The sequence below is a fragment of the Sciurus carolinensis genome, chromosome 13 (assembly GCF_902686445.1).
Source record: "Sciurus carolinensis chromosome 13, mSciCar1.2, whole genome shotgun sequence".
NCBI lineage: Eukaryota > Metazoa > Chordata > Mammalia > Rodentia > Sciuridae > Sciurus > Sciurus carolinensis.
The window spans coordinates 68885309-69029487 of record NC_062225.1 but is presented as its reverse complement, the minus strand read 5'-3'; the positions used below and the strand labels follow the sequence as shown (position 1 = coordinate 69029487).

General features: G+C 36.6%; 3 protein-coding genes and 1 non-coding gene across 15 annotated transcripts in view; 2 read left to right on the top strand and 2 right to left on the bottom strand.

Annotated features, from left to right (window-relative positions):
- Positions 1 to 50256, top strand: part of Spast (spastin) — a 58497-nt gene extending 8241 nt beyond the window's left edge. Inside the window, exons 2-17 of one of the 4 annotated variants that reach the window (XM_047522472.1) lie at positions 5393 to 5476; positions 9236 to 9319; positions 16765 to 16860; positions 22031 to 22218; positions 22863 to 22996; positions 23464 to 23557; positions 29789 to 29863; positions 31038 to 31109; positions 33915 to 33990; positions 34214 to 34305; positions 34649 to 34728; positions 37350 to 37392; positions 38784 to 38863; positions 40504 to 40574; positions 42431 to 42471; positions 47476 to 50256. In XM_047522472.1, the coding sequence (XP_047378428.1) occupies positions 5393 to 5476; positions 9236 to 9319; positions 16765 to 16860; positions 22031 to 22218; positions 22863 to 22996; positions 23464 to 23557; positions 29789 to 29863; positions 31038 to 31109; positions 33915 to 33990; positions 34214 to 34305; positions 34649 to 34728; positions 37350 to 37392; positions 38784 to 38863; positions 40504 to 40574; positions 42431 to 42471; positions 47476 to 47598 (1433 nt within the window). In that variant the 3' untranslated portion in view covers positions 47599 to 50256. Of the gene's footprint in view, positions 1 to 5389; positions 5477 to 9235; positions 9320 to 16764; positions 16861 to 22030; positions 22219 to 22862; positions 22997 to 23463; positions 23558 to 29788; positions 29864 to 31037; positions 31110 to 33914; positions 33991 to 34213; positions 34306 to 34648; positions 34729 to 37349; positions 37393 to 38783; positions 38864 to 40503; positions 40575 to 42430; positions 42472 to 47475 lie in introns of all 4 variants that reach the window. The other 3 variants (XM_047522471.1, XM_047522475.1, XM_047522474.1) reach the window with 3 other exon arrangements.
- On the bottom strand, positions 7833 to 7905 carry Trnal-caa (transfer RNA leucine (anticodon CAA)). Its single transcript has one exon. It is a non-coding gene; the product is annotated as a tRNA-Leu (tRNA).
- Positions 50257 to 53942: 3686 nt separating the features above from the next.
- On the top strand, positions 53943 to 103324 carry Slc30a6 (solute carrier family 30 member 6). Of its 6 annotated transcripts, XM_047522964.1 has the most exons (14): positions 53943 to 54010; positions 65991 to 66077; positions 71010 to 71094; positions 72128 to 72170; positions 77153 to 77218; positions 84104 to 84184; positions 85278 to 85313; positions 86010 to 86104; positions 88039 to 88087; positions 88585 to 88704; positions 91757 to 91859; positions 93017 to 93064; positions 93961 to 94029; positions 100919 to 103324. In XM_047522964.1, exons 1-14 carry the CDS (start codon positions 54008 to 54010, stop codon positions 101417 to 101419), a joined length of 1386 nt encoding a protein of 461 aa, XP_047378920.1. In that variant the 5' UTR covers positions 53943 to 54007; the 3' UTR covers positions 101420 to 103324. The 6 variants fall into 6 exon arrangements, with proteins under 6 accessions (XP_047378920.1, XP_047378921.1, XP_047378922.1 ...); XM_047522965.1 differs by lacking the exon at positions 84104 to 84184; XM_047522966.1 differs by lacking the exon at positions 88585 to 88704.
- Positions 103325 to 104949: 1625 nt separating this feature from the next.
- Nlrc4 (NLR family CARD domain containing 4) lies at positions 104950 to 142749 on the bottom strand. Of its 4 annotated transcripts, none has more exons than XM_047522960.1 (9): positions 142613 to 142749; positions 136886 to 137000; positions 134199 to 134459; positions 130742 to 132736; positions 125146 to 125238; positions 122677 to 122847; positions 120606 to 120698; positions 119329 to 119496; positions 104950 to 105254 (listed from the first exon to the last, which is right to left on the bottom strand). In XM_047522960.1, coding segments are annotated over exons 2-9 (3075 nt in total). In that variant the 5' UTR covers positions 136887 to 137000; positions 142613 to 142749; the 3' UTR covers positions 104950 to 104961. The 4 variants fall into 4 exon arrangements, with proteins under 4 accessions (XP_047378916.1, XP_047378917.1, XP_047378919.1 ...); XM_047522961.1 differs by having other exon boundaries at positions 142605 to 142699; XM_047522963.1 differs by lacking the exon at positions 120606 to 120698.
- Positions 142750 to 144179: the final 1430 nt, after the last annotated feature.

Genomic DNA, 144179 nt, shown 5'->3' with positions numbered 1-144179 from the left:
ATTCATATTTGGACATTTAGGCCGTTCCCTTGTAATAAAGGTAATCCTGCTATGAATATCAGTATATAACCAGTGTATAAGTATTGGTTTGAGGCCTGCTTTCAGTTCTTTGGGTGTGTAATCTCTGAGTGGGATTACTGGATCATATGACAATTCTGTGTTAACTTTTCAAAGAATTTTCGTACTTTTCCATAAGGATATACCATTTTCCTTTCCCACTGGCAGCAAACAAAGGTTCCATTTTCTCCACATTTTTTATATTCCATTTTATGGAACTTTTCTTGGTACTTGAGACTAAATCCAGGGGCACTTTTCTATATCCCCAGTCCTTTTTATTTTTTGTTTTGAGACAGGGTATTGCTAAGTTTGATTATCTCCCTAAATTGCCCTTGCTGACCTAATATTACTTGTGATTATTCTTCCTCAGCCTCCCAAGTTGCTGGGATTATATGTGTGTACCACCACTCCTCGCTTTTTTTTTTTTTTTTTTTAATAGCCTCCCTAATAATAAGTGGTATCATTTGACTTGTAACTTGGGCATCTTTTCATGTGATTAATGGCTATTTGTGTGTCTTATTTTGAGAACTGTCAATTCAAGTCGTGTGTGTGGGTGGGTGGGTGTGCGCGTATGCGCGCGCGCAGAGTACATGTTAGTGGCATGGGGAATCAAACCCAGGGCTTTGTGCATGCTAAGAAAGAGCTCTACCATTGAGCCACACAGCCACCTTTGTCCATTTTAAAATTTAGTTGTTTTTATGTTGTTGAGCCATTTATAAATATTTTAAACAACTATTCAATTCTGCCATGTATAGAGGTTTTATGTGACTGGATTTGAATTTTGGACCATAGTTTGGTAACTCCTGCCTCAGATAATGTAGTTCATTTATACTTCATATTGGTTAATAATTTTAAACTGCAACATGAAGTAGTTGTAAGTTCCTGGCATCCCAGTTCTTTCTTGATTTGATGTAGTCTGATGGTTTGAGTATGAGTTATTAGTCGTTGTTGGGTAAGAGGAAAATGTATATGGAAAACTAGGAACTGTTGGGAACTATATTAAAGTAACTGAAAACTTTTGCACAGGAAACCTTTGGAAGATTTGATTTTTTTTTTTTTTTTTTTTTTTTTTTTTTTTTTTTTGCCTTAAATTGAGGAAAAGATGATCCCTGGAGGTTATAGGCTGTAGTTTGCTAACCCCTATCTTAAGAGACTGAAATCATTTAATTTGAATGTGAACTTCAGTCATTTACAGGTTCCAACCACAGTCCTTTGCCACAGCTGCTTCTCTTGAGCATCTCTGAATAATTTTTGTCAACTTAGTTACGTGAGTTTGTAGAAAGCTCTGCTTAGTTGTTGGCCAATTTTGCTTTCAGAATTGTTGATGAGTTCAAGTAGAAAAGTGCTGGGAGTTGGGGGGTGGGAATAGGAAAGATAGTGGAATAAATGGGACATAACTTTCCTGTGTTCTTATATGAATTACATGAGCAATGGGACTCTACATCATGTACAAGCACAAAAATGTGAAGTTATACTCCATGTATATATGATATATCAAAATATATTCTGTAAAAAAAAAATATATATATACATTCTGTAATGTATAACTAAAAAGAACAAATAAAAAAATTCAGATTTTCCATAGGTACATACCCCCCCAAAAAAGTGCTCAGAGTGCCAGACTTGACTCTGTTGGCTTCTTTCTTTTTCATATTTTCATAATTTTTAAAAATAATAACCATTATAAAAACAGAAGAGTAACCATTCTAATGGGTGCAAAGTGGTCTCTCTCTTCCAAATTTTGGTAATTTTCATTGTTTTGGAAACTCCAGTCCCTTCTTAAAGATGTTTTTAAAACAGAACTCTTCTAGTTTTTCTCTTCTTATCTTACTATTTTAATAAAAAATTTAGTTCTGGGATCATAATCCAAATCAATCCTTATACATAAATCATGGAATATTGCACTTTTTAAAAAATCAAGTTTATTGAGGTAGTTATGCACAGTAAAATTTACCCAGTTTAAGAGTATAGTTCAGTGAGTTTTGATAAGTAGTTGGGTAACCAACACCACTCAGTATTGAATGTTTCTTCACAGCAAAAGTTTTCTTGTACTCTCTTGTGAGTCCCCTCAGCTCCCTGCAATCACTGATATGATCTCTCCCTATAGTTTTATCTTCACTGCATCACATTTAAATGGAATTGTACAGTATGTAGCCCTTTGTGTCTAGCTTCTTTTACTTTGTTTTTGAAATTCATTCATGTTTCTACCTTTATCAGTTTATTCCTTTCTGCTACTGAGTAGTATTCCATGTGTGGTTGTACTGTTTGTTAATTCATTCCCTAAATAATGGACATCTGGATTGCTTCTAGTTTTAGTGCCTACGATAGAGCTGCTATAAACATTGATTATACAAATCTTAGATGTTTTCATTTCTCTTGGGTAAATATGTAGAAGAAGGAATAGCTGGTTGTATGGTAAATATATGTTTAATATAGTAAGAAAGTACCAAACTCTTTTCCCAGCTGACTGTACTATTTTGTATTCTCATCAGCAACTATATGAGAGGTCCATTGCCTCATAATGTTGGAGAAATTTTTGTTGTTGTTTTTATTTTTTTATTTTTTTTTTCTTTTTTGCAGTGCTGGGGATTGAACCCAGGGCCTTGTGCTTTTGAGGAAAGCATTCTACCAACAGAGCTGTATCCCCAGCCCTGTTGTTGTTTTTTTGACATTTTGAATTTAGATATGTAGTGGTACCTCATGGTTTTAATTTGTATTTCTAACAATTAATGGTTTTGGGCATCTTTTATGAGTTTATTGGTCGTTTATGTCTGTTCTTTGGCAAATGTGTAATTCATTTTTTTCCCCACTCTTTTTATTTATTTATTTATTTAGGTACTGGGGACTGAACTAGGGGCACTCAACTACTAAGCCACATGCCTAGCCCTTTTTTGTATTTAGAGGCAGGGTCTCAGTGAGTTGTTCAGCGCCTCACTTTTGCTGAGGCTGGCTTTCAACTTTCCATCCTCCTGAACCGTTGGGATTACAGGTGTGTGCCACCACTCCTGGCTATTTATTTTTCTTTTTTGTAGTAGTGGGGACTGAACCCAGATGCAGTCCACTTCTGAGCCATGTTCTCTTCCTTTTTTGCAGTGCTGGGGATTGAACCCAGGGCCTTGTGCTTTTGAGGAAAGCATTCTACCAACAGAGCTGTATCCCCAGCCCTGTTGTTGTTTTTTTGACATTTTGAATTTAGATATGTAGTGGTACCTCATGGTTTTAATTTGTATTTCTCTTCCTTTTTTAATTTTATTTGAGGCAGGGTCTCTCCAGTAGCCCAGGATAGCCTTCAATTTATGATCTCCTGCCCTCAGCCTCTCAGGTAGCTGGGATCACAGGCATGTGCCACCATGACTGGCTCACTTTTGTTTTTAAAATTTTAAGCAAATATGATATTGTTTACAAATATTTTCACCACTCAGAATGCAAATGCTGTTATACTATTTCCCCTTTTTTCAAATTAAGATTGCCCAAATACATGTAAACCAGATATTTTCTTTATTGAAAACAGGAAAGTGAGCATCCAGATGTTTTGAGTTGATTTACAACAAACTCTTAATGATTTCTTCATGTGTCATTTTCGAATACTTATTGGACACTTATTCTATACCAGGCACACAAATACTGTTGATACTGTAAGAAGAAATTGGCCCCAGCACCGCAAAAAAAGAAGAAGAAGAAGAAGAAGAAATTGAAACAGAGAGTAGCTTAATAGCAAAGCACCTGTTATGAATGCACAAGGCCCTATGTCCAATCCCCAGCACCACCCCCCAAAAAAAGAAAAAAAAAAAAAAAAGAAAATCCATCTGGTTAGTGATTTATTTTCAGGATAAAGAAATGCAGACTTGGACTGGGGTTGTAGCTCAGTGGCAGAGCACTTGCCTAGCATCTGTGAGGCACTGGGTTTGATTCTTAGCACCACATTTAAAAAAAATTTTTTTTAAATGAAGGGTTAGGATGTACACACTCAAGAGAAACATTTTTTAGTTGTTGTATATGGTGTTTATTTAAAAATTTTTTTCCTTTATTTTATGTTATCAAGACACTCATGATAGTTTATTGATTTTTTAAATTTCAAATTATAAAGAAGAACATGGAAATTTTTGTTTGGATTTATTTATTTTATTTTAATTTGGTATTAGGGATTGAACCAGGGATGCCCAACCACTGAGCCACATCCCAATCCCCCACCTTTTTTTTTTTTTTCTTTGCGGTGCTGGGGATTGAACCCAGGACCTTGTGCTTGAGACGCAAGTACTCTACCAAATGAGCTATCTCCCCAGCCCCTGCAGCCCCCTTTTTAATGTTTTATTTGGAGACAGGATCTTGCTGAGTTGCTCAGGGCCTTGCTAGGTTGCTAAGGCTGAACTGTGATCCTCCTTCTGCCTCAGCCTCCTGAACCACTGGGTTTATAGGCTTACACCACCAAACTCAGCTTTGTTTTGGTTTAATGGCATCATGAGATGAGAAAAAATGAAAAAGGTGGTATTAATCAGTGATTTCTACCTTTGTTTTACTGTATTCCATTACTAGCCTCTAATGAGGCTTTGCAGAATCCACATACTAAGAAATTAATTTTCAAAAATGAGATTTGTGTTTATAGATGTGTCCTAAACACATTTTGACTATGCCGAATTTTTAGGTTCTTTTTATGCTTAACTTGGAACAAGAATTAATGTTTTAAACCTGTCACTTAGGGCTGGGGATATAGCTCAGTTGGTAGAGTGCTTGCCTTGCAAGCATAAGGCCCTGGGTTCAATCCTCAGCACCGCAAAAAAAATAATAAATAAATAAACCAGTCACTTGGTTCAAAGAAAGTAGATATATGCTACTAAATACCACACTTGTAATCTTATGATGCAATCACATGTTAAGTAGAAATTTGTTTTAGAAAGTAGGCACCCAACAGTGAACACATTAGGGAAGATTTGGATATAATTAAACAGTGTTTTTTCCCTTACTTATTGAAATCACATTTTACAACAGTACATATGTTATAAACTATTTATTTAAAATGTTTTCCCTAAATAAATTTGATTTTCCTAGTATAGCATTTCAGTAGTTGTAAGCATCAATGCAGTGAGACAGAGTAAGCAAAAATGGACTCTGAGTTCTAAAATTCTGAAGAACACTGTGACTATATTCCCCCTGTTGAAGATTCATGTACATATTAAGATGTCAAAAGGACTCAGACGTCATAGTAATGTTTCTCGAACTTATTTGATCACAACCTACTTTTCTTGTACTGTCCGTCAATGATATGCTTTGGGATATAGATGGTATACGTCTTCATGTTTGTGATACATACGAATAATGATTTCTATTTCTGAAGCAGGACAGAAGGAGCAAGCTGTGGAATGGTATAAGAAAGGTATTGAAGAACTAGAAAAAGGAATAGCTGTTATAGTTACAGGACAAGGTAAGGTTATGTTTATATTTATTTATAGCCATCCCAAATTATACAGTGATCCCCTCTTATCCACCAGGGATGTTTTCCATGGCCCCTAGTGGATGCCTGAAACTGCAGACATTACCAAGTCATATGTACTATGTTGATAGCCAATGTGGCTTTTTTTTTTTTTTTTTTTAAGTTGTCAGTGAACTTTATTCTATTTATTTATATGCAGTGATGAGAATGAAACCCAGTGCCTCACACATGCTAGGCAAATGCTCTACCCCTAAGCCACACAACCCCACCCACCCAGCATGGCTTTTTTTTTTTTTTTTTTTTTTTTTGCGGTGCTGGGCAAGCACTGTACAAACTGAGCTATATCCCCAGCCCCTCAGCATGGCTTCTTAAAGGGATGATTCCTGTTCTGGGTGAGACAGACCAGAACAGGGTGAGATTTTATCTTACTTCTCTGAACAGGGCACAACTTAATGCTTATTATCTGTGTGATTTTGGAATTTTCCATTTAATATTTTTGGACTGCAGTTGATAATAGGTAGCTGAAACTACTGAAAACAAAACCATGGATGTGGGCAGGGGTATACAGTTTCCCTGGTTTTAAATCTATTTATCTTAATAAATGTATTTTTAACCTTTGTGTGTGTGTTAGGGGGAAGGTACTCGAGATTGAACCACAGTGGCACTTAAATACTAGCTACATTCCTAGCCCCTTTTTTTATTTTTTATTTTAAGACCCTCAAACTTGTGATCCTCCTGCTACAGACTTCTGAGTTGCTAGAAATACAAGCATGCACCATAGTACCCGGCTAAATATTTTTAAATTTACTATTAATATTGATAGACATATAGTTTATTACCTATTCTAAAAATAAGGTTCACAGTCGTGTTTACATATAACACTCAGGTAACAACTAGTACATTACCTATGTCCTTCTTGGAGTTACTACTGGTGATCAGTATTTAGCCTTTTTTAAAAAAAAAAAAATTTTTTTGTAGATGGACCCAATATCTTTATATTATTTATTTTTTAAGTGGTGCTGAGGATTGAACCCAGGGTTTCACACATGCTAGGCAAGTGCTATATCACTGAGCCACAACCCCAACCCTTATTTTAGCCCTGTTTTTGAAACCCTGTCTTTTCTTCATTGTCAAGGTGATAAGGAACAATAGTTAATCCACAAATGCCCTTTGTACTTATGGGTAATGCTTCCCCCCGCGCCCCCGTGCTGGAGATCTATCCCAGGACCTTGCACATGCTAGGCAAGTTCTCTACCTTTTAGCTACACTCCCAGCCTGGTAGTACTTCTTGACTGTATGTTAGAAGATAAACTGTAAATGTCTTATTTTGATTTATATTTGGCTTTTTAAAACAAAGGCAGCTAGGTGCAGTGGCACACACCTGTAATCCCAGCAATCTGAGAGACTGAGGCAAGAGGATCTCAAGTTTGAGGCCAGCCTAGTCAATTTAGTGAGACTGTCTCAACAAAAAATTAAAAAAGGACTGGGGATATATATCAGTAGTAGAGTGCCCTGGGTTCAGTCCTCAATACCAAAAACAACAACAACAACAACAACAACAACAAATGAAAAAACAAACCAGTTATTTCTTATCTTCTATCACCTCAAATTAAAATTAGACTTTGGCCAGGCATGATGGCATTTCCTGTAATCCTGGCGGTTTGGGAGGCTGAGGCAGGAAGATTGCAAGTTTAAAGCCAGTTTCAGGAACGTTGGGAGGCCATAAGCAACCTTTTGAGACCTGTCTCAAAATAAAAGATGAAAAGGGCTACGAATAGGGCTCAGTGGTTAAGTGCCCTTGGGTTCAACCCCTGGTACCTAAATAAATAAATAAAATTAGAATCTAATATCTTTAAATACATAACTAATATTTTATTACATACTTTACCACATGCCCAGGCATCATTTTGTAAGTGCTTCATAGGCAGTATCTCTTAATTTTCACTATAACTCAGTGCTCTCTAGCTTTTGTTATTATCCTTATTTCTCAGATGAATAACTTGAAGTATAGAGAAGTAAATTACTTGAGGTCTATTGGCTAGCAAGTGATAAAGTCATGATGTGAGCCCAGACAATAATTGATAGTTACATATGTCTAAGCCTGAATTCTTAATGTGCTATGAGTGTAGTGTAGTATGAGTGTCACTGTTAAATAAAGTACAGACATGTGTTACTTAATAGCAGGAATACACTCCGATAAATGTGTCATTACACAATTTTTCTCATTGTGTGAACATCTCTGAGCATACTTACACAAACCTGGATGATATAGGCCAATCTGAGCATACTTACACAAACCTGGATGATATAGGCCAATCGTTCTATGTTTTTTTTGTTTTTTTGTTTTTGGTGGTGCTGGGGATTGAACCCAGGACCTTGTGCATTTGAGACAAGCACTCTACCAACTGAGCTATATCCCCAGCCTGATTCTATGTATTTTTGATACAGTCAAAAGATAATGGTAAACATGAGTTATATGGGACTGCTACCTGTGTAGTAGTAAATTTTTTAAAACTAAAAAAAGTATACAATATGGTAAATAAACCAACAGCATAATCATCTGAAATTAAGTATTATTACACTGTGTGAACTATATTCATATACTACTAATAACAAAGTAGGTTTGTTCATACCAGCTTCTTTGGAACTGTAGTCATATGTTTAGCCATTGTTAACCAAAATGTCATTATGCAGCATAGGACTGTACTTCAGTTTATCATAGCTAAGATAAATGCAGGCTGGGTGCATTGGTGCATGCCTTTAATTCCAGCAGCTCTAGAGGCTGAGGCAGGGCAATTTCAAGTTCAAACCCAGTCTCAGCAACTTAGTGAGGCCCTAACCAACTCAGCGAGACCCTGTCTCTAATAAAGTAAATAAATAAAAAAATAAATAAATTCAGAAGCAAAAAATACAATATTATATTACAAAATTTTCAGTTAAGAATGGATCCATTCAATAGATGTTTGTTGGCTAGCTGGCTGACTCTACTACCTAATATCAGTTAATCTTTAATAATTATAATGTGTCCAATATCTACCTTGTTTTCTTCCTCTCCCTTTCATATTTTGACTACTTCTCTAGCTACTGGTCTCCTGTATAAAAGAAAGCAGAATAAAACAAATAAATATAGGCAGTTAGACCTTTCAGAGACTAATGAATATGACTGTGAATTATGTGACAAATACATTTGCAGCTGTCAACTACATGGAGCATATTAGAAGAAAATCAGTTTGTTATAAGAAAAACAGTATTTCATCAAATAAAAAATACCTTCTATTGTATCTCAAAGAGAAAAAACTGTTAATTGAACTATGATACGGTTTCTACTTTGGAATTAGAATTTTAATTTCAATTTTATTGAATAGAATGTATTAATCTTAATTAGCTATAACAACAGTTTTGATGCCTATAACAGATGTGTGCATGCACTGGCAGTGACAAACTGTTATGAATGCAGCCAGGTTGATAGCATTAGTTGGCACTGATGATAAAATGATTCCCAGTTTCAGAGATTTTGAAATGTCATAGGTTTCATGAAATGTGTGTGAAATAATAACCACAGTAGGTCAGTACCATCATTAGATGACTTCAGTAATATTATTTAAAAATATTAATATTTATTAGATATTATTTGAAAATATTAATTTCTTTGTGAAGACTGACTCGAGATTAGTCGGGTTGATCTTTTATCTGGAAACAATAGAGAAATGTAGATATTTTAATTCTTTTCTTTATTTTTTATTTTTTTAGGTGAACAGTGTGAAAGAGCTAGACGACTTCAAGCTAAAATGATGACTAATTTGGTTATGGCCAAGGATCGTTTACAACTTCTAGGTATCAGTTAATGTATAATTGGATATGAGATGTATTTGAAATGTGTGTTTAATGTCTTAATTGTAGATAAAATAGATCAGTGAGCAAAATGTGGCCTAGGCTTTTTTTTTTCTTGTAATATATCCAGGGTTTCTAAACATAAACAAAATCAGAAGAAGAATATTCCTAAGTATCCATCAGTTTTAATACTAATCAATTCATGGCCATTCTTGATTTATCCATACCAGGGGCAGGCAAACTGCAATCTATGGCTAAACCCAGCTTGCTGCCTATTATAAAAATAAAGTTTTATTGGGCACATGGTCACTCCATTTCTTTATTATCTGTGACTTTCCTGTTATAGTGTCAGAATGGAATAGTCTATCCAGAGATCATACAATCCTCAAAACCTAAAATATATAATACCTGGTCTTTTATAGAAAAAGTTTACTCTATCGGTCTACCTGCTTTTCTTTTCTTCTTGCATTTTGTGTGTTGAAACCAGATCTTTGTCATTCTGACTATCATTGCGTACGTCTGTATGGTGTCTTTTAACATGTTTTTCTGTCTTTCCTGTAAATCAATTGTTGGATATACAACGTTGATTAGATTGAAAGTTTATATTAATGTTTTAATGATAGAACTTCATAGATGGCTGTATATGTGTTCATCAGTAGTTCTTCTATCTTATGAGATGAGCAGTAGTTAATTGACTAAGGCCTGATGACATTTTAATTCTGTCGTTATTTCGGCATTCATTAACTGAAAGGGAAACTTACTTCTCTATTTGATGGTATAAGTTTTTTGTTTTTTTTTTTCTGTTTTGTTTTTTGGTACTGGGGATTGAACCTAGGGATGCTTAACCACTGAGCCATATCTGCAGCCCTTTTTTATATTTTATTTAGAGATGGGGTCTTTCTGAATTGCTTAGGGTCTTACTAAGTTGCTGAGGTTGGCTTTGAACTTGAAATCCTCTTGCCTCAGGCTCCTGAGCCACTGGGATTATAGAGGTGTGCCACTCTACCTGACTTGATATAAGTTTTAAAAATGTATTTTAAAGGTAAGTCTATCCCTTAAAACAAAGTGGAACAAACATCCATCACACCTGTCATTCGACTATACGTTGGTGTGATGAAAATAGTAGATACTTGGTAAGAAGGCAGACCTTATATATTTCTACCTCTCTGAATTGGGGTATTTAGCATATCTGAACCTTTTTTAAAATCTAATTTTAAATAAGTCTGATTGATAATGTTTACCTCACATTGTGACCATTTTGTTATTGAAGGAATCTAATCCGTAGTAAGTACTTTTAAAATGTTGGGGGTATTTTGTTTGTGCTGGTGATCAAACCCAGGGCCTTGCACAAGATCAGCAAGCATTCTACCACTGAAGTAACCTCCAGCCCCATAGTGTTGGTTTTTATTTATTTCTTTATCTATCTACCTCCCCTGCTTTAGTAGAAAAATATTCAAACATTCATATATATTTTTATTTATTTATTTTATTTGTAGGTTTTTTTTTTTTTTTAACCGTATTTACTTGGGGGAAAAAAAAAAAAAAGGCAACCTTGAGGGCTGGGGTTGTGTCTTTGTGGTAAAGTGCTTGCCTAGCATGTGTGAGGCACTGGGTTTGATTCTCAGCACCACATAAAAAAAATAAATAAAATAAAGTTTAAAAAAATAAAAAAGCAACTTTGCTTTCAGAGGGCTAATAAGACAGTGTTCCCTGACTTCTGTGGCTGACAGGGTTTGCCTTTTTTCTTTCTTTATAAAGGTTATTATATACCAAATATAATTAAATATTAGGGCTGGTGGGTGTAGCTTGATGGTACAGTGCTTGCCTATCATGTGTGAGGCCCTGCATTTGATCCCCAGCAACACACATACATCACGTGTGTTTATATATAATAAAATATATATATTTTTTAATGTTGTGGGTGTGTGTTTTTTTTTTCTTAGTTGTTGATTGACCCTTTTTTATATGTGGCACTGAGCATTGAACCCAGTACTTCACACATGCTAGGCAAGTGCTCTACCACTGAGCCACAACCCCAGCCCAATATATAATAAAATATTATATCAAAGGTTGTTACAGTAAAATAGCTAAATGTTCTAGTTGGTACTTTATATGTGTTTTAGCTATAAAGCCCTTCAGTATAAAATGTCATATATATGATTCAGAATAAGTATGATTATGGAACAGTTTGTAACATGTTTCAAATTGAATGAGTCAATTTTTATCTTTTAAAGTTCTGATACAATAAAACATAAAAGTATCTCATTGATTATAGACATATTTTTCCTCTTCTGGTTTAGGGAATTAAACCCAGGACTTTACATATACTAGGCAAGTTTTCTACCTCTGAGCTACATCCCCAGCCATTTTTATTTATTTATTTTTTTGGGTGGGTACAAGGAATTGAACTCAGAGGCACTTCACTACTGAGCCGCATCCCTAGCCCTTTTTTTGTTGTTTGTTTAGAGATAGGTTCTCACTGAGTTACTTTGCACCTTGCTTTTACTGAGGCTGGCTTTGAACTCTCAATCCTCCTGCCTAAGCCTCTTGAGCCTCTGGGATTACAGTCGTGCGCCACCACACCTGGCTCCCAGCCATTTTTATTTTGAGATAGTATCTTGCTAAGTTGCCCAAGCTGGTCTTGAACTTGAGATCTTTCTGCCTCAGTTTTGTGAGTAACTTATTTACAGACATATACCACCACACTCAACTGAATTATATACTTATTTTTCAGTGTGACTTTGTAATTTATTTGCATTATTAGAAGACAGGTCAAAAGAATACATATATGATACAACATGAAGCTAGACATTAAAATAATACTTTGTATGTTTTGAAGATGGATATGTATCCATTTTCCTCTTCAAAAAACAGCATTTATGAAAGATATTACCTGTATATTGCAGTGTTAGGGATCAAACCTACAGCCTTGTGCATGTTAGGTAAATGAGAGAGATGTTACTTTAAAAGTAGAGAGGAGATACCAGGTGTTGTGGCACATGCCTATAATCCCAGAAAATCTAGAAGTAAGGCAGGAGGATAACGGAGGAAGGAATATCACAAGTTGGAGGCCAGGCTCAGCAACTCAGCTGGACCCTGTCTCAAAATTTAAAAAATGGTCTGGGGATGTAGCTCAGTGTTAAACAGTGTTAAAGCACCTCTGGGTTCAAACCCCAGAACAAAAAAAAAAAAAAATAGAGAAAGGTGGATCAAAAAGCAGACATCAGCATATTCCTTTCTTCCAAGAACTTAGAAGGCCTGGGAGTAACTCTACCAAAAAACAGTAAAACAAACAAAAAACTATGTATAGTTGTGTAGTAAAGCATTTTTGTGTATTATGTGTTGGTTAAAAATCAGCTTCTCAGAGGTGTGGTACCAGATGAATGGGGAGAATGATCCTGTGAATTTCACAGACTGGTTTGAGAGGGTACAGCCTCTCTGATAACTGTGTATCTATTTTTGGGTTAGTGATAATGAAAGCTAGGGTAAAGCTTAACTATATAAAAAGATAATTTGGCATTAGCATCTTGATATTCCTGCTGGTTACACTTGTTTTTTAAACTTAGCTTCATTAAACACCAATATTTTTTTTATGTCCCTCTGTTCTATGCTAGGTATAGTGCCAGGGGATATAAACTTAATTTATTAACTCAGCAAATACTTGGTGATGACTATGTGGTGATCTCTGTTGTAGGCACTTAGGATATAGACAAGGATCCCACCTCCATAGGGTTTGTATTCCAGCAAGGAGAAGACAGTACATGATAACATAAAAATTAAGTTAAACAGCATAGTAGAGGAAAAGTAAAATACAGTGGGAGTAGATCGGGAAGTGCTTTGAGTTTTTAGTTTTGAACAGGATGGTCAGGGTATCCCTTACTGTGAAGTTGACATGAGTAGCCAGGAAGATACATAAGAGGAGAAGAATGGTTTAGAGAGAAATAAGAGCCCATGCAATTCCTTAAAGGAACACACCTGATATGTTTGTGAAGCAGTAAAGAGGCCACTGTGCAAGTAGAGTGTAATAGATCAGGTTAGAGAACTAATGGCGGCAGAGGTAGTCAAAACACATGGGACTTGATAGGCCACCATGAGGATTTGAACTTTTATGATCTGTGAAATGAGCAGCTACAAGGAATTGGGAGAAAGGAATGGTATAAGCTGACTTAAGTTTTAGAAGGATTTCTCTGGTTTTCATGTTGCGTATAGTCTCTGAAGAATGAACCAGGAATATTAGTTAGGACACTGTGCAATAGTCCCAGAAAAATGATGGCAGCTTGGACCAGCACGTATTAAGAAAAATGGGTAATAGGTAATTGAATTATGATATTCGAAGACTGAACAATTTACCGATAGATTGGTTGTAATTCCTTGTTTAAGGATCTTACAGTCGAAGAAACAGAAATAAAAAGTCATCATCATCACTGTAGGATGGGCATATACAAATATTTTATAAAGGTGGAAAACAGATGTCTGAGAAAATCTAGAAGAAGTGAAATCTGAAGTGCAGATATTAAAAAAAAATAGAAGTTATTAAATAATTCAAGAAAAGACATCCCAAAGAAGCAGCAGCTTGAACAAAGACTTGGGCAAGAAATAGCATGATGACTTGGGAAATGTAGTGCTGGTGGAGACACGAGGTAGGGATTACTCAGCATAGGAGATGGAGGGAGATCATAATGGCTTGGATTATCATTTGAAGGAGCTTGAGCTGCAATCTGGGCAACTGGAAGTCATTAAGGGTTTTAAGAAGAAGGGTTATATGTTAATATTCTCCCTCAAAGTAGATCAAACAGATGATTGTATGGGGGTTGGGTTTGAGGAGGTCAGGAATCACTGTTTTAATTAATTAATTCTTTTTTTCATTTTTTGTGGTACTGGGGGTAGAACCCAGGGTTCACTGCTAGGCAGCCACTTTACCATTGAACTACATCCCCAGCCCATCACTGTTTTAATTTAAGTAATCAATTAGTCTATAAAACCTATTTGTTCTAAAAAGAAACAGTTTTTTTGGGGGGGAGGAAGGGGGGTTGGTTGGTGCTGGGGATTGAACCCAGGCTCTCATGTATGCATGTTAAGCAGATGCTGTGCAGTTGAGCTATATCCCCAGTTGTTTACTTTTTTTAAAAAAAAAAAAAGAATTGGATCAGAATCATAGTAGCAGTGTACTGCTATAGTGTATGTGTATGTTTCCACACATATAAACTCTTCATACTTTAGTTCTGTAACTTTTTGTTCCCAATTAATGTGAAAAGAAATTAATTACTGTTTACTGTATCATGAATGTATATGAACTTTTGGTCATATTTAATTGAAGAGAATGTTAACTGATAAAGACAACTTATACAAATCAGTGTTTTTTCTAATTTATGCTCTTAACACAAGTGGATTTTGTCTTAGTATGGCAATTTAAAGAGTATTATTGAGAAAAATCAAATGACCTACCTGTTAGCTAACCAAAAAAAGTCTCCAGGGTATATTGTATCAGCCAGTTCTGGGATACAAAAGGTGTGCAGTACTTTGTGCTTTGTGTAGAAAGGGTAGCTGCTATTTAACCTGTCCCAGAGGCATGTGTTGTTGTACCATAAACCAAGCATGGCGCCTGCTTGTCTGACCTTAGAAATAAAAGTTTGAGTTAGTAAGCATGAGTTGCTCCCCCCTCTTTTTTTTTTTTTTTTTTGTTGTTGTTGTTGTTGTTTTGGTTTTTTGGGTTTTAAATTTTTTTGTGTGGTTCTGGGGATCAAATCCAGGATCTTGTGCTTGCTAGGAAAGCACTCTATCACTGAGCTACACCCTTACCCCCTGTACTGCCTTTTTAAATGTGTTCAGTGACTTGCTAGTAAAGAAAATAAACTGTTCCGAGAGCTTGGGATATTTCAGCAAAATAAACAAGATAAAAACTGAGCCTTTATTTATGAGTGAGGCACATAGTACCTACTTTATGTACATTATTTAATCATTGAGACTTATTAGAAAAATGAGGTTAAAGCATGGACATATTATTAGTAAGTGGTGGAGCAAAGCTTGCATTAGCTAGCATGGTAGATTGACTGATGGGGAAGAAAGAGAGTGTGACAGTGGTGTAGAATAGCAAAGATCAAATTGCTACCTTCTTGGACTTTAGATGCCAGACTTAGAGACCCAGACAGTGGAGGGGTTTGTTATTAAATGGGGGTAGGATTGAAATAATCCTGTAATTGATAACATTTAAAAAGTATACCATATACACACATGACAAAAAAATTTAAAAATTCAAGTGTGAATAGCATCCATTTTGTGCTATTCAGCAGCCACCCATTTCCCCCTCCCAAGAGGCAGCTGCATTACCAGTTTCCTCCGTTCATGTTTAAAGTTAATCTTCCCATACACAATTGCACATGTATGTTTAAACAAATGGTTGGGTACTATACACAGACTTTTTCTGCATGCTTATTCCACTCTGCTTTATTACCTTTGTTTTTTGACTGACTTAATATTAGTTTATGTAGCCAAATATGGTATTTCTTTTTTTTTTTCTCATTTCTTTTTTTTTTTATTTTATTGTAAACAAATGAGATACATGTTGTTTCTCTGTACATGGCGTAAAGGCATACCATTTGTGTAATCATAAATTTACATAGGGTAATGCTGTTTGATTCATTCTGTTATTTTTTCCCTCCCCCACCCCTCTTTTCCCTCTATACAGTCCTTCCTTCCTCCATTCTTGCCCCCCTCCCTAACCCTAACTCTAACCCTAACAGTAACCCCTCCCACCCCCCATTATGTGTCATCATCCACTTATTAGCAATATCATTCGTCCTTTGTTTTTTTGAGATTGGCTTATCTCACTTAGCATGATATTCTCCAATTTCATCCATTTGCCTGCAAATGTCACAAATATGGTATTTCTTACATATTCCCTTTAGTTTCCTTCTGTGTCATTGTGCTGTTCTCTCCTGAAATGTCCCTTCTTTTTATCTTTTCGAATCTTAGCCAACTTATTGCCAACTTCCTCTATAAACACCCTTCAATGATCTCTTCTATGCTACTTAGTCCTTTTTTTAAAAAAATACTGTTTGCCAATTATATTTAATAAGTTTATGAATGGTAGAGACCATAATCCTTCTTTTTATCTGATACTCTCCCAACCCAATTGATTTGGATATAGTAGATAGTCAGTAAATATTTGCTAGGAGTAATAGTGGTATATATCTGTTCAGGTTGCCAAATTTGAAGAAGTCATAGTTTGAACATAAACTTTCACTTGTTAATTTCTGTTGCTATTTTCATGTCTAAGTTTTTACTAATTATATTTTTGAAGAGTATTTTTATATGAATGGAAAAACTGCATCATAAAACAACCTTATATAACACCTTGAATAATTCTTTATTTTCATACACACATTTTATTTGATTATATTTTTTTCTTTTTGTTTATTTGTCCTTTTTTAACCCCCTCTATTGCATAGAGAAGCTGCAACCAGTTTTGCAATTTTCCAAGTCACAAACGGATGTTTTTAATGACAATACTAACTTGACATGCCGAAATGGACATCTTCAGTCAGGTAGGTTTAGGTTAACTAACATAAGATAATAAAAGCTTGTATGCAGAGTATTCTTTAACCTGATAACATTTGCCTTTATATTGGAAGATTGAATTGTTTTTTAGTTTTCACAGGGCTGCGTTGAAAATCTGTATCTCTCACTGATTGTGTATTTGAACATGTACAAATAAAATATAGCTTTTCTAAACATTTTTTGCATATTTTGCAACTTCCAATTTTTGAGATTATAAAAGGAGTGTACATTCTCTTAAAATATTCTTGTTTCTATTGTCTTTTAAGTTTTTATATTTTTTCATGAATAGCTGTACCAATTTTTTTGGTGAAAGTTTAAGACATTTAAATTTTTCCTTGTATCAGTTTTCTTTGCATTTCATAATTTCTCTATTTTATACATGAACATTTTAAGAAAAAATTTGAAGTATTACATATTGAGGAAATATATTATAATAGCATTGTTACTATGGACTAATCTTTTTTTCCATGAACTTTTAGGTATCAGTTCCTGTAGAAGATTAAATGTTTGGTTTGGTTTGGTTTAACTGGGAGAAATTTCATTTCCTAGGCACTCAAACATTTCAGCTCAGTTTTTCTTTTTTGTTGTTTGTTTGTTTGCAGTGCTGAGGATGGAACCCAGAGCTTCATGCTTGCTAGACTTGCAGTGTACCACTCAGCTACTGCCCCAGCCCTCTCAGCTATTTATTTTGGTGACTTTTTCAGCAGTAGTTTCATGTGCAGGGCTTAAATTTTATTAAAGTAAATATTTGATCATATTATAGTAGAAAAACCTTAGGTTAGGCTATAAGACAACTGCCTTTTTTATTCATATATATATAATTAACAACTTTTAGGGTTTTAATAGAGAAGAGGTCGAGTAAATGCATTTCTATGGAGAGAAGAAATAGCTGGTCATCAGCTCTTTTTCTTGTGACTTCACCTCTTTCTTTAAGGAGTTCTCACTGTGGTTTAGTCTTTCAGTACAGAGTCAGTAACTGTGTTCCTTTGCCCATTCTTTCCTGTGTCTGATTTAAAATGCCATTTCAAGTATAGATATATTTTATGTGTACTCTCAGCATGGCTGTGAAGGGCAGACATTTTCATAAGGAACTTTAAAACAAAGAAATGTAAGAATGTACCACCTATAAAGTTAAATTTCCAAAGCACATATTTGAGATCTTCATAGTTTTATCAAGATAAACAGTACAATTTTCTAACCTCGAAGAACTAGTATGCTTTTCCTTTGTTATCGTGATTGTCTTCTATTTCATTGCACTTGCTGGATTCCATTACATTTTTCTGTCATGCCAAAAAAGCAAAAGAAAAGGCAACATTTTCTTCCTGGCACTCATTTTTTAAAAAATAAAACTTTGTCTTATTTCAAATTCCAATAATTTGTCCCACTCATTCTGTGTTCTTGTTGGAGGGACATTAACTTCACAACTAATTTATGTAGTGATGATGTTTGATGTGTGGTAATCCCTCGTGAATGAATTGTCTCACTAAGGCCTAATTTATTAATATCACTTACTTCTGGAACATCATGGAGTATTTCACTTGAACGATTTATATCACCTCTTTTAGAAAGTAATCATACCAGTCTACTCATTAATACAATGTATTATCTACAGTGTCCAATTTTCAACTCAAAATTACTGGACATGTAAAGAATTCAGGAAAGTGCCTGGCATGATGGTCCACACCTCTAATCCCAGTGACTCCTGAGACTGAATCAGGAGGATCACAAAGTCAAGGCCAGCCTGGACAACTGAGCAAGACCCTATCTAAGAATAAAAAGGAATGGGGATGTAACTCAGTGGTAAAGCACCCCTGAGTTCAATCCCCAGCCCAGGAAGAAAGGGAGGGCAGGAAGAAGAGAGAGAGAGGGAAGGAAGGAAGACCCGTAGTCAAAAAAGTTGTCAGTAGAAATTGAGTGGACTCAGATGTTGGATTTAGCAGATACACTGCTAAACACTTAGTATTAATACAGTCAAAGAACTAAAAGAAAATGAGACATCATTTAACAAGCAAGTACTCTTGGCAGATGATATAAACTAAACAATAACAATAATGAGAAATCTTGGGGCTGGGAGTGTACTTGTAGATCAGCGGTAGAACACTTGATTAGCATGCATGAGACCCTGGGTTTGATCTCCAGCACCACATGAAAAATTGAAAATAATGGATTGTCTAAAGTTGGAAAGTATGGTTACTAAAAATTAAAAATGTTCTACTTAGCCCCAACAGATTGAGACTATCTAAAGAATGATTCAGTGACATTGAACCTGAATCAATAGAATTTACCAAATCAGTTAGTGTCAGAAAGCAGATAATGGTTTCCTGGGATCAGTGGAGGAAGTGACAGAGATAGAGTACCAAAGAACATGAGGAAATCTTCTCCTGTGATGGAAACGTTTTATTTCTTGATTTTTAGGACTATTTCACTAACATATCTTAATTATATATAATATATATCTTTATGAACTCATAAGTTGTTACTTTAAATTGATAGTTTATTATTTGTAAATGAGTATAATTCATAAAGTTGATTCAAAAATATTGAAAGGCTTATGATGAAAAATAATAATCCCCTTATCATCTCTTTCTATTTTTGCAGTACTAGGGATTGAACTCAGAGCCTTGCACATGCTAAGCAAGCACTCAACCACAGACCTATATCCCCAGCCCTTTTTTATTTTGAGATAGGGTCTCGCTTAGTTTTCTGGACTGGCCTTGAACTTGTGATCCTCCTGTCTCAGCTTCCTGAGTTTCTGGCATTACAGGTGTGCACCATCACACCCAGCAAATCTGTTAGTCTTTCTGTCTAAAAAATGTCTTCATTTCTACATGATAGGTGACTTTTCTTTTCCCTTGACATTTTGAACATACTTTATTTCCTAATGATATTTGATATGTTTGATGAAAAGTCTGCTGTCATTCTCATAGTTGTTACTTGTGGAAATTTCTATTTATAGTCCCAGGACTATGTATTTTCTGTCTGAAGAAATTCTTCATTTTCCTTTTTTTCCGCAAATAAGCACTATTTAGTATTACCCCAGAGAGATAGTGCTTCCCCCAACCCCACATCTTGGCTTTTATTTAAGTTGTTCCCTTTTCTGGAATTCTATCCTGCTTCTTGGCAATAGTCAGTATCTAATTAGCACCTTGAGTAGTAGCTTTCAGAATGGTACATTTTATGTACTGAAAAAACCCTTTTGATAAACTTTATTCTCAAGTTGTCTAATTTTTTAGTTGTCTTATTTTAATATATATTTGCTAATGATTATAAATTGTATTTTTTCTCTATTTCCTTCTATAAATTGAATCTGTTTTTGTAAATTCAAACCATATTTCCATTTTCTTTTCCTACATTTGGTATACTGTACATTTTGGCCATTTGGTACACTTGTTCTTGTTTTTATGGTACTGGAGATTGAACTCAGGGGCACTTTATACCTGAGCTGCATCCCCAGCTCTTTTTTTAAATTTTATTTTAGTTGTTGATGGACCTTTATTTTATTTATTTGTATGTGGTACTGAGAATCAAACCCAGTGCATCATGCATGCAAGGCAAGTGCTCTACCACTGAGCTATACCCCCACCATCCCCAGCTCTTTTTATTTTTTAATTTGAGACAGGGTCTCATTAAGTTGCCAAGGCTGACCTCAAACTTGAGATCCTCCTGTCTCATCCCCTCCACCTCAAGTTGCTGGGCTTACAGAGATATGCCACTGTGCATATATCTTAAATCTCAAAACCTTGAGATAGGGATAGTTTTACCTCCTATGGTGACTAATATAATTCCAGCAGTCATGAAATTCATGACCTAGAAAAACAATCCAAGATAATCTAAAGTGGGTCTATAATGATCCTCAGGATTTTCATAAATTTGATTATCATAATATAAATGAGTGATATAAAGTTGATCTAGTATTTGAGTATTCATATTCATGGTTAAAACTCTCAGTGCTATATATATTCTACTTGTCTTAGACGTCCTGATTTTAGTCCCACAGTACCAATTACAAATTCAATGTTGAGAACCTCAACATTAAGGTATCCTGAATATAAGGTTTTTAAAAATTTGAATGTTATTTGGTCTTTCTATTTGTAACAGTTTACCTCAGATAAACTACTTGGTTCTCTAAATAAATAAGCTGATTGGTTATACCAGGTTAGAGTGCTTAGTTCCTTCAACCATATTAAGGGATTTGGTTATGTAAGTAAAACAGGTTTTGTCTTTTCTCTTGGCCAGTCTAATTTACTCATTTATTTAATGTTTGCCTTTATAGTAAACATTACTATTAATAAGTACTGAAATTTGCTATGTAAGTATATAAAAATATTTAGATGTAGTGAGATTTTAACACTTAAGCTTATAATTCATATGGAAGAGCATCAAAGAACTGGTAACCATTTGACTTAAGCAGAGGCTTTCTATAAATGTACTACATATAAAATAATTGATGAGTTAAAAGTGACAACTTGATACTTTTTCTTTGTTTCTTTATTTTTGGTAGTGGGGATTGAATCCAGGGCCACTTAACCACTGGCCTCATCCATGGCCCTTTTTTAAAATTTTATTTAGGCACAGGGTCTACTAAGTTGTGTAGGGCCTGGATAAGTTGCTGAGGCTGGCTTTGAACTCAAAATCCTCCTGCCTCAATTTCCTGAGCCACTGGAATTGATATTTTTTAAAATTTAAATTAGTTAATTCAGAAAATTCTTTTAGTGGGCATAGACTGGACTTTCATAGTAGTTTATAGTCATTAAAGTTTAGAACCAAAATAGTGGAGTGTAATTTTTTTCCAGTGTATATGGTATCTCTAATGACCTAACTGCATTTTGTTTCTTAAGTATTTGGGAAGTTTATTTGCTTGATATCCTCCTTCCTTTCCTCACAAATGATATTTTTCTTCCTCATTGAAATATATTTCTTTATAAGAAAATTAGAATATGCATCAGGAAAAGAAAAAATCTAATAATTAAAATCCTATTCACTCACTGGAAAACTAGGACACCTTGGTATATGTTCTGATTGAAATCTTATTTTTAAATATTTGAGTATAGAAATTATTAAAAGCTTAATTTTGCAAATTTTTACTTGTCTTTATTAATACTTTTTATAATCTTTAGCCACTGTTTTCTAATGATGGTTTTGCTTTTTCCTTGATAGAAAGTGGAGCTGTTCCAAAAAGAAAAGATCCCTTAACACATGCTAGTAATTCACTGCCTCGTTCAAAAACAGTTCTAAAAACTGGATCCACAGGTCTTTCAGGTCACCACAGAGCACCGAGTTGCAGTGGTTTATCCATGGTTTCTGGAGCAAGACAGGGTCCTGGTCCTGCAGCTGCCATTCATAAGGTATTCTAGGACACAACTTTAATTGCTGTGCTTTTACAAGTAAAAACTTTTATATTATACTTGCTGAAGTTTATTATAAGTACTTTATAATACTTTACAGAATTGATGTTTCCACAAAGTTAAACACATAATTTTTTAATCTACAAGGGTATCTTGCTATTAAAAAAACAAATCTTTTTTACCTCCTCTTTTGGATCAAATGAGTAATTTTTATTAAGTTCACTTATCCAGCCTATTGAATAAAATGAATGATCTATATCACTTTTATTATATATATATTATATATATATATAACATATATATAATGTGTATTATATATATAATCACTTTAAATCTATTTTTTAAAATTATTTCAATTTATGTACATATTAACAAGGATCAAAATTATATGACTATGTTGTCTTAGGACCTTTTTCTTTTATAGTAACAATCTCTTGGGATAATTTCTATGTAAACCTTCTTCATGCCAAATGCTATTCTATAGTGAATATAATTTAACCTTGGGTTAAATACACAATTTTTGGAGTTTTATATCATTTTGCCTATTTTTTAAGCTTGAATCCTGTGAACTTTAAGGTTAATTCGTGTGTGAAAAATGCAAATGATAGGTTGTATTTTCACATAAAGCTTTTATATTTTTTAAGGGTACTCCAAAAACAAATAGAACAAATAAACCTTCTACCCCTACAACTGCTCCTCGTAAAAAGAAAGACTTAAAGAATTTTAGGAATGTGGACAGCAACCTTGCTAATCTTATTATGAATGAAATTGTGGACAAGTAAGTTTCATCTTCAAGAGTATTTTATTTTACAGTTTCTGTATTAAAGTTTTATGTATAAAATGTATCATAAGTGAAATAATAAATATCTGATTTACATACCTAATGTTTATGCTAGTTTTCATTTATAAATATAGAAAATCATTTTTTGCAAATTTAACTGTAGTTTCATAGTGAACATAAAAATGTCTGTGGCGCACTCCTGTAACCCAGCAGCTAGGGAGGCTGAGGCAGGAGGATGGCAAGTTCAAAGCCAGCCTCAGCAAAAGCGAAGTGCTAAGCAAACTCAGTGAGACCCTGTCTCTAAATAAAATACAAAATAGGGCTGGCAATGTGGCTCAGTGATTGAGTGTCCTTGAGTTCAATGTCAGGTACCCAAAAAACAAAAAATGTCTTCATAGAGTTTATACTTCATATTGTAATATCCATATTTCCATTGTGGAATTAATTGAGGTATTGTTTCTTAGTGGAACAGCTGTTAAATTTGATGATATAGCTGGTCAAGAGTTGGCAAAACAAGCCTTGCAAGAAATTGTTATTCTTCCTTCTCTGAGACCTGAGGTAAGGACTTTACATTGTCATTTTCTTATAATACTAAAATACTAAATTGCTAAATATGTTGTAGTAGTAAATATTTGGGCTCTGCTAGAATGAGTAATACATACAGGATAATGGTTGATTTAGTGTTTTTAAAAAGACAACATTAGCAACTGATATTGGCAAGTTATTAGAAGAGAATGAATATAGGAGTGTCAATAAAGGTTCATTGAAAACTAAAAAATTAGAAAAAGAAAAGTGGATAATATGGTGTAATATTTATATGAAGGAGAAAGATTTAAAATTATGATACAAAAATTATACTGAGAGAAGAAATTAAGATAAAAATAATTCTTTAAGTATTTAAGTTTGAAGAAGAACCTTTAAAAAATTATTTTCAGGGGCTGGGGAGATAGCTCAGTCAGTAGAGTGCTTGCCTTGTAAGCACAAAGCCCTTGGTTCAATCCCCAGCACCCAAAAAAAAATTATTTTCAAAGAGTATTAAGAGGGCTGGGGCGGTAGCTTAGCTGTGGTAGAGTGCTTGCCTTGCAAGCACAAGGCCCTGAGTTCGATCTCCAGTACCGCAAAAAAAAAAAAAAAAAAAGAGTATTAAGTCATTAAGTAGATAGGGAAAGTCAATGATGTGTAAGGATCTAACCTTCCACCTCATATTTTTAGACTCATTAAGGAAGGCAAGTGTTATTACAGTTCTTATTTGTGTTTTTCCATACTTGGACTATTTTGGAATTTTGTAATTTGTAGATTGCATACTTAGTGCTCTTCCATTGATATTACAGAAAATAAATCTGAGGACCAATTTTTGAGATAGTTTTTCTTCTTGTGCATGTAACAGTTATGAACTCAAAAACATCTGGTAGAAATACAGTTATGTGGTACATTGTGATGGATGCACTTTTAAATGAATGTGCAAAGGTCATATGACCCTTTATAAATTTTGAGACAGGGCCTCACTAAATTGCTTAAGGCCTTGCTAAATTGCAATCTTCCTCTCTCAACCTCCCAAGCTGCTGGGATTATAGGTGTGCACCACTTTCCCAGCTTGTAAATGACCTTTGGATATGAATTTCTTCAGCCATCTCTAAGAATTATTTATTGCCTATACTTGTCTACTGGAGTGAAGGTGGAGAGAAGGAAGTGAGGTGGGAAAGGTGCAAGGCCAAAATGGTCACATTAGAAGAAACCTCAGTAGTACATATGCAAAATGGAATATAACTCAGCCATAAAGAATAAAATTATGGCATTTGCCAGCAAATGAATGGAACTAGAGATTATCATGCTAAGTGAAATAAACCAATTCCAAAAAAACCAAAGGCCTTGTTCTCTCTGATATGCAGATGCTTGCTGACTTAACAATAAGTGGGTTGGACATGGTGGAGTGGGGGGAAGGGGAAAGGGATAGGAATGGCAAAGGCAATAGAATGAATTGGACATAACTTTCCTATGTTCATCATGACCAGTGTAATGGTACATTATGTACAACCCCAAAAATGGGAAGTTATATTCCATATATGTATGATATATCAAAATGCATTCTACTGTCATGTTTAACTAAAAAGAACAAATAAAAATAATTATAAAAAAAAAAAAACCTCAGTGGCTTGGGAGACTGAGGCAAGAGGATCACAAGTTCAAAGCCAGCCTTAGCAATTTATCAAGACCCTGTCTGAAAATAAAAAAATAAAAAGGGCTGAGGATGTGACTCAGTGGTCAATCCCCAGTGCAAAAAAAAAAAAGAAGAAGAAGAAGAAGAAAGACACCTCAGATTGCCACTATTGGTACGTCTGCGATTTTATTTAATGTACTGGTTCTGTGTACATAGCAAATAAGTTCTATGAAATATCTTCTAAATACTTAGAATTGCTTGATATATTTAAAATGAAAAGAAGTAAAACAAAACGTTTTTAAAATAGTTTTTTAAAACTGATGGGAAATACTGTGTTTGAAATAGAATTGTTAATCCACCTCTGTACTTGTTTATTAGGTTGAGGGAGGTGGGAGGAAAGAAGTTATAAAAGGTGTTTTGTTAGACTGTGATAGAAATTTCAGCCTACCCATTCCCCTGTATGTTGTATGCATTTCATCTAACTTTGCTGTACTGTATATATTGTGTATATACTGGACAAATGAGTACTCATTTTATATTTTTTTTCTAGACCTTAAAGAGGTCGCCAATGTTAAAAAAAAAAAAAAAAAAAAAGATAAAAGAGCTGGCAGTGTAGCTCAATGGTAGAGCATCCTTTTGTTCGGTCCCCAGTACTGCAAAAGAAAAAGCTGCTCACTTGAGACAAATTGTTCTTAGAATTACAAAAGCAAGGGCTTTATTTTTTGCTTCTGCATGAAGTCATAGACCTTGAAAGAATATTGGAAAAAATCTTGCCCCATCTCTTTGCCATCATACATTTTTACCATTATATTTTAACAATAATATTTTTTAAAATTCATGAATATTGATCCTCAAGAAAAGTTCAGACTATACAGAAGAAAATAAAGTAAAACATGCCTCCTACCCAAATGCAAGACTACGTTTTAAAATGCATCAGAAAGCCAGGTGTAGTGGTTTGTGACTACTCAGGGACCTGAGGCAGGAGAATCACTTAAGCCTAGGAGTTCATATTCAGCCTGCACAACACAGTAAATAAAGCCCTATCTGGAAAAAAAAAAAAAAAAAAAAAAAGATTTCATTGATCTGTAGAAATTTCTTTTCTCAAATGTGTTGCAAGGAAAGTACATATGCTTCTGTCCTTACATTCTCTTTCACATCTTGGCAGCTTTTATTCCCCATCATTTTAAGCACTTGTAATTATTTTGTTTCCTTGCTACTTCATACACATTTCTTTCAGCAATTTTAAAAGGCTCTTAAAAATCTACTAAAATTTCCATTGTTAATATACCAGTTTGAACATCTGCCTTTTTTCCTTTGGAAAATTTTAGAACTTACCTCTTTAAAGTTTTCTGCTACCAGGGATTGAACCCAGGGGTATTTTACCACTGAACTACATCCCCAACCCTTTTTATTTTTTATTTTGATGCTGGGTCTCACTAAGTTGCTAAGGTTGGTCTCAAACTTGTGATCTTCAGTCTCAGCCTCCAGAGTTGTTGGGATTACAGGCACATGTCACTGTGTCTGGCTAGCCACGTTAAATTATTTATTTCATTTTTTAATCTCATCAACTTGTGTGTCATAGTAAACTGTTAACTTCATTATACCACACATCTCTTACCCTTATCCTCTCAACATTATCACAGCTGTAAATTAAATCAGCATTCAGTATATTATTGTATATTATTCACTGAAAATCCAAGTAGTATACTGTTTTTCTTCCTTCATATAGTATTTCCCCCACCTAGGGTAAATAATTTATTTTTTTCATTTTTGCTTTATGTTCATTTTAACTATTTATAATTATTCCTAAGTCATTTCAGTCCAATTCCCAAATGATCAAACCAATCTAAAAATCAGTTAGATCATTTTTTCTTTTTCTTATCCCTTCCCTGGAATCACCTTCTTCTGTTCCATTCAAAACCTCTTACACCAGGCATGGTGGCACACACCTATAATCTTGGTGACTGTAAGGCTGGCACACAAAGATTGCAAGTTCAAGACTTGCCTTGGCAATGTAGTGAGACCCTAAGCAATTTACCAAGACTCTGTCTTAAAATAAAAAATGAAAAGGGCTGGAGATGTGGCTCTAGTATTGCTTTGTTTAAAATAAATCTGACTTCAAAACTCAGTCCTCCTCAGTAACTGAGATTGCAGGTATGCATCAGTTCAGCAGTTTCTTTTTATAATTTCCAAAATTTGGAAACAACCAAAATCACTGTCAATAGGCAAATGGATAAATAGACCTTCGTATATCCTTTGTAATATTATTCAACAGTTTAAAAAAATGAGCTATCAACCCGTGAAAAGATACAGAACCTTATTTAATGCATATTACTAAATGAAAGAAGTTAATTTGGAAAGGCTACATTCTGTATGATTTTGCCTACTTGATATTCTGGAAAAGGCAAAACTATGATCAGAGGTTCATTGAGCAGTAAGGAGGGTTGAATAGGTGAACCACCAGGGATTTTAGGGCAGTGAAATTATTCTGTATGATTCTTTAATGATGATATATGTTTGTCAAAACCCATAGAATGTACATTAAGCGTGAACCCTAATGTAAACTGTAGATTTTATTTAATAATAACTGTATCAGAGTTGGTTCATTAGTTGTAACAAATATACCACACTTATACAGGATATTAATGTAGGAGCAATGGGGGATAAGGGAGGGTTATGTGGGAACTTGCATTTTCTAGTAACCTAAAACTACTCAAAAACTTTTTAAAAAATTGAGTATCAGCCATTTCTTATGATTTAACTTAAAAGGACAATCATCTTTGTGGGTGATTAGTTCCAGATACCAAAATCTGTGGGTACTTAAGTCTCTTGTATAAAATTTGCTCATAACTTACACACATTTCCTGTATGTTTTAAATCATTTCTAGATTATTTTTAATACCTAATACAATGTGAATTTTATGCAATTAATGTTATACTGTATTGCTTAGGGAATAATGATAAGAAAAACATCTGTACATGCTCAGTACAGATGCAGTTTTGTGTTTTTTTGGTATGTTTTAGTTGTCAATGGACCTTTATTTTACTTATTTATATGTGGTGCTGAGAATTGAACCCAGTGCCTCACACATAGTAGGCATCTGAGCCACAACCCGAGCCCAGATTCAGATTTCTTAAAAAAATATTTAAGTGGGGTGCAGTGGCACACCCCTATAATCCCAGTGGCTCCAGAGGCCAAGGCAGGAGAATCACGAGTTCAAAGCCAACTTCAGCGACTTAACAAGGCCCTAAGCAACTCAGGGAGACCCTGTCTCTAAATAAAATTTTGAAAAGGGCTGGGGATGTACTCCGTGGTTAAAGCCCTGGGTTCAGTTCCCAGTACCAAAAAAATAAATATTTTAAATCCACAGTTGGTTGAATCCATGAAAGTAGAGGACCAACATTTCATACGTTCTCAGTATTACACTAAGTGTTTTCAGCATAATGCTTTGCCCTTGACTCCTGCCATGCCTGGTGTCTCTGAGTCTGGAAACGGTTGATTTGTTTTGGTACTGGGAATTGAACCCATGGGTGCTTTAACACTGAGCCACATCCCTAATCCTGTTGATTTTTTATTTTGAGACAGGGTTTCAGTAAGTTGCTGAGGCTGATCTGTAACTTGCAATACTCCTGCTTCAGCCTCCCAAGTCACTGGGATTATGTTGTATACCTAGGTTGGAGATTCTTGATTTAAAACTCCTGCCTCTTCTGGTTGTGGTTGGTACTTGCCTGCCTACCCTTGGTACAAAGCAGGAACGTGGATGGGTTCAATTGTTCCTCTAATTTTGACTCAATTCTTCCGGTTTTGGCCACCTATTTTGCTACCAATGTCTGTGGTCTGATGCCTCCAATTGCTGAGCTTTCCCAGCATTTTGTGTTCACTTCAGCTTATTTCTTCTATCTAGGTATCCCTTTACACACCAGTAATTAGGTTCTAGCTCATTAATCTCTGCTAAATAATTACTACACTTTTATCAGTTCTCTGTCTTGCAAAAATTTGTTGTGTGCTCTCATCCTCTGGTATCTCCTTTTAATTTTATTTACTTATTTTATTTTCTTTCTTCTTTCCTTGGGACATTGTACAACTGAGCTACATCCCCAGCCCACATCCCCTTTTAATTTTGAGATAGTGTCTTACTTAGTTGATGAGGTTAGCCTTGAACTTGCAATCTTCCTGCCTCTGTCTCTTGAGTAGCTGTGATTACAGGTGTGCACCACCAGGCCTGGCTTTTCTTCTTTTATCCCCCAGAGCTAGGGATCAAACCCAAATCCCCACACATACTAGGTAAGTGCTCTGCCACTGAGCTACACCACCAGCCCTCTTTCCTGTTTTTGTTTGGAAGATTTATGACTTTTTAAATCCTTTATTGTAATTTGGTGGAATTTCTAGGTAAAGAGACATGCCTGTGTTCAGTCTCTTCTTTAACCAGGCTGTTTTTATTTTGATCACTGATGATTTTTTTTTTTTTCTGTTTTTAATTATACTAACTTACTGATTTTGTGTCCCTTTAAAGCTTTGGGTCTTTCTGTTTGATATGCCACTGAAAAATGATGAATTTTAGATGTTTTAAAATGTCTGGGAAAAAATTGTCTTCAGAATCACAATTGTGAACTAATACATATTTTTAAAGTTGTTCACAGGGCTTAGAGCTCCTGCCAGAGGATTGCTACTCTTTGGTCCACCTGGAAATGGCAAGACAATGTTGGTAAGAAATCTTTTCAAAGAACTGAGTATTCTATTGAGATAATAGGGATAATATAATAAAAGGAAGCCTTATAATAATCCCTGAGTTTATTATGACTTGCCTTTTGCTGTGATATACTTCTAAGTTTTTAATAAAGAAAATGTGGTGTGTATATACAAGCACGCATACACACACACAGAAGGAATATTACTCAGCTTTAAAGAAGAATGAAATTATGGCATTTGCTGGTAAATGGATGGAGTTAGAGAATATCATGCTAAGCGAAATAAGCCAAGCCCAAAAAACCAAAGGCCGAATGTTTTCTCTGATATGCAGATGCTAATTCACAATCAGCTGGGGGATGGGGAAGAATAGAGTTACTTTATATTAGGTAGAGGGAAGTGAAGGGAGGGGAAGGGGTAGAGAGATAGGAAGGACAGTAGAGTGAAACACATTATTACCTCATGAACATATATGACTTCATAACTGATATGGTCCTATAATATGTATAATCAGAAAAATGAGAGATTACACTCCATTTATGTGTGATCTCTCAAAATGTATAAATCAAAATGCATTCTACTGTCATGTACAACAAATTTAGAACAAACAAAAAATTTTTAACCTATTTTTCAAATCAGAAATAAATAGAAAACTATGTTATCCTCAGTAATGTTTGTGGTATTTTAGAATAGCTTACTTTAGTGTGTTGAGTATCTTTTTAACCCTTGTTTTTGTTGTTTTTCTTTTCACTCTTAACAACTTTACTTAAATAATCAGTATGTTTTAGTTTGTTTCAATATCCTTTTACCAAAAGTTTTTACCAGTGTCTGGATACCTCTTACTTCTGCATCACTCTACTTGATGGAAAAGACAAATAGGGAAAGAATAAATTTTCCCTTACCTGTTTGTGTTTTTCTAACTTGTTCTTTTCATACCAAAGAAGAGAATAGCATCCCACCCCCTGCCACAACCATGGTGCCTTTTCCCTCTTAGAGAGGAAGAGTGGGAAGAGTCACAGCTCTTCCCAGAACTTCTCCTTGTAGCTGAGAAGGAAGCATTTTTATTGCCATATGTTGGAAATTATGCCATACCTTATATTTTTGGAGAATCTGTTCTAGCACTAAAGTTGATCAAATGTGGCTGTGCTTTTAAAATAAGATACTGAATTAATTTTTTTGTTCTGATTTTAAAGGCTAAAGCAGTAGCTGCAGAATCTAATGCAACCTTTTTTAATATAAGTGCTGCAAGTTTAACTTCAAAATATGTGAGTGTTCTTTTTCTGGTATTGTTATGTTTTAAGTTAATGTCCAACTGTTACTATGTTAAGTATAAATGGTAATGATATTTCACAAAATATTTTTCTATGGATTTTTAAAATCTATTATTTATATATGATGAATGGCAGTCTTCAAGGTAGAAAGTTGGTATGCACTGTTAGGCTTCTTTAAAATTAGTGTTGTCAGTACTGTTATTACTTTGCTAGGGCTTTATGACAAAGTACCATGAACTGGCTGGCTTAAACATCAGAAATGTATTATTGCCTTATAGATTTAGATTTAGGAGACTGGAAGTCCAAGATCAAAGTGTTGGCAGAGGTACCTTATTCTGAGGACTATGAGGGAGAATGTGTTACATGCCTTTCTCCTAGCTTCTGGTGTGTTGCTGGCAATCTTTGGCATTTCTTCGCTTGTAGATTCATCAGTTTTGGCAGGAGAGAGGGAGAGTACTGATGATTGAACCCAGGGACATTCTACCACTGAGCTATATCCCCAACCCTTTTTCATTTTTATTTTGATATAGGGTGTTGCTAAATTGACAAGACTGGTCTCAAACTTGCAATATTCCTGTCTCAGCCTCCCAATTCACTTGGAATATAGGCATGCCCTACACACCTGACTAGATGCATCCCTTCCTTTATTTTCACATGGCATTCTCTCTATGTGCATGTCTTTCTCTGGTTCAGATTTCTACTTTGTATGAGGATAACAGTCATTCAGAATTTGGTTTTGCCCCTAATAACCTCAACCTAACTTGGTCATCTGAAAGACCCTGTTTCCAACTAAGGTCACCATTTAATAGGTACTGGGAATAGGACTTCAACATGGTTTGGGAGAACACAATTCAACCCATAACAAATACCATCACTTTACATTTAAATTTCAGGTGACTATCTCAGGGATCTCACACCACCAGGTGTGAGACAGATGGACTAATGACCTAAATTGAGTATTTCTAGTTTTCTGATTTTGAACTAAAATATAACCCAAGGTTTTCCAAGTTTTTAAATTATTATTGTTTTACCCCATAATTTAGATTTCTTTTTCAGTTCATTTTTTTTTTTTAATCTTTTTTTTGTTGTTGTTCTTTTTCAATACATGTGACAGTCATTTACTTGCCACTAACTGTATAGTGGTAATCAAAGAAGAGCTTAGTACAGTTTTGGGGTAGAGCAGGCATAACTACAGGGCATAGCAAGAATAATTTGTCTAGTATGTAGAACTGGTGTATTGCAAAACTGTGAAGTAGATAGTATCTGTCAACCTGTACTACTTTGTCTTTCCCCTTCCTGTCCCTTCCTTTTCCGTTTGTTACCCAGTGACATATTAGTCTCTGTTCCTTATCAAAATCTTTTGGTTAAAAGTGTTTTGGCAAACTTACTTGGACTGAAATGTAAATGAAAAAAACATTACCTATAAGATTCTGAGATTTGGCATTTGATTATTTATACTCATTTCAAGTCTGTTTTCTTTTATCTTCATGATTTGTGAAACAAGGTACAGTTCATGATTTTAGCCCCTAATCCAATGACAATCTCATGGCAAGGTTGTTTTTTGGAAGTTTGAAGTATCTAGACTGTAATTTGGTCAGTTCCACCCAGTACATTTTTTTTTCTTATGTCTAACTGAAACCTGCATTTTAAAATTTTTATAAAGTGAATTACAGCAGTGGTGCACACCTATAATCCCCATGGCTCAGGAGGCTGAGGCAGGAAGATCATGAGTTCAAAGCCAACCTCAACAACTTAGCGAGGCCCTAAGCAACTCAGGACCTGTCTCTAAATAAAATACAAAAAAAAGGGACAGGGGGGCACTTGGATGTGGTTCAGTGGTTAAATGCCCCTGGGTTTGATCTCCAGTACCCCCTCAAAAAAGAAAAGATTATAAAGTGGATGTAACAAAAGTTTTCTTTTTTTATGAAATAGCCTTTTAAACATAAAGGAATTTAATTTTATATTTACTTTTTTTTCTCTCAGTTATCTTAGTTATCTTCTTTTGGTCTCATACCAGTTTGTCAGTATGCTTAGAGTGTAAGAATAGCTGAATATTTTACCTTAGATGGGATCTCAAATTTAAAGACTTAGAATCATTTATTATTGTTATATAGCTTCTCTGATATATCTTGAGAAAATTTTTTGCAGAATTATTAAACTCGATGTTTTATCTACAAAAAAGTTACATATTTGGGCTGGGGAGATAGCTCAGTTGGTAGAGTGCTCACCTCGCAAGTACAAGGCCCTGGGTTCGATCCCCAGCACTGCAAAAAAAAAAAAAAGTTACATATTTATCTTAATATGTTAAATTATTGTTTAACCTTGTTTATTGAATGCATGTAGGAAAGTGTTTTTATATTATAAATATACAGCTCAGTGAATTGTCACAAAGTGAATATTTGCATAATCATTATTTTGGTCAAGAAGTAGAATGCTGGAGGCTGAGACAGGAGGATCACAAGTATGAGGCTAACTGGGCAACTTAGTGAGATCCTATCTGAAAATCAAAAACTCAGTGGTAAAGCACACCTACCTGCAATTCCCAGTTCAGAAATAAGGAAGGAAGGTCGTTAGGTAGGAAGGAAAGCTTACCAATTAAGGTAAATAGTCTGTTTTCTAATATTATAAGATACAGTTTAGTAACACACACTAACTACTCCCAGTTCCTCATACCAAATCTTTAGTTGTTGTGAGAAAGAGAAATTAAAGTCCTGGGTTCTAGGTTGTCAATCATGAAATTTAAAGAACTGGAATAATGTTGCTTTTTATGTATTTAACAATACTTATGCCCTGTTTCAGGTGGGGGAAGGTGAGAAATTGGTGAGAGCTCTTTTTGCTGTGGCTCGAGAACTTCAGCCTTCTATAATTTTCATAGGTGAGAATGTTTTCCCACTAAATTAGTTGAATACTTTTGATATTCCCTTTTATAAATATGGAGAGGTTTGATAGAAAAGATAAAAAGTTTTAAAGAACGGTGACATTGAAGATTATTGAATTCAGTAGAATACACTATGTTAATAACATATAAACTAGATTACTTATAGATGATACACATATTTTGGCCTTTTATTAAAGTCTTATCCTTTGATTTTCTGTAGATGAAGTTGATAGCCTTTTGTGTGAAAGAAGAGAAGGGGAGCATGATGCTAGTAGACGTCTAAAAACTGAATTTCTAATAGAATTTGATGGAGTGAGTATATACGATTGCTGTTGTTGTTACTGGAGTTCAAACCCAGGGGTGCTCAACCACTGAACAACATACCCAGTTCTTTTTATTTTTATTTTGAGACAAGGTCTTGCTAAGTAGCTAAGGACCTCAGCCTGCCAAGCTACTCGGATTATAGGGCATCATGCATGGCTGTGAAATTTTTATTGTGGCAGGATTTTTTTGTTTTTGTTTTTGTTTTGTTTTGTTTTGTTGTGTGTGTGTGTGTGTGTGTGTATTCCTATTAAATGACCCCATTTAGAAATATGTATTTTTCTTTTTCGTTACTTTGCTTAAAAGTACTGAAAAAATGCTTTTTTGGTTATAGGTACAATCTGCTGGAGATGACAGAGTACTTGTAATGGGTGCCACTAACAGGCCACAAGAGCTTGATGAGGCTGTTCTCAGGTAGAGCTATTGATGTATAAATACAAGTGTTTATGACATGTATTTACTCATGTGTTCATCTCTTATTTCTTATTTCCTTACTCTCGATTTTAGACTAAAATATTTTCCTCCCTCTGCTGCTATCTCCTGGTCTCTTATTGCCAATTAAATAAGGACTTTGGTCATGTATGGAATGATATCAAGAGAACTAGCCTTCACTTTATGGTTTTAGGCAAATTGCTTAATTCTTTTTGGATGTATTAAATTATCTTTAAACTCCAAAACTGATTCTTGTTGGGCTTCATGATCACAGCAGGATTTATGAGAACCGTCTAGTACATTTGAGCAAATTTATTCCCTTCATATTGGAAAGATAGTTTGACTCAGGATAAAATTCTTGGACCTACTTTTCTTTTCCCAAAGAATTTATAACATTGCTCCATTGTTCTAGAATTGGATGTCACAGTGTAAAAGTCTACATCCAGATTAATTTTTTTTCACATTTATAGATTAACTCGGTTGTTTTTGTTGGGTGGCGGGTACTGGGGATTGAACTCAGGTGCACTCACCATTGAGCCACATCCCTAGCCCTATTTTATATTTTATTGAGACAGGGTTGTTTAGCACTGAGTTGCTTAGCACCTCATTTTTGTTAAGGCTTTGAACTCTCAATCCTCATGCCTCACCTTCCCAACCTGCTGGGATTACATTGTGCATCACTGTGTTTGACTGATTTGTTTTCTTTTTACTAGATAGAATTTTCAACCACTGAGACTGGGGTTGTGGCTCAGTGGTAGAGCACTTGCCTAGATGTGTGAGGCACTGGGTTCAATTCTCAGCACCACATATAAAAAAATAAATTAAATGAAGGTCCATTGACAACTAAAAAAATGTATAAAAAATTTCAAAACACAGAATTTTCAACCACTGAAGTGTAATTATTTGAGAATTACATTAATTGGTCTTTGTTAATTTTTTTGAGAGATTCAGTGTTTACTTAACGTTTGGAACGTCCTTTTTTTGGAATTTATTTCAAATACTAACTTTAACTTAGTTTTCTTAATCATTTTTTTGTTTTGTTTTGTTTTTTTGAATGTAAATTTTGTATTATATTGCGTCTCTTTGTCCCTCTATCTGTAATATCCTTTCTATTATTTTTAAACTCTCAGAATAGAATAAAACAAAAACAAAAAGACCTGTTTTCCCAAGTCTGTGGCCTATATTTCTTACTAAGTTAGGATTTATTATCCTTTCTCCTATACTTTTATAGCCTGTTATAATCTGTTTCTGTGGTGATTTTTCTTTTTCTTTGCATTCCTGACATATCCTATTTTTCACCTTCTTTTGTCTTATTTCTTTGAGCCTTTGTATCCATTTCCTTAAACTCTTGTTTAAAAAAACCTTTTCCATTAAATTATTTCATTGTATGAAGATACCTGGTTGTAGTTCTAATTTGCTATGTGGCAAAATATTACGCATGTTCTTTGTTTGATCTACTTTATTTATTTTAGGATTCCCTCCCCCTTCTTTTTTAAGTGAACCCTGTGACTTTTCCTTTTTGCTTATTATTTTTCTTTGGATAAGGGGAGTTTTCTTAGAAAACCTAGTTTTCGAAGGATATTGTTGGGTGAGGGCTAAAGAAGTAAGAGTATACCCTGTGCTAACAGGTGGTCACAGTGAAGCCCTATCTGGCAATGAAGTGTATATAAATAAGAGGTAAGGTTGATTTATTCTTCTGCAACTGAATAATATTGATGACAGCAGAACAGCTTGTCATCCAACCGAAGTTGGATAGTGCTTTCTTGTAATAGATAATGTGTCTTTCGGTTTCTACGTACAGTCCTTCCTTACCATTCTTGTGTTATCAGTTCTCATGGTCTGCAGAGACAGGCCTAACATGCTTGCTTAAATAATAGGGAGTGGTTTTATTACCCTTCATGGTGTGCCGTCTTTGTGTTCTCTGAAAACTTGATGTTTTGACAGCCGTGTCCATTATCTGCAATGGTAGATCTGATGTGTATCTTCTTTTGTTGGTGTAATTTTCACCACTACAACAGCACTTCGTTCTTTTAGATCCATAACTGAAACCTCGTATGATGATGATGATGAAATTTCCATTCTTCTTCCTGTAATCTTGTTGATTGCAGTCATTTTCAGATTCATGAAGACAGTAGAGATCTGTCTTCATGATACTACTTCTTATATCAGATAGTTTGTTTTAAAGCATGTTTGCTATTAAAAATGTACATCTAATAAATGGTTAACTTAGCATGTCTTGAATTAAAGACTTTTAAACATTAACTAGAGAATTTTTTAGGGATTAAAACCAGAGCAGTCTACCACTAAGCTACATTCCCAACCCTTTTTATTTTTGAGACATGATCTTTCTGAGTTGTTGAGGCCAATTCTCCTGTTTCAGCCTCCTAGGTCGCTGGGATTATAAGGTGTGTGCCATTGAGCCTGTCTAACCAGAGTGGTGTGGGTTTTTTTTTAAAGTAACAAAAAACGTTTTTTTTACATTGATAACTACTATGATGTGTTCAGTTCTTACACTGTTAACGCTTTTTCATATCATGTTACTTGAGCTGAGTTACCTTTAAATTCAAAATACTTCTAAAATTACTTGAATCTTTCTCTTTTAGGCGTTTCATCAAACGGGTATATGTATCTTTACCAAATGAGGAGGTATGTATCTGAACTTCTTTTTATCAGTAGAAAAAAAAACTACCATCTTGACAATGTTGAGTCTTCCAATTCATGGTATAGCCACTTTGTAACAGTTTGGTAGTTGGTTCAGTTTCCTTTCCCATTCTTTTCCTGTTCCTTCTTCCTTCCTTCCTTTCCATCCACCTACCTACCTACCTACCTACCTTAATTTCTTTTAGTATTGGAGACTGAATCCAGGATCTCATACGTGCTAAGTAAGCACCGTAGTACTGAGCTATGTCCCCATAGTTTGGCAGTTTCTTAAAAAGTGTAAGTATAAACTTACCACAGACCCAGCAATTCCACTTTTAAGTATTTACCCAAGAGATGGCTAGAAATGTAGCTCAGTGGTAGAGCTCTTACTTAGTATGCCTGAGGCCCTGGGTTTGATCTCTACTACTGCCCAAAAAAAAGAAAAGAAAAAAATTTACCCAAGAGAAGTGGAGACATCCACACAGGGACATGGGGACAAGAATTATTATAGCAGCCATGCCATGTTAATAATAGTAAAAAACTGCTAAGAAAACTGTTCATCAGTTATTAAATGGATAAGCAAATGTGGTGTATATACTTAATGAACACTGGCAATAAAGGGAATTGGCCATACATGCTACATACGGTAATGTAAATGAAACTCAAAAACATTAAATGAATGAAATTACATGTGAACAATTTCATATTATATAATTCTATTTATATGAAACACCTGGAAAAATAAAATTTCTAGAAACAAAAGTAAACCAGGGTTTACTAGAACAATGGGTAGGTAGGAATGGGGATTAATTACAAACAGGCATGAGTGAACCTTTTGGAGTGATAGAAATATTCTGGAACTGTGTTATTGTGATGGTTGCAAAACCCTGTAAATTACTTACGTTATTGATTATATTAAAATTCAAACTTTATAAATTCATACTTACTAGAACTTTTTAAAAAATTATGGTTGTCTAGCTCAGATACTTGACATTCTTGGTCCTTTATTTGAATTGTCTTCTTTTGTACTCTAAGGTAAAGTCTCAAAAGATAAGTACTTTTTCTTTAATACATTGTATTTTGTTCATTAGAGCATTGTAATTATATGCAGTAGTTGGATTCATTTTGACAAAATCATACATGTAAGGAATTTGATTTCAGTCCCCACTGCCCCCCTTCCATATTCTTCTGTTCTACTAGTCTTCCTTTTGCTCCTTTAAAAATAGTTCTAACTCCATTTAACAGATATTAATAAGGCTTCAAGGTGACAGGATGTGAACCTGATTCCTGGATATTTTATTAAGCTGATTCTTAGCTTATTAAGTAAGAATTATTAATTTTGATAATTCTGATATTAAATTAGACTGCACTGATAATACTTTAATATTTCTTTTCAGACCAGACTACTTTTACTCAAAAATCTGTTATGTAAACAAGGAAGCCCATTGACACAAAAAGAACTAGCACAACTTGCTAGGTGAGTAATTTGATTTGGTTTATCTTATTTTTTTTTAATAAAGTTTACTGTTTTCATCACTTTTTTAAATTGTTTTTTTAACCTTTTTAAATTTTGTTTTAGTTGTCAATGGACATTTATTTTATTTAGAAAGGGATTAGCATTATCAATATTTAGATAACTTACTAATCAAATTAAAGGACCATTATTCCAGCTCAACTTTTTAAATATAATCTCCTTTAAAATTATTATTATTTATAATTGTGTTTGGGAAGTTTTTAGAAAGCAAAGATTCAAGTGTTAAACTTAAAAGTCAAGATCATATCATAAAAATTGAGTCAAAATTATATTACTGTCTGAATAGCCATCCATGTATAGAAACTCCTTTGCTGATTAAGTCTGAATATGTCTAGTGCTGAAGAACTGTTTTCTATGATGCATTGTGACCAACAAGGGCCATGACACTAGCTATAGCAACCACTACAAGAAGTTCTGGCAGTGAAGGATAGAGATTAGGCTTAACTTTGATTCCAGCAAGAACTAAATGGGCATTTGTAGCCAAGAAGCAAGGTATAGAGGTAGGTAGATGAAAAATTACTCACAGGAAACACCAGGGGTGAAAGGGATTCTTACTGAAGGCAGGCCAAGATGGAAAGTATCAAGGGGGGTGGTCACATACCCAGGATGAAGAATATTTTCAAAATTCACTTAGCAATTTTCTTACTCAAGTAGATTCTATAGCAAGCCTAGGGTGGAGCCCAGTTGAGCAGAGGGCTCAAAGGAGCCTGATTACATTGTTATATCTTAAACTTTTTTTTCTTTACAAACAGCGTCCTTAAGTAGAAACTGGAGATAAGAGATTCACTCATTAACTTTAGTTCCTGAAAAATGTCATAAAGTATTTTAAAATTTTAACAAATACATGAATAGTGAGTAATTTTAGTAAGAGCTCTGAGTTCCCAGATACGTATGAGAAGAGAAATTAAACACTTGGGAATATAGAGGTCCTCCTTTGTCATTTCAATAAAGAATTCTGCTAGCAATGTTTCATCTGTCAGTTGTTTTAACAACTTACCTGATAAGAAGCTGCTTTTTCTCCTGTTTTATTCTCCTCGCCCTCCTTGCCTCTCTTCTTAATTCCCTAGTTTTAATTCCCTTTAATAATCTCTTGGCTGCCCAGCACCCTCTCTCTGTTGTGGCACCCTGTACAGTTGTGCCTTTTTTTGCTATTGCCTTTATCCTTTCCTACATTTAATGAAATTTACCTTAATCTATCTTCATTGCATCAAGAGAGTGCTCTTTGTGAATATAAACACTAATTAACTTACAGAAAAGTAATGTGGTTATGTGTCAGTTGGCCACCAGTGGCTTATAGATTTTACCTTTCCAGGTAATATGTTTACAGTTTAATGGGCCTCCTGGAGAATATGCCTTAATCTAAAGGAATGGGTCTAACATTGAATATTTGAAGTGTTATAAGGAACCAGTGGAGTAAATTGTTCTGCTTTTAGCAAATGGGCCTTTTTCTGCCCTTAAAATCAAACAACTAAACTGTCAGCTTGCTGAAAAAGGCAAAATAGTTTATATCCTCTTACTCCGTGGAGATTTTTTAATCTGCAGAGATGAAAATGGTTTACTCTTTATTCCTTCTACCTTTTCAGAATGACTGATGGATACTCAGGAAGTGATCTCACAGCTCTGGCAAAAGATGCAGCACTGGGTCCTATTCGAGGTATGTGTACAAGAGCTTGAAACATGAGAACTGCTTATTATTCCACTTCAGAGATTTAACAAAACCCCACCCACAGATCCTTTTTATTATTAGTGTGAAAGCAGTAAAGCTGTCTCAGTGGAAAACTTCACACAGTTTCTAGACTAGAGATCAACAGACTTTTTATGAAAAGACCTTATGGTAAATATTTCAGGTTTTGTGGACCACATCTGGTCTCTGTTGTAGAGTCATCATCATTGTCTCTTTCTCTTACAACAACCTTTTAAAAATGTAAAACCATTCTTAGCTTACAAGGCATATAAAAATAGTCCATGAGTCAGTGGACCATTATCCCTATTGCAGACAAGAAGTTTTACTTCATGATAGGTAAGGAGTGAGAAATTACCAGGAAAAGAAAATTTTATTTATTTATTTTGCAGTGCAGAGGATATAATCCTGGGCCTTGTGCATGCTAAGACAAATGTTCTGCCACTGAGCTATACCCCCCAGCCCAAGAAAACTTTTTTAAACAAGCAAAAAGTAATAATAAAGGGGAAAGTGTTCTTGTCTGTTTTCTTTTCATTTTAGTATTCTAATATCACTTGAAATTAATGTCTAAATTTTTTACTTTTTTTTAGGTTATCCTTTCAGCAATTATAAAAATATATATCATTCATTATTTTGTTTTGATTCAAGTAAATTTGTTGTTTCTGAATACCACAGCTGATTCTTATAGTTTAAGTTAAATTCACTATGGTGCATGTGAGATTAGATATTCTCAGCTGCTTTTCCACAGCCAGCTAGGCACTGAGTGGATGATGTTCTCAGTTATACACTGATGTTGGCTGTGATGATAAATAGAACAAAGAAAATGCAGCTTTTAAAGCACTAGGTATAGCTCCAGTCCTTTTCTCTTAAGAAAGTAAAATTGAATGAAACTGAAGGAATAAGATGTTAACCTAGTCAAAATGTTTTGTTTCACATTAGTTCCCAATACCTGTAGTTTCACTTCCTTTGGTTTCAGTTAATAATCACCTATGGTTTGAAAACTCCCTATAGTACAATAAGATTTTGAGACAGAGACCACATGAATAGAACTTTCATGACACTATACTGTTACAATAATTGTTCGATTAATAGTTATTGTTAGTAAACTTTTACTGTGCCTAATTTATAATTGAAACTTTATCATGGATATGTATGTATAAGAAAAAGCGTGGACAGGGCTTGATATGATCTACCATTTCGGGCATTTACTGGAGCTTATGGAATGTATCCCCCGTGGATCACGGGGAACTACAGTATTTGTTAAAAAATTACTTATAGCACATCTCTCTCAGTGAAATGGGGTACTGCTGCTGCCTTAGAAATAATAAATATAATCATATGTATATAAAAAATAAATTATATGTGTATTTTGAAACTGAGTGAACAAACTTACTATGAGAGGTATGAAATCTTGTTCAAATACTAGACTCAGAAATAGTAACTAAAGTGTAAATCATTTATATTTGTTTAGAACATTGTAGCTGTTATTCTAAAGCACTCAAAAGTTTTGGGTTTAAAAGAAACAGACTAATGCCTTTTTGTAAAGAACAAATTGCATTAAGTTCATTGTCAGATTCATGAACTCTATTGTTCTTGGGCAATTTGCAAGAAATTGAATGCCTCCTTTCCATTTATTTCTAAGAAGAAATGTTTTCTACTGTAAGCATTTATAAATTGCATATGCTCTCAATGTTAACATGTGTCTCTTAATAAAACTATTTATGAAACAGATAATATTAGATCATTATACTTGGCATTGCCCTTAAACAATTTAAACTTAAAAATCTTTTATTTTTTTTAAGTATCTGACTGACTTTTACATTTTACAGAACTGAAACCAGAACAGGTGAAGAATATGTCTGCCAGTGAGGTATCCTATTTTATGATTACTTTTCTTTAATTTGGTCCTTTATAAGTCTTACATTGTTAGTCTGGGGTTTTTTAGCTTATTTGATCAGAAACTAGGAAAAAAAAAACTTCATTTCAAAATATGGGATCTGTGAAATTAGTCTCATGTTGTTCTTTGGTAATGGTCAAAAAATATAAGTAGCCGTTAAGTTTCTATCAAATTATATAATGTAAATATTAAAAATTATTTAAAAACTTGATTCCATACATTATGTAAAGTACCCTGTGACTATATAACTCCTTAATGTTCCATTTTGTTAGTTTTTTCAGTCTTTTTTCCTCCTTAAAAACAGTACAGTCACTATTATGCTGGGTGTGGTGGTACACACCTGTAATCCCAGCAGCTTAGGAGGCACGTGTTCAAAGCCAGCCTCAGCAACTTAGCAAGACCCTAATCAACTTAGTAAGACCGTGTCTCAAAATAAAAAGTAAAAAAGGGAGCTGGGGAGATAGCTCAGTTGGTAGAGTGCTTGCCTCACAAGCACAAGGCCCTGGGTTCAATTCCCAGCACCACAAAAAAAAAAAAAAAGGTAAAGAAGATCTGGGTATGTTGCTCAGTGGTTAAGTGCTAGTAGGTTCAATTCCTAGTACCAAAAAAAATGTACTGTGGTAATATAATTTATTGTATTTTCTTAATATGAACGGCAACCTCATGAGACATTAAAGTATTTGGAAAAATTTGCATGTAAAATATAACATTGGATATACAGGATGGTTATAGTTATATGAGCAAAATTTGTGTATCAGGCTTCAATTATGTTTTTAACTTTTCTGTCAGAGATTTTTTGTTTATTGCCCTAGTTTCAACAGCTTTTGAAGGGATAGTAAACTGTTAATATAGAGAATGAGTATATTTGAGTACATTTTGGCAGTCTTTTTCTTCAAAGCTGGAGTAAAATTGAGGTTGCCTGATTAGGCAACTTGTACATTGTCAATTTAGTCAACTGCATTACTCAGAAAACCCTCACTTTTCTTGCAGCCTCTCTCTGTCCCCCACCTGCACAGTGCTGGAGCTCAAACCTAGGGCTTTATACATGTTTAAGCTCAGACTTTGCCACTGAGCTACACCCCCAGCTTCACAGTAGCATTTTGCTCTAAAAAAGTAAGCATTGTGTATGAACTATTTCTTCACCACACATTACTCCCCCTGCTTTTGAGTCAGGATAGGTACTCTAGCCCCTTAGACTAAAGATGAGGAAATAGCCATTGCATGCATGAATTTGGAACTCTGTTTGTCCTTTGGAAAAGCCAGGCAGAATAAAGGGAATTGTCATGGGGTAGTGTTGAATTAGAAATCACCATCTGGCATGTGAATTTAAACAAGAAGCAGTCTAGAAATTCCCAGTGTATTTAGAAGGCAAAATCCTCTGAGTTCCAGATGTGACTTTGCCTTTTTAAAAATAGATTGGGAATTTATAGACTGCTTCTTACAATCTTGATGTGAGAATTATTGGAAAAGCTATTTGTGAAATGGAATACTTTGATATACTTTTGTTAATGTAATAATTTCCTGGAAACAAGTAGGTGGCTCCTTAGAAAATACAGTTTCTCAGGAGTCTGTCCATGGTTATTTCATGAGAACAAGAGATTGATAGTGGGCTCTTATAGTCATTACTGTGTGTGTTTTTTCCAATCCTGAGAGTATACCTATAATCAAACTTGGAGCATTTTTTTCTTCACTGAATAAAGTCAACCTGAATTATCTGAGGAGTAAAGAACATTTTAGTTTATTTTCTTTTATTTTTGCAGTGCAGAGGATAGAACTTAAGTCCTCATACATACTAGGTAACACCTCCCCAACCCCTTTTTATTTTGCAACAGCATCTCGCTAAGTTGCTCAGGCTGGCCCTAAACTTGGCCATCTTCTTGGTTCCGCCTCCCCAGTAGCTGCGATTATAGTTGTGCGCCACCACATCAAGATTTATTTTCCTTTCTCAGAAGAAACTTTCATGAATTCATGACTCTAAAACAAGATAATTCTGTTGCATGAGGTAGTTATTGCTGCGTAACAAATCACTCCTAGATTACCAGTTTAAGACAACACACATTTATATATCACAGTTTTACAGAGTCAAGAATTGAGGCACAGCTTAGACAAGTCTACTTCAGGTTGTTCTTACAGGGTTACATCCAAGATGGTGGCCCAGTGTCTTTTACAATGCTGTGATCAAGATGTTGACAGGACTATAGAAAGATCTGCTTCAAAGCTCACTCATATGGTCTTTTGCCAGATTTATTTCCTCATGAGTTGTTGGATTTAAAGTCTTGGTTTTTACTGGCACCTAGCGAGAGGCAGCTTTTAATTCCTTGCTATCTAGGCCTCTCTAACAAAGCAGTTAGCTTCATTAAGGCTAAAAGGGCCAGCAGAAAGGAAATTATAGTTTGTATAATCCCATCACATCACATTTGCTATATTTGGTTCTTTAGGTCCAGTCTACATTCAAGGGGAGAGGGTTGCACACATGCATATGTAGAAGGTGAAGGTCATTTGGAGATCCTCAGAAGCTAGCCATCATATCTATAAATCAATTTTTTAAAAAATTTATTGTTGTTCAAAGGGTGACAGTTGGCCAGTGAAAATGGCTTAATTGGGATGAGCCCTCTCAACACTTCTAGAACTTCGAAAAGCATTCTTCTTTCTGGGAACAAGTTATTCCAGGCACATCTTGAATTGTTAACCTTTCTTAAGAGAGAGAATCAGCAACTTTATAGGAATGCTGGTTCATTTTATTAGAGAATAATTTGTCTCTGGATACTGAAATTCATACTCTTCTATTTTTTTAGCAGTACTATTAGCCTACTGTAGTAACAATACTGATTTATTTATTTACTTACTTATTTAGTTTTGGTACTGGGGATTGAACCCAGGGGCGCTTAACCACTGAGCCACATTCCCAACCCTTTTTAATTTTTATTTTGAGACAGGGTCTCAACGAAGTGACCTAGGGCCTTACTAAATTCCTGAGGCTGGCTTTGAACTTGCAGTCCTCCTGCCTCAGCCTCCCAAGTTACTGGGATTATAGGTGTGTACCACCATAACCAGCAAGACATTTTTTTAAAAATGTCATGAGTTCCTCTCATTCTGAGAGAGTACATCTATTTCAGAATTACTATATAACATACCTAAAAATATAATCATTCAAAATGTCATAAAATTATATTTTACTAAAATTTAGGAAAACTAAAAATTAATGAATTATGAGAAGTGACATCAGTGGTACTTTTTGTGATCACCCTATTAACTATGTAAACCCAGGTGACAGTCTTTCAATCCTTAGTTCTGCTATATACTTTCATTCAGATTTGTTAAGTTTATTTTTAATCTAGTGATTTGGGTAATAATTTGACAGTAACCTTCTGAATAAGTTAATATTTAGAAAACACTTAAAATAGTCTGGCACATAGTACTACATAGGGTCTATTAAATAATTTAAAAATATATAAATACTTAATAGTGGTATTTGATTCCTTCTCCTCCCCCTCTTGACTCCTCTTTCTTGATGCCAGGGATCAAACCTAGGACCTCATGCATGGTAGCAAGCACTCTAAGTACATACATGCTAAGCCATGTTCTGTCACTGAGCTACCCTCCTGACCCCCATAAGGGGGATTTTGGAAAGACTATAGATAAAAGTTGTTAGTTTTATCTAAAATTCTTTAACTTATATTTTGTCCAAATACACAGGTATAACTAGTGGTAGTTTTTAACATAGACCATTTTGTGCCACACTCCATTTTGCCTTTTAAAAATACCTAGATAGGGCAGGGGGTATAGCTTAGTGACAGAACATGGCTTAGCATGTATGAGGCCTTGGGTTCAATCCCCAAATACATAAAAATACTTAGTTAATCCAAGTACAGTGGCTGTGCCTGTTGTCACAGCTATTCAGGAGGCTGAGGCAGGAGGACTGCTTGAACCCAGGAGTTCAAGGCCAGCCTGGGCAAAATAGCAAGACCCCCATCTCCAAAAAAAAATTAGATACATATATTCATTAACTCAGCACTGTTTTAATCTGTGTTTCTAAAGGCAATATAAATTTTTGGAAAATACGACCAAATTAATATAAATGCATTATAAGCAATAGTAATATTAGAAAATACTAATATTAGAAAATTTCATATACAAGCATCCTGTATGTTACAGTTAAAGAGCAATGTTTAAATTCCCATTTGTTTCTTGTAACACCCCTTTCCCCCTTTCCTTTCTAATAAAACCTAGTATGAATTTAGCTGGAGTATACTTGTGGTAAGACTTCACAATGCATAATTCCATGAAGCAACATAGAAAAAAAGTTGAAAGGATATAAATCAGAGTTGATTGAATATCTAAGTTGTGGAATTGTGAGTGATTCCTTTTTCTGCTTGTCTGTATTTTGTCAATTTTTTTTTTTCTCTCTAATTTGCAGTATTGGGGATCTAACCCAGGGCCTTGCACGTGGTAGGCAACCACTCTATAACTGAGCTACATCCCCAGCCTGTGTCAAATTTTCTGTAATGAGTATGTGTTTGTGTGTGTTATAATGAGAAAACATGCTTCAAAATGTTAATACTTATGAAATAAACACAAGTTATAAAAGTCTATCAGTAGTCAAGCGTGGTGGTACATTCCTATAATTCCAGTGGCCTGGGAGCCTGAGGCAGGAGGATCACAAATTCAAGGCCAACCTGGCAACTAAGCAAGACCTAAAAATAAAAAATAAAGAGCTGGGGATGTTGCTGAGTAGTAGAATGCCCTGTGTTCCATTCCCAGTATTGTAAAAGGGGGAGAAGTACATTAGTGTAGCATTTGTGTCAGGTATCTTATAGAGCAAACTTGCCTACATATAGTAAAGAAAATGTGTTAAAATGATTGGCATGATTTTCTAAGAATACACTTCTCCATAATGACATTAATAAACAGCAGTGTCATTATTTTAATCCATAACTGTGTTAACTACTGTGTGTCATATGCTTTTTAAAAATCTAGATGAGAAATATTCGATTGTCTGACTTCACGGAATCCTTGAAAAAGATAAAACGCAGTGTGAGTCCTCAAACCTTAGAAGCATACATACGGTGGAACAAGGACTTTGGAGATACCACCGTTTAAAGAAATGTATTTGTAAGCCTGCAGAACGTTTTACTTAGCAAGAAAGAAACACATGATCTTCAATGAACAATTACCAACTACTACAGAAACTCTTAAGTTTACAAACTCTTCAAAGTCTTAAAATTATTTGTGCTCCAGTCTTGAAGATGAATGTGACAACAAATAAAGTACACAACATGAATGGAATATTTTGTTGTTTAAGGCCTTCTTGCCTTGGATGTTCATGGTTATTTCAATGGGCACTGTAAGGTAGAGCACAAGAAAAGCTGATTCTGGTCTTCTTTACCAATATAATTGTAATGTAAATAATAATTTGTATATTGTGTTGCAGATGAAAGTATTCCAGAGACAGTGAATGGTAGAAGACACAGAGCCTTTGGTTGTTTGTCTTGTTTTTTTCTTACAATAGTAATTTTTCCTATTTTTCTTTCCTAATGTCTTAACTACCAGTGATTGGAATATCAAACATTCTTGTTTCTTTGTTTGTTTGTTTGTTCCTTGTTCTTTTCTTCTTAAAAATCCAGTGTGCCAAATGAAACTTTTCCTAACAGCAATAGGGAAAAGCTAGTTTGAGGCTTTTTTCCTTCACAAATCTACAATATTACACAGTTGTTCTATTCTTTTTACTTTTTATTTTTCTATTACATTACTGCCAAACAATTTAGAAAGCAATAGAGCAACAAAGGAAATCTGGTAAAATAGAGGTTTGGCTTACTCTGTCATGTAACATGTAGATCAGTCTTCATATATCTACAGGTTTTTTCCTAAAAGGTCAAAACTTACCTTATTCCAGATGAAATTTATTTTCTGGTAGAATTATTCTGATACTTAAGAGAGCCAATTTTAACTGCTATAAAAGTGGCTCCAGTGAGAAAAAAGGGAAATACTGGGAGCTAAGACGTTTCTAATTTATTGCTTATTACTTACTGTTTACAGAATAATTATAAACCTGTAGAACTATCATCTTTTATTCTTAATAATTATGACTCCCTTCACTGAAACTTACAATACTGAATTTTTATACACTGCATACATTTTATAGGTTTCTTGTGCTTACTTTATTAAGAAGTTCTAGTCTGTTAACTTTTTGTTTCCCCAAAATGTACAGTAATTGTTCTTGTTCGTATAAATATGCCTGGACTTTTATTATATGTCATTGTAGAAAGTAGAGACTCATATCATGGCCTTTTAAATATTAAAATAAAGGCAAATGGATGTTTGCCCTTAGTTTACTGGTTAAGTTTGTTTACAGAATTTTTCTTTGGTGCTTAAAGGATGCTATGTAGAATGTCATGGTGAAAAGAGTAATTTTGTAGTAGTAACAAAGACTTTTCATTTAGGAAAGCCATTTTGAAAGAATACATAAAAATACAATTGCCCCTACTCGACAAGAATTTTTTAATGAAGATTATACATTCTCCTTAATTTTATTCTTCAATTTGTTAAAGATTTGTCTAGCTATAGATGTATGGTTTCTTAGAATTGAATGCTGTTTGTACCCATAACTTTAATCATGATTTTAGAATTCCCTGGATGATAAAAATGAGTTGCGATGAATAGAAGAAAAAAACCTTAAGCCACAGCTGTGCTCTTTTAGGTCATGAGTAAAGTGCATCTTTTTAATGTTATCAAATGTTAAAGCATCAAATATAAAATACCAAGAATGAAAAGTAGTGATAAACATATATATGAGAAGAATTGGGAAATCTCAAAATCTTTTCAATAAAGCTCATAAAATTCTTTTTTATTTAGAAAGGGATATACATTAAAGGACTATGGTTCCAGCCCAACTTTAATCTCCTTTAAAATTATCACGATTTATAATTCTATTGGGAAAGTTTTTAGATAGCAAAGATTTCAAGTGTTAAACTTATAAGTCAAGTTAATATAAAAATTGAGTCAGTTATATTACTGACCATCCATGTATAAACATTGCTTTGCTGATTAAGTCTGAATAATGGTAGTGCTATGATGTACTACAACCAAATTTTAAGCTGTGTTTCTTGCATAGAAGGGCCATGAAAGTAGAATTATGTAGTAGGAGATAAGGGATTGGTTTGGTCATTTTCAATAAAAATAGAAGTTGTGGATATTTTCTGAATTAATATTAGTCATAGATTGTAACCTTTTATATTTCATGTTGAACTGTGTTATATTTCTTAAAAGATAATGCTTGAATATGAAGCTTTGGTGTGCTCTTCATGTTAATATGGCAGAGTTTTGTAAACTAAATTGAAACTATTAATGTTCTGAACTTTGAGCCAAAAAAATCAGTTCTATCTTTCCAGATGTATTAGGGTCAAAGCTTATTTTGAAACAGTTCGCCCATTGAGGTTATTAGCTTTCTGGCTTGCATATATATGCTCTGTGCTTGAGAAGAACTGGAGGAAAAACAGGTAGAATTCTTATTTAAATACATATACAGCAGTCTTTGTTTATAGTGTAAAATTCTTTATATTTTGTACAAAAACTAATTCTTTTGGTAAAATGAACCATTTACACTTTTTTTTGGACTCTGAGTCAAAGGATTTTCCTTTAAATGCTTGTCTCAATTTCAGTCTGGTCTTTTGTACTTATTTCAGAAAAAATGAATTAAAGGGTACAGCTGCACAAAGTGGGTATTTATCCTAATGGATTGTAAATAAATGATAAACTTTATTTTGCCTTTACTTATTTAAAATTTTTTGAGATTTCAGAGTTTGCAACCTTATAATGGAGTATTTTTGTAACTCTTTTAACAATAATAGTTATAAACTCTGAACCAAATATTAAAAGCAGTGAGTAGAATACCCTGGACAACAATGAAAACCAGAGAGAAATTCTGCAAAATCCTACATTAGGAGAAATTGACATTAAAGGGCTTTTACCTACAGGGCAATTTATCTGGGAATAGAATTCAAGCCAAATGTCAATCTTGCTGTGCTGAGTAGTCATGTAGTGCTTCTAGAACAGCTCGAAATTGGAAAGAATGTATCGGAAAGGCCTGAGAGAAGTAAACCCCCAAATCTGCTGCATATTCCTTTCAAGCCCTTATTGGATTCCAAAATTGTACCTGTGTAGTGGGATATTCAAAGGAAGCCAGCAGAAAGCAGTAAAATCTAAAGAATAGAGTAGGGGATAGCAATCACTTGAGGATAATTTTGAAATTCAAGTTCTACTAGGGGATTGAGTAATACACTTCATGTTTATCATTGAAAACCAAAAGATTCTGGGCTTTAGGAATCATGACAATATACTAGTGGCTGTGCTTTAAGACTCGGGACAAAACAGAAAGAAATTTACTCTAACAAAGCTTAACTTCGACAGCATGAAGGTTATCCATTAATAGGGTAAAGCCAGAACAAAACATTTTTTTATAAGAAAACAGAATCCAGAATCTTTGTAATGTCTCCCAAAGTCCACAGTTACTAAGCATGCAAAGAAAAGTTGTATGATCCAAAAATCAATATATGAAACTGTACAAGCTGGATGTCAGTGGTGCATGCCTGTAGTCCCACTTGCTCAGGAGGCTGGGACAGGAGAGGATCACTTGAGCACATGAGTTCAAGGCCAGCCTGTACAACACAGATATTCATCTCAAAAAAAAAAGAAAAAGAAACTGTTAGAGTAGATGTACAGATGACCCCTGTAATAGGATGAAGAGCGAATGATCTTAAAATACGTTGAAGAATTTATAGGAAAAGAGATAACAGACAGATTGGAATTTTCAGCAGAGAAATAGAAACCCAATGGGAAGTCTGGTAATAAAAAGTACAAATTGGAAAAATACACTATGAAAATGTTTCATTAGAAAAAATACACTATCTGAAAAAGTTTCATTAGATGGGCATAACTAAATGGGACAAAGAGGAAAGACTGAACTGGCAGATAAGCCAATAAAATGATCAAACCAAAGCACTGAGAAAGGGAAAAAAAAAAAAAAAAAAAGTAAAGTTTTGAGACCTGAGGGGCAATACTAGTCTAATGTATCCATAATTTGACGCAGAGAGGAAAAGAAAATTTTCTCAAGCAATAAATATTTGAAGCAATAATGACTGAAATTTCCCAAGAATTGCTGAAAGACTTCAATAGATTCAAGCAGCCCAAGAACAGGTGTGATGGTGGAAAGATTCAGAAAATGATGAAATGACTTCTAGAAGGTACAAAATTAAGCAAGCAAAAGTTAACAAAATTCTACGGTTAAAATATTGTTGAAAATGTTAAAGTAAAAGTTTTTCCAGGAAAACAAAACAATTTCTCACAGGCATACTGATGTAGAAAATGCTTTAGGAAAAATTTTATATTGAAGGAAAATTATCCTTTATGAGAACTTATATCTCCAAAAAGGAACTAAAAACTTTGGAAATTATAAATACGTTGACAAATAAGTTTTTGCTTAATTTTTCTAAATACTGCCTATTTAAAACAAAGACTTTGTAGTACTGTTATTTATACTTAAAAAACTACAGGACCAAAAATAGCACGAAGAGCTGGAGGGGATAATGAAATTAGATTTTTAAACATTATTTATACACAAAATGATATAGTATTGACATAAGGTAGATTGTGCTAAATTGGTGGTGCATACTATAATCTTTCACCAAAAAAAAATAGTGCAGTATACATTAAAGACATTAGAGAAAATGAAATAGACTGCTAAAAATTATGATTCAAATAGAATCAAGAAAGTGGGGAAAGGAATAAAAAACAGATGAGATGAATACAATGGGGCAGTGGAAATGAAATACAGTAGTTATCAAATTAAAAAGAACTGCCTTACTGACCTGCTTCCTAAACTATTGTTTTAAAGTTCTTAGGTGGTTGGACCCTTAAAAGACATCACAGGTTTGATGATCCATTAGGAGCAATCACAGGACTCAGCATATAATCATATTCATAACAGCAAAAGGATACAAAGCATACAGTAAAAGGAACAAAAGAGAATTGACCAACTCTACAAAACCAAGCACCAGCTTCCATGACTCCTCACTCGGTGGAGTCAAAAATATGCACTTAATTTCTCCAGCAACAGGTAATAATCTCTGTGAAATTGTAAGCCTGCCTGTTGGGCATAGGGAGCCACTCTGTTAGAAATTATGGAGAACCCTCCTCCAAATCCAACTTTCCAGATGCCAGCCAAGGGCCAACCTTGCAAGCACGACTTTAAAAGGATGACAGTCTCAGGCCTGATTTTTAACTCTTGGCAGCACAGTGTTTCAGATCAAAGTTCAGTGGGGAGAGGGTCCTGTGGTGGCTCAAATGCAGTGAGATTACAAAGGACAGCTAAATACGGGTCAGAGACAAAAAGGAAGGTAATCATTTGATGGGTAAGGACATTCTGGAATAAGGAATATGAAAATGACCGCGAGTCCTGTGTTCTTTAGTGTCTAACCTTCGTCTATCTAATGGGAACCTGCAATCATTAGGTCTTAGGGCTTGCTTACACTGAAGTTTCATTGGGTTTATACGTCTCTGTTTAGCATGGAACATTCCCTTACAAAAATGGTTCCTAACTTAAATGGTTTTATTTAATGATTTTTTAGACTACAATGGTGTAAAAACAAAACACATTCAGTAAAGAACATAATACAAATTTTTATCTTTGTGTGGGTGAGCATATACTTATCTCATCTTTTAATACGCCTGTTCGCTTCTGACAGGGTATTTGCCCTACCTGTTTATAATGCCTGAAAAAAACTTCAAAGATTTTACCCATTCAGAAGTTAAACTTCATCTCCTTGGCGCTTTTGATGACCACCACTGTAAATTAACCACCCAGTTAATCTCTATGGCACTGTCTTATTTCCTACCTGCAGCTACTTAAGAATATCTTTTTAAACTTTTTCGTTCTCCTTGGTTATCTCTTATTACCATATAATTCTCAAGAGACCCGTATCTAACTCACGTGCTCCATATTCCGTCTTATCCAATAGTTATTTTTCAAAACGTTATTTGCATAAGAGTGGTTTTAAATGATATTTTAGAGAGTATACCATACACTACTTTGCTATTAGACATTCCAAGTTCAGCCTCCGCTACTACAGCAAACTGGGCAAGTTTCTTAATCTTATACTCACTTGTAAAAGGGGAATAGTATTCATTTCGTAAAATTAAGTCACACAACATAGATAAAAGTGCTGCGCAGTGAGCGACATTTTCCCCGCGTTAAAATAAACCCTAATTGCTCCTAGTCACGGGCCTTAACAGCTCAAGCCATTAGCAATCACAGGGAGACCGCGGAAGAGACGCTCTAGCGACCACTTTCAAGATGCCGGGCAGCCGGGAAGGGGGCGGGACCCCGAGGCCCGGGCACGTACTTCCGCCCCCGCGTCTCTCGCAGCCAATCGGCCTCTGGTGCCCCTCCCCTTCCGCACTGGGCAAATCGAGCCCCCTACCGCGTCTTCCGGCGGGAGCTGTGCAGCTCCTTATCATGGTGAGTTGGCCGAGGGGTAATGAGGGTTTCTGTCATGGGTGATTCCTCATATCTTCTCTCGTCCTGACGCTGCCTTGAAATGCCCTCGGCCGCCCAGAGGAGGGGTCGTGGGACTTGCTGTCGGGCCCCACAGGAGAAGCGGCTGTCGCCCAAATGGTTCCCCCCACAGCCCTGGTCCCTTTCCGTTCCTCACCCGGTTCCTTTGCAGCTCCGGATTCGGGTTCCGCTCCAGGCCAAGCTTTCAGCTCCTGGAGAATTTATGGCTTCCCCCTGCCGAGATTTCCTCTATATAAAACTAAAAGTCTGCCGGCGTCTGCGACTACATGACCAACAAAAGACCTTAAAACAAGTCCACAGCCACGACGACTGTTATGTGATGCTTAGAGGAGTGACATTAACGCCAGCGGAAACAAAGTTATGAGGAGGGTTTTATGACAGACGCCCCATTCTGCACCTTGGGTTTATTGAGTGGCAGGTAGCTTGGTATGGCAGCAACTTCCATAAGGAACAGTGATGACACAGGGTGAGGTGTCAGTACAGCATCTTATTACTACTTTATTTCTGCTTTTGTAGAAACTAGAGAAAGAACCCGCTGTTAGTTATAGTTGGTGGGATATGATGTTTCATCACAATTTATTAGAGGAATTAGGCATTTTAGACCTTTACAAATTAAATATGTAAGCCTTTCAATTTAATCTTGAACAGATGGTTGTAATTTCCGATGTAAAAGTGGTGTGTGCTTCTTGCAACTGCGAAAATTTTATTTGTCACTATGGGTAGCCTATGTGTGGTAAAGGGATTTCTGTGCCTAAGCTGTTCTTCCGTAAGTGAGTGTGGTCGAGTTTTTGTAAGTTTTCTGTGAGTCTTCTCTGCACACAGAAAGTGAGTTAAAGTTTACTTCTCTCTCTTTTTTCCTAATGATCAAATAGTTTCCTTCCATTTATGCTTTTTTCCCAAACATTCACCATTGGGTAGCTAAAATTATATTTCTGAAATTTGACCATGGCACTTCCTTGCTTTGCTGGGCATGGTGGAACTTGCCTGTTATTCCAGTTACTGGGGGAGGCTGTAGCAGGAGGATCACAAGTTTGTGACCAGTCTGAGCAACTTGGCTAGATTCCGTCTTAAAATTAAAAGGGCTGAGGATGTAACTCAGTGGCTCAGTGGTAGAGTGGTTGCCTAGCATATTCCAGGCCCTGAGTCAATCCCTAGTATTGAAGAGGGGGGGAGGGGGGGAACTTTCCAATTTTTTTCCTGTAGCCTTCAAGACAAAATTATTACTATTTAATATGACATGCAAAACCATCCAAAGTCAAGGTTACCTTTTTACCTTTACAGTCCTGACCTTTTCAAACACATGCACACTGACAGCATCCTTATTTCAGCTACAGTGAAAAACATGGAAAGCATACTTTGTGAATTGGGCCTTTGTGCCTAATTTATATGTGATATTCCATTTACCTATATTGTTCTCCATCCGCAGCTCTCTATCCTTATCAGTCTAACCCTTTCACATCCTTAACTTTTTCATGAACCTTTCCTCCATGTCCCAGTGTCCTAAGAGCAGTTTTTCCTTTGTGCTCCTATAATATCTTTTACCTTTTTTTGGAATGGGTAAGCAACAGTTTTATTACATAAAGCTTCATAAAATTAATATATATCACAACCTAACTTGTCTCCAAACACTATGAAGGGATTAGAGAGTGAATGGAAAAGAAACTTAAAATTCAGAGATTTTTCAGATTGTACACTTTCATTAACTTGCAAATTTAAATTTCGATGCTTTTTACCAGTAGCATCTGTATCCCTTACCAGACTATATTAAAATCGTGTACATGTGGGCTGGGGTTTTGGCTCAGTGGTAGAGCGCATGCCTAGTATGTGTGAGGAACTGGGTTCAATTCTCATCACTTGTCACTGCATATAAATAAATAAAATAAAGGTCCATTGACAACTAAAAAAAATTTTTAAAAACAGAAATGTGTTCTTGATTGTCCTTACCTCATAGACTGTAAACTCACTGAGAGCAAGACCCACATATGTTTCACTCTGATATTCCCAGAACTGTGTTCAGTGCCTTTGTCCAGAGGAAATTTTCATAAATAATCTGTTTTATAAAACATGAAGTAAAACTACAGCACAAAATTTTTGTACTTGAAGCTTTATTACTAGTAATACAGGAAAATAACAGCATTTAAGGTTCGTGTGTTTGTGTACGCAGCACAGGACAGAAATATTTCCTGGAGATTGAACTCAGGGCCTCCCTCATATAGGGCAAATGCTCTATCACTAAGCTACACCCCCAAACCCTAAGGTTTATCTTAAATATTATTGGAAAAACACTTTTATGAGTCATTCATGAATTGATATGCTTTGTTAGAAAATCTAAAGAAAATATAGCCATTGCGTTTAATGATGTTACTAAAAACTTAACTTACAATGTACAATAACAGAATGAAAATTATCCCTTAGCTAACCATAAAATAAGTAGCATAGAAAGCACTATAGTTTGGAATGATCTAGAAAGATTTCATGGAAGAAGTGAAACATTTGTTCCTTATTCACTTACTTTTTCTTTTTTTCTTTTTCTTCTTTTTTTGAACCCAGAATTGAGTCCAGGGGCATTTAACCACTAAGCCACATTCCCAGCCCTTTTATTATTTTTTATTTTGAGACAGGATCTCGCTGAGTTCCTGAGGCTTTCCTTGAACTTACAATTCTCCTGCCTCAGCCTCCCTAGTCACTGGGATTACAGGCATGTACCACCACACTTGGCTTTCATTCATATACTCAGAATCTCATATTTCTCTCATTTAGGTGAGGAAATAGGTCAACTGTGACAGGGCCAGTAGAGCTAGGATTACAGAAGTCTTGCCTTTTCACTATGGAGTGGTGTGATCATGAGATCAGGAGAAGGCCACTTTAACTGGAGTTGAGAATTTCTATCTGGAGTAAGAAATAAGACTATAAAGAAACAGCTAAGTTGTTGAAAGGTTGGAATTTCACATTGTGAAATCTGGAATTTATCCTGACAACTGTGGAGATCCAATATCATTTTGGAAATGATGATATGACTGTTAGTATTATTGCTTCATTTTCATATGAGTATGGCATCAGAAGTAGACATCTTTTAAAAATCTTGGTTTTCTTAACCTAAAACTTAAAGTAACAAAAAAAATGGATTGAAGTCAAACAGAAAATACTCAAGAGTAACAATATTAAGCGACATTTATTGTCTTGGGATCAAAATATTCCACACATAATTCTTACAGAATGTGTTAACATTTATTAATATCTCCAAAGAAAGTAGCATATTGTTTCTATCAAACTAAATTAGCTTAGCAGGCCTTAGGATTATACAAACACCAGTCTTTTTTTTTTTTTTTTTTTTTTTTTGGTTCTGGGGATTGAACACAGAACCTTGTGCATACTAGGGAAGCAGTGTACCATTGAGCTACCGCCACTGCCCCCAACCTTTTTTTAATTTTTAATTAATTTTTTCTTTTTTTGTTTTTGAGACAGGGTCTCACTAAGTTACTGAGGCTGGCCTTGAACTTGCAGTCTTCCTGCTTCAGCCTCAAGTTGTTGGAATTACATGCATGTGCCACTGTACCCAGCTAAATACTGCTCTCTATTTGGATAACAAAATTAGTAAGAGTTCTGGTGTTTATTTTTACTTTTCAAAACTTTTACTTTATTAATCTACTGCTTTATATTTTGAGAAATGTCAAACATACACAAAAGTTAAGAGACTACTAATGAGCCCTATGTACCCATCACTTGGCATCAACAATTACTGACATCCTGTTGCTATTTTTCTTATATTACACTTTTATGCTTTTCTGACTTTCCTGTGTCTTAGCATAAGGTAACTAATGGCTTGTCTAAGCTTTGAAGAAATGGGACATACCTTCTTGAAACTACTAAAATATTCTCTTAAATTATGTAGGAAAATCATTCCTGAGTTTATATTGAATCTGAAAGTTTTTCAGTTTTAATCTGTTAATAACCCAGTTACAGTGTTTTCTGGAACTTCAGTAGTTGATTTAACTGGCTGACTTTAGTGAGGTAGAAGTATCATATGGTTCCTAGAATGAGTGTGGCATTTACCATCAAAGAAAGTATTTTTGTTAAAATTCAAATATTTAAGTTGTGACACATAGCAGTCAAATTATTATGAATTATGAAGGTCTTTGACTTAAAAGTAGCTGTATAGTTTTCCTTTTGGACACCCATGCTAGACAAATTAATAGAGCCATGCCATTTTTTCAGTATATAAAGGTTTAAGTATATTTAATGAAATAGTTAATAGTCATGGATCTTTTGGCATTGTTCCCATTATTTCTAGTGACTGTCATAACTTCATTTAACTGTAGCACTTACCTAAAATACCCCTTTTGGTCTTCCACATAGATATAAATTAGGTTTCTGACTCTATCCTATACCACATTCCCAACTCCAAGATGATGAAATTATACTCCATATTTTCTTCAGGTATAGTTTTTTTAAAAATATATTGTTAGTTGTAGGTGGACACGACACTTTTACTTTATTTATTTATTTATTTATTTTTATGTGGTGCTGAGGATCAAAGCCAGTGCCTCACATGTATTAGGCAAGTGCTGTACCACTGAAATACAACCTCAGCCCCCTAGGAATAGTTTTATATTTTAATTTTTTTAATTTATTTTTATTATGAACAAATGGGATACATGTTGTTTGTGTTTGTATATGGAGTAACAGCATACCATTTGCGTAATCATACATTTACATAGGGTAATGATGTTTGATTCATTCTGTTATTTTTTCCTTCCCCCTACCCCTCCAACCCCTCTTTTCCCTCTATACAGTCCCTCCATCCTCCATTCTTGCTCCCCTCCCATCCCCCATTATGTGTCATCATCCGCTTATCAGCGAGATCATTCATCCTTTGGTTTTTTTGAGATTGGCTTATCTCACTTAGCATGATATTCTCCAATTTCATCCATTTGCCTGCAAATGCCATAATTTTATTATTCTTTGTAGCTGAGTAATATTCCACTGTATACCACAGTTTCTTTATCCATTCATCAGTTGAAGGACATCTAGGTTGGTTCCACAGTCTGGCTATTTGTGAATTGAGCAGCTATGAACGTTGATGTGACTGTATCTCTGTAGTATGCTAATTTTAAATCCTTTGGGTATAGGCCAAGGAGTGGGATAGCTGGGTCAAATGGTGGGTCCATTCCAAGTTTTCTAAGGAATCTCCACACTGCTTTCCAGAGTGGCTGCACTAATTTGCAGCCCCACCAGCAATGTATGAGTGTACCTTTTTCCCCACATCCTCTCCAATACCTGTTGTTGCTTGCGTTCTTGATAATCGCCATTCTAATTGGGGTGAGATGGAATCTTAGTGTCGTTTTGATTTGCATTTCTGTTACTACTAAAGATGGTGAACATTTTTTCATATGTTTGTTGATTGCTTGTAGATCTTCTGTGAAGCATCTGTTCATATCCTTAGCCCATTTGTTGATTGGGTTATTTGTATTCTTGCTGTAGAGTTTTTTGAGTTCTTTATAGATTCTGGAAATTAGTGCTCTATCTGAAGTATGAGTGGCAAAGATATTCTCCCACTCTGTAGGCTCCCTCTTTGCATTGCTGATAGTTTCCTTTGCTGAGAGAAAGCTTTTTAGTTTGAATCTATCCCAGTTGTTGATTCTTGCTTTTATTTCTTGTGCTATGGGAGTCCTGTTAAGGAAGTCTGATCCTAAGCCAACAAGGTGAAGATTTGGACCTATTTTCTCTTCTATAAGATGCAAGGTCTCTGATCTGATTTCAAGGTCCTTCATCCATTGTGAGTTGATTTTTGTGCAGGGTGAGAGATAGGGGTTTAGTTCCATTTTGTTGCATATGGATTTCCAGTTTTCCCAGCACCATTTGTTGAAGAGACTATCTTTTCTCCATTGCATATTTTTGGCACCTTTGTCTAATATGAGAAAATTGTATTTATTTGGGTTTGTGTCCGTGTCCTCTATTCTGTACCATTGATCTTCCTGTCTATTTTTGTGCCAATACCATGCCATTTTTGCTACTATTCCTTTGTAGTATAGTTGAAGTTCTGGTATTGTGATACCCCCTGTTTCATTCTTCCTGCTAATGATTGCTTTGGCTATTCTGGGTTTCTTATTCTTCCAGATGAATTTCATGATTGCTTGCTCTATTTCTGTAAGGTACATCATTGGGATTTTAATTGGAATTGCATTGAATCTGTATAGCACTTTTGGTAGTATGGCCATTTTGACAGTATTCTGCCTATCCAAAAACATGGGAGATCTTTCCATCTTCTAAGGTCTTCCTCAATTTCTTTCTTCAATGTTTTGTAGTTTACATTGTAGAGATCTTTTACCTCTTTGGTTAGATTAATGCCCAAGTATTTTATTTTATTTTTTAAGACTATTGAAAACGGAGTTGTTTTCCTCATTTCCCTTTCAGATGTTTCATCGCTTGCATATAAAAATGCTTTAGATTTATGCATGTTGATTTTATAGCCTGCTATTTTGCTGAATTCATTGATGAGGTCTAGAAGTTTTCTGGAGGAGGTTTTTGGATCCTCTAAATATAGAATCATGTCATCAGCAAATAGTGACAGCTTAAGTTCCTCTTTTCCTAATTTGTATCCCTTTAATTTCTTTAGTCTGCCTAATTGCTCTGGCTAGAGTTTCAAGGACAATGTTGAATAGAAGTGGTGAAAGAGGACATCCCTGTCTTGTTCCTGTTTTTAAAGGGAATGGTTTCAGTTTTTCTCCATTAAGAATGATGTTGGCCTTGGGCTTAGTATAGCCTTTACAATGTTCAGTTTTGTTCCTACTATTCCTATTTTTTCTAGTGTTTTGAGCATGAACGGGTGTTGTATTTTGTCGAACGCTTTTTCTGCGTCAGTTGATATAACCATATGATTCTTATCCTTAAGTCTATTGACATGATGGATTACGTTTATTGATTTACGGATGTTAAATCATCCTTGCATTCCAGGGATGAACCCCACTTGATCGTGGTGCACAATTTTCTTAATATGTTTTTGGATACGGTTTGCCAATATTTTGTTAAGGATCTTTGCATCCATATTCATCAATGATATTGGTCTAAAATTTTCTTTCCTTGATGTGTCTTTTCCTGGTTTTGGTATGAGGGTGAGATATTAGCTTCATAGAATGAATTTGGTAGGGTACCCTCCTTTTCTATTTCCTGGAATACTTTGAGAAGTATTGGAATGAGTTCTTTGAAGATCTTGTAGAACTCAACTGAGAATCTATCTGGTCCTGGGCTTTTCTTGGATGGTAGGTTTTTAATGGCGTCTTCTATTTCATCGCTTGATATTGATCTGTTTAAATTGTGTATGTCCTCCTGGTTCAGTTTGGGAGGAGCATATGTCTCTAGAAATTTGTCAATGTCTTCAGTAGTTTCTATTTTGTTGGGATACAGATTTTCGAAGTAGCTTCTCATTATATTCTGTATCTCAGTGGTGTCTGTCATGATATTTCCTTTTTCATCACGAATTTTAGTAATTTGAGTTTTCTCTCTCCTTCTCTTTGTTAGTGTGGCTAAGGGTTTGTCTATTTTGTTTACTTTCTCAAAGAACCAACTTTTTGTTTTGTCAATTTTTTGAATTGTTTCTTTTGTTTCAATTTTATTGATTTCAGCTCTGATTTTAATTATTTCCTGTCTTCTACTACTTTTACTGTTATTCTGTTCTTCTTTTTCTAGGGCTTTGAGCTGTAATGTTAGGTCATTTAGTTGTTGACTTTTCATTCTTTTCTGGAATGTGCTCCATGCGATGAATTTTCCTCTTAGTACCGCTTTCATAGTGTCCCAGAGATTTTGATATGTTGTATCATCGTTCTCATTGACCTCTAAGAATTTTTTTATCTCCTCCCTGATGTTTTCTTTTATCCATGTTTCATTCAGTAGCATATTATTTAGTCTCCAGGTGTTGGAGTAATTTCTGTTTTTTATTTTGTCATTGATTTCTACTCTCAGTCTATTATGATCTGATAGAACACAAGGCAGTATCTCTATTATTTTGCATTTCCTAAGGGCTGCTTTGTGGCATAACATGTGGTCTATTTTCAAGAAGGTTCCATGTGCTGCTGAGAAGAAAGTGAATCCACTTGTTGATGGATGGAATATTCTATGTAAGTCTATTAAGTCTAGGTTATTGATTGTGTTATTGAGTTCTGTGGTTTCTTTGGTTGGGTTTTGTTTGGAAGATCTATCTAGTGGTGACAGCAATGCATTAAAGTCACCCAGAATTATTGTGTCGTGGTCTATGTGATTCCTGAAATTGAGAAGGATTTGTTTGATGTACAGGGATACACCATTGTTTGGGGCATAAATATTTACTATCGTTATGTCTTCCTGATTTATGATTCCCTTAAGCAGTATGAAATGTCCTTCTTTATCCCTTCTGACTAACTTTGGCTTGAAGTCCACTTTATCTGATATAAGGATGGAAACCCCCGCTTTTTTACTGAGTCCATGTGCGTGGTAGGTTTTTTCCCATTCTTTCCCCTTTAGTCTGTGAAAGTCTTTTTCTATGAGATGAGTCTCTTGCAGGCAGCATATTGTTGGGTCTTTCTTTTTAATCCATTCTGCCAGTCTGTGTCTTTTGATTGATGAGTTTAGGCTATTAACGTTTTTGGGTTATTATTGACATATGATTCATATTCCCAGTCATTTGGCTTATTTTTGGTTTTTAAGTTTGCTTGGTTTCTCCTTTGAGTGGTTTTTCTCTAAGGTACTTCCTCCCTTTGCTGACCTCCATTATTGTTTTTCATTTCCTCCTCAGGGAATAGTTTGTTGAGAACATTCTGTAGTGCAGGCTTTCTGTTTGTAAATTCTTTTAATTTTTGTTTATCATGGAAGGATTTTATTTCATCTTCAAATCTGAAAGTTAGTTTTGCTGGGTATAGGATTCTTGGTTGGCAACCATGTTCTTTCAGAGCTTGAAATGTTTGTCCAGGCCCTTCTAACTTTTAGAGTCTGGGTTGAGAAGTTGGCTGCTATCCATATTGGTCTCTCTCTATATGTAATCTGATGCTTTTCTCTCGCGGCCTTCAAAATCCTATCTTTATTTTGAATGTTAGGCATTTTCATTATAATGTGGCTTGGTGTGGATCTGTTGTGATTCTGTGCGTTTGGTGTTCTGTAAGCCTCTTGTATTTGATTTTCCATTTCATTCTTCAGGTTTGGGAAATTTTCTGATATTATTTCATTGAATAGGTTGTTCATTCCTTTGGTTTGTATCTCTGTGCCTTCCTCAATCCCAATAATTCTTAAATTTGGTCTTTTCACGATGTCCCATAGTTCTTGGAGATTCTGTTCATGATTTCTCACCATCTTCTCTGTTTGGGCAACTTTATTTTCAAGATTAAATATTTTGTCTTCATTGTCTGAGGTTCTGTCTTCCAAGTGGTCTAGTCTTTTGGTGATGCTTTCCATTGTGTTTTTTATTTGGCTTATTGTTTCCTTCATTTCAAGATTTCCGTTTGTTTTTTTTTTGTTTGTTTGTTTGTTTTTTGTTTTTTTTTTTTTTTTAGAATATCTCTTTGTTGAAATGATCTTTTGCTTCTTGCACTTGCTCTTTCAGCTTATTAGTATTATCATTCATTGCCTGCATTTGGTCTCTTATCTCATCCTTTGCTTCGTGAATCATCTTAATCATGTATAATCTGAAGTCCTTTTCTGACCTTTCTTCTAACATACTGTCATTGGATTCTATTACTATAGAATCTAGATTTGTTTGGATCATTTTCTTCCCTTGTTTTTTCATGTTGTTCATGTATCTTACCCTCTAGCAGTGCAGTTGTGGGGTATTACAGATTTCCCCCTATAGACTTATAGTGGTCCTATAGGTTTCCAAAACCCTTTCTTTAAGGGGAGATCAATATTAGCAGTGCCCAATTCAGACACTATACAATCCTAGACCAAATAGCCCCTATGAGGACAATAACAAAATTGTCATAATAAACAGAATGAGTTCAAATATTATCTTCAGTAAAACAAACAGATTTGCATAAGGTCTGCAGTTTCTAATGGAGGACAAAGAGGATGCAGAGGGATGTAGAATGTGGCTGTTAATGGGATAAGAAAAGAATATATAGAAGTTCCAGATAATAGAAAGGGTGAGAGTGTAATCAAAAGAAATTGAATGTTAGCATGCAAAAAAGCGACAAAGAGACTCTGAGGGAACAGGTAAACAAAAGGAAAAGAGAGCAAGAAAAGTAAAGGAATAAAAACTTAAATTTTTTCAATAAAGAGAAAAAAGAAAATCTACAGTATAACAGTCATATAGTAATGAAACCTCCCAGTCTTCAGTAGCCTGATGCATGAGAGGTACCTGACAATGAGCTTCAAACCTCCAGCAGGCGTCTCAGGATGGGATGTGCCCCACCTAAAGATCGGAGCTCCGGCTTCCAGGATTATCCACGATGGCTGCTCTGGCTTCCAAATGTGTTGGCAAATGGGGAGCTGCAGCTCAGGGTGTGGCCATGGTCAGGCAGGGGTCCTGGAAGTCGGGTGTGTTTGGTTGGTTGTGGGATCCTGGAGGCCAGGTGCAGTCAGTCTGGGGTCCCGGTGCTAGGGCGCAGTCAGTTGGTCTGGAAGTCCTGGCGGCAGGGAGCAGTCAGTCGATGTGAGGGCCCCAGAGGCAGGGAGTGATCGGTAGGGCTGAGGGATCCTGGAGATGGGGCTCAGTCAGTCCGGCCAGGGGTCCTACAGGGCCTGGCTATTGTCTCAAAATGGCGGCAGCCACGTGTAATCAAACCTGCACGTACTGTAACAGTGAATTTCCAGGCAACAGCAGGCAGCTTACTTATCAGTTTGCTTAGTGTTGTCCTACGATCGGGAGGTGAACCTTGTGCGTTGGGTGATGGATAGGTGTAAGGCAGGTGATGGACAGGCGAGAGGCAGGCAAATGGCGGATGATAGGCTCCTGACAGTGAGCAATCAAGAAACAGATATCCTCTGCTTGAAACCGGAGTTATGGAGCAACAAGGAACGCAGCCTCCCTCTAGTCCGCCGTCTTGGATCTCCTATATTCGAATTTTTAAATAACAAATCAGAATAAGGAATAGTAAGGATGCAACATTTCCTTTATCAGAATACATTTATTGAATAGCTCTGATTTTCTACCACTGCTATTGGATACTGCCTTTATTGTAAGCTATTTTCTCATATGTGTTTGAACTCTCAGTATTGGGAATTGAACCCAGGGGCACTCAAACACTGAAGTATATCACCGCCCTTTTTCACTTTTTATTTTGCTAAGTTGCTGACTCTGGCCTAGAACTTGAGGTCCTCCTGCCTCAACTTCTTGAATTAAATATGCTCTACCATGCCTCACCTGGTCTCACCCTTCTGCTAAAGCTTTCCCACATGGTTTCCTAAACTTGGATAATAAATCTCCTCAAATTGTCACTTGGTCTGTCTCTCTGTTAATGTTGTTGCCAGGCCTTTTCAGTGCTAACCTCATACTCTATACTGGCAGAGACGGTGGATACAAGCTAGGATGTCAAATGCTTTTGGCTGAATGCCTAAGGGTTTTTACTCACTATAACAGTTGCCAGAACTTGGTTTGTTCAGCTTTGATTAGGTTAATTGTAATATTTTCTTTCTAGTGGAACTATTTGGAAATTTCCTTTTCCCCATTTTCTTTTCTAAGAGTGATCTAGAGCTAAAATGCCTAAATCTGAATTCCTGCCAAGATGCTAGCTTTGTGATTTTGGACAACTTACTAAAACTAAAAATTGTTTCTACCACACAGGATTATTGTGAGTATTATATTAATAAATACATGTAAAGCATCTAAATTAAGTGCTTGTCATGTGGAGTACTCAATAAATGTTAATTGTTGTTGCTGTTATTGGTACTATAGCACATCACAGGAATTGTGAAGAACATTAGATGCTTAAGTGCTGATTTTATTTTTTTGTTTGTTTTAAAGGGGACAATTCATCTCTTTCGAAAACCGCAAAGGTCCTTTTTTGGAAAGTTATTACAGGAATTTAGACTTGTAGCAGCTGACCGAAGAGTAAGTTATTTCTAAACCTCAACTTTACTGTACAAACAACATTATAACATCTAAAAATGGTAATTTTTAAGGCAAATAGAAACCACTTTCGGTCCCACCATACTGTTCTCATTTTTACATGTTGGATAAGTATTTCTTTTAAATGCGGAGTTATAGTTCTTTGATGTTCAGTTGTTTTATTTTGAGGAAGCAAGGCATCAGTTGAAGTTTTTTTTTGGTAATTTTAAGGCATTTAAAGAAAATTTGTTTTTTCTTGTGGATTCTTTTTGTCATTAATATTTTTAAAAAATTGAATGTAGTCTAACATTTATAACAGGAAAATTAAGGCAAGAAACTGTGTCATGCTGTAAGACTATAAATAAAAAGATATAATTTCTCTCTTAGTTGATCACCCATGTGTAGACCTTCTAGTTTCATTCTTCTCAATAGTAAATTGTAAGCTTTTTGAGGGCAGTGACTGTGTCGATTTTGCTCACCTTTTTATAGATATATGGAACAAGCACCTAAGAAATGTTAATAACTTTTAAATAAAACCAGTTTCTGTGGAACATAGTAATAAAGAGTACCAGGAATAGTGCCCTCGAATTGTGAACTAGACTAGAAGCATCTTTTCTTTGTTATTTATCATTATGTCTCCTTTTCCTACAACCTTAAAGTATAAGAACTCAATAAGTCTAACATTTGGAAATATTGTCATGATTTGAATGTTAGGCTTAAAGAGCCAACGATAGCAGATTCATCTGTTAGATATATATTCCACCTAGCATGATCTCTCAGAACAGATAGATATAGCTCTATAATACTGATAGACAGCAACTATTTTAAAAAAGTAAAGAAACATTCTTTAACCATACACTTTTTTGAAGTACAACAGTAAACCATAGAACAGGTAAATAGGAACAAAACCAACATAATATTCCCCCCTTTTATTCAGATGCAGTTGTCTGAGGTCAGCTATAGTCTAAAAATATTAAATGGAAATTTCAGAAATAAATAATCTCTCAGTTTTAAATTGTGTGTCATTCTGAGTAGCATAACAGACTCTTATATTCTCCCACTTTGTCCACTGTGGGACATGAGTTATCCCTTTGTCCATTGTATGCTATCCACCCAATAGTCACTTATTAGCTGCCTTGGTTATCAGATCAACTATTATAACATTGGTATCACAGTGCTTGTGTTGAAATAACCTATTTTACTTAAAAATGACACTAAAGTACAAGAACAGTGATGCTGGCAATTTGGAAATGCCAAAGTATAGTACTTTCTTTAAATGGAATTTGCTAATTCTCATCTTAATAAAGAAAAAATTATATGCTGAGTCTGTTAATTTACACAGAACAATAAGATATTTTCACATTCACATAATTTTTATTATGTTATTATATAAAATTATTATATAATTTTATTTGTTAAATTTTAGTATTAGTTATTGTTATACTCTGTTTCATTTCTAAGTAAACTTATAGGTATATAGAACAAAACATAGTGTGTAGTTTATATAGAGTTCTGTCCACAGTTTAAATCATCTACTGGGGTCTTGGAACATATCACTACAAATAAGGAGGGGAGTATTACATAGGAACACCTGAACTGTACATATATTCTCGATAAAAATTTAAATCTTTGTTTTTTTTGGGGTTTTTTTTGGTTTTTTTTTTTGCAGTACTGGGGATCGAACTCAGGGTCTTGTGCTTGTGAGGCAAGCACTTTTACCAGCTGAGCTATCTCCCCAGCCAAAAATTTAAATCTTAAGAAATATCCTGCTTCATCTCTTTATTGCTCATAATTCTTGGTTCACATTTTAAGATCCATCTCAGTTCCTTACCACCTACCACTATCCTTTTGGTGGTACTAGGGATTACCCAAGGCCTACACATACTAAGCAAGTACTTTATCACTGAACTACATACCCAGTTCTTTTAATTTAATGTAATTGAGTTGTATAACCTTGAACTTGTGTTTCTTCTCTCTCATCCTCCTGAGTAGCTGGAATTATAGGTATGTGCCACCACATCCTATTTCAGTTCCCTACTTATTTGTCATGAATAATCCTGTCCTTGGTCACTCCAAAGAGTCCACTGCTGTGGTCATATGTAAACCTTATCGCTCATAAGAACTGTATCCTATTGTCTCAATTTCAAGCATGTTGCCCACCAGTCTTCAGCACCTGTCTTTCCATTTCACACCTTCTGTTACCCCAATTCCAGTCATTCTGTAATTTTACTGTGACCTTCAATTGATTGACACCACCAAATTGTCAATGTTTTTCACCTCCCTTATCCTCATTTACTTCCTTATCTAAGGTATTCTGGGCTTCATCATTATCACATTCTGTGCCCTTAACTGCTTTGTGCCCCGCTTCTGTCTTAACCTTCATTAAGTGTACTTTCTTTCTACTGTGCACCTGCATCTAAGCTACTGAATCTAACCTGAGAGAAATGAAACTGCGCTTACTAGAGTCACTACGAATTCATGTTCAAACAGTCTACTAGTGATGCTTATGCTAAAAATTTCTTACTTCATTCAGTGTCCACTTTCCTAGGGACTGTTTCATCCCATTTCTTTCCTTTCTAATCACTAAGGGAAAAGAAGTGACCTAGCTGGAGTGACAAACAATAAACAAATACCTTAAGGTAAGGCAGTGATAAGTACTAGGAAGAGAAAAGTGCTCAATGGTGGCACACACCATGATCCCGGCTGTTCAGGAGACCGAGACAGAGGATGATAAGTCCAAGGCCAGCCTGGGTGACTTAGAGAGACCCTGTCCAGATAGATACATAGATAGATAGATAGATAGATAGATAGATAGATAGATAGATAGATAGATGGATAGATGGATAGGGTTGGGGATGTACCTCAGTGGTAGAGTGCTAGCATGTACAAGGACTTGGGTTCAATGCCCACTATCATTAAAAAACATATAAAGTAGGATAAGAAGACGGAATGAAAGATATGGAAAGGTTTATCTTCAGATAGAGTGGTCAGAAAAGACCCTTTGGTAAGCTAACATATGGACAGAAATCTGAGCAAGGCAAAGTCACTAAGAATGCAAATGTCTGAGAGAGAACGTGGGAATTGCAGCACAAATGTCCTGGAGTAGAAGAGGCCTGGATGAGGATAGCTAGTGCAGAGTGAGTGAGAGGGAGCCTGGGGTAGCATCAAGTAGTATCTGTTACCCCGGTTAGATTGTAAGATCTGTGTTTTGTTTACTACTGCTTCCTTAGTTCCTAGAATAGTGTCTGGCACAAAACAGAGAATCATATTTGTTGGGTGGATAAATAGTTGGATTCAGCAACAGAGTACAGAGTACACAGTGTCATTTTTTAATGTACTTTCTTTTTTAACTTTTTTTTCCCAGTACTGGGAATTGAGCTCAGGGGCATTCTACAACTAAACTACACCCCTAGCTCTTTTAATCTTTTAATTTGAGACAGGGTCTTGCTAAGTTGTTGAGGGCCTTGTCGTGTTGCTGAGGCTGACCTAAAACCTATTATCCTCTTCTCTTAAGTCTCCCAAGTGACTGGAATTACAGTCATGCACTATCACGACCATCTTTAGTGTACATTATCCTCTTTTTCTGTTTTTGAATCTCTTTTGACTAGACTCCAGTCTGATCATTTCATTAAAGTCTTTACTAGGATTAGAATCCTTTGCCCCATATCACCTCTTAAGATGTAAACATCCCTACCACACCTGCATCCTGCTTCTGTTCTTGGCTGTAGAAGTTACAGAATGGTGCCTACCAAAAATTCACGCTTGTTTTGTTTCATGTGTGTGTGTGTGTGTGTGTGTGTGTGTGTGTGTGTGCAGGTACACCTGGAATGGAACCCAGGGCCCTGCACATGCTAAGTACTTGCTAAGCACATGCTCTGCCACTGACTATACCCATAGCCACATACCCATGCTGGTTGTTGTTATCATCTTGATGATTCAGTAGTATGTTCATCACACCACTCTTCAGCAGATGCACCAGTTCTACTTTCCCATATCTCTTAATTTTGGAAAACTCTTTTATAGCTTCTTTTCTAGAGAAAAGACTACCAGCTCTGTGCTATTTCTCTCTTCATTCAGCCTCATCCTTTCTCTGTCCTGTCAGTCATCCCTTCCCACCTCAGAGGGATTGTTCTTTTCTAAAGCTATACTTCTCCATCTGAGTTCTGAGATCATCCTGTCTCACAACACACTTGACCTTTACAGCTAAATCTAATTTCAACACCTCCAAACAAAGGGCTTTTGATTAATTTCTTTGCCCTCTACTTGGAAGCAAGCATTGATCTCCCTTCTTTGTATGGAAGGTGGCAGGACAGAACTTGAAAACATTTCATTTGATCTCTTTCTTTACTTTTGGAATGCGCTTCCTCTAAGTCCTGTTTTCGGACTTACCTCAGGTAACCTGTTATGGGAACTTCTGAACCACAGTAATTTTTCCTTTTTGCAGTCCTGTTTCATGAGTTATTTGGTAAATTATCAAATACTGTCTCTCTTTTTTTTAATTACCTCCCATTTTACTATGATTTCCAAATTATACAAAAAGTTTCAGGATTAGTGTAAAGAGCACCATTTCTTTTACTTAGATTTCCCAGTTGTTGCCATTTGCTCCATTTTCTTTATCATTGTCTCTGTGTATAGATTAATAGAGACAATATGATATACATTTATATGCATTTTTCTCAACTATTTGAGAGTTTCTATGTCAGAATTTATTTTCTCTTGAAAAATTCCTTTTCTGGAATTATTCCTTTAGATTTATGTATGATAATGTAATAACTTGGTTGATGATAATTTTGATAGATGTAGAAAATGTGACGTGAACTTTTTGAAGGAAGTTACACTTATTCTTTTGAATATCAAAGTATGAATTATAGCAACGTGAACAGACCCAATGAAATTTATTACCACTGTACCAATAAAAAATGTTCCTTTCCACAGTCCTGGAAGATACTGCTCTTTGGTGCAATTAATTTGATATGTACTGGCTTCCTGCTTATGTGGTGCAGTTCTACTAATAGCATAGGTATGTCATCATTATTTTTATGGAGTTTGTTTAATTTTTATTTTCCTGATTTTAAATAAAGGCATACTTTCTTTTACATAGAATATGTTCTTCTGAAATGTGTATAACTCAGTAATTTAAATGAAAGAATGCATTTTTTCTTTGCTTTTTTTTTTTTTTTTTTTTTTTTAATGTCTTTAAAACAGCCCTGGGAACCATAAAGTTTTATTGACTTGTTAGGACTTATCTTTTTTTTTTTTTTTTTTTTTGGACCAGAAATTGAACCCAGGAGTGCTTAACCACTGAGTCACATCCCCAGCTATTTATATTTTTCATTTTGAGACAGGGTCTGGCTAAGTTGCTGAGGCTGACTTTGAACTTGGAATCCTCCTGCCTTAGCCTCCCAAGTTATATGCCCCACCACGCCCTGCTGGGACATTATCATTTTGAATGAATTGTTAGTTTTTAAAAAGCACCTTTCAATCTGGATATTTGTGAAACAGAGTTCTTTTTAGAGTGAGGTATTAAAACTATATAATTTACAAGTAAAATTTTGAGGTTTGTTGGCTTTTCCTTAAAAATTAAATTTTATAATTTTTTATTCTGTCTTCACCTCTGATGTTTTGATGCATCATTATTTTCTTCCTGCTATTTAAAAGATACATTTAAAATAGTACTGAAATGACAAAAGCAGGCAGAAAAATGGTGACTATTTGGTGCTTCATTTGTTTTCAGAAATCAGGTTCTAAAATGAGCTTTTGTGCTCACCAACCTTGACTACATGTATTAATCAAATTTACTATGTAAAAAGAAATTAAAGGGCTGGGGAGATAGCTCAGTCGGTAGAGTGCTTGCCTTATAAGCACAAGGCCCTGGGTTTGATCCCCAGCACCGCAAAAAAAAAAAAATTACTATGTAATTACCAATATATGAGGATTGTCAGTGACTCCAGACTGTTTCTTTTTTGGTAATGTATAATCACTGATAAACAATTTTGGTGATTTTCTGTATTTAATTAAATAACGTGTGAATCATTCTTTTTGTGGTTTTGCAGCTTTAACTGCCTATACTTACCTGACTATTTTCGATCTTTTTAGGTAAGTTTTTAAAAAATCTCCTTAATATTTTATAGCCAAAATTTTGTTGCACTGAATATATGAAGAAGTTTTCTTTGCTTAAAGGAAAGTAATTTGCTAAATAAGTAAAATTATCAATGTAGACCATATCTACAAATGAAAAAGTTAGAGACATAACAAAAGAAAATGTTTCATCTATATACTAATAGAAAAGATAAATATCCAGGCATGAACTTAAGATATAGATATTCTATATGAAGAAAACTTAGAAATGATTCTTCTTTAATAAAATTTTTAAAAGACCTGAAAAAATAAAGTAAACCATATACTTATTAAAAAATGTCTATTCTCCCTAAGTTAATCAAACCAGTCTGGCATATTCCAGTGATTATTGTAATCCCACCTTATTCATGGATTCTCTTTCTACAGTTTCAGTTACCCATGACAACTGTAGTCCAAAAATACTAAATGGAAAATTCCAGAAATAATAAATTTATAAATTTTAAATTGCTTGCCTTTCTAAGTAGTGTGGAAATGTGGCACCATCATGCTGTATCCAACCCATGATATGCATCATCCCTTTTTCCAGGGTGTCTGTACTATAGAAACACCTGATAGTCTCTTAGCAGTTGTCTCAGTTATCAGATCAACTGTCTGTTACAGTGCACCATGCAGTGCTGTGTTCAAGTAATGCTTGCATAGTAGCATAACACTGTGTCACAGTGCCTTTGTCATTCACCTCACTTCATCTCAGGATACAGGTATTGTGTCATCTCACATCTTACCAGTTTAATAAGATAAAGAAAAAAACAAAACATTCAAAACAGAGTTCACAGAAAAAAAGAAATATAAATGGCTCTTATGAAAAGTTGCTCACTATACCATGCACTATACCAGTTGCTCATATTTTTATAAATATTCATGGGAAGGATAAACAAGAAACTGATAATGCTTATAAGAAGGAAGACATACTGGCAGAAGCACAAGTTAAGAATCTAAATAGCACATAGTGGCACATGCCTTTAATTCCAGCAATTAATAAGCAAGACCATACATCAAAAAAATGTTAAAAGGTCTGGGAATGTAGTTCAGAGGTAGAACACTCCTGGGTTCATTTCCCAGTACCAATAAATAGATAGATAGATAGATAGATAGATAGATAGATAGATAGATAGATCAGGGCATGTGGTGCATGCCTGTAATCCCAGTGGCTCGAGAGACTGAGGCAGGAGGATTGTGAGTTCAAAGCCAGCCTCAGCAACTTATCGAGGTACTAAGCAACTCAGCGAGATCCTGTCTCTAAATAAAATTCAAAAATGGGCTGGTGATGTGGCTAAATGGTTAGGCATCCCTGGGTTCAATCCCCAGTACCAAAAATAATGTAATAATAATAATTATAATAAACAGAAAGGATTTAGGATGTAACCCAGCAGGAGAGCAGTCTGTTCAATCCTGAGTACCATAACTAAGTAAATAAATGTAGCTCAAAATGTTACTTGAAATAATATTATTTTCAGCCATATCTGATAATAAGTAGTAAAATCATGGTGATAAATAATAAAATAAAAATAATTAAATGATATTGCCTCCTTCTTTCCATTTAATTTGAGGAGGTTGTTTTTTCTGGGGAGAAGGGTATTGGGGATTGAACCCAGAGGCACTTTATCACTGAGCCACATCCCCAGTCTTTTTTTTTTGGAGACAGAATCTTGCTAAGTTACTTGGGCCTTGTTAAGTTGCTGAAGCTGACCTTGAACATGCAATCCTCCTGCTTCAGCCTCCCGAGTGGCTGGGATTACAGGCGTGGGCCAGTGCACCCAGTAAGATATTTTTTCTTTAGAGGTCTATAATCTGCCATATAATTCAAGTATCAATATATAGTATTTGAGACAAAAAGAATTGTGATTTAGATTTATCTAGATCTTTACTAGTCTCAGGCACAAAAAAATTAAAAGTATTTCTGATTTTAGATTGTTAAATGTTAATAAAAGTTATTGTTTTACATAGGGATGTAGACATATGTTTTAATGGAGAACATTAATACCATGATAGTGTTATTAAACTATAGAAATTATTGAGAACTGATGTATACCCATAAGTAAAATTAAACATTGAATGAGTTATCAATGATTGGGTGTTGATTTAGTAGATATTTATAGTAATGGGAAATAAAGTAGATCAGTATGTCATATTTCATCAAATCTTATATCCCAACAATTATGACACATAATTATGACATAATTATTTTATATATCCCTAAGAAAAAGCAAAGCACTACCAATTCAACTGTGCGATGTACCGCAAATTGTAAGGCTTATGCTGATTTCAGGATGATTAAAATTTTCTTAAAATTACTGAATTGTAGGAAATGTTTCAGAGACTTTCATTCACTTTGTAAGGGTAAAATTTTCATATATTAATATTCAGAAACACACAGTGAATTTTTCAGGTTTCTATTATTGAGGATTCTCATCTGCATTCACCAACAGCACAAAAACCATCCATCTACCCATTCAGAATCAAACATTTTCACTGTAGCTTCAATGTAAATACCAAATTCTTGATACTTAATTGAATTTGAAATGAAATTAGCCTACTCTAAGAACTTTGATGCCTGTGAAGTATACTCAGGGAGTTAGCCGTGACACTTTTGGTTGTAAGCATCAGATTCCCACTGAAACTATCTCAGGGATGTTTAGGGGCATTTCATGGAATCTGAGGACAAAAGTTTTGCTGAAATGCGAAGAGAGAGCTTACAGAGTGGGAGAATATCTTTGCCACTCATACTTCAGATGGAGCACTAATTTCCAGAATATATAAAGAACTCAAAAAACTCTACACCAAGAATACAAATAACCCAATCAACAAATGGGCTAAGGATATGAACAGACACTTCACCGAAGAAGATCTACAAGCAATCAACAAACATATGAAAAAATGTTCACCATCTTTAGTAATAACAGAAATGCAAATCAAAACACTAAGATTCCATCTCACCCCAATTAGAATGGCGATTATCAAGAATACAAGCAACAATAGGTGTTGGCGAGGATGTGGGGAAAAAGGTACACTCATACATTGCTGGTGGGGCTGCAAATTAGTGTAGCCACTCTGGAAAGCAGTGTGGAGATTCCTTAGAAAACTTGGTATGGAACCACCATTTGACCCAGCTATCCCACTCCTTGGCCTATACCCAAAGGACTTAAAATCAGCATACTACAGAGATACAGCCACATCAATGTTCATAGCTGCTCAATTCACAAATAGCCAGACTGTGGAACCAACCTAGATGTCCTTCAACTGATGAATGGATAAAGAAACTGTGGTATATATATATACAGTGGAATATTACTCAGCTATAAAGAATAATAAAATTATGGCATTTGCAGGCAAATGGATGAAATTGGAGAATATCATGCTAAGTGAGATAAGCCAATCTCAAAAATCCAAAAGAGGAATGATCTCACTGATAAGTGGATGATGACACATAATGGGGGGTGGGAGGGGGGCAAGAATGGAGGAAGCAGGGACTGTATAGAGGGAAAAGAGGGGTTGGAGGGGTAGGGGGAAGGAAAAAATAACATCATGAATCAAACCTCATTACCCTATGTGAATGTATGATTACCCAAATGGTATGCTGTTACTCCATGTACAAACAGAAACGACATGTATCCCATTTGTTTACAATAAAAATAAAAAAAAGTATTGCTGAGCTTAAAGAACAGAGCACTGGACTAATCTAACTTGTTCTCTCCATCTTTCATCTCTGATTCTCTTTGCCTAGACTCCTTGTAACTACTTTCTTCCTCTAGGTCTTTTTTCCATGCTCGCAAGTTCAGGGGTAGAAATACAAATGTTCTCAACTTTTACATTTGCATTTCTACTGTACAAGGAGCCGACAGATTAAGCTTGGAATGCTGCATTTCCAATTCCAGACTTTTCCAGAGCAGGATTTTGACCCTGCTTATGTCGGTGCATACTTTTGGAAGGGTCAACCATAGCCTGGGAGCAGGGTCATGTAAGAACATACAAGTTCTCATTGTATGGATGGGAAAAGAAATGAGAGACAGTTAATAACAGAGAAGTAAGAAATCATTAACTACAGAGATAGTCTGTTGGCTGTCTGCTTAATGGAACCTTTTATGTTTTCCATATGAAGATTACAAAATACTTAGACATAGATGTCTTCAAGATCCATGTAATAGGAGTGTTGTGTCTTTATATTAATCAGGTAACTAAACCTGCTTAATTGGGTACACAGCAGGTACTGGTGACCTAAATTTCATACTGCAGAAAGTAGTTTTGTAGTGAATTCCACTATACTTGAAAATGAATGTAATTTTATCCCATCCAGGTATTATTACTACTTAGTTGAACTTTTTATAAAAATTAAGCAAAATTGTTGGGCCTGGTGGCACATGCCTATAATCCCAGCAGCTCGGGAGGCTAAAACAGTAGGATCACAAGTTCACAGCCAGCCTCAGCAAAATTGAGGTGCTAAGCAACTCAGTGAGACCCTGTCTCTAAATGAAATACAAAATAGGGCTGGGGATATGGCTCAGTGATCGGAAGGCCCCTAAATTCAATCCCTGGTACCAAAAAAAAAAAAAAAATTAAGCAAAGCTTATCAATGTTAAAAATATATCATAAAATATATTGCCATTATTATTGTTGTAACTTTTTAAATTCTTGATTTTGGAAACTAGGGCAAATAACATTGTGTAGAGAAAGTATGGATATAAGTTCTATTTAACTTAATGGTGAATTAGAACTTTATTGTTTCTTCATATGTTAAAATGCTCATCATTTAGGTATACCATGTGCTAGGATTATAAATTATTAGATTATAATAATTGTGATTACATGATAAATTATTAGTATAATTTATTATTAATTTAGTCTGTGCCAGAATTGATTCCTTTCAGCAACTTAGAAAAAAAATTCATTTCTGTGTGTTCTCCTCTAGCTCTAGTTCTAATGCTAATTTTTTTCTTTTTACTTAGTTTAATAACATGTTTAATAAGTTACTGGGTAATGATGAGGAAACCTAGCCCTGTCTACTCATTTGGGTAAGTTCAAATTATTCTGTTTTTTGCTAATTTATTGCTATAAAATAACAGTGTACTAAAGAGCAAGCTATCATATTTATGGAAAATAAATGCTTCCTGTTTAGTGACATGGTGATCAAATAGTGAAAGTAAATAGAAAAGTATCCTCTGAGAGTATTCTAGAAAAGAAATATGAATTATTAAAATATAGATCTTAATTAAAATGCTTGTATTCAGCTCTTTATATTTTATAAAACAAATTTTAACAAAATGATCATATTAAATTTTTTAATAATTTGAGGATCTCTTAGAGAAAGTATGAAGAAAAAATGTATGAAGAATTAATGTAAATATAACTTTTAGATGTTAAAGTAAATGTGATATATATTAATATGCATTGGTAAAGATGAATTTTTATCTTAAGACTTTAGATTTGTGATAAAATAGACAAAAAAGATTTTGAAATTTCTGTTCTCACAATTTTAGAAATTATCAAAAGTCAAAAGTTAGAACATACTCTTTAATATTATCTTTTATACTAGAGATTTTTTAACGTATTAGGAAAACAAGGAGTTCCTTTCAGATTCAAATAAACAATTTGATAGGTTTATATTTTTGTTTTTGTTTTCTTCTGTATTGAGAATTGAACCCAGGGGTGCTCTACCACTGAGCTACATCAGTCCTTTTTATGTTTTACATTGAGAAAGGGTCTCCCTAAGTTGCTTAGGACCTCACCAAGTTGCTGAGGCTGGCCTAGAACCTGCAATCCACCTGCCTCATCCTCCCAAGTCACTTGAGATTATAGACATATGCCACCACAGTTGGCCCAAGGAAACAACTTGAAAGAAGAAATTTACTTTAGCAAAGAAATTCTTAGGCCAGTCCTATCCTTCTTCACTGTATCATCCATTGAAATTATATCCTTTTGTACAAAATCAAATTTTATTTAAACAATGGGTTAAAGTAAACATGAAATTCTAATGCAAAATAAGGATAATTCTAAGTACTGTTGAAATGTAATAGAGTTGAACTATTACTATGAAAATCAGTCAAAAAATTAAAAAAGAAAAAAAAAGGAAAATCAGTCTTAAGGTATGGATATTCCTATCTGGAAATCTGTTACTCTTCAGTCAACTATTATGTTTGCAAAGGGCAGAAATCTAATTTAAAACTATTTTAAGGTAAAAATCAGAACTTTGATATTTATATAACAGGAAGATAGTAATTGGCATAGGCATTAGATCACTGAGGACATTGCCTCTTTCTTATCTTTCAAATCTACTTTTCTCTGCATATCAGATGGTTTAGTCCCTTAGACCACTTTTCTGCACCAAGCTGAAATAATTCCTAATAAGACCTTAACTTGTGTCTTTTCCCCTTCATCCTAGAGTGGAAGGGACTCTTCTCTAGTTTAGAAAATCATGAAAGAACTGTTTATTGAATGAGTTTGGAACAGATATCATCAGTCTTTTTTTGTGTTGTGCTACGGATCAAACCCAGGGCCTCACACATACATACTAAACGTGACTCTTCCATTTAGTTACATCCCCAGTCCAGGCATCAGTCTTTAGATTAATTATTGTTGACAGTTTGAGACAAGGTCATATAAGTGCATGGCAGCTCCCAGTTTTGTCACACTTGCTTTGAGTGAATAGGAAAGTAGGGAGCAATTAGACAATAAAGTTAAACACTCAAGTATAATTGCAATCAATCATATACTTCGAGTATTATCTGTATTTAGTGACTCCAAAATCTAGTTCTCCAACCTTAGAACTACCTGGAGTTCAGACTACCTTCTTGACAGTTTCACATGGATGTCTAATTGGTGTCTTAAACTTAGGATAGAGCCGGGCGCTGTAGCACACACCTGTAATTACAGCAACTTGGGAGGCTGAGGCAGGAGGATCAAGAGTTCAAACCTTAGCAACTTAGCAAGGCCCTAAGCAGCTCAGCAAGGACCTGTCTCTAATAAAATATTGAAAAGGTCTGGGGACATGACTTGGTAGTTAAGCACCCCTGGGTTCAATCCCTGGTACCAAAAAAAAAAAACAAAAACAAAAACAAAAAAACAAAAAAAACCCAGAAAATTAGGTTAGAATTCTAGTTTTTCCCCACCCCAAAACATTCCTCTGTAGTTTTCCCCATCTCAGTAAATACCACCAGCACTCAGTTTCTCAAGCAAAAAATTTAGGAGTTACCCATGATTTCTTTCTCTAATTACCCACATCTATCAGCAGGTTATGTAAAGATAACCTGCAAATAATACCCAGAATTAACCCTCTTACCCACTTCTGTGTCCACTTCTATCATCCTAGGCCAAGCTATGTTCCTTCCATACCTTAACTAATGTCTGGCATCCTAACTGATCCCCCATGTTTCTGCTCTTGCCTCAATAATATTCCATTCTCCATGTAGCAATCAGAAGGTTTAAATCATACTCTCACTCTCCTACTTAGAACCATCCAGTTATTTCCCATCATACATAGAATTATATCCTGACTCCCTTCCCTAATTTGCAGAAACCTTACATGAGCTGGCTTCTGCAACTTCTCTTCAACTTACCACTTTGAACCCCTGTATACAATGCTGTCTTACTTTCAGTTATTTGAACACAAGTAACTTATTCTTCCACTAGACCTTTTGTTGTTGTTTCATTCATTTGTTTATTTTGGTATAAGTTGGGTGGATTTGATGCCTTCTTTCAAACCAAGTAACCCATGCTTTGGGATCAATCCACAAAATAAGCACAATCATTTAAAATACATAAGAGAAGACAATTCATGCGTTTGACCTTTGTACAAGCTGTTCTCTTGCCCAAACTGTTCTTTACCTGATCTTTGCAAGACTGGCTTATCCTTTTTTTTTTTTCTTTTTTTGTAGAGCTAGGGATGCTGTACCCCAGCACCTCAGTGGTGCTCTACCACTGAGCTACATCCCTAGCCCTTTTTTATTTTGATTTTGATACCAGGTTGAATTTGTTAGCCTCAAATTTGTGGTCCTCCTACCTCAGCTTCCTGAATTGCTGAGATTACAGGGGTACCCAGAAGCTCAGGGTACTGGCTCCATCTTGTTATTCAGATCATAAATTATCATAAGTGACTGGATGATACAATCTCACATCAGCCTCTTGTCACATCAGACTACTGTAATTCTATGTACAGATTTTTTTTTTTTTTTTTTTTTTTTTTTTTGCGGTACTGGGGATCGAACTCAGGGTCTTGTGCTTGCAAGGCAAGCACTCTACCAGCTGAGCTATTTCCCCAGCCCCTATGTACAGAATTTATCAAATAAATTATTTGTTTTTCTTTATCCCTCTTTTAAAGTTTCATAGAAATAGGGACCCTATCTTGTTTTCTCATATCCTTGTGTGGTTTGATGAATTTCAATAAATAAATATACCTGTATAGCTACCATCTAGATCATTATATATTGCCAGTCCCCCCAAATTCTCTGAAAATCAGACTCTACCAAAAGTACACAATTTTTTTCTTTTTTTAATGTTTTTTTTATTTGTTCTTTTTAGTTATACACGCCAGTAGAATGTATTTTGATATATCACACATACATGGAGTATAACTTCCCATTCTTGTGTTTTTACATGATGTAGAGTTACACTGGTCGTATATTCATATATGAACATAGGAAAGTCATGTCTGATTCATTCTGTCCTTGGGATTCCTGTCCCCCTCTCCCTTCCCTGCATTGTGAGTCAGCATCTGCATATCAGAGAGAACATTCAACCTTTGGTTTTTGGAATTAGCTTATTTCGCTTAGCATGAAAACCTCTGGTTTCATCCATTTACTGGCAAATGCCATAATTTCATTCTTCTGCCAAAAGTATACAATTTTTTGATTTTTGTCTTTCCAGATTAGTTTTGCCTATTTCTAAACATCATATGGATGGCATCTATCATAGCGGTAGTTCATTCTATTTTTTTAAATATTTTTAGTTATAGGTGGATACAGCATCTTTATTTTTTAAGTTTTTTTTTTTTTTGGGGGGGGGTGGGTGCTAGGGATCGAACCCAGGGCCTTGTGCTTACAAGGCAAGCACTCTACCGACTGAGCTATCTCCCCCACCCCTTAAGTTTATTTTTATGTGGTACTGAGGATCAAACCTTGTGCCTCACACATGCCAGGCAAGTGCTCTACCACCGAGCCACAACTCCAGCCCCAGTAGTTCATTCTTATTCATTGCTCTAATATTTTGTTGTATGAATATACTACAGGTTGTTTAACTGTTGAAAGGCATTAGGGTGATTTTCAGCTTTCAGCTATTATAAATAAACTTACAAACAAACATACTTGTACAAGTCTTTTAGTGTACCTGTGTACTCATTTCATGTTGAGTATGTGTGTTTTAAATTAATCAAGATTGCATATGCTCATTATTAGAAAATAATACCAGATAATTTTCCAGAATAGTTTCACCAGTTTACACTCCCATTAGCAGTGTTTGAGAGTTCTAAGTGCTTTATTAACAGCTGTCTTTTTTTTTTTTAAAGCCACTTTGGGGTACACAATGGTATTGCATTGTGACTTTAAATCATTTCCTGATGATTAATTGAGCACATTTTCATTTGTTTATTATCATTCATATTTCCTCTTCTGTGAAATGTCATTTAAAGTCTTTTAAGTGTTTTACCTTTTTCACATTGAACTAGAAGAGTCAATCTACTTTATATATAAATAACTTCTTTTTCTCATAATAGTTCCTTATGATAAATATAATTTTTTATCTCAATGATGAGTTCATCTGTCATTCTTTTCTTTTTTTTAAATTTTTTAAATATTTTTTCAGTTGTTGATGAACCTTTATTTTATTCATTTCTTTATATGTAGTGCTGAGAGTTGAACCCAGGGTCTCACACATGCCAGGCAGGCACTCTACCACTGAGCCACAACCCCAGCCCCTGTCATTCTTTTCTTTTGTGGTTAGTACATTTCATGTACCTGTTCAGAAGTCCTGGCCTCCCTCAAGGTCAAAGATATTCTGCTCTGTTATCATCCAGAGAAGTCTTACTGTTTGACCTTCCATATGCAGGCCTGCAGTCTAACTGGGGTTGATTTCTGTGTAAGCTGTGAGGCAGGGCTCGAGCACATTTGTTTTCATATAGATATTCAGTTGGTACAGCACTATTTATTACAGGAAAAAAACTCACCCTCTCTCTACTTATATGTGCTCCTTTTTCATGAATCAGTTGACTGTACATGTATTGGTCTGTTTCTAGATTCTCTTTCCCACACTATGTTAATTCTATAATTTTGAAATAAGTCTTGATATTTGGTAGTATATATCTTATAACTTGGTTCTTCAAGATTGTGTTTCTCACCAGGCGTGGTGGCGCATGCCTGTAATCCCAGCATTTTGGGAGGCTGAGGCAGGAGGATTTTGAGTTCAAAAGCCAGCCTAAGCAATTTAGGGAGGCAACAATTAACTCAGTGAGACCCTGTCTCTAAGTAAAATATAAAAAAGTGCTGGGGATATGGCTCAATGCTTAAATGCCCCTGGATTTAATCCCCAATAACAAAAAAAAAAATTGTTTTTCTTCACATTTTATATTTCCATATGCATTTTGATGTCAGCTTATCAATCTTTGCACATAACATTGTTGCATTTACTTTTTATAACCTAACTTTTTAAAACCTCTTTTATCTAACCATGTCACTAAATACACTTCTAGGTTTTATTTTGTTTTTTTTTCTTCTGGGCACTGGAGATTAAACCTAGAGGAGAGGTGCTGTAACATTGAGCTATATCCCCAGCCCTTTTTATTCTTTATTTTAAGACAGGTTCTTACTAAGTTGCTGAGGGTCTCAGTTGCTGAGACTGGCCTTGAACTTGTTTTTTTCCTGCTTCAGCTTCATGAGTTGCTGTGATTACAGGCAAGTGCCACCATGCCTTGCTCTGTTATATTTTTAATAATGTATACTGTTCTATTATTGATTCCAACATTTTCCCCTTACAGACAGCAATATAATAAAGATCCCTAATTATATTATTCTTTTATGAACCTCCATGATTATTTCCCTAAGAAATCTTAAGTATTTTTACTTATCACAGGTATTGGGTATGATTAATCTTTATGTTGTGGAAAAATTAAGATGAATAAAACTATCACCCCTGACCTCCAATTTATAGTCCAGGGATTACATATAAAGAATATTCATAATGAATTATAAATTTGTATAAAAGTGAGAGATAGTTAAAATAATGAACTCTGAAATCAGAGTGCCTGAGTTTGAAAATCTTATTTTTCCACTTGCTAAATATTTGACTCTAAACAGTTTCTTTTCCTTTTATATCCCATTCCTATCTTTTCGGGAGGGAAAATAAAGTAGGTAAAGTAATTCTCATAATTACTTATAAGTTTAGGTGAAATAATAGGTTAGACACTAACCAGTGTCATAAGATAGGTCGATTGAATGTTGTTTGTTAAAAATGGTTATTTCTAGAAACTTAAGGGCCAGAAGTGGGTCCTGATACTATATACTGTACTCTTTAAATTTTTAAAAATTAACATGTGATTTTCATTGTTCATTATCCTTCCATAATCTGTTCTAACATTGTCTAGTAACAGATTGCATATATGTATATTAATGAGTGAATAAATTGTGTTCTAGAGAAACTGGTTTGTGAGTTAAAAGAATTATAATGATCTGCTGGGTAAGGTGGTGCATGCCTATAATCCCAGCAACTTGGGAGGCTGAGACAGGAGGATAGCAAATTCAAAACCAGCCTCAGCAAAAGTGAGGTGCTAAGCAACTCAGTGAGATCCTGTCTCCAAATAAAATACAAAAAAGGGCTGGTGATGTGACTCAGTGGTCAAGTACCCCTGAGTTCAATCTCCAGTACCCCCCCCAAAAAAGAAATTATAATGATCTGATTTAATTTTCTGATTTCAGGTTTGAAAGATTAGAAGTCCTTGCTGTATTTGCCTCCACAGTCTTGGCACAGTTGGGAGCCCTCTTTATATTAAAAGAAAGGTACATTTGTATATATGTTACTTTTTTTCCTGGTACTGAGGATTGAACCTAGGGGCAATTTACCACGGAGCTGCGCTCCCAGTTTTTTATTTTGAGACAGTCTCACAAAGTTGCTGAGGCTGACCTTCAACTTGGAATCTTCCTGCCCCAGCCTTCCGAGTTACTGAAATTATAAGCACCCACCACTGTGCCTACCTATATGTTATTCTAAATCCCACCTGTCACCTTTGAGAACCTGAAAGAATTCATTGAGACACATCTGTTTGAAGTGTATGCAAATTAGGTTGAGAACTGCTAGAACGCTTAATGGTACAATTTCTTCTTCTTTCAGACCTTTTTCCGTTCTTTTTCACTTCTTTTATTTACTTCTTCGTTGTTCCTAAATTCAGTCATAGGTTGGAATGAATGAAAGAAAGATTCAGTTGGACATTTCTTTTATGGGGGTGGGGTTACCGGGGATTGAACCCAGGGGTATTTGATCACTGAGCCACATCCCCAGCCCTATTTTTTGTATTTTATTTAGAGGCAGGGTCTCTCTTGCTTAACCCCTTCCTTTTGCTGAGACTGGCTTTGAACTCCTGATCCTCCTGCCTCAGCCTCCCAAACCACTGGGATTATAAGTGTGCATCACTGTGCACACCCAATGAAACATTTCTTGATCTTTGTTACAAACCTATGAATCAGGGGTGGTAGAGAAAGACTGACATTACATATTAAGGATAATTTGTAAGTTTCCGTGCCACATCACTGCTAATTATAGTTGATTGTAATATTAAAAGATTGTGAAGCTGGGCACAGTGGCACATGCCTCTATTCCTAGTGACTTGGGAAGCTGATGCAGGAGGATTGCAAGTTCAAAGCCAGCCTCAGCAATTTAGCAAGGCCCTAAGCAACACTGTCTCAAAATTTTTAAAAAAGGGGTTGTGATTCAATGGTTAAGTGCCCCTAGGTTCAATCCCTGGTATTAATAATAATAATAATGATGATGTTGAAAATATTTTGTGAACTTTAAGGTAGATTACTTATATATTCAATATAGCTTTCTAGTTTTATAATTTGTAGAACTTACTTAATAAATTTTTCTTTCTTTTAGTGCAGAACGCTTTTTGGAGCAGCCCGAAATCCACACGTGAGATTTTATTGTTTACATAACATAATTTACTAATTTACTAATAAGCTTGATTATAATCATTAATTGATGTAGTATTCAATAACAGTTACTTTATTCAGTATAAAGAGTTCAGGGTGTGACAATGTGCATTTTCACGGGCATTTCAAAAACAAAATCCCAAGACTCTTACTTTTCACCCTTAACATGTCCTCCCTAAGCCATGGATATTTTAATAGTGCACAGGAAGGTGTGTCTATTTTGGCTTAACTCCTTCCTTGTTTACAGATTCAAGTCAGCACACTAAGCCAATTCTTTCTAGTCTTCTGTAATTTCAAATTTGACTGCCTAAATATTGTACTTAATCACCTATATAGTTTCCAACTATATGGGCCTTACCTATTCTGATAATTAATTCAGAAGTCTGATTTGTCCACTGTATTGTAAACCAAATACCATTAGCGTTTATATAAATTTGTAACAACAGTTACCTATAAAAGATAGTTAATTCTGATTCCTTTTATATCCTGTGTAAGATACAGCAACAATTGACAGGATATGGACTATGCAGCCATATTAAGATTTTGGCTCCCAAAATACCAATCCGATGAAGCACACCACTCTTATCTTGCCATCTCTTAGTCTTTTTACATTCTGAAATTATAAATTAATATTTCCAAGAAAAAATAAAGGTGAATATGTTATTATTCTTTTTAGGGGAAGATTATTAGTTGGTACTTTTGTGGCTCTTTCTTTCAACCTGTTCACGATGCTTTCTATTCGGAATAAACCATTTGCTTATGTCTCTGAAGGTATGTTTTTTATTTACTATTAATTTTAAACATCCAACTAATTTCTCACTAAAACAGGTCTTTTCTTTGTTTCATTAACTCTTAAATCAACAAGAAAGTATATTCTGAAGAGAAGGGAGAATTAACTCAAAGGTTCTCAAGTCTTCTTTAAGCAGACAATCATAAAATAAAATCTATTAACTTAAGCTCTAAAATAAGGTATTATTTAAAAACAGACAGGACTGATGTATGTATTAAATGTTATGTGATCAAAAATCATATTTACCAAATTATGTGCATGAGATTTTAGACATGTCATCTACCTAAGAAAAACCTATTATAAGTCTTTTTAGGAAATATTATAGAATAGAATAGGACAATCAAGAAAAGAAAGCTTTCTGAAAATGCCTGTTCAAGTTTAAACAACCCCATGAGTATTATGAAAATGTATTGTAGATAATCTCATATCCAGAGATAACGTCTGTTAACATTTCTATTTTATTCTTTCCACTCTTTCTCTGTGCATCCATAGAAATTATTTTGCATACTTAGAATTGTACACATTTGCAATTTTATGCCTGGCTTTTTTTTAAACATTATATCTTAATATTGTTTAAGTATGTCTAAATGGTATGTTTTAAGTATCTCATTAAATACTCCTTAAACAAGGTATTTTTGGATACTTGCACAGTATTCCCTGTCAAATATTTTTAAACATTCTTTTATATGTTTTCTAATTTTCATTTTATAAATAATGTTGTAATTAGCCTTTTTATATAATATTCCTGGACTGCATTTCTGTTTCTTCCTTTAGAATAAATTCCCAAAGAAGTAACTATGAACTAGATGAAAAATAAAAATTTTTTTAACAGTTCTGGGGATTGAACTCAGGGCCTCTTGCTAGCACTCTGCCACTAAGCTTCATCCCTAGATTATAATATTTTTTAAAGATTTTCATATACATAGCCAAATTTACTTAATAAAAGGTTAAGTAAATGCAGTTTTCCAGACATATCAAGATTTGTGACATTCCTTAAAATATTGAAAATGATATTGAACACTTTGTATATGCCAGGCCCTGTGCTAAATGTTTTACATAGAATAGCTTATTTAATTCTCCCCCATAACTATATGAAGTAAGTAATTCTCTTATCCTCATTTTACAATAAGGTATTGAGTTTAAAATTGGGATAATAAATTTATTATCAGGGTGTTCTCTTAATTGCTGTACTCTTCTTCTTTTGTATAGGGCTTATTGACTTTTTTACATCATGGTACATATTTTTAAAATGATTATTTCTGTAGCACCCTGGGATAAATGGAAAAAGATGCTTCAACTGGGGGGCTACTGGTCCAGGGATGATAATTGGCAGGTGTCTTTGGATGTACTGAGTCCCATCTGGCTTTTCTGAGAACTGAGGAAATTAATAGTTAGTATACCTATCACCCATTCTCAGCACATTCTTTAGGAAGCTCTGCTTTACAGAATAGTAAGCCTTTAAAACTTGAGTAGGGTATAGCTCAGTGATAGGACACTTGCCAAGCCAGCTCAAGGCCCTGGGTTCATTCCCAGCACTAGAAACAAAAAACTTCTAATTAGTAATAACAGTGACACATCACTAATTCCTTTAGGTCAACTGTGTATTGTAATTGAAAGTGTTTCCCCACCTATGCCCCCATCTCCCTCATCTACCCTCCATAGTGCTGGGGATGGAACGCAGAGTCTTGTGCAAGCTAGGCAAATGCTCTACCACCAAGTTATATCCCCAGCCCCCAAAACCACTTTTGACTTAGTATTTTAAGGGCATAAAAAAGAAAAAAAATTCTAAATTTGAGGAGTAGGATCTCCTTTTGTAAAGTACACAGTCACTGCTAAACTAACTTTTAAAAGGAAAAAAGTACCTCTAGAAGCAGTTTATTCTTCTATATAGATAACAAGTATTTTCTTCTTAAAGCTGCTAGTACAAGTTGGCTTCAAGAGCATGTTGCAGATCTTAGTCGAAGGTAAGATGCCATCAAGTTTCATGATATGCATAATTTTAAAATGTTCACAAGAAATGCATCTATCTTGGGGACTTAACATTATTTATTGCTGAGATTAGAGCATGAATCTCACAGATTTGACTCATTCTCCCTTTACTTTTTATTTGATTATTTAGAAGCTTTGTTTCCAAGTCCTCTTTGTTTTCTTTAAGAGGCATATTATTTGAACTAAAATATGTTATCAATCTGGTTGCAGTGGCTTATGCCTATAATCCCAGTGACTAAGGAGGGTAAAGCCAGAGGATCACAAATTTGAGGCCAACCTCAACAACTTAGCAAGACCCTCAACAACCTAGTGAGACCCTGTCTCAACAAAATAAAAAGAACTGGGGATGTAGCTCAGTGCTGAAGCACCCCAGTACCCTCCCTGAAAAAATATCATAAAATAAAATTTATTTTTACAAGGTTTTCATTAGTATTATATGAATTTTGCTAATAAATACTCTGTTTTTTCATAGCTTGTGTGGAATTATTCCAGGACTTAGCAGTATCTTCCTTCCCCGAATGAATCCATTTGTTTTGATTGATCTTGCTGGAGCAGTTGCTCTTTGTATTACATACATGCTAATTGAAATTAAGTAAGTATTTTTTTATTGTCATCAAGTGTTTAGATTCCTAGGGTCTGGCATTTAAGAGCATCAGCAGGATGGATTGGAGTCAAGTTTCTAGCATTTTTGCTAATGACCATTAACTTTGGTCAAGTCTTGTCATCAAGTGTCTTCATCTAAAAAATTAAGGGGATTGGACTCAAAATGTATTTCTCACAACAATCTATAATGCAAACTGGAAAATGATTTAAATTCCCTACTGCTGACCTGATGAGTGAAACAGAAGAGGACAGTAAGAGAGATCTAAGCTACAGCTGCTTTTGCTGAGAGAGGAAGAAGAGGAAGTAGGTGTGAAGCGATTAAAAAAAAAAAAAAAAGTCATTTAGGAAATAGACATTACAGCTCTTTGAAGCTTAACATTTTATGACATAATTCTTTGATTCTCTTGCCTTTTAAATATTGGTGTTTACTAGAACCTGTCCTGAATTTTATTATTCTTGTTTTTATGTTCTCCTAAACATGATATAAAGTTATTTGTTTTTATTTATTACTTCCAAGGATTCCAAAATCTTTATTTCTAGCCTACAGCTCTGTTGAATTCCAGGAGGCTCATCTCCCTGATTTCTGTTCATGTCTGCCTCATTGAACCTGTTTTCCCCTATCGCTGAAGCTGCATTTTTCTTTTATTTCCCACCCTCAGTGAATGCAACTATCATCTATTCCAATAGATTCTTTTTTAAAATTGTGTTAAAAGATGCATAACATAAAGTTTATCAATTTAACCATTTTTAAGCATATGGTTCAGTGGCATTAAGTATTCACTTTTTTCTGCAGTCATCAAACCTATCCATCTCCAGAACTTTCTCCTCATCCCTCACTGAAACTCTGTTCGCATTCAACAATGACTCTCTGTTTTCCCCTACCCATTGTTCCTGGCAACCACCATTCTAGTTTGTATTTCTGATTTTGATTATTCATGACTTCCACATATAGATAGGATCATTCAGTATTTATCTTTTTGTAAATGGCATATTTTACATAGTGTAATGTTTTTAAGGTTCATTCATGTTGTAGCATGTGTTAGCATTCCCTCCCTTTTTAAGTCTGAATAACATTTCTTTTTATGTACGTACCACATTTTGTTTTACTTATTCATCCATCAATGGACATTTGGATCATTTCCATTTTTTGACTACTTAAATAACGCCACTGTGCACATAGGAGTGGAATTACTGGATCATATGGTAATTGTATATTTAATTTTTTGAGGAAGTCCAATATATTGGGATTGTTTGTTTGTTTGTTTGTTTGTGGTACTGAGGTCAATCCCCAGTACATCTTCAGCCCTTTTTATTTTTTATTCTGAGACAGAATCTTGCTGAATTGCCAGGGCTGACCTCAAACTTGTGATCCTCCTGCCTTAGCCTCCTAACTATCTGGGATTACAGGCATGTAGCATTCCACCCAGCCCAGTGCATTCTCAAATACCTGTTTTTCTTCCCTTCTCCTTTTTCTCTCCTCGCCAAGTCAGTTCTAATTGGTATCCAAGTCCTAATTAGCCTTTTCTTTATTTTTATTTGTCTGCTTTTTCCCATTCCTGACCCAAGTAAGGTCTTTGTCATCATTACCCTGGCTTAATTAGTCTTATAGACTTCTTTTCTCTTCTTCTTTTTTTATTTATTCTTTTAATTATACATGACAGTAGAATGTATTTTGACAGATTTACATGCATGAAGTATAACTTTGCTTTTTTGTTATTGTACATGATGTGGAGTTACACAGTATTCTGGACTTCTAAATTTCATTCTTATCCCTCACCTGTTATCTATTTTACTACTAATGTAATTATTCAAAATTGCTAATCCAACAATATTTTTGCACCTTAAACCCCTCTCCTTTGCATATTGGTAAAAATTCAGAGTGTAGCCAGGCACAGTGCTACACACCTATAATCCTAATTACTCTTGAGGATGAGACAGGAGGATCACAAATTCCAGGCCAGCCTGGGTAACTTAACAAGACCCTGTGTCAAAATAAAAGAAGAAAACGGGATGGGGATGCAGTGCAATGGTAGAGTACTCCAGGGTTCCAGCTCCATCACCACCACAAAAACTTTTATTAAAAAAAAATCTAAGTTGTTAGCATGAAGTCCTATGTAGTCAAGCCCCTGCCAACCATCTGTCTACACCACATTGTTCATGGTTTTATCGCTGCATCAGGGTTTTAAGGCTCTTTTCACTGTTTTGGATATCTTCCTCCCACTTATCTTGCTTGTCCTTGAAGACTTACCTTTTTTATTGTTAGACTTTCTAGATCATCCCCACCGCAGTAGCCTTGTCATTCACTCCTTTGAACATCCATGACACCATGTAGAAACTTTTATGTTAATACACAAAGTACTTCATGTTTTTTCATATGTGTATTCCTGCTATTTCTAAGGCAGAGATGTCTTATTTGTGTTTCTAGTCCCAGCATATGGCAAAAAGTTAAAAGTACAAGATCATCTTGTAACTATTGGCATTTCATTTGTCTTTATTTATAGAATTTCAACAAAGTTTGAATTGTTCTTGAGATGTTTGTTGCACTTCATCTACAATGTTGCTATAACAAACCTCTGGAGAATTTCATCTTGTGAAATTCCTAGATAATTTTGAAAATTTTTATCAAAACACTTATTGTTATAGGAAAATTGATAAAATCACTGATGAAATCCATTACTCTTTCTGTATCAGAAATTACTAGTTGAAGTTTTTTATTTGTGTCTCAAACAAATTAATATATTTGAAATCTTTCTAGTTGACAAGTAGATTGAAATATCTTTAGTGAGTAAATGCTTGCATTTTTTCTCATCATCCCTCCACATGAATTATCATAATTATTAGTTATTTTTCTGCTATAATTTGACTTGAAAGGATTCTAGATAGAAACTTTTTTTTCTCCTTTGATGTGCTTCTTTGTCAGTAGGAACCATTTGTGATAAGAAAAATCCTCTTGCCTTAAATAATTAACGTTCAGTAGATTGAATTCTGAGATGCCACATGAAACATACATTTAAGATTTGAATTATTTATTTTCTTTCTAGTAATTATTTTGCTGTGGACACTGCCTCTGCAATAGCCATTGCCCTGATGACGTTCGGTACCATGTATCCCATGAGTGTGTACAGTGGGAAAGTGCTACTCCAGGTAAGGGTCTTGGAATGTACATGCGCACCCATGTTCTACCAAATTGAAACTAGTTGCTAAAATTTTATAGGAAAAAAAATGGTTTCTTATGAAAATTTTATTAATTAGAGAGCCCTGTTAGAAATGAAGTCAAACAGTACTTTCTGAAATTCATATAGTAAGAACCAGGTGGAATTTCATCAGCCCATAAAGTAGGCACAAATCTTCCTGTGTTTCTGTAGCAGGCAATCATGAATTTAAAATTATTTGCCTCTAATAATGTTTCAAGTAAAAACAATGTTACTTAAAAAGAAAATTTGGCTTATCTTTTTTCCTCAGTAAACAGGTCTTAGCTATTATATAATTTGATTATGATTTTTTTTCTCTTATTTCCTTTCTTTGGATCATTGAGACATAAATTTCAGATGTAAATATGATGAATTTCTACTTTTTGAAACAATAGGAACACCAATAAACAAACTCCTGAATAGAAAGATAAAGTTTCCTAGGGCTAGATATATATACGTAAGCACTGCTCTCACCTTCGTGTCTTTTTTTTTTTTTTTTTTTTAATGGGCAGCTCCATCTCTAAAAGCAGTGATAGCAATAGGATTAGCCAGACAACCTGCATTCCCAGCAACTTAAGAGTCTAAGTAGGAGGATCATAAGTCGAGCCAGGCAAGATGGGGACTTGAAAGACTGAGGCAGGAAGATTTCAAGTTCAAGGCTAGCCTCAGCATCTTGGCAAGGCCCTAAGCAACTTAGTGAGACACTGTCTCAAAATAAATCAAAAGGTCTGTCTATAGATCAATGATAAAATGCCCCTGGGTTCAATCCCCAGTGCCGAAAAAAAAAAAAGGAATAATAATTGTACAGTGCTATTCACTTAGAAAATGTTACTTATTCTATTTCTTGAAGACTTTTTATTGCTTGCTTGATTCTTTGAGCTTTATTTGGTGCTAGCAGTAGCAGCCTCTCTTCTTTGTGAGCTAACATTATGCGTGTGGACCAATTAGTGATGTTCTATTAGTGAGCCAGTTGAAACCTTACTTCCCTAAATCATGATAGGGCACATGTCAAAACCAAAGATGGTATTAAAATCCATTTGGAGGGTTTTCAGGACTGTGATTACAAAGTTATTTTCCTCCTTAGGCTATTCATATTTTTTTTCCCCCCAGACAACACCACCCCATGTTATTGGTCAGTTGGATAAACTTATCAGAGAGGTAAGATGGAATAATAAATAAAATCATTTTAATTTACGTTAAGAATTGAAAGGGTGGGTACGTACAATATTTTATTGAAACCTACCTAAAATCTTATTCTAGGAGAGTTTGTATTCTTTGTAATAACACAGTCAGAACATAGTAGCAAAAATGGGAAAAAGAATTGAGGAATTGCCCAGTAAGACGGACGAATTCACTTTAAATAAGTGAAAGGTAATGGTCTGAAAACCACCTGATTAACTATATAAATGCTGTGATTTTTTTCTGACTCTATATTCAGATCTAGAATTTTTCAAACTACTTTTTCATGTTAATTACTTCACCTAATATCTTTTTAAAAAATACTTTTTAGTTGTCAATGGATATTTATTTATTTATTTATTTATATGCAATGCTGAAAATTGAACCCAATGCCTTACAGACATGCTAGGCAAGCATTCTACCGAATCACAACCCCAGTCCTCACCTAACATCTTGATCTATGGGTTTAGACTTTCAAAATCAAATGGTATAGTGCTTGCCTGGTGTGTGTGGCTCAGCACCACATATAAATAAATAAAATTGAGCAAAAGATTCATTGGCAACTAAAATATATATATATATATATATATATATATATATATATATATATTTTTTTTTTTTTTTTTTTTTTTTTTTTTTTTTTAAAGGGGGAGGTCTGGGCATGTGGCTGAGTGATAAGTGCCCCTGGGTTCAATACCTGGTACCAGAAAAAAAAAAAAAAGAGATCTTGGGTGGTCTGGTACTTCTCTTGGCTGAATGTTCTTGTGCAGAGTTTTCCATATTATTCTAAGCTTAGATTAAGTCCATAATGTGACTGAAATGTATTTGATATGTCAAATGCAGACAACCCTGGTAACATTTCTGTTTTTGATTAGGTTTCTACTTTGGATGGAGTTTTAGAAGTCCGAAATGAACATTTTTGGACCCTAGGTTTTGGCTCATTGGTATGTTTTCTACTTATTACTTTAAATATAATTTAAAACGTTTTTAATTTCTATAGGTGGAAAAAAGTTTTTCTTTAAAATTTTTTTAGGACTTTTGATACCCACTTCAAATCTATATTTGAATTCAGTTACCTGAGATTAATTAAGGGATGTTTTTCTTTATTTTTTTAACCTTGAAACTACTGTTGATCTTAATACAGGACTGTCCAGAACAGACAAGTTCATAGTCATTGTTTCCTTAATATGAGAATGTTGCAAAACTAAAAAATACAATTATTTCTTTTTAACCATAGTTCTAATTCTGTAGATTTTGCTGAGCATGTTGAAGAATTGCAGTAACACAATTTGCTTCAACATAAAATTCCATAGTTCCTTTTGTCTTTTTTGAACCCAGGGCCTTGTGCATGCTAAGAAACCCCTCAACCACTGAGCTACATCTCAGGTTGCCATCCTACCACCCCCAGCCACTTTTTCTTTTTTTGAAACAGGATCTCAGTATGTGGTTCAGGCTGGCCTTGAACTTAGAATCCACCCAACTCAGCCTCCCAAGTGGCTGGGATAACAGGAGGCACCACTGTGCCCAGCCAGAATTCCATATTATCTAATCCAGTTTGGACCTCAATACCAGAGAAATTGTATTACAGCCTGGTTTCATTCCTTTGTCAGGATGACAAGAAAAACACAGGCATGTATCCTACCCTCCCAAAGTTAAATTACCATAATCCTATTATCTAAAGAATAGTGCTGTTAAAATTTCAGTGTTTTTAGTTAAACTGATTCTCCTTAGAAAATGAGACCATGCTAATTTTTTTAATTCATTTTTATTGTAAACACATGGGATACATCTTGTTTCTCTGTTTGTACATGAAGTAGAGGCATACCATTTGTGTAATCATACATTCACATAGGGTAATAGTTTTTGATTCATTCTGTTATTTTTTTTCTTCCCCCCCACCCCTCCCACCCCTCTTATCCTTCTATACAGTCCCTCCTTCCTCCATTCTTGCTCCCCTCCCACCCCCCATTATGTGTCATCATCCCACTTATCAGCGAGATCATTTGTCCTTTGGTTTTTGAGATTGGCTTATCTCACTTAGCATGATATTCTCCAATTTCATCCATTTGCCTGCAAATGCCATAATTTTATCATTCTTTATGGCTGACTAATATTCCATTGTATATATATACCACAGTTTCTTTATCCATTCATCAATTGAAGGACATCTAGTTTGGTTCCACAGTCTGGCTATTGTGAATTGAGAAGCTATGAACATTGATGTGGTTGTATCTCTACAGTATGCTGATTTTAAGTCCTTTGGGTATAGGCCAAGGAGTGGGATAGCTGGGTCAAATGGTGGGTCCATTCCAAGTTTTCTAAGGAATCTCCACACTGCTTTCCAGAGTGGCTACACTAATTTGCAGCCCCACCAGCAATGTATGAGTGTACCTTTTTCCCCACATCCTCTCCAACACCTGTTGTTGCTTGCGTTCTTGATAATCGCCATTCTAATTGGGGTGAGATGGAATCTTAGGGTAGTTTTGATTTGCATTTCTGTTATTACTAAAGATGGTGAACATTTTTTCATATATCTGTTGATTGCTTATAGATCTTCTTCGGTGAAGTGTCTGTTCATTTCCTTAGCCCATTTTTTGATTGGGTTATTTGTATTCTTGGTGTAGAGTTTTTTGAGTTCTTTATATATTCTGGAAATTAGTGCTCTATCTGAAGTATGAGTGGCAAAGATTTTCTCCCACTCTGTAGGCTCTCTCTTCACATTGCTGATAGTTTCCTTTGCTGAAAGAAAGCTATTTAGTTTGAATCTAACCCAGTTATTGATTCTTGCTTTTATTTGACCATGCTAATTTATAATTTGCTCTTTTCACTTAATTATTATTATAAAGTCTTTCATGTCACTAAATACTCTTTCTGCAGTATAATTTTTAAAAAAGCAAAGTGGGTTTTATTTCTCTAACATGACATAAATTCCAGAGGTGACTAGATCAGAGCTGGTCCAGCAGTCAGTGTTATCAACCAATTTGCAGTCTTTGATGTCAGATTTATGCACTCATAGTGGAAAACTAGCTGCTTCACCTCTGCCTCCACCCACTCTTCCCCTCTCTAGTCCTTTCAGATATCTAAAACGTGTCCTCTGATAAACTCTTCAGAAAGGCTGATGAGAGCAATATTCTTGAATGTTGAAAAGTTTGTAGACACTATACTTGAATATCAGTTGGCTGGATATAAAATCACTAGTACAGTTTGTTTTCTTGGATTTCTTAAATACATTATCTCATTTACCTCTGGCATAAAGCGCTGCTGTGGCAAAGTCAAATGACAGACATTATTTTTCCTTGTATATGTGACTTTTTGCCTGGATGCCCCCAGTGTTTTTCTTTAAAGGAGCTGGGAGTATTGCTCAGTGTCAGAGCTTGTGCTTAACGTGCGTAGGTTCCGTTCCCAAAACTAAGATAGATAGATAGATAGATAGATAGATAGATAGATAGATAGATAGATAGATAGATGGTATTGCTCATTCTGTGTCAGTTATTTCAGGTATAGTGTATCAAATAATTTTCACAAATATTTTCTTTAAGTATAGTTCTTAATGTTTATTTTATTTTCTTGCTTTGGTTTTCTTCTTCCAGAATTCCTGTTATATGCATGTTGGGGATTTGCCTTTCTTTCCTTTTTGTTATTTTCTCCAAAATCCTTATCATCTTTTGATTTTCTTTCAATTTTTAAAATTTTTCTTCTTTTTAACTTTTCTTTCTTAAGGTATACTTACTCATTTTTGCATTTCTTCTAGTAATTTTTAAAATTTATTTTTATTTTATTTATTTATTTTTTTTGGTACCAGAGGTTGAAGTCAGGGGCACTCAACCACTGAGCCACATCCCCAGCCCCATTTTGTATTTTTTTAGACAGGGTCTAACTGAGTTGCTTAGCACTTCCCCTTTGCTTTGAACTTGAGATCCTCCTGCCTCAGTCTCCCAACCCACTGGTATTACAGTGTGAGCCACCACACCTTGTATTTTAATTGTCATCTCATTTCTACAATTTTGTAATTCTGACTCATGTTCTAATTTATGTCTTTTATCTTATTTTGAAAAAGTAGGTAATAGTTTTTATCTCATTCATAGTTATGTCTTTTTATACTTATGTCTTATATACTTCATTTTATTTAGTTATTTATTATTATTTTTTATGTGGTGCTGAGGATCAAACCCAGTGCCTCACATATGCTAGGCAAGAGCTCTACCACTGAGCCACTACTGCAGCCCTTATGGTTATTTCTTTCTGGTAATCTTTTATATTCTCTTGTACATCTTTTTCTTATAGTAATTTTATGTACTATTGGACCTTGATTCTTTTCTGTTGCTCATTTTTATGTGAAATTAGCTATCTTGTACTTTAAAATTAGGACTGGTTTAAGATAATTTGTATAAAATCATGGGTCTAAAGCTCCCTCTCTTTTTTTTTTTATTTGTTTTTGTTTTTTGTTTTTTGTTTTTCTTTTTTTATTGTAAACAAACAGGATACATGTTGTTTCTCTGTTTGTACATGGAGTAAAGGCATACCATTTGTGTAATCATAAATTTACATAGGGTAATGTTGTTTGATTTTTTTCCCTTCCCTCCCACCCCTCTTTTCCCTCTATACAGTCCTTTCTTCCTCCATTCTTGCCCCCCTCCCTAACCCTAACCCTAACACTAACCCCTCCCACCCCCCATTATGTGTCATCATCTGCTTATCAGCAAGATCATTCATCCTTTGGTTTTTTGAGATTGGCTTATCTCACATAGCATGATATTCTCCAATTTCATCCATTTGCCTGCAAATGCTGTAATTTTATCATTCTTTATGACTGAGTAATATTCCATTGTGTGTATATATATATATATATATATATATATATATATATATATCACAGTTTCTTTATCCATTCATCAATTGAAGGACCTCTAGGTTGCTTCCACAATCTGGCTATTGTGAATTGAGCAGCTATGAACATTGATGTGGCTGTATCTCTGTAGTATGCTGATTTTAAGTCCTTTGGGTATAGGCCAAGGAGTGGGATAGTTGGGTCAAATGGTGGTTCCATTCCAAGCTTTCTGAGGAATCTCCATACTGCTTTCCAGAGTGGCTGCACTAATTTGCAGCCCCACCAGCAATGTATGAGTGTACCTTTTCCCCACATCCTCTCCAACACCTGTTGTTGCTTGCGTTCTTGATAATCGCCATTCTAATGGGGGTGAGATGGAATCTTAGGGTGTAAAGCTCCCTCTTTTGATGATTTCATAAAGTGAAAGTTTTGGGTTTTTTTTTTTTTTTCCTCCTGACTATTTTACATCTGAATCTCCGCCATCCTTTGTCTCTGCTGTGCTACTCAATTTAGATTCTCCTCCCAGTTGTTTCTACTTAATGTGGAGTTTTGTCCCTAGAAGGGAACTTTGCCTACTTGTTTTGAGAGCTCACAGGGCTCAGGGTACTATAGCCCTTCAGACTTCATGGCGTAGCCAGCGCGCTCACCCATGACGGAGACGTGCCAAACCCCTCCTGGTTTTAGCTACCTTTCTCAGATTGACTGTCCTAGATTTCTGTTAAGTGCCATTTAGCTGCTTCTGGATTTTTAGGTCAGACAGGTGTCCTGTTACTTCCTTTCGCTTCCTCCTGCACAGATTCTGATACCTTGCAGGTTTTATAGCTTATATTTCTAACCTCATAGGGGTACGGTGTTATTAAGGGTTTTTTTTTTTTGTTTGTTTTGGTTTGGGTTTTTTTGGTCATCGTTGTTTAATTTAATTAATTTTTTACTTATTTTTTAAACTTTTTTGTAGTTGTAGATGGACAGCATGCCTTTCTTTTGTTTGTTTATTTATGTGGTGCTGAGGATCAGACCCGGTGCCTCAGACTTGCTAGGCAAGCTCTCTGCAACTGAGCTACAGCCCCAGGCCTATGTACTAATTCTTATGTGGTGCTGAGGGTGGAACCAGTGCCTCACACATGCCAGGCGATGCTCTAATATGGAGCCACAACCCAGGCCTTGAGTTTTTTTGGTAAGGGTTCATAGATTTTCAATTTTGTTTTAGTTTTTTCAAGATTTTTGCAAGGATATTTGGGCATTTGAAAAACCACTGCCATCTTCTAAGAATCCCGACATAATTTTTAATGACTGCAGAGTTTTACATTATATACATATGCCATAATTTATTTTATCAGTCCCCAAATGGACATTTAGATTGTTTTTCTATTTCCTATATAAACAGGATGGTTGAAATGATGTTTGCACGTATCTGTTATTATTCCTTAAGATTGATTTTTATAAGTGATTTTTGTAAGAAAATATTCACATGTTAGAGGAATATAGGTGTTTTTTCTATCTTATGATTGACAATAGCTTTTTTATTACTATTCTGTAATTAGCTTTCCAAGTCACAGATTCACATACATTGTAATTAGATGCTACTTTATGTACAGTTTATGTTTTGTAATAATTTTTAAAATTATTACTTTATCTACAAATCAACACAGCATGTTTGCTGGGCATATAATTTTATTTATTACATATTTTTATTTGCATTTTTATTAGGCAAATAGTAGCTATTAGAAAACTAAAAATTTGTAACTAAGTCATGAAGAGAGTAAAAATCCTTGATAATTTTGTAATGTACAGATAATTGCTTTTCTTGATATTTTTCTGTTTGTGTGTATTGTGTTTTAACCAAAATAGGATCGTTGTTACACCTGCACTTTAGTATTTACTTTAAAAATATAATGCATGATAAACACCTTTTTAGGTTAATAAGTGTAATGCCTGTGACTCTCTATACTCCTAGTACTAGGATAGAAATCTTGAGATCATCTCTGTTGAGTCCATCTCCTTCATCCATTAGTACCAACTGGGTATCAAGTCGCCTCACTTCTACCTCTGGAGTATGATTAATCCATCTGTTCCTCTCTGATCCCACTATTTTTGTTGTAGCTCAGTTCTCCTCATTTCAAACTTAGACTGTTGCAATCATTTCCTATCTGATTACCAGTCATCCATACCTGCATTTTTTCCGAACTCAGGTTATTTTACTTCTGTTTGAATGCTACTGTTAAATCAGAACTTCTTAACCATTTTTAGGGCCTTCCGTTAGCCTAACTTTTTACCTATCTACTTATTACCTACCTATCTTTTCCCCTCCCTCTTCCTCTTTCTTCCTATCTTCGGCTTCTCAAATTGTTTGTACTTCTTTATATATTAGAATAAAGTAGAATATTATGTATTCTTTTTTAAAAATATATTTTAGTTGTAGATGGACACAATACCTTTATTTTATTTATTTATTTTTGTATGATGCTGAGGATGGAACCCAGAGCCTCACATATGCTAGGCAAGTGCTGTGCCACTGAACTACAACCCCCGCCCAGAAGATTGCTTATTCTTAACAGGCATGCCATATATTTTAATTGCTCTTCCCTCAGCACCAAATTCCTTTCTCCACTTTTTGAAACTCCATCTAATCATCAATCCTAGGTCAAATGCAATCTTCTTTTGAAGTCTTCTCCAGTTGGAATTAATACTTACCTCTTTTGTTCTTCCACTGTATTTTCATATTCTTCATTTATATTCTGCCATGTGTTTTAACTTATACCTATCTTTGTCTTAACTGCATTCTTTTTTTTGTATTTTAAATGGTCAGAAATTACTTCTTTAACTTTTTACGTTAATAATTTTCAGTAAGTAGTCTTTAAGAAATAGCAAGACATTATGCTTTCTCTTATTTTAAAGAATTTACCAACTATTGACCAAATCATAAGTAAATGGTTCATTTCTAATAGAATTTTCAGTAATATAATTCAGTAATATAATTCTCTCTCTTATGATTTTACCCCTTTTAGGCTGGATCAGTGCATGTAAGAATTCGACGAGATGCAAATGAACAAATGGTTCTTGCTCATGTGACCAACAGGCTGTACACTCTTGTATCTACTTTGACTGTTCAAATTTTCAAGGATGATTGGATCAGGCCTGCCTTATTGTCTGGGCCTGTTGCAGCCAATGTCCTAAACTTCTCAGACCATCACATAATTCCAATGCCTCTTTTAAAGAGTACTGATGATTTGAACCCTGTCACATCAACTCCAGCTAAACATAGTAGCCCACCTCCAGAATTTTCATTTAATACCCCTGGAAAAAATGTGAGCCCTGTTATTCTTCTAAACACACAAACAAGGCCCTATGGCTTGGGTCTTAATCATGGACATACACCCTATAGCAGCATGCTTAATCAAGGACTTGGAGTTCCGGGAATGGGAGCCACCCAAGGATTCAGGACTGGTTTCACAAATATACCAAGTAGATATGGAAATAACAATAGAATGGGACAACCAAGACCATGATGTACTCTAACTTATTTTTATGAGGAATACTGACTCCTAGGCTTCCAGTATATTTAGTAATTCAACTTTGCATTGACTGTTGAATCATTTACACAAAATGTTAGAGAATAGTGGGCTTGTTCACATTTCATGAAACCTATAAACTATATTTTTGTAAAATGTTTTTGTGGCAGTGAAATCCTTGTAAATGTTATAGTCTTTAAATAGACTTCTTTAGAAAGTGTGTTTCTCAAAATTTGAACTTTGCTATCCTTGGTTTTGTAGCTGACTGCAATGTAATACGACCCTACCTTTATAAGAGAGCCACTTCATGGAGTGGATCTATCACTTTACTAAAAGGACAATATTTTCTTTAGTGAAATTTATAAACATGCTTCTTGAATAATATACATTTTAGGAAAGGACAGAAATGTCATTTGAAAAGTAAAAGTCTCTTTTATAGCTTTTTCGAACTTACTTGCTACATTTTTCTTTGAGGTCTTCCTGAATTATGTCTTGTAAAGTAAGCAAAATTTTTTTATCAGAAACTTTGGGACACATTCTACTCTATCTAGCACAATTTAAAATTTTTAATTATCAGAGTTTTGTTAAATTTTTTCTCATCATTTATAAGTTTTAACAGGTGTAAATAATCCATAGTTCCCAGTGTTTTATTTGGTTCAGTGAATATCAAACCTTTGGTGAAATGCAGTGAAAGAATCAGTTTTCTGTTATATTGAATCAAATACTGACATAATCTTTGCCTCTTTAACAAATTTTAATTGGCTAATTTTTCTCATTTTATTAACTAATTGTCAAACATTTTACCCCAAATATTTGGGATTCCAGACATCATATGGAATTTGATATCCTCTCAAATTTGCCTAAGGAAATTGACTATATTATTATATCATTTTTCAAAGTATAATGGGACTTTCATTATAGAATACAGTATTATCAAGTCTGCAGAGAGCAGTTTCTGGCTTTTTTGTTTTGCTTTGTTAAAAATAGTGAATTGTTAATTGTGATGAATAGTGTGAAGATCATGTTGATTATTTTATTTTTTGGTCATTTTCCGAATGCAGATTTTGAAGACTTTCCAACAAGTCCAGTATTTCTTCCAAAAAGTATAAGAAGCAGCACTTACACATTACCTGCAAGTCTTCTTTTGGTTTTGTTTTATCATTTGTTCTGTAATTATGATTTTTAAAAAACATTTTGAGAATGGACTAAAGTTTTCTGGAATCCAGAGCTTCTGGAGATTTATGAATTTCCTAGGTATCTTCCAGCTATATAGACAAGACTTTTGCTTTGGTAGAATTTGCAGCAATTTCTTCAGTCATTTCAGTCTCTTTTAAGTAAAAACAATACTTCCAAATCCATTCTTTGCAGTGGAATCACAGACATTCAAGAAACCATCTCTGTCAAGCAGAATTGTAGTCATTTGTGGTAATAAGTGACCATGTTCTAAATACCTTTTGCTTAGTAAAGAGTGGTTCATTGTCTTTGACATCTGCAACCCTGTTTGGGCACTTGACCCAATGAAGAAAAAGAGCCCACACTACCTTGACTACTGGGGAAAATGAAAGCTTGTAAAATGTGATGAGGCAACCTTTTCTTGTCCTTTGTCGGATGTTCTCCAACTATTACTATGCCTGTTGGTCTCCTGTAACTGTGTGATTTTTCCTCCACTGACCTCATCTAACTGTGAATTGGGGTCATGCATGAAATCTGAAGAACTGCCATGTACTGAGTGATAATTAAGAGGTGTTTGCCGGGGCTTGGGCATGTAGCTCAGTGGTTAAGTGCTTGCCTAACATGCACAAAGCCCTGGGTTCAGTCCCCAACACTGAAAAAAAAAAAAAAAAAAAGTATGTGCTGCCACCCCATACATGTCTTCTCCATCCCCATGGGATTTTAAAGTGTTCAGTTACCAAACACAGCTCTATGTGAGTTCTAGGCCTACTTCCTCAACACTATTCAAAGGCAACACCTGTGCAGCTGTCCCACCAAAGGTGCTTTAATACCCACCTGTACTACTTGAGAAAGGACATTCAGCTGCCTGTGGGTTATAAAGGAACCGACCCTTCTTGCTGAAAATCAGTAATGCCAACTTTTGCAAGTAATGTTGGCCTATGCATTGTTTTAAGAGAAGTCTTAGTTGCCAAGCTCCAGCTAACTTCTGAATGTGAAAATAAGGAACATGGCCAGATAGGCCACTATGCAGCAGCCTTACTAGTATATCTTGTCATAGAACCACTGGAAACTAGACAAAAAAGGAGAAATTATTTCAATGCGTGGCCCATGGTTTGTGGCCAAACTCCGTGGAGTGTGATTAACCCTATTTTTTAGAATCACTCTTAGTACACTAGACTAGGAGGCAAGAGATTTCTGGTGAGTAGTCCTGCTGCTGCTGCTGCTTTGTAAGTAGTTTTGTAACTATGGGCAAGTTAGTCATTTAACTTCTCTGAGCTTTCTTATTTATAAAATCAGGTAGTGCAATAAATTAGTTTATTTGTAAAATATCACCTCTAAAATTTTATGACTAAATCTGCAGAATATGTGCCCAATTACTAAACAAATTTTGTGCCCATAATTTCTGTCTAGTGACTACCTCAACATACAGGCCAAGTGTTGCCTACACCAACACCCAAGCCATTAATTTGAGGTGCCATGAAAGTGAAAGGTGAATCACAGGCTAATACCACCTAAATTTTTTTTTTTTCCTCAGATTTGCTTTGACTTAAATCTGTTTAAAGAGATTTTTCTTAGACATTTTTTCTTTGTGGGGGAGGTAGAAAAAAATTAGGGCAGGGTAACCTTTGCTTCTGTGGGGTACAAAAGAATGGGATACATTTTTCCTTTCCTTAGTTTTTGAAATCACAGTTGGAATTACATACAATGAACATATCAACTACTGGGAGAAGACCTGATTTTCAAGCCTCTGACTTAACTGCTTGTAAATTGTCGGGTTTTGCTTGACTCGAGAATGCTGATCTTTTTTGGGAGTCTGATCTGCCTCTATATGAGAAAGTGCTTTTTACATTCCACATTGTTTGATTTAAATTGTTTGAATTAAAGAGCATATATGATGTTTTAGATAATTTTGGTTTGTTTATTTAATAGATATTAATTGGTAATTTAAATATCTCATATTTGGCAAAATTTGTTGAGTCCATTACATATCCAGCACTGTACTAAGTAAATATGCACACAATATACTAATTTTTGTGACCCAGTATTCCTGAGACTGAGAATAACACAAAGATGAACAAGAGTTCTTTCAAGTTGCTGATAAAATCCCAGTTGGAGAGATGAGACACAAAACTTAGATCACCAACTTAAACTCCCTTCCACTTTCCCATCTTTGACTTCCTTTTGCAAGATTTTTAAACCATGTAGCTGAAAATAAAGGATCAAAAACACTCATTGGCGGGGCTGGGAGATAGCTCAGTCGGTAGAGTGCTTGCCTTGTAAGCACAAGGCCCTGGGTTCAATCCCCAGCACCCAAAAAAAAAAAAACAAAAACAAAAAACCACTCATTGGCTTAGGGTACCTTTTATTTAAGCAATTACTAGTTTAAAAGCACCTTTAATAACACTGATATCATCATCATCAAATTGCCATCCAATAAGCCTAGCTTCTTGCAAAAGAGTTAACTTGGATAACACATGGCTAAGTTTTCTGACTAATGCTGCATCGGGTAAAAATCTTTCAGTACTGAAGTCAAAGAATACTAATTGCTTAAGATTCTCAAATACACTCATGAAGGCAAGCCAACCATCACTGCTCACACAGTTTCCTGCCAAATCCAACTGCTGGAAGTTTTTCAGAGGGTTCTCTTCAAAAAAGGCACCTGGGTAAAGAAATAAGTATGTTAATTGGAAGAAACCCAATCTTCTAAAAAGATGTATGTATATATATATATATTTTTTTTTTCTGTATATACAGAAATACATATAGTTTTTCCATTTCGAAGTGACCATATTTGTACCAGGGTTGTTAAGATTTGGATCTTAACAAAAAAGTCCCCCAAAAGTGCGTGTGCTAGGCAATGCAGCAATGCTCAGAGTTAGGAAGATTGGATCAGGAAGGCTCTGACTTCATCTGAGGAACTAATAATCTGAATGGACTACTGGGAGCTGGTGGAACCACAGGCAGGTGGAGCACGCTGGAGGAGGCAGGTGGTTGGGGTATGACGTTGGGGAATGTATCTGTTGCTGTTGCTCTCTACGTCCCACTGCCCTGAGCTGAGTAACTCCCCTCTGCCACACTCTTCTGCCATGTTCTGCCTCACCTCAGGCAGGGAGCAATGGAGTCAGCTGACTGTGGAACTCTGAAATATGAGCCAAAATAAACTTTTCCTCCTCTAAATTGTTCTTGTTGGGTGTTTTGGTCACAAGGACAAAAAACTGTGCTAACACAGCTGTGCTAGAATTCTATAGATAGATTGTGAATACAGCCCATTATGTTTATGAATTTTCTTTTTCCTAAAGTGTAAAGGAATCTGATAGTTTTAAGTAGCATAGTAAACAAATACAAAGGAATTATGTATTTTTCCCTTTTCCTGACTCATTCAGAAAATGGAACTTTGATTAAGTTTTGAAATTTGAGATTCTATTAAATATTCAGGACTTATTTTCAAAACCAGAGTCAAACTTCGGAATAGCAGGTCATTTTTTTCTTTGGAGAAGTAAACATTACCTACCTATCGTATCTTTGGGCATGCAGTGTTCCTAATTGTAAGTCTGAGTAATCATGGGCCTCCTTCATTATCTAAAGATGGGTGCTGTTGTTGATTTTTAACCTTCTCTAGCCACTTCAGGAAGTTCCTCCATTCCTTGCATAATAGGGCACCAGGAAGTACCTCCTATGATGGGAAGGTAGAAATCCTGTCCTGATAAACAAAGAATGCAGCAAGCCATTTTAGTGTTCATGCTTTATTCCCATGTTACCAGTTCAGATGCTGTTTTTCAGGTCATATTCCACCACGCAAATTGGCCAACATAAAACATCAGGAATTCACATAAACTTTATGAATTGTGCGTCTTAGGCTGTGCACAGTGTCAGCCCTACATCTATCATGGCCTTTTCTGGGTGACTAAGTTCACTCTGAAATGTAGGGTGGAAAGTGTGGCTCACGGAACAAGGAAACTATTCCTTGTTAGGTTTGTACTCTGGACTATCACCTCAAATTGCAAAAGATGTGTATGCTTGGTCTGTCGATCCACATTACTCTGCTCATTCCAACTTATCTTAGTTCTTCTGTACCTCATTCTGCTTTGAGCAAAGAGGTTATATATTAAACTTGTGTTGTTGAGAGGATGCATGATATTAGATAATGGTACAATCTTACAGAAATGAAGGTCCAAGGTTCAGTTTGGATTCCAAATAGGAAGAGGTGTTTCCTGGACAAGAATTTTTCAGTGCAGAAGACCACTATTTCCCACAGACATCTGACAAAGGAGAGCAAGGCATGGTGGTGTATGGAATCCCAGTCACCTGGAAGCCGAGGCTGGAGGGGCAAAAGTTCGAAGCCAACTTCAGCAACTTAACAAGTCTCTGTCTCAAAATTTAAAAAAATATATATATGAAGGGCTAAGGATGGAGCAGGAGTTGTGGTTCAGTGGTAGAGTGCTTGCCTGGCTCGTGTGAGATGCTGGCTTTGATCCTCAGCACCACATAAAAATAAATAAAGATATTCTGTCTATCTACAACTAAAACATTATTTATAAGAAACAGAAAGAACTGAGGGTGTAGCTCAGTGATAGAGCACCCCTGAGTTCCATTCCCAGTGTGACCAAAAAAAGACAAAGGAAACCAAAGAGTTCCAGCGACAGCAGGAAACATTCAGTGCCATACAGCCTATGTTAAGGTTAACAGAGACTAAAAGTTCTCTGCCACCGATAATGAGAGCTCTAGGACAGGAATGGTCATTCTTGTCTGACCAGTTTATGTGAGTGGAGGTCAACCTGCTCTTAACCCACCTTCAGTACAGATCTTGACCAACTCCCTGGTGAGGAGGTCTATGAAAATGGAGTCAGATGTCACTCTGGGGCCGTGTGTAGTTCGCTCAGTGCGAGTATAATATGTACTGTGAAGTGCTCACCAGCCTGTCCTCCGTGTGCGCCAGTACTTCCATTACTTTCACAAAGCTTCTAGTTCAGAAAGTTCTTTAGATTCTTCTTTAAATACACCTGAAGTGAGTGGGCCCTGCCTGACTACTCAACACTAGAAGCAAAAAGGGGCAGAAGCAGTTAAGGCTACTTGCCATTGAGGCCATCCATGGGCCCTCCTTTCTCTGCTTTTATTTCCTTGAAAAGTGAGGCAGGCTACTGGTGGTTCTCCTTATTCCACAGCTGCGGAGTATCTGGGTATGTAGCCAATCACATGCCAACCTCCACTGCTACTAATGGGCTGAATTTTTGTAAGGAAATGGAAGTGATGTGTGCATCTATGCCGTCACTTTTGAAAAACGGGTCTAAATGGATGCATAGAGCACAGACACTCCTCCTGCCTGGACTGCTCATTTCTGGACTGTCACAAGGTCATTAGAGTCAGTCATGGTATAGTCAAGTCTCAGCCATACCAGTTTAACCAGTACCCAACCTGACTAGTACATCGGTCCTCATTCTCCTTTCCTCTTCCCTCTCGGGCTCCTCTTTATTCCTTGTAGGGTGGCTGTCTCCCTGCTCTCCCGTACGTCCATGTCCTTTCTGCCTTTGCATCTCTTTTCCATATGCTGCCAGCATGGCATGAGCTCAAGGTGCTGGTTGCCAGTTAGTGTATTTATTAAGCCTCCATCTCCAAGGAACTGCCCCTCTCCTCCTCAACTAGCAGAGCAGATTTCACCACGTGAAGGGAACTTAAAGAACTTGAAGCCCATTTCACCCTTAGGAGAAGGTACTAAGAGAGCTTCTTGGGTAGTTATAGAAAGTATGCAAGCACAGGAACCAAGAACAAGTGACACTTTTCATAATCCAAGGGTATGCCTCTTACTCCTTGAATCTGCAATGCTTCTGCCATCAAAGAGCAAAATAGATCTGAGAAACAGAATCACAGCATTTAGAGCTGTGAACTGTATGTGGGCTGCGGAGACGGCAACTGGCCCAATTAAAATTCCAGGCAAAATCTCAAGTGCTCTGGGTAGATTTGTGAAGGTCCCTATACTCTAGAAAACTTGTTATTGCCCTGCAGTTCACCTGAGCCAGCGTCTGAGCTCTTCACTCATCCTTTATTCCTTCTGCAAACACGTTGCAGTGCCTGTTTTTATCGCAGATTGTGCGGGTTTTGGGGAGACGAGAGATTACACTCCATTTATGTATGATCTATCAAAATGTATAAATGCATTCTACTGCCATGTACAACTGATTAGAACAAACAAAATCTTTAAAATTTTATTAAAAAGGACAAATGTGGTCCCTGGTTCATTGGGTTTACAACACAGTGAAGACATCTGCTAGAAAGTAATTAGATGGCTGGGGGGTGCTGTGGTAGGCAGGGTGTCCTGAGAGCATCAGCAATGGGACATCAATGCTCCAGGAGAAGATTGGAGGATTCTTCTCAGGAGAAACTGATCTGCTTCCAAGAGCAGAAAGCCGTTTTGCTTGCCTGATCACCCCCTAGTGAGCTAACTAGTCAGAGAGTTACCCCTCCCTCAGACTCAGAGCTTCCTAGCAACGTGTGCCGGCCTCGTTCTAAAATGTGAAGAGAGCAGTACAGGATTACCAAACAGAGGAGAATGGCCTCCAACAAAGACCAACACAAAACACCAAACAAAAAAGGAACTCCAGGGTGGACATGAAGCTCAGTGGGGAGTGCCTGCCTCACATGCACAGGACCCTGGGTTCAATCCCCAGGCTACAAGTCCAAGTCCATGCTGTACTGCTATAACACAATACCACAGATTGGGTCATTTATAATGAACAGAAATGTATGAATTCATGGCTCTAGGGGCAGAGACCTCCAAGACCAAGGTGTTAGTTTCTGGCAAGGGCCTTCTTGCTCTGTCTCCTTATGGCAGAAAGGGAGGGGGAGGGGAGGGGAGGAGCTGGGGGGGGGAGAGAAAGAGAGAGAAGAAGGAGGAGGAGGAGGAGGAGGAGGGGGAGGGGGAGAGGTGGGGGAGGAGGAGAGGGGAGGGGAGGGGAGGGGAGGAAAGAGAGACACAGGTGCTCTCAAACCCGCAACCTCAAGCACTTTTATAATTGGCATTAATCTGTTCCTGAGGAGGGAGTGCTCATGACCTAAATACTGCCCAATTAGGCTTCAACTCCCAACACTGTTGTTCAGAGGATTAAATCTCCAACACATGCTTTTAGGAGACACATTGAAACCATAGCATAAGGCAACACAGAGAACAGGAAAAACAAATTACAAAACCCTATTTCTTTTTCAGAGACCCTAAAAATTACAATATACACTAAAAAAAATAAGATGCTTTTTTCCCCCCAGCACTGGGGATTGAACCCAGGGACACTCTAACTGAGCTACATCCTCAACCCTTTTTATTTTTTATTTTGAGGCAGGGTCTCCTTAAGTTGCCCCAGCTGGCCTCAAAATTGCAATCCTTCTGGGTAGCTGGGATTACAGGTATGTGCCATGTCCAGCATTTTTTGGAGAAGAAAGAGATCTTGGAAAATAAGACCATTTATTTAATGTAGTAGAATGATTGGACCAGGATTTGCCCAAAAGCTTTTAGAATATAAGTGTGCGATAGCTCTATTTTCGAGAACAGGCTAAATAATAAAGTTCAGCCTCAAACATTTAAATGGAAAGATCCCATTAACAAAGGGTTTTGACAAAGCGGGTGAAATAAATCCCTGAGCTAGCAATGATTTCTTGCTGGTAGTACTAGATTGCAAAATTTTGAAGAAGAAGAAGAGCAGAGAGCCTAGGGCTAAGCTCTTGAAAAGTAGGAGCATATCTGGGAAGAGGAAGTGCCATTGAAAAGTAGACTAAGAAGTAGACAAGGTGGCATGAGGCCAAGAGGACATTTTGAAAAGGAGGGAATGCTAAGTGCCAACTCCTGCAGAGGGATCAAGTAAGTTAAACATTTTTGAAAAATGTCCTTTGAATTAAGTCACACTGATGTGTGTAAGAGTCAGACGGAATGAGTAGGAAGTAGCAGATGATCAGGAAGAGGAGATACACTGACAGCACATAAATTCTTTTTTTTTAAGGTTTTTTTTTTTTTTTTTTTTTTTTTTTGTAGTTGTAGATGAACAGCATGCCTTTATTTGATTTGCTTATTTTTTGTATGCAGTGCTAAGGACCGAACTTGGTGCCTCACGTGCTAGGTAAGTGCTCCGTCACTGAGCCACAGCTCCAGCCCCTATAAATTCTTAAAGAACTTTTATCCTGTAGAAGAGAAAACGGTAACAATAGGAAGTAGATAGGACTCAGGGAATTTTACTAAAAGTGGGAGTGGTTTGAGCAACTTTAAAAACTGATAGGATGGCTGGGCGTGGTGGCCCACACCTGTTATCCCAGCCGCTCAGGAGGCTGAGGCAGGAGGATCACAGCTTCAAAACCAGCCTCAGCAATTTTGTGACGCCCTCAGCAACTTAGACCCTGTCTCTAAATTAAAAATAAAAAGGGTTGGGGATGTGACTCTGTGGTTAAGCACCCCTGAGCTCAATCCCCAATACCCCCCCAAAAAAAAATGATGGGAGGGAGCAAATAACCAGGAGCACAATTAGTGTCCCTGAAAAGAAATAAAATCTTGAGCACAGCTAAAGAAAAGAGACTGACCCTGGAGAGCAAGGGAGAGATGGGCTACGATGTGGCAGGAGGAGAGGAGAGAGCAAAACCACACCCTCCATGAAAGAGAAGTGGGAGATGGTGCACTGAGGAAAATAAGGCTCAACAGACTTTTTGCAGAAACTGTTGAATGCAAAGCACAGTAAGATTGCCAGAATGTTCCGAAGGATATGTTCGCTCATTGTTTGAATTGGCGTCAGGTGTGCAGTCAGATGGCTCTCCAACTCACCCATCACCCACTCCCTCTCTCATGAATCTCTTGCCCTGTCTGAGAACAGAACACAGACCAAACTTGGCATTGTCCCTATTATACGCATCTGCCTCCTTCCTAACCGGAGGACACCCTGTTCCGGTTTTGGAGCTCGTCATTCCTTTGTATTTTCACTTGGTCTACTGACTCAAAACACTAATCCCTTCTAGAAACATCCTCACAGAATTAATGTTTTACCAGGTATCTGGGGATCCTTTAGCCCAGTCAAGTTGACACACAGTCAACACAATAAATAGGTCTCCATTACAAGTAGTGAAATCACGACATGCTATCTTTTTTTTTTTTGGATCAGTCTTGCTTTGATCTATTTTGTTACACTTTTTTAAAGAATCAACTTTAAATTTCGCGAATCTTTTCTATTGTATTTTTTCTGTTTTGGGGATTTACCCTCTTTGTCTTGGAGTTCACTCTGTTCTTTTTCTAGCTTCTTAAAGGAAAAACTACTTTTCAACCTTTCTCGGTTTGGTTTTGTTTTGTTCTGTTTTGTTGGCAGTACCGGGGATTGAAGCCAGAATCCCTCACATGCTAGGCAAGCACTCTGCCATGGAGCCACACTCCCAACCCTTTTTGAAAATTTTATTTTGAGTCACGATTTCACTAAATTGCCAAGGTTGGCCTTGAACTTGCGATTCCCCTGCCTCAGCCTTCCAAGTTGCTGGGAAAACAGTGGAGTGCCCCTGTACACGGCTCCTTTCTAATTTTTCTGCGGGGAGTTGTGTTGGGGATTGAAGCCAGGAGTGCTGTACCACTGAGCTACATCCCCATCCCTTTTAATTTGTTATTTTGAGACAGGGTCTCACCGAAGTGCTTAGGGCCTTGCTGAACTGCAGAAGCTGGCTTTGAACATGCGATCCTTCTACCTCAGCCCCCTGAGATGCTGGGATTACAGATGTGCAATACCCAGCTCTTATTTTTAATATAGGAATTTAAGCCCATAAGAATTCCCTGCTTTTGCTGCATGCCACAGGGTTGATGTATCGTTTAAACCATTTGGTTTTAGACATTTTTGTTGAAGTTTGCCAGTGTGAACTTGTAAATTATCTATCTGCCAAATTGTGTGACCTTTCTTCTCCAGCAGCCTACATGTAGGTACAAAAAAAGGTTAAAGTGAGGACCACCCAGGATTGGAGTTTGGCCGGGAAAGTGCTCCCCATCCACAGTATTTCATTTCATACCTCCTATCCCATATCTTGCTTTCTCCCTGCATCTCACAAGGCAGTCTTCCTTCACTTAGAGACTCTGTCTCTCAATACCTCTTCATTTGATTATTGCATCTAACACACATATCCTTCTCTAATTGCCATTGCCACCTTGACTTGTGATACTGGACCACGTGTTCCATCTGTTCGTTCAAGAGCATTTTCAAGGACAGATGTGGACGCTAGGTGGTAAGAGAAGTCAAGGCAGAAGGGGACTGAGAATGGAAAGTAGTGAGGTCCAGGGACCCGAAGACCCAAGGAAGTGAGGAACTGGTGATCAGGAGGCATTGAGCAAGTACAATGGATATGAAGGAGATTGCCATTTAAGAGTGGAATACCTGAGCCCTTGTGCCATGGCGCACGCCTATAATCCCAGCGGCTCGGGAGGCTGAGGCAGGAGAATCTTGAGTTCAAAGCCAGCCTCAGCAACAGCGAGATGCTAAGCAACCCAATAAGACTCTGTCTCTAAATAAAATACAGAATAGGGCTGGGGTTGTGGCTTGTTCAGTGCCTCTGAGTTCAATCTCTGGTACTCCCCCCACCAAAAGAAAAGAGTGGAATATCTGAAGTTAATATCTTGGAGGTAGAACAACCGTAAATGAATTAAATGAATGATCATAACCTGGTCATTCCATGCTCATGGGGCTGGATGAAAGAGAGTGGATAGGAAGGTGACTGAAGAGGAAGGCCCAGCGTGTGGCTTCACATGAGAAGGCCTGCTAGTGTAATGAGAGGAGTCGGGGCAAGCACATGCTAAAGTCTCCAGTGAACAAGGAGAAGTGGCAAAAATTTCATAGCAATAAAGTGACAGAACGAGAGCCAACCAAATGGCTGAAACCTGGTGGAAGTAGGAATATTTAATGAGGTTAGAAAAGGAGTGGACTGGAAGAGCGGTGAGAATCAAGGAGAACCTGACTTGCCTTTGGACTTCAAGAGGCATAAAAGGGCTGGGGAGATAGCTCAGTTGGTAGAGTGCTTGCCTCGCAAGCATAAGGCCATGGGTTCAATCTCCAGTACCAAAAAAAAAAAAAAAAAAAAAAAAAAAAAAGAGGCATAAAAAATCAGAATGAGTTCAGTGCAGTGGTGCACGCCTATAATCCCAGCAACTCAGGAGGCTGACACAGGAGGATTTCAAGTTCAAGGCCAGGCTCAGCAACTTAGTGAGACCCTCAGAAACTTAGTAAGAACCTGTTTCAAAATTTAAAAAATAAACAATAAAGGACTGGGGATGCAGCTCAATGGTAAAACATCCCTGGGTTAGATCCCCAGTACAAATAAGAAAGAAAATGAGGAGAATGTAAAGTGACTATTTACAGGACCTGCAGGGAGGGCCAGGAAGTGTCTAACACCTTTGATAAGAAGGTTCTGTTTCAAAATACCCACTGTTTTCAATGCATCTCGTCCATCCTGTTTCTCATTATGCAAGGCCCACCTCGTGGTTTCTTTCTTGCCTACATCCTCTTACAGACCCTTTATTTCATTAGCCTATCCAACTCCCATGACCAATCTGCATTGTTACTCCATCCGAGGGCACGTTGTGGCTCATGCATCATGCATACCTCACTAAACAGGGATCGGCATCCCCATACCAGGTCTGCTCTAGGGCAGGTATTATGACCAGAGCCAGGAAACTTAATTAAGATGGAGGCTTTCCATTTGAGCAGTCAGTTGGCTGGACACTGTAAAGTTGTAAAATCATACAAATATGTTTTAGATTTAGGAGATGGTTTTACATGTAGGAAAACAGCATTTACTAGAGCAAAGGATCTAACCCACAAATACCTGAGCTTAAACTGCAGGGAAAACTGCAGAACTCCTGTGTGTTTGCTCCTTCATACCTTATGTATCTGTTGAGCATCCACCATGCGTTATACACCAAGTCCAATGGCATGGGCCTGTTCTTAAAGAGCTCACAGCTTACTGGGGAGCTAGACATATGAACACATTCTCTAAACACATTCTCTCTATAGTGAGTGCTGTAAAAAACAGCGTTGTCTGTGTGGAATAAAGAAACCATTATTTTTTAATCTAGTATTGGATATGAGTACCTTGGAAAACTGGCACTTCTACTAAACATAAAACATGTTCACCTACAATCCAAATTTCACTCTGGCATACCCGACAGAGGTGTGTCCAGTATGTTCACAGCATCCCTTTTATTCTTTGTCTCTTCTCTTTCTTTTTTTCCCCCCATCTTTTTCTTTATTTTCTTTTGGTTTTTATTAGTGAATTATAATTTACCCAATAGTGGGGCTATTATGATATATTCATGCACACACCAAATACTATGCTCTACTTAATTCCCAAGTGCTTCCCCTTTCCCTTCCCTTCCCCCTTACCCTGATTCCCTTCCTCTACTGGTCTCTCTTCTATTTATTTTTTATTTTCTTTAAAATTAATCATATTTAATAGAAAAGCCTTGTCTTCTAACTCTAGTATTGGAATCATCTATGGGTCTTCCACTTTCCTTTTTTTTTTTTTTTTTAACCTTTCTTTCTAGATATTTATTGTTATTTCTTCTTTGTATTTTTTGGTACTGTCTTACTGCATGCTGAACATTGCCTTTAACTGTAGAGGTTCTTGGTAATATTTTCTACAGTGATAATCCTTCCTTCCTTTTGCCAGATAGGTTAAGAGGCTAGTCAGTCACAATCAGGACTTGAGCTGGTTTGGACTGGATGGGAGATCTATTAAATCCAGTCCACCTCTGTTTTACCCCAGTCCTCAGGATTAGCCCTCTTGGCTTTTGTTTGTTTTTTTGTTTTTGTTTTTTTTTTTTGGGTGCTGGGGATTGAACCTAGGGCCTTGTGCTTGCAAGGCAGGCACTCTACCAACTGAGCTATCTCCCCAGCCCCCACTCTTGGCTTTTGACTGACATCCTGGATGAAAATTCTTTTTATTCTCAACCTTGAAGATTCTGACTTTTTCAGCTCTTAAACATATTTCCTATCCTTGTGGGTTCAAAATCTGACAAACGTCTTGAAGAGAAACCCCATTGTATGCTACTTGCCAGCTCCTCTTTCTAGTGGGTCTCTCTGCTCTTTCTTCTCTTTTTTAAAAATATTTTTTAGTTGTCAATGGACTATATTTTGTTTGTTTATATGCAGTGCTGAGAATCAAACCCAGTGCCACACATGCTAGGCAAGTGCTCTTCCACTGGTCTACAACCCCAGCCCTCTTCTCTCTCTTTTATTTTTTATTTTTTTGGTGATACAAGGACATCAAACCCAAGACCTCACACATGCTAAGCAAACACTCTACCACTAAGCCACACACCCAACCTCACAGAATCACTTTTCATCTAGAAATTACTCAAAGGTCTGTCAACAGCAGAATGGGAAAATCAGTTGTGGTATAGCCTACAGATGATTTTATTGCAATGAGATTGAACTGCAGCTACATACGGTTGAATCTCACACACATAAGAAGCAGACACAAAAGAATACATACTATATCATTCCATGTATATAGAATATAAAAACAGCCCAGTCTAATCTATAGAACAGTGGTTACCTTTGGGGAAGAGGGAGCTTTGGAGTTGATCATCTTCCATCTTTTGATCTGGGTGCTAGTGTATTCACTTTTGAAAATTCATCACACTAGGTACTCTCATGTACTTTTCTGTGGGTATGTCATGCTTCATTAAAGGCTACAAAACAGGGTTTGAGCACTCAAACCTCAGTGGCTCAGTGGTAGAGCACTTGCCCAACATGCTTGAGGCCCTCAGTTCCATTCTCAGCAGCATGTGCACATGTGCGTGCGTGCACGCGCACACACACGGTGCAAAACAAAATGAACCCTATCTTTGGCTTCTTCTACTGGAAGAAATGCCATGATTCATAAAGTAGGGAATAAATCTGTTCTCCCTGATGTTCATAGAGCTCAGTGGTAGAAGAATGGAATGAGAGGAATTTTTTTCAGAATTCCTAGAGGATTGTAAGAGATGGAGATAGAGGACAAGGCCAGGGACAGGCAGCTGAAGCCTGAGAGGGCAGAAAAAAATCAGGCATCTTTTTGAGAGTGGAGAAGGGTCAATATTAAATTTGAGTAACTGGCTATTCAGAGCTATCATATAATGCCACCCACAAGCACTCAGTGACCCTGCTACCCCCATAAGCATATTAGGGACTCTTATAGAATTAAGGACAAGTGACTGTTCTCCCCATCTGGGTCACTTGGGGAAGAGGGAGGAGGAACCACTGCAGGAGGCAAGACAACCCAGATTGAGAGACCATAGGAGCAGAAATGGAACCAAAAGTAACCATTAGAAATAGAAAACCTGGGTCTAGGCTGACATCTTGGACAGAGTATGAATTAGGGAAATAATTGTTTTGTTTTGTTATTTTCTCCAAGCTGCAAGGTATTCCCTCCTTTAGAAAAGCATTAGATATATTTCATGGGTGGCAACTGGCATTTTAAAAAGTAAAATAAGATAGAAAAAGAAAATAACTGTATCACATGGCAAAATAATTACTTTTGTGAAAATTTGTATGTATATGTATGTGTGTTGTAGATCATGAGATAATTTTTTTTTTTTTTTTTTTTTTTTTTTGCAGTGCTGGGGATCGAACCCAGGACCTTGTGCTTGCAAGACAAGCACTCTATTGACTGAGCTATCTCTCCAGCCCTAAAATGTATTTTTTTAAAATTTTTGAAAAATTATTTTGGTACTGGGGATTGACCTCAGGGGCACTTGACCATTGAGCCATATCCCCAACCCTATTTTGAATTTTATTTAGAGACAAGGTCTCACTGAGTTGCTTAGCGCCTCACTTTTGCTGAGGCTGGCTTTGAACTCATGATCCTCCTGCCTCAGCCTCCCGAGCTGCTGGGATTACAGGCTTGCACCACAGTGTCTGGCAATAAAATGTATTTTTAACTGTGAGTCACAGTCCAAAAGCCTGAAACATCTAGGCTTCACAAGAGGGTGAGGAAGAGGAAAAAAATATCTAACCATGGAGGAGATATGTAAGTTGGGTCAAAGGGAGTGTAGGAGAGGGTGACAGACAATCTACAGGAGGAACAAGAACAAAAGGGTTATTGGGGAACAGTGAGAAGACCCCATGTGCAGTTCGTGCAGGCAGCGGGTGTAGCAGAAGGTGAAGGCAGACAGCAGAGAGAGGGAGGCTCCATTGTGGAAGGCCTCATGTTCAAAGCTGAGCATGCTGTTCTGTATTTTGCAAGCAGAGAAGCTTTTGGAGTTTTGAAGGATACTAACTCTAGTAGCTGTCGCCCTTGAAGTCCACAGAGGATAATGATAACAGTACCATTTATTGATCATCTTCTTACTTTACATGCGCTACCTCAACTACTGATCAGCACATAATCGCTAATATGGTAGGTATTATAATTGTCCTCTATTGGTAGAGGAGCAACCTGAGGCTCAGAGCATTTAACGTGTTGCAGGTCATCCATCCACCAAGGGGAAGCGGTGGCCAGGTCTGTATGATTCCAAAATCAATGCAGCTAACCTCTTCATCAACAGAGACTTAGGAGGAGCTAGACAGAGCAGTCCCAGCACCTGAGTAGACCAAAGGCAGGGGACACTTGGCTCTCACCTTTCAACTTTTGGCAGATGGTAGTCTACACCTCTGGGAGGTAAAGGAAATGGCTAGAGGACAGAAGTGTCAACTCCAGCACTCTCCTCCTCTTTCCTCAACTCTTCTTCCATCTCAACCTTTCGACCTTTTTTCTTTTTCTTTTTTTTTTGTTTTGTTTTTTTTTTTTGTTTTGTTTTGGTACTGGGGATTCAACCCAGGGGTACTTAATCACTGAGCCACATCCTCAGCCCTTTTTATTTTTTTTTTTTATTTTGAGACGGAGTCTCACTAGTTGCTCAGGGTCTCACTAAGTGGCTGAAGCTGGCTTTGAACTTGCAATCCTCCTGCCTCAGCCTCCTAAGGCGCTGGGATTACCGGTGTGCACCTCCACATACAGCTCAACCCTCTTTATGTCTAAGCTTCTTTAAAAACCAGGTATAATAATGGTTATCTTTTATGGGGTATGTTGATAATTCTATAAATTCTTAGAAAAATCTGAGAATAAGTCACTACTAATGAGTTGTTAGTTTTCACTCATTCTTTGGCTTGCAATTTACTTATTTATTATTTGTGGAGTTGGGAAGTGAACCCAGGGCTTCACACATACCAGGAAAGCACTACACCGCTGGAGTCATATCCCCAGCCCTCACTTGCAGTTTAGAGTAAGTCATTACACCTAAATTTCCAGAAATCAGCTGCCTCCCTTATTTACAAATGGAGGCTAGAAGTCACTAGAAGACTAAAGCCAAATGGTAAATCATTGCCTAGTTCAGTTCTTGTTTCATTAAACACACCATCTCCTTCTCTGGTCTGTGGCAAGCCTTAGGAAAGGGCTTCCTGCTTACAGATTCGTAAAATCCTTAAAGACCCCTACCAAAACATGCCTCCTCACAAGCCTGGACACCTCCAGGGCCTCCCTGAAGAGACACTTGCTTTCCAACTCAATGCACAAGGTTTGATTCTGTGGGTAGAGTGCTTAAAAACCTCAAAGAAGATCAGTGTTTCAAATCATCTCACTCCTCAACACGTGTGAACTCTCTCTGAACACATTAAAAAAAAAAAAAGAAAGGAAGGAAGGAAGCAAAATAAAGGAGCATAATAAGCCCACTCAGAACTTTCATAGGGCCAACCTCTTTTTCTCTTGACTTTGTGCACACCTACCTAAAGCTCTGATCTCTGCATCGGTGAGTCTCCAGTCTTTCAGCCCCAGCTTGACAAGCTGTGAGGCCCTCCCCAGTTGCTCCAGCAGGCTGGTCAGGCTGACTCGCACGTCCCTGCAGCAGGGCAGCATCAGCACGGTTAGCTGTTCCAGGACGTTCAACCTGCCAACTTGAAAACAGAGCAGTTCAGGAACTAGGCTATCTCAAAACCGAAGAAGGATGAAGAGATACGGAGGAGGGAATGATCTCTATGTTTGGTGACTCTGCAGCCCTCTCCATCTGCAATGAAAATCTACTTGTTTTGTGGTTATTTTAGGGAAAACATTCAAACACACAGAAACATAATGCAAAATAGTGTAATGAAACTGTACCTACAAAGAATCCAGCTTTCAACAAAGAGCAGATCGTGGGCAAGCTCACTTAATCCTGACCTGATTCCTGATTCCTTCTGTATCCCTCTCCTCCTCTTCCTCTTTCTCCTGCTCTTCTATGCCTCCTCTTCTTCCTCTCTTCTCTTCTTCCTCTTCCTCTTCTTCATCCCCCCTCCTCCTCTTCCTCTTCATCCTCCTCCTCCTCTTCTTTTCCTCCTCTTCTTCCTCTCTTCCTCATCTTCTTCTTCTCTCTCTCTCTCTCTCTCTATTTTTGGTACTGGGGATTGAATCCAGGGGCGATTTACCACTGAGCCTCATCCCAGCACTTTTTATTTTGAGACAGATTCTTGCTAAGTGCTGAGGCTGGCCTAGAACCTGTGATCCTCCTGCCTCAGCCTCCCACTGCTGGGATTATAGACCTGTACCACCATGCTTGCCCTCCTCCATTATTTGAAGCAAATACCAAATGTATGCATCAAGGTTTTTGTTTTGTTCGTTTGTTTTTGTTTTTATTATTTTTGTTGTCTTGATGTCAGGGATTGAAACCAGGACCTCACTCATGCACAGAGCTATGTCTGCAACACTGTGACAGTTCTTTTTCTTTCTTTCTTTTTGAAATCATAACCACATATCACTACACACCTTCAAAATCTTATCACTACTTTCTTAAGCAAATTTGTCTTGAACTTCAAAGACTAGCTTTTTTGAAGGAGGCAATCATGTGGGACCCTCAGATGCAATGAGCATGTGCAAACTGGCAGTTCAATTTAAAAAGGGCTAAAGGATTTTCCCAAGGAAGGTGCATCTGGTAAGGCACCCATGGATACAAGAGTCCTCAGGGCTAGTGTTTCCTAACTATCCATACACATATGCAAGTATCTGATTTTGGTCAAGTTGTCATTCTTACTCAGTTCCTGCAGAGCTTCATTTCCATCCTTTCCCAAGTAATTTTCTGATAAATCAAGAATGCTCAGTTTGACCAAATTATGAAGATTCTGAGCTGAAAAACAAAATATAATAAAAAGATTTTCAGATAACTATGTATGCATTTTTAAATATCCTTAGAAGAATTCTGATCCTTGCCTTCTTTGTTGATGGCAATACAAGCTCTCGTTTGACTTGATCAACTTAATTATCCCCAAAAGTAACTGGCAATGTGTAACTGCCAACTCTCAGAGCTATGACCAAATGGGCAGATATTCCCTGATCCTGGGTTCTGATTAATAAGCTCCAGGTCACACAGAGTCAAAAGCATCATGGGACATTGTTGTTATGTCACCACGGAAAAGCCACTCAACTTAAACCTCATTTTCGGCATTTATCTAATGAGGTGGTTGGAATACACTGTGGGGTTGCTTCCAGTTCCAAAATCCCCTTAATCTCATGGAGAAACAAAAGATCAAAAAATAGATGAGCTGTTCTTTTTATACCTTGGCTAGATGATTTTGTGGACATCATAGTTCTGATATTAACAATAAAAACTTAGAACTTTTTTTTTTTTTTTGGTACCAGGGATTAAACCCAGGGGTACTTAATCACTGAGCCATATCCACAGCCCTTTTTGCATTTTATTTAGAGACAGGGTCTTGCTGAGGTGCTCAGGGCCTCACTAAGTTGCCGAGGCCAGCTCTGAACTCGTGATCCTCCTGCCTCAGCCTTCCGAGCTGCTGGAATTACAGGCATATGCCACTGTGACCCCCAAAACTTAGAAGTTAAAAAAAATAGATAAGGGTAAAGGAAAAAGAAAACAAATAAATAGGATAGTAGCAGGTGAAAAACATCCACACTTAAGTACATTAAGTGTGAATGGACAAAACACTCCAAATAAAAACAGAGATAATCAGAACTGAAAAATAAAGGAAGATCAACTCTATGCTCACTAGCAGATATATATTTTAATGACAAAGACAAATATGTTGAGATTAAAAAAATACAGAAAACTACTCTGCATGCAAACACTATATATCAGCATCACTCTTGCTAAGAAATGCTTGTTTCTTTAATTTATATATTTATTATACTTGCTTAATCAAGTGGAAGCTTTTCTTATCAAGAATACTTCAAACAATCCCCTTTTAAAAAATTAGACAAGTTTCATGAATATATACACTTGCTATTTTCACTTTTAAGCTGGTTGCTTCCTAGTAGCAAGTAGAGAAATAAAGGTATATGCTCATCCTTCTCATGTTCTCAGTATTTGTTTAGCCTTTTCCAACCATGGGTTTGTTTGTTTTTCCTTTGCAGTGCTGGGGATTGAGTCCAGGGTCTCACATCTATTACAAAAGTGCTTTACCACTGAGCTAAACCCCCAGCCCCAACCATGGATTTCTCTAGCTGGAAATTTCTATTTGTATACAAATGGCTTTCTTGCAGTTTTATGCACTGATTTTAAAAGTGTCACACCATCTTTTTTCCAGAATCGAAAGTTTAAAATATTTGAATTGAACAGTTTATCAGAAATATGGAAAGATTTCTCCATAGTTAGCATGCATTCCCTTTGGGGACTCCAAAGACTCGATTGTTATGTTAATGCACATTAACTCCATGGAAAAAGGGCAATGGTTAAGAAACTGAAGCCAGAGAAGATTTAAAGAAATCCTTATGTCTCTGCTTTATGCTTATTGTTTATTCATTCACCTAAGTGTTTAATAGGCAGTAATTATATGACATTCTGTGTGATAATTTCAAACAGTTTTCAAGAAACCATTTCCTTTTCACCTTCTCTCACAGTTATAACATCTTCAACTGTTCTGTAATTCTCTTCTATCATCCATCAATAATTAATTTTAATTCCAATATACAGAAATCATTAGAAACAGAATGGACAATACCTAAGCATCTTTGTCATCCTTTCCAGTTTATTTTAAAATTATATTTCCATTTGTGGGATTTAGTGTGCATTAGTGTAAAAGTCTCACATGTTCTCATTAGTGTAAAAGTTACACAGTTCTCATTCAAGTAATGGAGACAGTGGTTACCTAAGGTTTTCACAGAATTTGCAGAAAGGCAACAGGAAACTAATTGAATTTCTTCAAGGTCACAGGGTTGGCCTGATATAGACTTGACTATGTAATCCATTCCCTTCCCAATGTCAAACAAGTGGGTCAAACGAAACAAACATATCTTCTTCAGGTTTGTCAGACCTTCAGCTGCAAAAAAGATTGAAAGGAAATACATTAGGATACCAAGTCAATTTGATTTAAACATAGATTAATGGACTGAAAAGAAGGCAAAGAAGAACTGCACAGAGATCTTTCCATGCTCTTTCTGTAGAGAGACCTCAAGTTACCTCAAGAGTCAGAGTTGTTTTTCTTTAAATCCTCACTTTCTAGTCTCCCAACCATTCAAGTCCTTTGTATGGAGGTCATTCTCTTAGTAGCATGAGAAGAACTGTACTAAAATGTGTAGTATTTTAATGCATTTCAGTATATACTTTTATCATAACTCTTTTGTAAAAGAAATTTTTCACAGCACCTTTATCTTATTTATTTATTTTCATGTGGTGCTGAGGATTGAACCCAGTGCTCACATGTACTAGGTAAGCGCCCGACTACTGAGCAACAGCCCCGGCCCTCTCTCATAATTATTTTTATAAATAAGGTCTGAACCTGCTTTCCCTCTAAACCCCTCAAAAATTCTAGGATGGAGGCTGACTTCAGAGGGACATCAGGGGGACCACCATCCCTTGGGGTGCTTCTAGTGTGGCTATCTACAGCTCAAAGAGCCCTTCTCGGGACTTCATGATACGAAGACAGCATGATGCTTTACAATAAGAACCACATCTAATACAGCATGTTTAACCAGGAAAAAATTCATCTTATATCAATAGTATAACTGAAAACATCCTAAACTGTCCTTCATTCTTAGGTCTAAAATTAATGTAGAGTTCAGGATTGGTTAGGTGTCGCTTTGTGTTGTTACAATATTTTCTTGTATTAATGGTACTCTAGCCGACAGAAAAGAAACATGCAGGTCTTTTCTTCTTTTGCAGGGGATCAAACCCAGGGCCCTGCACATGGCAAGTGAGTGCTCTGCCACTGAGCTACACCCCCTCCCTTTCAGTTTTAATACTGCCAACCTTGCAGAGTGCTGGGAAAGTTGCAGATAATGTATGTAAAGTGCTTAGCATGGTCTCTGGCCTATAGCAAACCCTCAGTAAATGTTAACAGTTGTCACGGGAATACAGATAGCTTACAGGGGTGAGCCTGAGCTTTGGAGTCATTCAAAGTTCTGAATTCACTATTTAATAATAGTGTAAACTTGGGCAAGTTAATCAATCTTTTATCTGTGGCTTCAAGGGTCATTATACCTACAGACCAGAACTGTTGTGAGGATTCAATGAGATAAAGTATGTAAAAAAGTGCCTAGGGGAATTAACCTATCTCACAGTAACTCTTAATAGTGTCAATTATTACTAACATAATTAGATTGGGTTTGTTCAAGTTCACATTTTGATTTCTTTCTTAAAATTTTTTTTTAGTTGTAAGTGGACACAATATGTTTATTTGATTTATTTATTTTTATGTGGGGCTGAGGATCAAACCCAGAGCCTCACCTATGCTAGGCAGGCGCTCTACCACTGAGCTACAACCCCAGTCCAGATTTTGATTGCTTAATAGCAGAATCAGACTGTTCTAGAGAGGCACATTTAACCCTTTCCACTATTTGGGAAAGACCTTGGGCAAGTCAATAAATCATTCTAGTTTCCAGTGGATTTTCTCAGGTTCCTTCTAACTTTGATGACCTGTCCAATTCATAGGCATGCAGCAATGTGTTTATTGGATACTGGATTAATTGATTTTCTCATGGATCCTGTATAAGGAAGGATGTCAGCCATATTTGAATTATAGGACTGAATTATCTTTGGGCAAGAAGCAGAATTAAAAAGAATATTGCTGAAGGAAAGGGGGAGCATTTTCCATGCTCAGGGAAAGAGGGAAGGAGAGAGAGAGACAGAGAGAGAGAGAAGGGGGATGGAGGGAGAGGGAAACAGAAAGAGAAAGCAGGGACATTGGGCAAAAGCTGCTTCAATGCTTCAGCAGGAACCCTCCTTGTCCTTGAGGGCCTGGATCTGTGTGGAGGTCATGGGCTCTGCTTGTGTCTCTGAAATTTTCTTGTTCCACCTTCTTTCCTGCATCTCATTTCATTTATGAAGTTTTACTTAATTACTAAACCACAGTGCAAAGCTTTTTATATCATCTTAAATACAAAATAGTTAATCAGTCAGAGTGGTTTTCTCCTCTAAAGAGGTGACAGTCAGGTGGTGCACAGTTTGAATTAAATGGTACTGAAGAATTGCAATGGGAGCGTGGGAAACGTCCAGGGAAACCAGTGCACTCAGAGTGCACAAGAGCACCTCGTGTAGATGCAGCCAGTGCCAAAGTCTTATACTAGCCATTCTTAGTATCATACTTAAATTTTAAAAATTAGGGAAAACAAAATCTGACCTAGTTTTATAGCATCTTCCTCATTTAGCTTAATGTTATCCAGTATGAGCTTCACAAGGTTCTTCAAATTACCCAAGCTGTCAATCAGACCACCTGCCAAAAAAATAAAGATTGGACATTGACTATTTATTATTTACTATGTCATTCATTATCACTGTCCTTTCTCTCTCTCTCTCTCTCTCTCTCTCTCTCTCTCTCTCTCTCTCTCTCTCTCTCTCTCTCTCTTTCTTTTGTACCAGGGGTTGAACACAGGGGCACTTAACCACTGAGCCACATCCCCAGCCCTTTTTGCTTTTTTAAAATTTTGAGACAGGGTCTTGCTAAGTTGCTTAGGGCCTCACTAAATTGCTGAGGCTGGCTTTGAACTTGCTCATCCTGCCTCAGCAGCCCAAGCCACTGGGACTACAGTCATGTGCTACCATGCCTGGTTGTCACTGTCATTTCTAATACCAATCAGAAAATTTTAGTTTCTCTATGGGCAAGAAACGCTCATGATATTCACACAGGAATGTAATTTTTGGTCAGAGAGATGAGCATTGTACTTAATTATGTTTCCCAAATATAATGGAATTATACTAGATACCAATAACAGAAAGACAACAGGGAAATCTCCAGTCACTTGGAAATGAAACAGCACACCTGTAAATAATCCTGGGTCAAAGAGGAATTCTCAAGGAAAATTACTATATATATATATATATATTATATATATAGTAAATTACTGTATATATATAATATATATACTATATATACAGTAATATATATATAATATATATATATACACACACACCCACATATATCAATAAAATTACAAATAAATAATATAAAGCAATAAATGATGCTGGAACTTTGAAAAGGTCAATAAAATTGATAAATTTCTAGCAAGAATGACAAATAAAAAAGAGGAGACATAAATTACCAATATCAGAAATGAAAGCATGTATATCACCTCAGACACTACAGATGTTGTAGAATTATATAAGCACACATGAAATGGATAACATATATGAAATGGTCCAGTTCCATGAAAACCACAAACTACCAAAATTTACCTAAGATGTGAGTAGTAATCTGAAGAGTCTTATAAAACTATTAAAGAATTTGGAATTTAAAATTTTCCAAAAAATAAGAAATCTGGTGCTGAAGATGTAGCTCTGCAATATAGCAAGTGCCTAGTGTGCATGAGGCTCTGACTTTGATCCTCAGTTCTACCAAAAGAAAAGGAAAAAAAGAATCTGCCAGAACAGATATTCTCACTTGCAGATTCTACCAAACATTCAAAGATATGTTTATAGAATCAGTTCCAGAAAATAGGAAACACTTCCCAAATCTCATGGTGGGTGGGTACTGATGATTGAACCCAAGGGTACTCTTACTGAGCTATATTTCCAACTTTTTTTTTTTTTTTTTTTTGGACAGGGTCTTAATAAGTTACTGAAGTCAAATTTGCAATCCTCCTGCCTCTGGAGTAGCTTCCCAAATCATTTTGTGAAACCACCATTAACTTGGTATGAAACCCAGAGAAAGAGTACAAGAAAATGAAAAAATAAAACATCAGTATCACTCAAGAACACTGAAGTAAAAATCCTCAGTGAGGGGCCTGGGGTCGAGCACTTGCCTAGGATGTGTGAGGTACTGGGTTTGGTATTCAGCACCAAATAAAAATAAATAAAATAAAGGGGGCTGGGGAGATAGCTTAGCAGGTAGAGTGCTTGCCTTGCAAGCACAAGGCCCTGAGTTCAATCCCCAGTACTGCAAAAAAATAAATAAGTAAAATAAATAAATAAAGGTATTATGTCCACTTACAACTAAAAATATTTTTTAAAAAATTCTCAGTGAAATAGCAAATGGAATTCACTTATACATGAAAAGAATATTGTTACACTACTACCATGTGGACTTCGTACAAGGAATGCAGGGCTGGTTCAGTAGCTGGAAATCAACCTGTATAATCAACCTGCATAATATTAATAGTCCATGGGAGAATTTGATGCAGAAAACACAATTTATACAATCCAACATCTGTTCATGATAAAAAATTCTAGCAACCTATAGAAGGAAACTTCCTCGACTTGAAAAAAAAAAAAGGCATCTACAAGAAAACTACATCATACTTAATTGTGAATGTCTGAACGCTTTCTCCTTAATATCAGGAACAAGGCAAAATGTTCATTCACTCTCACCACTGCAGTTCAACATTGCACTACAGGTTCTAGTCAATGCAATAAGGCAAGAAAATGAAATAAAATAAACATAGATTATGAAGGGGAAAAAAACCTATACTTTGGAGATGAGACAATTGTCTATCATGAAGATTTCAAGAAATGTACAAAAATAAACCACCTCATAGAACTAATAGGTAAATTAGCAGAGGTGCAAAATATAAGATGAAGACACTAAAATTAATTGCATTTTTATACAGTAGTAATCAACAATTGGAAACCAAAACAAAACTTTAATGACATTTAAAATGGTTCCAAAAGAATGAAAAAGTTGGGTATAAATTTAATAACATGTGCAGGCTCTGTATGCTGGAAACTATAAAATAGTGATGAAAGAAAGCAAGCAAAATCTAAATAAATGGAAAGAGAAACCACACTCATGTCTTAAAAGACTCAACATGGTAAATATGCTAATTCCTCCCAGATTACTCAGTAGATCTGATACAATACCAAGCAAGATCTTAGAAGTAGTTTCTTGGGTTTCTTTTTGTGTTTTTTGTTTTTTGGTGCCAGGGATTAAACCCAGAGACGCTTAACCACTGAGCCACATCCCAACCCCTATTTATTTTTGTTTATTTATTTATATTTTGAGGCAGAATCTCACTAAGTTGCTTAGGGCCTCACTAAATTGCTGAGGCTTGAACTTGCAATCCTCCTGCCTCAGCCTCCTGAGTCTCTGGAATTATAGGCATGAGCATCCATACCTATCTCTGTCTATTGCTTTTCATATTCTTCTGTGAACCATTAGATAGATTACATATTCTGGTCTGAGTTTCCATTTACAAATGCAATATAACAAATTTTTCTTGGAAAAAATACTGATATTAAATAGAAATTGTAATTTTTTTTCAGTGCTAAGGATCAAACAAGGTCCCTAGGGCCTCATGCATATTAGACAACCATTCCAACATTGAGCGATATCCCCAACCCTAAATTGAGAATTTTTAAGATTTTTGATTTATTGTTGATAAATAAAACACATAAAGCTTTAAGAAAAATGCCATTAAAGGGCAGTGCTGGAAGTTGAAGAACAAACTTGTAAAGCCAAAGGGATTATGTAGTTCCCTAGGGGTACCCCTTCCTAATCTGGTCATTAGCCTTTCTTTATTTTACATCCGTTTTTGCAAAGGGCCCTTGAATCTTATGAATGGTGTACGTCATTTCATTCTCAGACTGGCCCTTTTTTTGGTACCAGGGATTGAACCCAAGGGTGCTAAACCACTGAGCCACATTCCCACCAGCCCTTTTTTTTTTTTTTTTCAATGTAGTTGTAGGTGGACATAATATCTTTCAATAACTTTATTGATTGATTGATTGATTGATTGATTGATAGTGCTGGGGATCAAACCCCAGACCTTGTGCATGCTAGGCAAAGAACTCTTATTTATTTTTATGTAGTGCTGAGGATTGAACCCAATGCCCTGCACGTGCTAGGCAAGTGCTCTACCACTGAGCCACATCCCCAGCCCTTTTTTCTATTTTATTTAGAGGCAGGGTCTTACTGAGTTGCTTAGTGCCTCACTAAATTGCTGAGTCTGGCTTTGAAGTCGCCATCCAAACTGACCCTTTTGACTAGGAATTACACACATTTAAAGTGTGTAGTGGAATACACCTGTACTCCCAGTGGCTCAGGAGGCTAAGGCAGGAGGATCTTGAGTTCAAAAACAGTCTCAGCAATTTAGCAAGGCCCTAAGCAACTCAGCAAGATCCAGTTTCTAAATAAAATACAAAAAAGGGTTGATAGGGATGTGGTTCAGTGGTTAAGCACCCCTGGGTTCAGGTATATATATATCTGACCCAGAAAAACTTACTGCATAAACTATAAGTAAAATTTCAAAAAGGGGCAGGAAGGTTATGTTATTTCAAGGAGTAGGACAGGTGAGGTCTGTACTCATGTCTTGTCCAAGGAATGCAGAAGCAGATAATGGGGATTTGGCCAACTGTTACCAATAAGGATATGAGCACACAGTAGTCAAATCTAACAATTTTCAAGAGAAATGAAAAATCTATATTTTCATGTGATATCTCCCAATTTCAAAAAGGTGGTAACTCCTTCAGGGAGGGTGGTCGTGGCTAGAAAGCATGGGCAGGAAGGACTTTGCATTGTAGGTCCTTCTATACCTTGGACCAAGTGAAAATGTTACCCTCAAAATGAATTAAATTTTAAGAATTGAGAGCAAACTATTGGCAAATATTTTAAAATCTAATTATACATTGTTTATATATATGTAAATGCCATGTTATAGGTTCCATAAGCATATACAATTATTATGTGCTAATATGTGTACACACACACACACACACACACACACATACATTTTTAAATTCTAAACACCCTGTAGGCCAAATTCAGCAACTTTGCAAGACCACTCTAAAAAAATAACTGCCAAGAGGAGATGGTCATATCCTAGCACTGCAGGTCATCTAATAAAGTCTAGGTGACATCCAGAATCCTACAGAAGGATTCCTGCATTGAGGAGGGGGCTGCAAAGATGATCTGCACGAAAAAAAATTCTAGATTCTAAACATCATAGACAGCTCCTTTTTGGGTAGAAAATGAGGTAGAGTGGACAGGAAATCACTTATGACTGAACACAAACAGTGAAGCAGGACAAGGTTCCTGCAGGCCGCAGCTCCACCCTCACAGCAGCCTCTGTTCACAGGGTCGCTCTCCACCGGCAGGGTAAATAGACACTCACCTCCAGTGTTATCTGGCACTGGAAGAAGATTCCCCTTTACCCAGAAACCTTGCCCGCACACATGTGTACCTAGAGTCTGACATTTACTCATGTTAGACAGTATCCACTACCAAAATCTTTCTTCTAAATGAACAATACCTGCAGTAACAATGGAGCAAGATATACTTTGCCATTTCCCAGATGAGAATCTAGTAACACAGTTAGTCATTAGCTTCTGCAGGTGATTAGCTTACAGGCTAGATTTCCTCCAAGACTTGAAGGGGAGCAGGGCGCCACACTTGGCAAGGAAACAGTGGGTGTTGGGTAGAGAGGAGATGCTGATGGGGGAAGGGTTTGCTGGAGACAAGCTTTGCCTACGTTATATGCTTTACATATATTTTAAATAATAAAACATGTATACTTACTAATTAGTATATTTTATTATAATAATATGTACTAGATAATAAATATATTTTATAATATATGATTTTTTTATTGTATATGTTACATTTCGGCTCTTCCCTGACATTCCTCCCCCTCCACTGACATCTCTCCCCAGTCCTCTCACCTCCATTCTAAGTCCTATCATCTGCTAGAAACTATTGGGAAACTGAAAACAAAACTACATGATAGCAAATGTCTCCAGAGTACCCAGGCAGACTGAGCCATAGCTTAAACTGCTCATGCACACAATACCTGGCAGCCGCTGCGTCTGTAGGTTGTGGATACTCAAAGTCGTCAGGTTTGTCACCGACGTGATGTGCTGCTCATCTTCTATGGTGAGGGGACTGGCTTCCACCACGAGGGAATGAATATTCTTGCAGGTTCTGAGGACGGAACTGAGGCTTCCAGCCACACCAGCACACCTCTTAACAGACAGTCTGAGGCTGGCTGTGGAGCTGAATATCTTTCCCAGGTATTTGATATCTTGTTTATTGAACTTGCTGAAATCCCGGAGTGTGACCTCCAGAGTCTTGAATTCCTGTTTCCAGTTGAAGAACAAAGACACAGCCCTGTTGGGAATGTAGGTTTCTGAGGATTCTTCCATGTGGATTCTTGTTCTATCTTTTGATGCTTTGTCCTGTGAACCTGAGGCTCCTCCATAGAAGTCCAGTTTGATGAAATCCAGGGCACTTGCACAATTAGGCAAGTGTTCAAAGAAGTCGAAGAGGTAATCAGGAATGTTCTCTGAATTGATATACAAACTTTTACCACGAAAGAAAGCTTCGAATTCTTGGCTCAGGGCGGATTTAGATATACTCTCATGGAATAAATTGATGCCACACTCTACAAAGGAATTGATGTTGATGGCTTTCAGAATTTCTTGCTCAGTGGTGTTTTTCACACTTTGCATAGATTCCTGCCTCCAGAGAGGCCTCTTCGTGATGGAAAGCCCTAGCAGGCTGCCATGTCGATGCACAGCTGCAAGGTGTCTCATGACAGCCCTGGTGGCTTCAGCAGAGGACCCACACGTGTACAGCAGCAGGTTGCTGTACAGGGATGTAATGTCTGAAATGGAAACCATTTTCTGCAAGTAACTGTTCCCCTTGGTGACTTCCTCTGGCTTGGGAGACATCAATAAACTGCTGAGCCTGCGTCCCGCTATGTACTCCTGGAAGGACTTATGAAAGAATTTATACTTTGGTTTGAACCTTTGAGCTGTGTATTTACAGAGGAGTCCAGTGGTCAGCAGGACATCCTCATTCACGCTGGACACGTCCTCCAGCTCAAAGTCAAACCTGTGGGAGAACACCCCCTCCAGAGCCAGGTCTCCACAGTGCTCTAGGCTCCGGCTTAAGTGACTTGCAGCTGAGCCTTTATGTTTGTGCCTGTTTTTATGAATGAGCAGATCATAGAAGGTACGGAACAGTGTGGTTTGTGTGTGAGAGTGGAACTCGCTCTCACCCATCTGGATTGCACAAGTGATGACCACGAAGAGAGGGGTCTTCATCAGTTTCTTCAAGCACCTGGATTTCTGAATTTGGAGCAGCAAGCCTTCAGCAAGCTCCTTAATCAGCACTTCCCGGATGAGAACCTGGGCACTGTCCTCTGTCATATCCCCCACCTCGACAGTCAGGGCACCAAACTGCCTGATGTGCCTCAGGCACTCAGTGGTGGTGGTGACAATGACCATGTTCTTGAAACGGTGGTTCTCCTTTATCAGGGCTTCTATATCTGGGCAGTTCTCAGGCTTGAATTCATTATAGCCATCGAGCAGAAAAAGAGCCCTCTGCCGCAGCTTGAGCAGCATGGCCATGAAGGTGTGCTTCCTGATCGTGTCGGGCACATCCAGGAGCTGACCGCACAGGGTTTCAAAGAGTCCACCCCGGGCTCTGCTTAGGCGGAGAAAGAAGACAAATTTGAACTTGCGCAGGGCCCCACACTTCCCGGAGGCCCAGAGCATGGCGATTCTCTGTAGCAGGGTGGACTTGCCTTTGCCCGATTCCCCTTCAATGATGCAGGGGCTCTGAAGAGTCTCCAGCAGACCACTCAGGGTCAGCTGCTCCACACGGCGATGGTGTTGGTCCTTCCGCCAAAGGACAGGCTCCGTGAAGGTACTTTTCAAGTTAAAAATAATATCAATATCTTCACCCAGGGGATAGAAGTTCAGAAAAGAGGGGGTTTGATATAAGTCCTTTAAATCCTGAGCCAAATCATCTAAGTCTCCTTCTGGTATCTGATGAAAAAGACCTGTCGGAGAAGAGGTGATGTTAGACAGGCCACCGTTCTGTGTACCCTCCAACCCTGGAGTCCAGGAGCGGGGTGATGCTGAGGGATGTGGTGGCTGGCTTTCATTTCCTTCCCCAATCCCCAGCCTGCACAAGTGCTCCAAGTCTCCTGCTGCATCCCCTGGCGCCTTTTCCCTCCTCCTCCCTTTTGCCTTTGATTTCTTTCTTTCTGCCACCAAACCTTCCAGCAGCTGATTGGAAATGGCAGGAGCCTGCGTTTAGATTAAGGAAAGTGGAAGATTTGGTTGAGGGTGGTGGCTAGGAGGAACTTCCAGCTGATTAGGCCTTACCTTTGATTAAAATTTGTCATGACCTAAGCTTCTCATTTAAAGGAATTAAAATTGCTGTTTCATGTAAAGCAGAATCATTCTCCCTGAGTCAGTGAGACTGTCTTTACCAGGGTGCTTGGATCATGGAGAAGGCAGTCAGCTGGGCTGCTCACCCTTAGGTAGACCAAGGAACTTATGAGTGTATTTATGGTCCAGATATGCTTTGAAGTGAAACCAAGTCATCTATTTCCTGGCTCTGGGCTTCTGTAAGCAAAATAACCAAGATGGTTTCAGCGCCATAATGAAAGCACAAATAACTGGGACGGGAGCAGACTTCGTGGATCAGCTATGCCTTTTATTCATCAGCAGAGTCAGGCACCAGAGGGGCTCACTTTCTGGGTAGAAAATGACCCCTGGTCCAGAAGAGAGCTGGGTTTTTATTTTATTTTGGTGCTGGGGATTGAACCTAGGGCCTTGTATATGCAAGGCAAGCACTCTACCGACTGCACTATATCCCCAGCCCCCGGGATCTGGGTTTTTATATGTTACACTGAGAAATGACTTAATCTCTTCAACAGAATGTGTCGGTTGGGGCATTCGGGAAAGAGGTTGTAAAAATTTGAGACTTGTTTTTACTGGGCAAAGATGGAAGGTCCAGAATTTATCTTTTTCCTTTGGGGATCATTGTACCGTCCCTGGGAAAGGATTAATGTTTGTCTTCTTCCTCCCTCCCTCCTTCCGGGTCATACTGTCTTGAAGGTTGTCATTTTCAATATCCTTCAGCTTCCATCTCTTGGCTTCTGCATCCTCCTTAGGGGGATAACCTCTACGACTGTGTCTCATGTAACCTTTTTTTAAAATTTTTTGTTTTTAGTTGCAGATGGACACAGTACCTTTATTTTATTTATTTCTGTGGTGCTGAGGATTGAACCCAGTGCCTCACACATGCAAGGCAGGCACTCTACCACTGAGCCACAACCCCAACCCACATGTAATTTTAAGTAATCGGATAAGAGCTTTTCCTTAGCATGAACCAAAGCCCACTGCTAGGTAATATGAAGAGGAAAGCCCTGTCATGGGATCATGGATCCTCCTCAGGGTCCTCCTCAGGGTCCATTCTATTTGTAGAAATAGGTGCCAGCAACTGATACTTACTTTGTCCATTCAAGTCCTGATACAGAGAATAGTTCCACTTTTCAAGGCATTTAAGAAAGAGGTTGCAGGCCTCTGAGCCCTTTTTCAAAATCATGTGAATGATCCCTCGTGCAGCATCCTGCTCCACCTTCTCACAGCAAATGACATTGACTTCTCCACTGTTCAGAACATTCCACACAAACAGATCATCCACGATTTGCTTTGTAACAGTCATGCCCATCCTTTGAATGAGGACTTGACTATTGTCCTTTATGAAATTCACTGAGGAGATGAGGGGAATATACATATTAATTTATTTACATAAAATATGCATATCAGCATCTGATGTCAGAGCTCAGCACTGCCCTTCTTTCCCCCTTTGGACCTATCTTGAGTTATGGAGATGTCAAGTACCTGAATTCCAGGTCCTCAAGAAATGCCATCCCTAATCCCAGATCCTTGGTGAGCAAGATGGTTTTGTTTTGGTGATGAAGTAAGGTGAGTAATCTTGTCCCCAGTGAGGGCAGAGTGGTAAAACTGTGCGTTTTAACCTAGATACTGACAATTGCTACCATGTAAACTTGGCAAGTTGCTCAACCTCTTTGAACCCATTTAAATGATGTGCTGCTAAAGGTATAACAAACTGGCTCTCTGGAGATAGAGGGTCTAAAGTACAGCATCTACCAATCCCCGTAGCTGATTCAATATTTCCACCATGGTCAATTTCAAACTAACGACATATGTCAAGTGCCTAACCAAAATCCTAAAAATCCAACAACCAGGGTTAACAAAACAGAACCCGCTCCAGCATACCACACTGATTCCTCATCTGTGTACCAAGGGGTTGGAGAACAGTATTTAACTTATGAAGTTGTTTTGAGAGTTCATTTACAGTATCTCATATAAAGTTAATAGCCCAAGACAAGTTGGCTACAATTTTTAGTCATTATCCTGCTGTCACCAAAGCAATAGCTTGTTTTATCTCTCAGACTTTGCTCTTTCCTGAAGGTTATCACTGCAAAACACTGGACCGTATCCAGTCTCTGACCTCTCTTGATCCCTGGGAAAGTTGTATCATTTCTGTATCTGGCTTTGCAAAATCTCTCAAAGGCACCGTACCACATTATATCCATAACAGCTCAGAGAGTGGTTTTTCACACTCAGTGTTTGCTAGTTTTCTTCCTGACCTAGGCCACTCCTAGTTTTCAAACCCTTTTTGACTGATCAGTGAGTAAAGAGGTTGCAGGCCTCTGAGCCCTTTTTAAAATCATGTCAATGATCCCTCGTGCAGCATCCTGCTCCACCTTCTCACAGCAAATGACGTTGACTTCTTCACAGTTCAGAACATTCCACACAAACAGATCTTCCACAATTTGCTTTGTAAGAGTCATGCCTATCCTTTGAATGGGCATGACTCCTAAAACCCCCAAGTCCTCGCCGGTCTGAAATGCACCGTCAGGCGCTCCAATCCCAGGGTCCCACTTCAACTTCCCTTTCTCATCATTGCGGATCTCTACTGCTAACTTCAGCTGGGATGTTGCCCACCCCTGTCTACCAGTTCTATAGAAGAGTCCCATCTCTTCCCTCCAGAGTCTCACCTGTGCTCCTGGTTTCTGCATCCTCCTTATGGGGATAACCTCTTCATCTGTGTCTCATATAATCTAAATTCTACAGCTGAAGAATATGTAGCCTCAGAAAGTCCTGGAGACTCATGCATGTTCACAAGAGAGTTCTGAGGCCACGTCTTCAGCTTTAGAATGAAGACACTGATACTTTCTCTGAGTATTTTAAATATTAGTGCTATTGAATAAAATCATATACATACAAATGTTTTAAAATTTAAAAAGTATACCTTACATACTCTGTATTATAAATATTCTACATATAATTGTAAGATATTCTTAGTGCTAATCATGGCGTATGGTACATCTCCATCCTATTAACGATTGACTATATATCTGCAAGACACCGTTGCCAATAGTCATGCTGTATAACTATAAAAGATACAGTTATTGTTAACTTATGTAACTGAAATATACTTCTCTTATTTTAATCATGATATATCTCCATAAGTGTGGGCCAGCATACTCTTCATTAGTAAAATAGATCAGTGAACTTGAAAACAAGTTGCTCATTCATTCATTCTTCTTTCTTTTCAAAATACCTCTTAGTCTAGACCAGCACTTGACAGTAGAGCTTTCTGAGATGATGACTATGTTCTCAATTTGCGCTGCCCACTATGGGAGTCATTAGGCACACTTGAAATGTGACTGGTGAATTTTCACATTAAATTAAATTCTAGCTTAACTGAATTCATAGTTGTGTAGCCATATGTGGCTAGTGGCTCCAACATTGGATAGCGCACTCTCATGAGAATGGAAAGAGCTAATTTTCAGTACTACCTATGTCTACCCTGTTTCTTCAGGATGATCTTCATGCATGTAGCTCTGCTCCCTGTCTGGATAGAAGAGTGAGACTGAATAGTCACTCTGTATGTAAGTTCTGTCCTATCTGTGGTTCTGCCTTTTATACACAGGCTGCCATGTCCATTAACAAATGCCCCAAAACAACAGGATTATTGTTCTTAATTTATTAACAAGTCTACCCCTAACTAGTCATATAAAGACATGAATTTATTTCCATTCAATGTCATCAATATTTGGTAGCCAACTACACAACTAGGCAGATGTGACTTGTAATATACTCACTTGTTCTGAGTGAAAGTGTTCCACCTTTCTATACAGAGTAGAAGATATTTCCAAATGGGTCTGTCAAAGATGACTGCAATATTGTCCTCTTCTTTCTGTAAAAGGAATCTTCATTCTATAAAACAAAACAGAACCAGATACAATAACGTCGGGGGACTGGAGTGATAATCCAGCTAATACTTTTCTTCTTACAGATGAGAAAATGATGGTCCAAGCCAGATAAAAACTTGCTCAAAGCCACTGGCTATTTATGACCAAACCCTAAAGAGAACCCAGGTATCTGCACTCCTGACCTAGAACTCTAGACTGTTCAAGTGAAACCCTGCCCTTCTCAAAGTTTCTTCCAGTTGATGTTGGTGAAATCTAAGATGACTTGGAATTAAATAGCAAAAGACGGTAGGGGTAAATGTCAAAAAGAATGGTACAAGCTGGGCGTGGTGGCACACGCCTGTAATTCCAGTGGTTTTGGAGGCTGAGGTAGGAGGATCGCAAGTTCAAAGCCAGCCTCAGCAAAGGCGAGGCACTAAGGAAACTCAGTAAGACCCTGTCTCTAAATAAAATACAAAACAGGGCTGGGGATGTGGCTCAGTGGTTGAGTGCCCCTACAGTACCCGTCCCTCCCCCCCAACACCAAAAAAAAAAAGAATGGTGTGTGCGCACATATGTACATATCACAGTTTCTTTATCCATTCATCTGTTGAAGGGCATCTAGGTTGGTTCCACAATCTAGCTACTGAGAATTGAGCAGCTATAACATTAATGTGACTGTGTCACTGTAGTATGCTGATTTTAAGGTCTTTGAGTATAAACCGAGAAGTGGCATAACTGGGTCAAATGGTGACTCTAAGTGATATTTTAAGATAATAAACATATTTCTACTTCTCAGTGTAGTCCTGATCTTTCATTTCTCCATAAAATGTGGAAATCAACTCCCTTTCTCTTTCTTTCCCCTTATACATTCTAAAATGTGTGCTGAAAAGCAGGGACCCAGAAGCCTATTGCTCGGCCTATCATTGCTCTCCCGATGCCCCTGCCTGAACCAAGTAAGTCAGATCACCAGCCGCCCACCACCACCACCGCTATCTGTCCACACATACTCAGCCTCTGCTTCAGGATGAAGACAGAGGTCCTGAATTAGAAACAGCATTATTGTACAGAGAGGAAAGGGGGAAGAAAATGCCAGTCACTATGTGGAGAGATGTAAAAATGGAAGCGAGGTGACTGGGATTGAGGTATGTGTTGGGTTGGAAACCCACAAATATTTTCCCTGACATTTTTTCTTTCTTTCTTTTTTTTTTTTTTTTTTTTGGGTGCTGGGGATTGAACCCAGGGCCTTGTGCTGGCAAGGCAGGCACTCTACCAGCTGAGCTATACCCCCAGCCCCCTCCCTGACATTTTATTATGAAAAATTTTAATCATACATGAAATTCTTAAAAATGTTACAAAAGTATTTCATAATCACTACATAGATCCTATAATTAATATTTGGCTGTAGTTACTTTATCATATCTCAATTAATTATCCATCCCTCTATCTATTCATCAATCTATTTATTTTTATATATTCAACAAAGTTATGGACATTCTTTTATTTATTTACTTTTTGTACTGGGGATTACCACTTTACCACTAAGATACCTCCCGGCTCTTTTTATTTTGTTTTATTATTTTCAAGACAGGGTCTCGATAGGTTGCTGAGACTGGCCTCAAACTTGGGATACTCCTGCCTCAGTCTCCTGGGTCCCCGGAATAACAGTTGTGCACCAACCACACCCAGTTTGGACATGAATACATTTTATGTCTGTATCATTAAATAGAATTCAATATTACTGTTATGGTTTGGATATGAGGGGTCCCCCAAAAGGTCATGTGTGAGACAATGTAAGAAGGTTCTGAGGAAAAACGATTGGGTTGGGAGAGTCTTAACCTAATCAGTGAATTAATTCCCTGGTGGGATTAACTGAGTGGTGACTGGAGGCAGGTGGGTGTTGTGGCTGGAGGAAGTGGTTCATTGGGGGCGTGGCTGGGGGGGTGTATATTTGTGTCGGGCAAGTGGAGAGCTCTCTGCTTTCTGATCAACAGGTGAGTCTTGTTTCCCTCTACCACACTCTTCCATCCTGATGTTCAGCCTCACTGGAGCCCAGAGGAATGGAGCCAGCTTTCTATGGACTAAGACCTTCAAAACCATGAGCCTTCAAATAAACTTTTCCTCCTCTTTAGTTGTGCTGGTCAGATCATTTAGTCACAGCAGCGAAAAAGCTGACTAAAACAATTGTTCTAATTTTTTTTTTTTTTTTTTTAGAAAACAAATACATACAGTGAAGATCTGGGGATGAAGCTTGCAGATCTTCACCGTACCCTTTAAAGAGTTTTTATTTATTTATTTATTTTTATTGAAATTTTTTTTTATTTTTACAGGCTGCAAGTTTTGAAAGGCTTACACTGCAAAAACTGTCCTGATGTAGGGAACGGCCCTCTGCTTAAAAAGTATCACACGCCCCTTCCCAAATTTTCCACCCCCACCACGTCTTCAGAGGCAATCATTATTCTGATCATCATCATTTTTTCATTATAAATTAGTCTAATCTCTTTTAGAACTTCATATAAATTGAATAAAGACTCCCAAAATTATGACATCATAAAATATGGAATATAAAATACATGATTAATATAATGGGTTTAACTTGCACTTTCTTACATCTTCTCAAGAGCCAAATATTTTCATACCTACGGTTTAGATATGAGGTGTGCTCGATAATGTAAGATTATGAGAGTTGTAACCTAATCAGTAGGTTAATCCACTGATACTGATAAACCGGGCGCAACTGTAAGTAAGCAGGGTGTGGCTAGCGGAGCTGGGTCACTAGGGGCGTGCCTCTGGGTTTTATATTTTGTCCCTGGTGAGCAGAGCTCTCTCTGCCTCGGGGTTGCCATGTCCTGAGCGGCTCTCCTCTGCCCTGCCCTTCTGCCACGATGTTCTGCCTCATCTCAGGCCCAGAGCTATGGAGTCAGCCAACCATGAACTGAACCTCTGAAATGATGAGCCAAAATAAATTTTTCCTGCTTTATGTTGTTCTTGTCATGTCTTTAGGTCACAGTGATGCAAAGCTGACTAAAACATCCAGCTTATTAATTTTTGCTTTTATGATTCATGATTTGTGTCCTATTTACAAAAATCATTGTTATTTAAGACACAAAGATTTTTCACCTAAGTTTTTCTAGGGGTTTTATGATTTTAACTTTTACACTTAATGTCATGATTCATTTACACTTAAGATGTGGATTCATTTTGAGAAAATTTTTGTTTATGGTATTAGATAAAAGGTTGAGGTTCCTTAGGCCAGGGGCTGTATCTGTTTCATGGAGTGCTTTCCTAGCCAAGGCCCTGGGTTAGATCCTTAGCACTGGAAAAAAAAAAAATTTATTGATTTCTGTACCCTCATTTTTATTTTATTGATTACTATATCCTCAAGTATTAAAATTAGGTAGTGTGTGTTGGGAACAGTGAACACATGTGCAATCCCATGTGATGGACTGACAGATCTGGCTCCATGAGAATGTTATAGGCCAGACTCTAAGGGAATTGACTAAACAGATTCCATTTTGCTCTGAGACTCCATGTTATGTAAGAAATAAACTTCTCCCATGGGAACATCCCACCTCTGTGCCCATCATCAGTTACTTGGTGTGACATGTTTAATAATATACAATGGCAACTCCTATGTAGTAAAGAATTGCTCTCTTTTGATTCCTATTGCTCCTAAACAATGTACCATGTGAACAGTGATTGTGTGGATGTTAGTAACCATTCTCTAGTTTGTACCTAAGTAAGGATCATTTTGACCCACTTCCCCCTCTGTTGATGATCTCATGATGTTAATGTGTAATTTTGAATCATAGCAGCAGACACTTATGATTAATGTAATTTTTGGTATAAGAACCCCTACAACCCTGTGGTCGGGATTGTTCTCCCAATAACCATTTTTTGGGGGCATTGTGTGAGACAGTCAGCTGGCCAGCTTAATAAAGACTCAAATTTGGACTTCTCAGTGGTGATCGGTCTATTCTTAAGTTGTGTCCCATAACACCAGCAACTTGGGAGGCTGAGGCAGGAGGATCACAAATTCCAGGCCAGCCTTAGCAACTTACACATACCCTGTCTCAAAAAAATTTTTTAAATTTATTTTTATTGTAAACAAATGGGATACATCTTGTTTCTCTGTTGGTACATGAAGGAGAGGCATACCATTTGTGTAATCATACATTTACCTAGGGTAATAGTTTTTGACTTCAAAATTTTTTACAAAGGGTCTGGGGATGTAGCTCAACGGTAAAACACCCCTGGGTTCAATCCCCAGTATTCCCCCATCAAAATCAGGTAGTTTAAGTCCTCCAATTTTGTTCTGTTTTGAAATGATTTACATTCCATATAAATATTAAAATCATTTTTACTGATTTTTAGTGATTTCCATCTTGTTTTCATATTTTGAGATGGGGTCTTGACTTGTTGCCTAAGCTGGCCTTAAATTCACAATCCTGTCTCAGTTTCCTGAGTAACTGGGTTTACAAATATGCACTGCACACAGCTGATTTCTATTTTTAGGATGCTTTTTTTTTTCTTAGATCTTTAAATTCCAGCAATCTCACATATTACTGTTAATGTTATATTTTGGACTGAATTTTCCACTCCCTCCCCCCAATCCAAATGTCGAACCTCTAAATCCCAGTACCTCAGAACGTGACTGTATTTGAAGATAAGTGTTTTAAAGAATGAAGTTAAAATGAAGCTGTTTGGATAAGCCTAATCCAGCCTAACTGGTGTCCTTATAAGAGTAACTTTGGATACACAAAAGCAGATCCCAGGGATGTGCTGATCTGTGATTCCAATGACAGTCTTCACAAGACTGGGTTTCCTTTCTGTAATGCCAAAATGCGTTTTCAAAGTCTCCCTCACTTTGTCTCAAAGTTAACACAAATGCAACCCCCAGACTCCACACACTTTTAAACATTCAGAGAAAACTAATGAAACCCCTGCAGACCAGGTTAACCACGACTAAAGGTTTCCCTGCAGGCAAACCCAGCCAGTCATGCAAAACCACATTTCTGTCGAGGAAAATGTAACAGACCTGAGCTTGAAATGAATGTAAACCAAAACTTTTAATATTTGGCACTAAAACCTACTTTAAACCCCACTCCCTTTCCCTTTGGTACCTGGCTGAGTTACCCAGTTGCCCTCCCGTTGGCGGACCAAAAGACATTTTAGAATGAAGTTTCTTTTTTATCTACTTCCCATTTCATAGCAAAACCTAGGGTCCCACTAGGTCAAAGACCTCCCTGTTCCGTAAGAGGCAAGTATGCAAAAAGGGGAAATGGTGAACAGCTCTTTTCTTTTTTGTAAAGCATAGTGAGGGTGTTGGGACTCATGGCTACAAGTTCAGAAAGGACAGATGAGTGTCAGTAGAAGCGGCAAGGAAGACATGGGATTTGAGACACAAGACCTAGAAATTCGCTCATTTGTTTTCTGTTTATTCACAACATAATGATCCTATTGCTTTTGATTTATCTATTCTATAGCTTAAAAAGAGACCCTGTGTTTTGGACATTAGATATATATTTTTATGATTGACAGGAAGAGGGAGAAGGAGGGAGGGGGAGGAAGAAATGAAATCCACCAGTTTGGTTGTAAAGCATATTGCTTCAGCGATCAAGGTCATGCTTACCTCCTTACCTTGAATCCCAGAAGACTTCAGCAAATTTGTGCTCTCTATCACCAGGGTTCTGGGTAAGGTTAGCATGGGTCACCAGAATCAGTCCATACCCCCCATGACGTGTGGGGGCACTCTCCTGAACTTGAACAGCCAGACGCTCACACTAGCACACACACTCAATATTTGTGGTCACAGAATCCAGGAAGATGCTTACACTCAACTCCGGGAATGGAGAACTATCTCTTCCCTTCTCTTATGAATGACATCTTGCGCACTCTTTCCTCTGTTTTTGCACAACTGACAGGGACTTTTTTTTTTTTATGTTTTGTAAGTTCTTGTTTCAAAATGAGCATTCTGACGTTCATCTTTCTGATACAGAAGGATATTTAAATTCCTCCAAAAGTAAATTTGTACATTCTAGATTTTCTAGGGAAGTATCAGTGATGTGTCCCAACTTGTGAGGTGGACTTCTTGGAAGTGAGATTCAGGACTGTGCTATTAGTTGGACTTTTAAATTTTAATGAAACCTATATGTAAATGCACATTCAAGGAAAAACCCCTGCAAAAATAGGCACCAGAATACTAATGGTACTTACCTCTGGGAAGTAGAATTATGGGAAATTTTAAGTTGTCTTATTTTGCTTCTATGTATATTTTAATTTTCGGTACCAAATACTTAATACTTTTGTAATAACACATGACATAATACAGGATAAAGAGAAAAAAAGTAGTTGGGCACTGTGGTGCATGCCTGTAATCCCAGCAGCTGAGGAGGCTGAGACAGGAGGAGGATCATGAGTTCAAAGCCAGCCCTAGCAACAGTGAGGCACTAAAGCAACTCAGTGAGTCCCTGTCTCTAAATAAAATACAAAATAGGGCTGGGGATGTGGCTCAGTGGTTGAGTGCCCCTGACTTCAATCCCCAGTACCCACCCCCTCAAAAAAAATGAATAAAGTAGAAATCTGGTTGTTGCAGACTGAATAATGGCCAAATATATCATGTGCTAATCCCCAGAACCTGTGAATGTCATATCTTTTCACATGAGATTAAGTTACAGATCTTAAAATGGGCGGTGGAGTTTCTGGACATTCAGGTGTGTCCTTGTAAGAGAGAAGCAGAGGGACATCTGAAACAGAAGAGGTAAGGCAATATGACCATGAAGTCAGAGATTGGCGTTATATGGTCATAAACCAAGAATATTCGTAGCCACCTAGAACTGGAAGAGGCAAAAATAAAATAAAATAAAATAAATGAGTAGGGTATTGGGGGAGAGTCTCCCCTAGAGCCTCCAATGGGAGTATGGTTCTACTGACCTCTTGATTTTAGTCCTATAATACTGACTTTGGATGTCTGACCTCCAGAACTGTGAGAGAACAAATTTCTATTGTTTAGGCAACCTAGCTGGTGGTTATTTATTATGGCAGCCACAGGAGACCAATGCAGTCGTATATCATGGTAAAATAAACAAATTTATGTCCATTTTCATTCAAGCACATCTTCTGGACATTTCATACAAATGGAATTATGAGGTCCTTCTTAATTGGCTTCTTTCACATGGCAGGATGTTTCCAAGTTTCATCCATATCG

Excerpts from the sequence above, each read along its gene's own strand:
- Slc30a6 (XM_047522964.1), top strand. Across the intron at positions 86,105-88,038 it reads ATTTGCTTATGTCTCTGAAG|CTGCTAGTACAAGTTGGCTT; the intron begins GTATGTTTTTTA and ends TTCTTCTTAAAG. Across the intron at positions 91,860-93,016 it reads GTGGGAAAGTGCTACTCCAG|ACAACACCACCCCATGTTAT; the intron begins GTAAGGGTCTTG and ends TTTTCCCCCCAG.
- Nlrc4 (XM_047522960.1), bottom strand. Across the intron at positions 125,239-130,741 it reads ACAGACGCAGCGGCTGCCAG|GTGGTCTGATTGACAGCTTG; the intron begins GTATTGTGTGCA and ends TTTTTTTGGCAG. Across the intron at positions 119,497-120,605 it reads TGAAGCTCTGCAGGAACTGA|TTGGCAGGTTGAACGTCCTG; the intron begins GTAAGAATGACA and ends TCTGTTTTCAAG.